Consider the following 144,179-nt stretch of genomic DNA (forward strand, 5'->3'; position numbering starts at 1 on the left):
ACATGCCTAGTCAAGAGGATTCAAGTTTTAGATCTAATCCAAAATAAGAGAAGAAGTGCTTGATCTAAAACATGAAGAACCTAGGGCATGGCAATATAAAGGCAATGAATCATAAGACCTACACTCCCCTCGAATATCTCCTTCATGCCATCCAAGAACAAATCACAATACCATTGGCATGGATCCAAAACACCAATGCTCCTAACCCTAGAACAAGAAAACAACAACCAAGAGAATAAAGGGAGGAGCTTTACCGGAGTCCATGGCACTTGGTGGAGGAAGGAGAAGTGGAGCAAACCCTCCAACTCAACGGAGAGAAGGGGCTCCATGGATAGAGATCCAAATAGGGGGAGTTCGGGGTTGGGGAGGGAAAAGCCGCGAGGAAGAAGAAAGAGGCAGGAAAAACGGGATCCCCTTCCTTTATATAGCCCAAGGGGTACGGGCCAGCGGTAGTACCGTTGGGGTCCTCGCGGTAGTACCGCTACCCCTGGCGGTAGTACCGCTGCAAATGACACAACGAGACATAGGAGATGAGAAAGACGTGGGAAAATGACAAGTTAGTGAAAATAAGAAGATAGCACCAGCAAGATATACTGACTTGTCATTTTGTATCCTTTCTTCCATATGAGAGAAAGGTGGGGGCGGTGGCCGAGGCCACCTATGTTTGTGACAAAGGTATGACACCTCGAAGAATTATCCTTGGGGTTCATGACCAACGCTCGTCTTTGAAGCACAAGTGCCATTTGGTAATGGCTAAAGTGAAAGACTATATTAATTTATGCATAATGTGGGGAGGAAGAGTTCATTGAGAGAACAACACTCCCCCTATGTCCATTCCTACATCTAGACCAAGATCGAATGTATAGTGAGGTGCAAGGTGCCTAGCTTCAATCCACATTACTTGAATCAATGATATTTAGCTCATGCCTTAACTCCCAGAAGCTTGCTTCATCTAGGGGCTTAGTGAAAATATCTGCAAGTTGCTCTTCAGTGTGGATGAAGTGAACCTCAATATCACCAAGCTTGATATGTTCACGAATGAAGTGATGGCGAATATCAATATGCTTGGTCTTTCTATCTTGCACTAGGTTGAGGGAAATCTTGATATCACTTTGATTGTCACATAGAAGAGGCACTTTGTCACAAGTGACACCGTAATCCTTTAAAGTTTGCCCCATCCATAGCAATTGTGCACAACAACTTGTAGCTGCTACATACTCAGCTTCGGTGGATGATAGTGAGACACAATTCTGCTTCTTTGAAGACCAACTTACCAGGGAACGACCAAGGAATTGGCATCCTCCAGAAGTTGACTTCCTCTCCACACAATCTCCTGCCCAATCTGAGTCAGAATAGCCAACTAGGTTGAAGTTCGCTCCTTTGGGATACCATAGACCAAAGTTTGGGGTATGAGCCAAATATCGAAAGATTCGCTTAACAGCCATATAATGACTTTATTTTGGTGCGGATTGAAACCGTGCACATATCCCTACACTCAAGATAATATCTGGTCTAGATGCACAAAGGTAAAGGAGAATCATGGAGCAATATACCTTTTGATTCACTGCTTTACCATTGGGATCACTGTCAAGCTTGCATCTTGTTGGCATCGGGAACTTGACCGGCTTGACATCTTCAAGCTCGAACCGTTTGAGCATGTCTTGAGTGTATTTGGCTTGTTTGATGAAAGTCCCTTCTAGGCCTTGTTTAATCTCCAAGCCGAGGAAGAACTTCAACTGTCCCATCATGGACATCTCAAATTTCTCGGTCATTAGTGCAGCAAATTCTTCATTGAAGGAAATGTTAGGAGAACCAAAAATAATATCATCGACATATAGTTGGCATATGAACAAATCCCCTTTAACCCTCTTAGTAAAAAGAGTGGGATCTATCTTCCCAATTTCAAACCCACGATCTTGTAACAACTCAGTAAGATACTCATACCACGCACGTGGGGCTTGTTTAAGGCCATAGAGTGCCTTATTAAGTTTGTACACATGATTGGGGAGCTTGGGATGTTCGAATCCCAGGGGTTGTTTGACATAAACCAACTCATTTAACGGACCATTAATAAAGGCACTTTTCACATCCATTTGCTGTAATTTGAAATTATGATGAGAAGCAAATGCAAGCAACATGCGAATAGATTCTAGACGAGCAACAGGGGCAAAGGTTTCACCGTAGTCGATACCCTCGACTTGGGAGTAGCCTTGAGCCACCAATCTTGCCTTGTTTCGAATCACAATCCCATTGGCATCTTGCTTGTTTTTGAATATCCATTTGGTCCCGATGACATTATGTTCCTCCTTTGGTCTTGGCACTAAATCCCAGACTTGGTTACGCTCGAAGTTGTTAAGTTCTTCATGCATGGCCATAAGCCAATCCTCATCATCGAGCGCTTCCTGTACCTGTTGAGGTTCACAATACGAAACAAACGCGTGATGCTCACAATAATTCCAAATTTGTTGACGGGTGGATACTCCCTTTTTCAAACTGCCAAGTACATTCTTCATAAGATGTGACTTGACTCTCAGCTTGTTCGCAATCTTGGCTACTCGACGCTCCAAGAGTTCTTCATTGGATAACTGGGGAGCATCGACTTGTTTACTTTGCTTGCCCTTGCGTCTTGAACCTCCCTTGGCACCGGCTGTTGTTGCTGCAGAAGGGAATTGCGAGACAGTATCCTCATCATCTTGACCTTCGACTTGAGCAGGTTCACTTGTTTGTCCTTGTACTTGTGGTTGCTCTGGATCTTTATCTTGTGCTTCTATTTGGTCTGGATCTTGTGGTTGCACTTGATCTTGCTCATGAGCCGATTCAGAATCTTGGGTTAGTGGTTGAGTATCATGGGACACACCATCATTATTGGGCAATTGATCTTGACCTTGAGCTTGTTCATCTTGTTGAGAGTCTTCTCTTTGTTCATCGGAAGCGTGTGGGGCTTGTGGGGGTGATGGATCCACTTGAGTAGAGCATTGTCCTTCTCCTTCGGCCACAAGGGGTTCCTCAATGGGGAGTATTTGACCAATCCCCATTCTTCTTATGGCTTGGGGAGGAACTTCATCACCTACATCACAAAAACCACTTTGCTCCACTTGGGAGCCATTATTTTCATCAAACTCCACGTTACACGTCTCCTCAATGAGTCCGGTGGACTTGTTGAGGACACGGTAAGGATGGGAGTTTGTAGCATAACCAACAAAGATGCCCTCATGTGCTCTAGAATCAAATTTAGCTAAACGTGCACCTTTCTTGAGAATGAAACACTTACAACCGAATATCTGGAAGTGCTTGAGATTGGGTTTGTTTCCAGTGAGAATCTCATATGGAGTCTTGTTCAACCCTTTGCGGATATAGAGACGATTGGACGCATGACATGCTGTGTTGATGGCCTCTGCCCAAAAGTTATATGGAGATTTGTATTCCGCCATCATTGTTCTTGCAGCGTCCATCAAGGTCCGGTTCTTCCTTTCTGCCACGCCATTTTGTTGAGGGGTATATGGTGCTGAATATTTATGTTTTATTCCCTCATCACCTAGAAATTCATCCAAGGTGTAGTTCTTGAACTCGGTGCCGTTATCACTTCTAATCATCAAGATCTTTGCTTCATGTTGACGTTGAGCTTCATTAGCAAAGTTCATGACAGTTTGTTGAGTCTCACTCTTCCTTTTGAAGAAATATACCCAGGTGTATCTTGAGTAGTCATCAACAATCACCAAGCAATATTTTCTGCCTCCAAGACTATCAAATGATGGAGGGCCGAACAGATCCATATGGAGGAGCTCCAATGGCCTCTTAGTGTAAATGAGAGTCGTTGGACGATGAGCAGTTTCATGAATCTTTCCTTCAATGCAGGCACTGCAAGCACGATCTCTAGCAAAACTCACATTTGTTAGTCCACGAATATGGTCCCCTTTTAGAAGACTTTGCAAAGATCTCATATTGACATGAGCTAGTCAGCGATGCCAAAGCGAGCCCACATCAACTTTAGCCATTAAACACGTCGCAGTCTTAGTGGGTCGCTTGGAGAAGTTTAGCACATAAAGACCATTTTTGACATATCCAACATAGGCTACTTTAAGAGTCTTGCTCCACAGGAGGACCACAACATCAAGATTAAAGAAAGTGGAAAAACCCATAATTGCAAGTTGACGAACCGAAAGTAAATTGTAGGCAAGAGACTCAACAAGCATGACCTCCTCAATAGATAACTCTTGAGAGATGACCACCTTACCAAATCCCAATACCTTTGATGAGGATGCATCGGCGAATTGGACATGGGTGGGCATAGATGGAGAAGGATGCACATCCACCACTAAGTCCTTGCTTCCGGTCATATGATTTGTTGCTCCACTATCGAGCAACCATGACATCCCACCAGAAGCAAACTCCTGCAACAGATCAAGGCTTGGTTTTAGGTACCCATTTTTTAATGGGTCCTTTCATGTTAGAGACAAGGGTCTTAGGAACCCAGATAGCCCATTCAATGGACTCATAGTAGGAACCAACAAATTTGGCATAAACATGCCCATCACTAGCACGACATAAGACATAGGAAGAATTGAGTTGTCGGTTGTGTTAGTAGGAATGGTTTTGCCCTTCTTGACGTTACCATCGCCCAACTTGTTCCTGTTCACCTCCTAAGTCCATTCGCCCTCTTTGACAAAGATGTCCATGAGGGTAGGGCATCGTTTGTTCCTGTTCCTCCTTTTTCCTTTTGACTTGGAGGTAATTCCAAGTCCCTCCTTTCCTACAACACCCTTTTGAGTGCTCAAGAGGTCGTTCAGGCTCTTCTCACCTTGTATGCATGCCAAAAGGCCCTTCTCAAGTTTCTCTTTTAACTTGGCATTTTCCTCCACAAGATGTACATGCTCACAACAAGGATTAGTTGCACAAGCATTATCAATTAACACAAAGGGAGGAAAAGTAGAGATTTCCTTGGTAAGGTTTGCTTGGAGTTGATCATGAGACTCTTTCAGAGAGAAATGATCACCTTTCAAGACCTTGTGAGCCTTGTCAAGTGTGTCAAACTCCGCTTTGAGTCTGTCATGGCCAACCCCAAGAGCATACTTCTCAGACTTAAGCATACGAGTAAGAACAGTATCATGATCTAGTTTCTTTTGCATTTTAGCGCATTCATCGTTGTATGACTCCTCAAGAGCCAAACGAAGAGTGCGCTCCTTTTCTAGAGCAATAGATAATTCAGCAATTTCATCGGCATATTCACGACTGTGTCCCTGAAGCTCAGAGATGGTCTCCTCATGAGACTCGATGAGGTCATTGGCCTCACCCAGTTGTTCCAAGATATCAACAAAGTGCTTCTTGGATTCTCCCTTAATAGTGCACAGAAACTTGTCAAGATCATGCTCATTAAGTTCCCCAACATCACTATCATCAACACAATTTAACAATGAAGGAGCAGTAGCGATGTTGTTCTTAATGATGGGGGTTACCTGATTGATACCTTTTGCCATGAGGCACTTGGTGATGTGGTTCTCGTTGGGGGCGTTGAAGAGAGACACCTTCTGGGGAGAGGGAGTGGCAATAGCAATAGTTGTCGTTTCCACTGTATCATCATCATCATCATCATCATCGGAAGGGTACTCTTCAAGGGCCACCATCCCCTTTGGGTGAGGTTTCTTCACAAAGTTGTTCTTGATTGGAAATGACTTGGTTTTGTCTTTGCGAATGAGCTTGCCCCCGTTGTCTTCCCTTTTCTCATAGGGACATTCGGCCACGAAGTGACTCACGTTACCACAGAAATAACATGTCCTCACTCGTTGCTTGGGTTTGAACCCACTTGAGTTGTTCTTGGTGAAGGTGGATCTTGAGTTCCTCTTGTTGCCCCAGAATTGCCTTGACGCAAGAGCCATGTGCTCATGATAGGCATACTTCGTGTCTTCAGGGCAGCTCTCCTCTTCCTCATCCTCTTCTTCTTCTTCAAACGTTGCTTTTGCCTTTAACGCAAGGTTGGGTGAAGCTGTCTTTGAGCGAACACGAGCAAGTACATTGTGAGCTGTTTCGTTCATGATTTACATTGCAATGAATTTATCCAATACCTCACTGGAAGACAAGGAGTGGAAGTCTGGTCGCTGACGAATGACAGATGACATGGCTTTATTGAAAGGCATACTGGCTTTGAGAAACTTGCGCTTGACCCATGTGTCATCCACATCCTTGCTCCCATGGTCCTTGAGTGCCACAGCAATAGCAGACACCCTCCGATAGAGATCACAAGGGTCCTCGTCTTCCTTCATCACAAACTCATCGGCCTTATCAAGTATCACTTCATAGTTGGACCGTTGAATGCTTGAGATTCCCTTGTACAACACCATAATGTGCTCCCAACAATCCTTGGCCAATGTGAAGGGACGCAAGTGAGGAAGATCTTTAGGTGGCACCGCGGACTAGATAATAAACAAAGCAGAGTGATTGTATTGATTGTCCGCATCTTCTCTTGGAGTGAGGTTGCTTGGATCATGGGGATAATATCCTTGCTCGATGATTCTCCACAAATTTGTTGAGCTGTGATTCAAATGAGACTTAATAGAAAATACCCAGTTAGCAAAATTACCTTTCACAAGCTTAGGAGGAGGACCAACAGGATTAAGACGCGGTGTGGGAACCGGTCCTCCATAGACTAAGGGTGGTGGAACAGATGCATACGTCCCACTCCCATCATTTTTGAGAGGTTGGGAAGGTTGCATACCTTTAGCCATTTCCCTGACGGAATTGGCCTCCGAATCCGTGGCGGTGGGTTAAACCACCAATGCTGGTTTGGGAGAGTTTTTAATTCCCTCAAGTAACTCTTTAAGCATGGTCTTGACCTCGTTCGTCATGGACGTCTTGAGTGCGGCCATAGCCGTATTCAAGTCGTCCCTTGTGATCGAAGTCAATTCCATGCCATCGGTTTGTGCACGGGGAACTCCCTCATCATCTTCCATACTCTTCGGGTGGTTACACCCTTAATAAAGAGACGTGGCTCTGATACCAATTGAAAGGATCGATATGGTTGACTAGAGGGGGGTGAATAGGCAACGACCAGTTTTTACTTAATCTTAACAAGTTAGGGTAAACAACATACGGGTTCACAAAAATAACAACAATGGGGTGAACCGTAATGAAGCTAACAACAAGAGCTACTAAGACAATTAAGAGATAGACAACAACATAAGCATACACAAAGTAAGGTTAGAGATAACCAAAAGTGGAACCAATGAAGACGAGGATGTGTTACCGAAGTTCCTTCCCTTTGACAGGAAGTACATCTCCGTTGGAGAGGTGTGGAGGCACAATGCTCCCCAATAAGCCACTAAGGCCACCGTATTCTCCTCATGCCCTCGCACGATGCAAGGTACCGTGATTCCACTATAGGTGCCCTTGAAGGAGGCGACCGAACCTTTACAAACAAGGTTGGGGCAAACTCCACACAAAGCTTGGAGGCTCCCAACAAGACCACGAAGCTTCACCACAATGGAATGTGGCTTCGAGGTGACCTCAACCGTCTAGGATGCCCAAACACCCAAGACTAACAAGATCCGCAAGGGATTGGTGGGGGGGTCAACTTTTCTCTTGGTGGAAGTGTAGATCTAGGCCTTCTCAACCAATCCCTAAATAATCAACATGTTTGATTGGCTAGGGAGAGAGATCGGGCACTTTTGAGCTTAGGAAGCAACAATGGAGCTTGGGAGGGTAAGAGATAAGGTTCCACAGCTAGAAGAAATCCTTATATAGTGGGGGGGAAATCCAACCGTTTTCCCACTCACAGCCCGTGCCTAGCGGTACTACCGCTCGATGCAGCGGTACTACCGCTAGCACTCCAGCGGTACTACCGCTCGCTGCAGTGGTACTACCGCTGGGCCCATGGTAGTGCATAAGCACTACAGGGCCAACCACCGCCAAGAAAGTCTTCGCAAAAAGATCCGTCGAAGTACAATCGCTAGGAAGGCGGTACTAAGGTCCTTGAGCGGTACTACCGCTCACCAGGGGCGGTACTACCGCCAGCTAGCGGTACTACCGCTGGCGGCAGCGGTACTACCGCTAGCACTCCAGCGGTACTACCGCTAGGGCTAGCGGTACTACCGCTAGGCACAGCGGTACTACCGGTGAGGGACCATTTGCTTAGATGAGATAAACACAGAGGCGGGAGCCACTCCAAAGTTGCAGGTAAGGGGAAAGGAGATAAAGTGTGTGCGTGCAAAATTGATTCCACCTAAACCTTTCCACTACGGGTCCCCTCTTAATAGTACGGCGTTCCTATGACTCAAGGAAAGAGAATCATAGAGTACACCGAGCTTATGTTCCATGGAAAGAGGGGGCGAGTCGTCTTGTGCCGTTGACATGTGTTATCTGAAATCTTAACACATACGATTAGTCCTTTGCGGTACTGTCATCAATCACCAAAATTACTTAGGCATAAACTATGCCCTAACAACGTGCATGCTACAGGAATCACTAACTTCAACACAAGTATTTCTAGATCCACAACACCTTACTAGCATAACTTCAATATTACCACAACCATATCTCAAAACTAATTGAGAGGAAGCAAACTTCTCTAACTATTCAATGCACATGAAGAAGAAAGTTTTAGTATCCCTTTGGATAACTACCCCTTTTGAGACTACTTTAAAAGCATAGATCAACTACCAAGCCACGCACCGCTGTGCTCTAAAAGATGTGAAGCACATGTGAGCTGAATTGTCTACCAAAGGATATAAGTGAAGCTCGACAAAATCACGGTGAGTGCATGTCTCTCTCTCTAGGTGTGCAGCAAGGATGATTGTGACACAACAAAAATAAAAGACTCCTATGATACAAGACGCTCCAACCAAAAACACATAACATGTGGTGAATACAAATATAGCCCCAAGTAACGTTACCGATGGATTGAAGACGAAACTGGGGATGCCTTCCCGGGGCATCCCCAAGCTTAGGCTTTTACGGCATCCTTGAATCTCTTGGGGTGCCTTGGGCATCCCCAAGCTTGAGCTCTTGCTACTCTTTATCTCTTTGTCCATAAGAACTTCACCCAAAACTTGAAAACTTCACAACACGAAACTTAAACAGAAACTCGTGATAACATTAGTTTGAGAAAGCAAACGACCACTTCCTTAGGTACTGTAGAAAACTTAAATTCTACTTATGCTGATGTTGGGTTACTGTATTTTCAATCTTCCATGGCTAATACCCCCCCCCCCCCGATACTATCCATAGTTTCATCAAAATAAGCAACCAACACAACAAAAACAGAATCTGTTAACAGCAGACCAGTCTTTAGCAATCTGTATATTTCGTATACCTCTGGTACTTCAAAAATTATGAAACATTACGACAGTCTGAAGAATTTGCGTAGAAATCAGCAGCAAAAAGAATCAACTCAAAAGCTCTTACAGAAAAAGAAATGAAAATTCTTTTCGTGAGCAGAAAGTTTCTGTCTTTTCCAGCATGACCAAACGATCATCCCCAAGACTAATCATAACGGTTTTGCTTGGCCCAAACGCAAAAAGAAACACAAAAAACACAATCATAATAGAATTATGAAAGTGTGGAAAACACAAAACAGAAAGAAAAAGGATAGATTCGTTGGGTTGCCTCCCAACAAGCGCTATCGTTTAACGCCCTTAGCTAGGCATTGATTTCAATGATGCTCACATAAAAGGTAAGGATTGAAACACAACGAGAGCATCATGGAGCAAATGGCTAGCACATTTAAGTCTAACCCACTTCCTATGCATAGGGATTTTGTGATCAAACAATTTATGGGAGCAAGAATCAACTAGCATAGGAAGGCAAAACAAGCATAGCTTCAAAAATTTCAACATATGGAGAGGAAGCTTGATACTATTGCAATAAGTAGAAGCATATGATACTCTCTCATAGTAATTTTTAGTAGCATCATGAATGAATTCAACAATATAACCAGCACCTAAAATATTCTTTTCATGATCTACAAGCATAGAAATTTTACTACTCTCCACATAAGGAAATCTATTCTCAAGAGTAGTAGTGGGAGTATCGTAAAAGACTTGAGCACTACAAATTGTGTCCACAATGAAAAAGCAAGGTTTAGCAAAGGTGTTTTCGAGAGTATCACCAGTTTTATCATCCCTCTTCTTCAAAGCATAAGTATCCTCACAATAATCATCATAGATAGGGGGCATGCTTTCATCAAAATGATTTTGATCATTCAAAGTGGAAGAACTAAAAAGATCATCTTCATCAAATATAGCATCCCCAAGCTTGTGGCTTTGCATATCGTTAGCATCACGGGTATTCATAGAATTCATGCTAACAACATTGCAATCATGATCATCATTCACATATTCTATGCCAAGCATTCTATGTAATTCTTCTTTCAGCACTTGAGCACAATTTTCCTTCCCATCATGCTCACGAAAGACATTGAAAAGATGGAGCATGTGAGGCATCCTCAATTCCATTTTTTTGTAGTTTTCTAGAGAAAGAACAAAAAACAAAAAGATGTGATTGCAAGATCTAAAGATATACCTTCAAGCGCTAACCTCCCCGGCAACGGCGCCAGAAAAGAGCTTGATGTCTACTACGCAGCCTTCTCCTTGTAGACGTTGTTGGGCCTCCAAGCGCAGAGGTTTGTAGGACAGTAGCAGTTTTCCCTCAAGTGGGTGACCTAAGGTTTATCAATCTGCAGGAGGCGTAGGTTGAAGATGGTCTCTCTCAAGCAACCCTGCAACCAAATAACAAAGAGTCTCTTGTGTCCCCAACACACCCAATACAATGGTAAGTTGTATAGGTGCACAAGTTCGATGAAGAGAAGGTGAAACAAGTGCAATATGGATGGTAGATATAGGTTTTTGTAATCTGAAATTACAAAAACAGCAAGGTAACTAGTAACAAAAGTGAGCACGAACGGTATTGCAATGCGTGAAAACAAGGCCTAGGGTTCATACTTTAACTAGTGAAGTTCTCTCAACAATGATAACATAATTAGATCATATAACTAGCCCTCAACATGCAACAAAGAGTCACTCCAAAGTCACTAATAGCGGAGAACAAACTAAGAGATTATTGTCGGGTACGAAACCACCACAAAGTTATTCTTTCTGATCGATCTATTCAAGAGTCTATAGTAAAATAGCACGAAGCTATTCTTTCCGTTCAATCTTTCATAGAGTTTGTACTAGAATAACACCTTAAGATACTTATCAAACAAGACCCTAATGTCACCTAGATACTCCATTGTCACCTCAAGTATCTGTGGGTATGATTATACGATGTGCATCACACAATCTCAGAATCATCTATTCAACCAACACATAGAACTTCAAAGAGTGCCCCAAAGTTTCTACCACAGAGTCAAAACGTGTGCCAACCCCTGTGCATAGGTTCCCAATGTCACGAACCCGCAAGTTGATCACCAAAACATACATCAAGTACTCACATGAATCCACGTGTGCCAACCCATATGCATAGGTTCCCAATTGTCACAAACCCGCAAGTTGATCAGACCAGATAGACACGTGCAAGACATACATCAAGTGTTCTCAAAGACTCAATCCGATAAGATAACTCCAAAGGGGAAACTCAATTCATTACAAGAAGGGAGAGGGGGAAGAACATCATAAGATCCAACTATAGTAGCAAAGCCCACGGTACATCGAGATCAAGACATCTCAAGAACACGAGAGAGAGAGATCAAACACATAGCTACTGGTACATACCCTCAGCCCTGAGGGAGAACTACTCCCTCCTCGTCATGGACATTGTCGGGATGATGAAGATGGCCACCGGAGATGGATTCCCCCTCCGGCAGGGTGCTGGAACGGGCTCCAGATTGGTTTTTGGTGGCTACAGAGGCTTGCGGCGGCGGAACTCCCGATCTAGGTTTCTTTCTGGAGGTTTCTGAATTTATCGGAATTTATGGCAGTGGAATTACGTCAGTTGGGCCCACGAGGAGGTCACAAGCCTGCCCTGCGCCACCTAGGGGGTGGTGGCGGCGTCAGGGCTTGTGACTCCCTTGTGGCTCTTATGGCCTTCTTCCAAAGCTTCGGGGGTCTCTTTTGGTCCGAAAAAATCATCGTAAAGTTTCATTCCATTTGGACTCCGTCTGAAAATGGGCCATAAACACGGAAAAAACAGAAACTGGCACTTGGCACTGAGTTAATAGGTTAGTCCCAAAAAAGATATAAAATAGCATATTCATGCATATAAAACATCCAAAGTTGACAAGATAATAGCATGGAACCATTAAAAAGTATAGATACGTTGGAGACGTATCAGGGAACTCAGTGATCCTGGCCCGCTCGGCCTATTAATCACTTGATCTCATTCGAGGAGTTGTAACTGGTTTCTTGTGTTTGTAGGATGTGCTGGTGGCCGTGCATAGCACTGAGCGGAGGGGGTATTCTGTGACGGGGTGGATGCAGTTGTGGCCCAGTGTGCCAAGCGTAGATCTACCCGTCGAGGTGGGCTTGGGAACCCCATACACATTGTTTGGGGCCTTAGTGGAAACTTCGGTCAGAATTCTGCTATGGGTCTAGTCTCAAATAGGCGATAAACCTGGACTAGAGTCTTGTGTGGTTAATGGTCATGGTCTACATTAACACCACGCTTCTGGTTGAAGGTTTCCAAGATACATAACGTATATATGGCGCTAAGTGGTGGAAACATGTGTGAAGAAGTACACCCCTGTAGGGTTATAAATCTGTTCGAATTGCCGCATCCACGAATATGGAGTACTTGAAATACTTATATGGTTCATAGATAACTTGAAATGCACATTCTAAAATGCACAAGATAAGTGTGAGTGTTATGGATGGCCTTCTCGTAGGGAGACGAGAGAGGATCCATAGTGGTGTATTGATGTGGTGAATATGGGGGCTCGTGTGCACTCTCTCACCTCAAAGAAAGTACTCGTAGTCGTAGTACAGGTTAGCGAAGAGTCAAAGTTGGCTTGCTGCAATAAACTCCACAATCCCCCACTATAAAAAACATGTCAACTTGTGACCTTCTGTCAGTGACCCTGGAATAAATGGTCGTAAATCTATGACATTTGAGACCAATTGGTCGTAGGATGTTCGTGGGGCTCCAAACTCTAAAGCACAACGACCATTTTGGTCAGAAAGGTCATAATTTCCATACACGAAATGGTCGTAAAGTAGACAACATTAGTCTGTTGCCTTATTTCTAGCTGATCACGACCAATGTAGATGGTCATAGCCTTGTAAATTTTGGTGCATTTCTATGACTAGGCGCCACCTCATCAGTTTTGCCTATGTGTCATATCCATGTGGCAATTTTTCCCTATGTGTCATGTTCATGTGTCAATTTTTATCATAGGTTGTGAAGCAGCCTACATTTCTGTCAATTCCAAAATTCCCAAAAAATGTCATAAATTCTTTGGATCGTATATTCCTCAAATATGTCGAAACCCTTCCTTGCCTAGTCCAAAAATAATTATGGAATGCTCATTTTCACATTCTGTTCAGAACAACACTTTGTCAAGGAAGTGTTATTTTTATTTTCTTCATTGTCCTCAAAAATTTTGGGCACTCTTTCCTATCCAAATCATTACATCATGACAAAATTCAGATCCATTTGCCTAGTAAATCTTCCTAATCATATTTCCAAAGTTTATTTTCAGCTAGAAGCTTTATGTAGGAAGTACTAGCTAGGCATATCGCAATGAGTTGAATTTTTGCCACATCTTCTATAAGCCCAAATCATAGCTCTCCACAATATTTGAGCCCCATATAACAAGCCATGTGAGCTCACCATCCAATCTTTTTTTGGTAATATTTTCAGTTTGTGAAGCAACTATATTTTATATTGGTTTATAATTTCTTAAAATTTATGAGCACATTATGATGCCCATAGAACCTCCCTCCACCAAATTTTATCTCATTTAATTTAGCCAATTAACATTAATATTTCTCCCAATTTTATGTCCAGCGGAGAGCATTGTAAAGGAAGAACCATTTTTATTTATCCAAATGGTATGAAATTTTCACACTGCCATCATATGCCCAAATTATCATTCTCCAAATTTTAGCTTAATTCGATCATCTATGTGAGCCCACCTTCAATTTCTATTTTCTGGCCAACTTAGCAAATTGCAAAGATAGTGCTATCTAGACCCCTCCTATTGCCGTAAAACTTTTTGGGAACTCTTCCATATCCAAATCATTGCCATATGCCAATATTCATCTCCATTTTACTAGTAAAGCATCCTTAACAAATTTCTAAAGTTTCTATCTAGAGATAAGTTTTTTGAAGGAAGTACTAGCTAGGCTCATCCAAATGATCTGAGGTTTTTTAAAATCTTCCTTATGCTTGAATCATCACTCTCCACAAATGTTGAGCTCTGTAAAAAATACATGTGATCTCATCATCCAATCTTTTATTTTTGTCATTTTTAGTTTGTGAAGTAACTATATTTTATATTGCTTCATTATTGGTGAAACTTTACCGGGGCGTGACCGTACATATATAACTTCCCTACACCAAATTTGAGCCCATTTCATTTAGCCAATTTATCACACTAATTTTCCCAAGTTTCTGTCCACAGAAGAGCACTCTTAAGGAAGTACCACTTTGGCATGTCCAAATGGTGTCATTTTTTACAATGCTTTCCTATACCCAAATAACCATCCTACACCAAATTTCAGTTCAATTCATTTGTTCATTTGATCCCAGCTTCAACATTCATATTTATGTCCAGTGTGTTGCTTTGCAAAACAAGTGCCACATAGGATCCTCCATTTAAGATAAAAATTTGCCAAGAGAGTCTCCTTGGAAGATGATCATCCTCAGCCAAAACTCAAGCCCATTGGCCATGTGCATTTTCCCACCACTAATCAAACACTTTGCTGCTAATTCATGTTTGATCTTAGTTCAGTCTCCTCGTGAGATTCTTCTGTTGTCTTATTCTTCCTAACACCTACCGGGGGAGTGCCAAACCCACCAGACATGCCTAGGCTGCCCAGAACACATGGCAACACCATGGTCATGCGGTGACCACATGACTGGCATGCCAATTAATGCGTTGTCGAGTTGGGCCCTCGACCACCATCCAAACCTCGACGTCTCGCCACCACACCATGTAACTATATTTAAGTAGATACTTTTGTACCTAATAATGTTTTTTTAATAAAGAGCAAATTATGAGGCAGTTGTAGTTCAAACTTGACCCACTTCTTGTTGAATCGGTGAAATTTTGTCTTTTTCACGAGAGGTGGATCAAAGCTTTTGACACCCAACCATTTGGTCAATTGTATATTAAATATGGCCTAATATTATAGAAAAATGATTTGTTCAAAATTTAAAATAAATATATGGTACGTCCTTCACAAAAAAAATCATTTTGGGCACTCGAAAAATGGAAAATGAAATTTTCGTTCAAAGAAAATGAAAACTCCTTAGGCAATGATACGCGCATTTTGCATCATGAATTACTATTGATATTTGTGTTAATCCTGTCCATTATCCCTTATTATCATACAACTCTTATGCTCTTTCTGTGTGAATATTCAAGGTACATCACGGATAGGGAAATATCTTGAAACTAGAATTCTGGACCGGGAAACCGAGAAAAAGGTAGAAAATCAACTTGCTCCAAATGACCTGAAACTTTAGGGAGAATTCTTCTAGAATATTTAAGAATTTCTCGGCCAAAAATATACCTGAGAGGGGCCACCTATGACACGCGATTTTCACTAAGGTAATTTATGCAAGCACTGCAATGGTGGTAACAAGTTATTTGATAGCAAGATAACTGTAACAAGTGGCAAGTAGAAATACTAATAATAGGTACAGCAAGGTAGCGCAATCCTTTTGTGGTAAAGGACAGGTCAGAACAATTTCTTATAATACGCAAAGCGTTCCTGAGGGCACACAGGAATTTCATAGTCACTTTCGTCATGTTGGGTTATTTCGCGTTCAGTATTTTGATAATTTGATATGTGGGTGGACCGGTGCTTGGATGTTGTTCTTACTTGAACAAACCTCCCACTTATGATTAACCCTCCCGCAAGCATCTGCAACCATGAGAAAAGTATTAAGAATAAATTCTATCCGTAGCGTTAAACATAGGGATCCAATTCAACCCCTTATGAAGTATGCATAGATTGGGGTTTAATTTTTTGTCACTCTCGCAATCGACCCTCTAATTATTACTTCAGAATGCATTCCCTTAGGCCCAAAATATGGTGAAGTGTTTAAGTTTTTGTCACTCTCGCAACCGACCCTCTAATTACTACTTCACAATGCAATCCCTTAGGCCTAAAATATGGTGAAGTGTTATGTAGTCGACGTTCACGTAACACCACTAAGGGAATCACAACATTTATATCATCAAAATATTGACCGAATATCAACATCACATAAATACTTGCAACATGATTTCTCTCGTGGCCTCAAGAACAAAAGTAACTGCTCACAAGTGATAGACATGTTCATGATCAGAGAGGTATTGAATAGCATAATTGATCTGAACATATGATCTCCCACCAAGTAAACCATAAAGCATCGACTAGAAGATTTAATTAACACCACTAAACACACCAGGTACCAATCTGAGATTCCGATACAAGATTGAGTACAAGAGATGAACTAGAGTTCTAATAGGAGATGGTGCCAGTGAAGATGTTGATGGAGATTGGCCTCCCACCTTGTGTGCAATTCTATCTCCCGCATGGTGTCCTCCATAAGCCTCGGAGTGACACTTCCAAAGGATTTGTTCCTATTGATGCTTAGGTACACAACATCTAATAATACCATCTACTCCCTCTTTATAAAGATGTGGGTCATCCCAAAAGTAATGTCTTAAATCAAAGAAGATTTTTTTTTCTTTTATTGATAGGTGAAACTAGGTGGTATGTATTTAGCAACAATGTAATTAGCATAATCAGCAAACCAAGGTGTATTATGATAAACATTGACCACAACTAGTTGTTCATCGGGAAATCCATCATCAATAGGTAGTGTGTCATCAAGGCCATTTTCTAACTTAGACAAGTTATCAGCTACGGGGTTCTCAACTCCTTTCCTATCAATGATATGCAAATCAAATTCTTCTAGCAAGAGAACCCACCTAATAAGTCTAGGCTTAGCATCTTTCTTTTCCATTAGATATTTAATAGTAGCATGATCAGTGTGAACAATTACTTTAGAATCAACAATGTAAGTGTTGGAAATATGCCCTAGAGGCAATAATAAATTGGTTATTATTATATTTCCTTTTTCATGATAATTGTTTATTATCCATGTTAGAATTGTATTGATTGAAAACTCAAATACATGTGTGGATACATAGACAATACACTATCCCTAGTGAGCCTCTAATTGGCTAGCTCGTCGATCAAAGATGGTCAAGGTTTCCTGGCCATAGACAAGTGTTTTCACTTGATAAACGGGATCACGTCATTAGGAGAATGATGTGATGGACAAGACCCAAACTATGAATGTAGCATATGATCGTGTCATTTTATTGCTACTGTTTTCTACATGCCAATGTATCTGTTCCTATGACCATAAGATCATGCAACTCACTGACACCGGTGGAATGCCTTGTGTGTATCAAACGTCGCAATGTTACTAGGTGGCTATAAAGGTACTCTACATGCATTTCCAAAGGTGTTCGTTGAGTTAGCATGGATCAAGACTGAGATTAGTCACTCCGTGTGACGGAGAGGTATCTCGGGGCTCACTTGGTAATACAACATCACAAACAAGCCTTGCAAGAAATGTGACTAAAGAGTTAGTCACAGGATCTTGTATTATAGAACGAGTAAAAAGACTTGCGGTAACGGGATTGAAATAGGTAACATACCGAAGGACAAAGGGAATGATATACGGGATTGTGTGAATCCTTGACATAGAGGTTCAACTAATAAGATCTTCGTAGAATATGTAGGATCCACTATGGATGTCCAGGTCCCGCTATTGGATATTGACACGAGAGTGTCTCGGTCATGTCTACATAGTTCTCGAACCCGCAGGGTCTGCACACTTAAGGTTCGGTGACGTTTTAGTTATAGTTGAATTATTGATGTTGGTAACCGAATGTTGTTGAGAGTCCTGGATGAGATCCAGTACGTCACGAGGAGTTCTGAAATGGTCCAGAAATGAAGATTGATATATAGGAAGTTGGTATTTGGATTCCGGAAAAGTTTCGGGCATTGTCGGCAGTGTGCCAGGAGTGACGAATGGGTTCCAGGGGTCCACCTAGTGGGCCCACCACTCCCTGATAGGTCCACATGGACTTTGGGGTGGCGCAATAGCCCCTGGTGGGCTGGCCAATCAACCAAAGAAGGCCCATGAGTAAAAAGGCAGAAAATCCAAAAGAGGTGGACAAGTGGGAGAGGAGTCGTGCTCTGAGTAGAATTGGAGGAGGACTCTTCCCTCCTTGCTTCGGCCGAGCCAAGGGAGGCTTCCCTGGGTGGGAAAGCCTCCTCCCTCCTTCCTCCTATATAGACTAGAGTTTTTTAGGGGTTTTGCACAGAATTTTCAGCCACGTGCAACCCTCGCCTCTAGATTGTAGTTCTTCCTCTAGATCGTAGTTCTTCCTCTAGATCGGTTTTCGACAGCGCTTAGGCGAAGCCCTACTGGAATAGATCCACCACCATCGCTGGCACGCCGTCATGCTGGCGGACAATTCATCTACCTCTCCGCCCCTCTTTCTGGATCAAGAAGGCGGGGATCGTCATCGAGCTGTACGTGTGTTGAACGTAGAGGTGTCGTCCGTTCGGCACTAGATCAGGATGGATCATGGTGGGATCGCGGGATGGATCGTGATGAGACCGTGGGACGTGCTGCGACTTGGATCACGAAGATGTTCCAGTACATCAACCGTGTTATATACACTTCCTCTTAGCGATCTACAAAGGTATGTAGATTCACTCTCCCCTCTCGTAGATGATCATCACCATGGATAGGTATTGCGTGTGCATAGGAAATTTTTTGTTTCCCATGCAACATTCCCCAACACAAGATATGAATTTATCACAAGCAAATACTACTGCCAAAAATTCTTTTTCAATGGTAGCATAATTTCTCTCGACACTTTCTAGAGTTTTACTAGCATAATGAATGACATTTAGTTTCTTATCAACTCTTTGCCCTAAAACAGAACCAACAACATAATCACTAGCATCACACGTAATTTCAAAAGGCAAATTCCAATCAGGTGGTTGAACAATAGGTGCAGAAGTTAAGGCTTTCTTAAGTATTTCAAAGGCTTCTGCACAATCATCATCAAAAACGAAAGAAACATCCTTTTGTAATAAATTAGTAAGAGGCCTAGAAATTTTAGAGAAGTCTTTAATAAACTGCCTATAGAAACCAGCATGACCAAGGAAACTAAGAATAGCTTTAATATCTTTTGTGCATGACATCTTTTCAAATGCATCAACTTTAGCCTTATGCACCTCAATACCCCGTTCGGAAATTTTATTACCCAAGAGAATACCTCCGTTCACCATAAATTGGCACTTCTCCCAATTCAAGACAAGGTTAGTTTGCTCACATCTCTGCAAAACTTGATCATGGTTGCTTAACCAATCACCAAAAGAAGTTTCGTAAAGGGAAAAATCATCCATGAAGACTTCAACAATCTTTTCACGAAAATCAGAGAATATAGTAGTCATACATCTTGGAAAGGTAGCAGGTGCATTGCATAATTCAAAAGGCATACGTCTATAATCATAGTTTCCAAAAGGACAAGTAAAGGTGGTTTTCTCTTGATCAAGTTGTGACATGGGTATTTGAGAGAAACTAGAATAGCCATCTAGAGAAAAAAAATGTGTGTGCTTCGATAATCTTTCTAGCATTTGGTCTATGAATGGTAAAGGATAATGATATTTTCTGGTAGCTTTGTTTACTTCTCTAAAATCAATTACCATTCTATAGTGAGTCACAATTCTTTGTGGAATGAGTTCGTTTTTATCATTAGGCACAATAGTAATACCTCCTTTATTAGGAACACAATGAACTTAACTTACCCATCTACTATCAGCTATGGGATAAATTATACCTCCTTCCAGAAGCTTTAATATTTCATTCCTCGCCACTTGTTTCATTTTGGGGTTCAGTCTTTGTTGGCGATCAACAATGGGTTTAGCATCTGGTTGCATATTAGTCTTGTGCTAGCAGAGAGTGGGACTAGTGCCCTTAAGATCATCATGAGTATACCCAATAGCAGCTCAGTGCTTCCTTCAAAATTTTAATAATATTTCTTCTTCATGCTCTGTAAGGTTAGCACTGATAATAACATGATATATCTTCTTTTCATCAAGATAAGCATATTTCAAAGTGTCAGGTAATTGCTTTAATTCAAACACAGGATCACCCTTGGGTGGAGGAGGACCTTCTAGAGTTTTAATAGGCAAGTTGTGTTTAAGGATAGGTTTTTGCTCAAAGAACTTATTATCTATTTCATTTTTTTCATGCATATGCATATCATTTTCATGGTCTAGCGAATATTTTTCTAATGGATCCGTAGGAGGAATGGAAATAGAAGAAAGACCAATTATTTCATCTTACTAGGCAATTCGTTGTCATGGGGTTGTTTACTAAACTTGGAGAAGTGAAGAGACGTACCACCAAAATTAACACTAGAGTTTCCTTTTTGCAATCTATTTGAGCATTGACAGTGTTCAAGAAGGGTCTACAAAATATTATGGGACAAAAATTATCTTGTCGTGATCCAAGTATTAGAAAATCAATTGGGTATTTTACTTTTCCACACAAGACTTCAACATCTCTAACAATCCCAAGTGGTGTGATGGTATCTCTATTAGAAAATTTAGTAGTAACATCTATGTCTTCTATTTCAGCGGGTGCTATCTCATGCATAATTTCTTGATATAAGGTAAGAGGGATAGCACTGACACTAGCAACCATATCACATAAACCATGATAGCAATGATCTCCTATTTTGACCGAAATGGCACGCATGCCAACAACATATCTATTCTTGTCTTTAGTATCAGGTTTGGCAATTCTAGCAGTTTCATTACAGAAATAAATAACATGCACATATATATTGTCTACCAAGAGATATTTAACCATAGAGGTACTAGGTTCTACCTTGATTTGCTCAGAGGGTTTGGTTGTTCTAACATAACTTTTATTAACCACAGTTGAAGATTTAGCGTGTTCCTTTATCCTAACAAGGAAAGATGGTTTCTCAATGTAAGAAGTAGGCACAAGTGGGTCAACATTGTAAATAATAGTTTCAGCTTCAACTTTGATTGGTTCTTCAATTTTTTATTTAATAGGCGGATGATATTTAAACCATTTCTCTTTAGGAAGATCAACATGAGCAACAAAGGTTTCACAAAATGGGGCTACTATCTGAGAGTCAAGGCCATAGTTGGTACTAAAATCATTGAAATCATTGGTATTCATAGAAGACAATCAAACTTAGATTTTATATCTGACTCTTTACCTTCGTCAAGATCCCGATCTTCAGAGTTACGTTTAATTCTTTCCAAAAGATCCCACCTGAATTCAATAGTCTTCTTCAAAAAGAAACAGAGCAAGAAGTATCGAGCATGGTTTGATCATTACGAGAAAGCCGAGCATAAAAATTCTAAACAATAATTTCTCTCGAGAAGTCATGATTGGGGCATGAATATAACATTGACTTCAGCCTCCCCCAAGCTAGATGGATACTTTCTCCTTCATGAGGCCCAAAATTATAGATAAAATTTGGATCACGATGAACAAGATGCAGTTGCCATCGATTCCAGTTCCAAGATCCTCTATCATCACATAGCCTATATCACGTCAATGCTTTTCCCCCAAAGATAGAGGTAAAACCTTCTTCTTGACTTCATCTCGAGATAAACATGCAAGCTTAAATAATACACAAACTACATCACATAGATTAGGTGCATATCTAGCTGTTTTGTTCCATCTCCTGCATGAGGATTAGCTAGCAGTTTCTCTATCATACCCAAAGGAATTTCATAGTAAACATTTTCAGTAGGTTCAGCAGGTTGAGTTACAACTCTTAGTGTTTCTGGTCAAGGTGAAGATACCCCGAACAAACCCCTCAAAGGATTACTTTCCATAGTGACAAGTAATAGTAAATTTCAGCATGAAATATAAATTTCCCCTTACCAAAGACACTTCACTCCCCGGCAACGACGCTAGAAAAGATTCTTGATGACCCACAAGTACAGGGGGTCAATCATAGTCCTTCCGATAAGTAAGAGTGTCAAACCCAACGAGGAGCGGAAGGAAATGACAAGCGGTTTCTAGCAAGGTAATTTCTGCAATCACTGAAATAGTGGTAACAAGTTGTTTGATAGCAGGATAATTGTAACAAGTGACAAGTAGCAATAGTAACAATAGGTCCATCAAGGTATATCGATCGTTTTGTGGCAAAGGACGGACCAGAACAATTTCTTATAATAGGCAAAGCGTTCTTGAGGGCACACATGAATTTCATCTAGTCACTTTCGTGATGTTGGGTAATTCACGTTTGATATTTTGATAATTTGATATGTGGGTGGACCGGTGCTTGGGTGCTCTTATTACTTGAACAAACCTCCCACTTATGATTAAGCCTCCCGTAAGCATCCGCAACTATGAGAAAAGTATTAAGAATAAATTCTAACCATAGCATTAAACATAGGGATCCAAATCAGCCCCTTAGAAAGTAGTGCATAGACTCGGGTTTAAGTTTCTGTCACTCTCGCAACCCACCCTCTAATTACTACTCCACAATTCATTCCCTTAGGCCCAAAATATGGTGAAATGTTATGTAGTCGACGTTCACATAAAACCACTAAGGGAATCACAACATTCATATCATCAAAATATTGGACGATTATCAACTTCACATGACTACTTGCAACATGATTTCTCGCGTGGCCTCAAGAACAAAAGTAACTACTCACAAGTGATAAACATATTCATGATCAAAGAGGTATTGAATAGCATAATGGATCTGAACATATGACCTTCCACCAAGTAAGCCATATAGCATCAACTACAAGACGTAATTAACACTACTAGACACACCCCAGGTACCAATCCGAGGTTCCGGTGCAAAATTGACTATAAGAGATGAACTAGGATTTTGATATGATATGGTGTTGCTGAATATGTTGATGGAGACTTAACACCCCAAGATGAGAGGGTTGTTGGTGATGACGATGGGCTCGATTTCCCCCTCCGGCAGAATCGGTCCCTCGGAGGGCAAAAGTGCTCCTGCCCAGGTTCTACCTCGAGACGATGGCGCTTCATCCCGAAAGTACTCACCTTAATTTTTTTAGGTCGATGGAGAATTTATACCATAAGATGTGCACCAGAGGTGGGCCAGGTGGCCCACTAGACATCAGGCCGTGCTAGGGGTGCCTAGCGCGCCCTAGTGTCTAGTGGCAGCATGGTGCCCCCTCCAGCACTTCTACGTTCTTATATTATTTATTTATTACAAAATAAATCTCCGTAAATTTTTAGCTGAATTGGAGATCTGCAAAATATGTATCTCTCACGTAGCTTTTTCAGGTCCAGAATTCCATCTGCCGACATTCTCCCACTTGATGTGAACCTTGCATATTATGAGAGAAAGGGCATAATAATTACTCCACAAAGTGGAAAATGCATAAAAACACTATAAATAACAGTAGCAAAACATGATGCAAAATGGGCGTATCAACCTGCTAGCGACAAGCCAACATGACGCCCCCTGGTCGCGCCCTGATGGCTTGTGGGTCCCTTGCTGGCTTCGTGGAGACCGTCATCTCCTATATGGTGTGTTTCATCCTAGAAAGAATCATAAGTTATCGTTCAGGACGAAGCTCTGCCATCTCAAGGCGGAAACCAGGGCCAAGGCCCTTTTGTTCTGGCAGAGAGATTCTGCCATGGAAACTTCCCTCTGAGAGGGGGAAATTGAAGCCATCATCATCACCAATGCTTCCTCCTTCGAGGGAGGACCAATATTCATCAACAACTTCACTCGTACCATCTCATCTCCAACCCTAGTTCATCTCTTGTATACAATCTCTGTCTCAAAACCTCAGATTGGTACTTGTTGGTTACTAGTTGTGTTGATTACATCTTGTAGTTGAAGCTTGTTGGATTACTTGGTGGAGGATATTATGTTGAGATCCTTAATTATTACTCCCTTTGTTCCTTGATATAAGGTGTATAGATTTTTGAGAAAAAAACTGAAATATCAGGTGTATTGTGTTGCACCACTCGTTTGGATATTTGTTTTAGCGATTTGATTACATTTCCTTATATCAGGCAACATCCTCTATTTTCTTATGTCAATTATTCAGGTGTAATCTCACCCAAAATTTGTGAAATTTTCCCTCCACGCGCGTTCTTTAATTTCCGTGCCAAAAACTATACACCCTATATTTAGGAATGGAGGGAGTATTATCACACCTGTGATCTTGAACATGTTGATGATGTGTGAGTGGTAACTATTCATATTGAGGACATGGGAGAAGTCCTAGTAATCATATAAAGTTGGTATTTGTTTGATATTTTGATGATATGGATGTTGTTACTTCTCTTAGTGGTGTCATGTGAACGTCGACTACATGACACTTCACCATGTTATGGGCCTAAGGAAAGTCATTTTTGAGTAACAAGTAGATTATGGGTTGTGAGAGTGATAGAAGCTTAAACCCCAGTTTATGTGTTGCTTCATAAGGGGCTGATTTGGATCCACATATTTCATGCTATGGTTAGGTTTATCTTAATCCTTCTTTCATAGTTATGGATGCTTGCGAGAGGGGATAATCATAAGTAGGTTGTTAGTTGAAATAAGAACAGAACCTTAGCACCAGTCCACACACATCTCAAATTATCAAAGTAGTGAACGCGGATCAACTCAATATGATGAACATGACTAGACAGAAATTCCCATGTGTCGTCTTGAGCGCTTTCTTTTATAAGAGATCAGGCATGTCCTTCGCTATAAATATGATTGGGTTACCTTGTTGCACCTTTTTTACTATTGTTACTTGTCACTTGTTATGAATTATCTTGCTACAAAACAATCTATCACCGTTATTTATAGCACTTGCAGAGAACACCTTGTTGAAAACTGCTTATCATTTCCTTCTACTCCATGTTGGGTTTGACACTCTTACTTATTGAGAGGACTATGATTGATCCCCTATACCTGTGGGCCATCAAGACTCTTTTCTAGCGCCATTGTCGAGGAGTGAAGCGCCTGTGGTAAGTGGGCATTGATAAGGAAACATTTTCTACACGTGCTGAAATTTACTCATGCTTGTCACTATGAATGGTCAACCTTTAAGTGGTTTGTTCGGGGCATCTTCGCCTAGAACTAAAGATGAGTAATTTGTTCCTCCACCTACCGAACCTACTAAAAAAATTATTATGAAATTCCTTCGGGTATGCTTGAAAAATTGTTATCTAATCCAAATGATGGTACGGCTCATGTGATTACCATTTAATATTTGTCGATGAGATTTGTGGATTGCATAAGCTTTCAGGTCTATCCGAAGATAAAGTGAAGAAGAAAGTTTTCCCTTTATCTTTGGGGCGAAAGCATTAATGTGGTACAAGCTATTGTATGATATTGGATCATGGGATTGGAATCGCTTGAAGCTGGAATGTCATCAGAAGTTTTATCCTATGCATCTAATCCATCATGATCGGAATTTTATTTATAATTGCTGGCCTCATGAAGGAGAAAGTATCGCTCAATCTTGGGGGAGGCTTAAATCTGTGATGCACACCTACCCAACATGAGCATCCAAGAGAACTGATTATACAAAAAAATTATGCTCGGCTTTATCACGATGATCAAATGTTACTTTACTCTGGTGCTGCATGTTCTTATATGGAGACTATTGAATTCAGATGGGATCTTTTGGAAAGGATTAAATGCAACTCTGAAGTTTGGGAACTTGATGAAGGTAAAGAGTCGGGTATAAACCTTGATGTTGATTACGTTAAATCTTTCATGGAAATTCTACCTTTCATGAGTTTAGCAATAAATATGGCCTTGACTCTAAGATAGTAGCCACTTTCTGCGAATTTTTTGCTACCTATGTTGACCTTCCCAAGGAAAAGTGGTTTAAATATCATCCTCCCATTGAAAAATTACCCGAGGAACCTCTTAGAGTTAAGAAGGAAGAAATAAATGTTAACCATGTTGATCCAATTGTTCCTACTGCTTACATTGAGAAACCTCTTTTTCTGTTAGGACTAGAGAACACGCTAAGCCTACAACACTGGTTAATAAGAGTTATGTTAGGACACCTACACCTTTTGAACGAATTAAAGTTGATCCTAATGTTCCTGTAGTTATGTTGGGGAACGTCGTATGGGAAACAAAAAATTTCCTACGCGCACGAAGACCTATCATGGTGATGTCCATCTACGAGAGGGGATGAATGACCTACGTACCCTTGTAGATCGTACAGCAGAAGCGTTAGAGAACGCGGTTGATGTAGTGGAACGTCCTCACGTCCCTCGATCCGCCCCGCGAACAATCCCGCGATCAGTCCCACGATCTAGTACCGAACGGACGGCACCTCCGCGTTCATCACACGTACAGCTCGACGATGATCTCGGTCTTCTTGATCCAGCAAGAGAGACGGAGAGGTAGAAGAGTTCTCCGGCAGCGTGACGGTGCTCCGGAGGTTGGTGATGATCTTGTCTCAGCAGGGCTCCGCCCGAGCTCCGCAGAAACGCGATCTAGAGGAAAAACTATGGAGGTATGTGGTCGGGCAGCCGTGAGAAAGTCGTTCCAAATCTGCCCTAAAAGCCCCATATATATAGGAGGAGGGAGGGGGACCTTGCCTTGGGGTCCAAGGGACTCCCAAGGGGTCGGCCGAGCCAAGGGGGGGAGGACTCCCCCCCCCCCAAACCGAGTTGGACTTGGTTTGGTGGGAGGAGTCCCCCTCCCTTCCCACTTCCTCCCTCTTTTTTTTTCTTTTCCTTTGATTCTTTGTTCTTGGCGCATAGGCCCCCTTGGGGCTGTCCCACCAGCCCACTAAGGGCTGGTGTGTCTCCCCAAAGCCTATGGGCTTCCCCGGGGTGGGTTGCCCCCCCCCCCCCCCGGTGAACTCCCGGAACCCATTCGTCATTCCCGGTACATTCCCGGTAACTCCGAAAACCTTCCGGTAATCAAATGAGGTCATCCTATATATCAATCTTCGTTTCCGGACCATTCCGGAAACCCTCGTGACGTCCGTGATCTCATCCGGGACTCCAAACAACATTCGGCAACCAACCATATAACTCAAATACGCATAAAACAACGTCGAACCTTAAGTGTGCAGACCCTGCGGGTTCAAGAACTATGTAGACATGACCCGAGAGACTCCTCGGTCAATATCCAATAGCGGGACCTGGATGCCCATATTGGATCCTACATATTCTACGAAGATCTTTATCGTTTGAACCTCAGTGCCAAGGATTCGTATAATCCCGTATGTCATTCCCTTTGTCCTTCGGTATGTTACTTGCCCGAGATTCGATCGTCAGTATCCGTATACCTATTTCAATCTCGTTTACCGGCAAGTCTCTTTACTCGTTCCGTAATACAAGATCCCGCAACTTACACTAAGTTACATTGCTTGCAAGGCTTGTGTGTGATGTTGTATTACCGAGTGGGCCCCGAGATACCTCTCCGTCACACGGAGTGACAAATCCCAGTCTTGATCCATACTAACTCAACTAACACCTTCGAAGATACCTGTAGAGCATCTTTATAGTCACCCAGTTACGTTGCGACGTTTGATACACACAAAGCATTCCTCCGGTGTCAGTGAGTTATATGATCTCATGGTCATAGAAATGAATACTTGACACGTAGAAAACAGTAGCAACAAAATGACACGATCAACATGCTACGTCTATTAGTTTGGGTCTAGTCCATCACGTGATTCTCCTAATGACGTGATCCAGTTATCAAGCAACAACACCTTGTTCATAATCAGAAGACACTGACTATCATCGATCAACTGGCTAGCCAACTAGAGGCATGCTAGGGATGGTGTTTTGTCTATGTATCCACACATGTAAATGAGTCTTCATTCAATACAATTATAGCATGGATAATAAACTATTATCTTGATACAGGAATTATAATAATAACTATACATTTATTATTGCCTCTAGGGCATAATTCCAACAGTCTCCCACTTGCACTAGAGTCAATAATCTAGCCCTCACATCACCATGTGAATTACATTGTAATAAATCTAACACCCATACAGTTCTGGTGTCGATCATGTTTTGGCCGTGGAAGAGGTTTTAGTCAGCGGGTCTGCTACATTCAGATCCGTGTGTACTTTGCATATATTTACGTCCTCCTCCTCGACGTAGTCGCGGATGAGGTTGAAGCGTCGTTTGATGTGTCTGGTCTTCTTATGAAACCTTGGTTCCTTTGCTAAGGCAATGGCACCAGTGTTGTCACAGAACAAGGTTATTGGATCCAGTGCACTTGGCACCACTCCAAGGTCCGTCATGAACTGCTTTATCCATACACCCTCCTTAGCCGCCTCCGAGGCAGCCATGTACTCTGCTTCACATGTAGAATCTGCTACGACGCTTTGCTTGGAACTGCACCAGCTTACTGCACCCCCATTAAGAATAAATACGTATCCGGTTTGCGACTTAGAGTCGTCCGGATCTGTGTCAAAGCTTGCATCGACGTAACCTTTCACGGCGAGCTCTTCGTCACCTCCATACACGAGAAACATCTCCTTAGTCCTTTTCAGGTACTTCAGGATATTCTTGACCGTTGTCCAGTGATCCACTCCTGGATTACTCTGGAACCTACCTGCCATACTTATGGCCAGGCTAACATCCGGTCTAGTGCACAGCATCGCATACATGATAGAACCTATGGCTGAAGCATAGGGGATGGAGCGCATATGCTCTCTATCTTCATCAGTTGCTGGGCACTAAGTCTTACTCAATCTCATACCTTGTAACACTGGCAAGAACCCTTTCTTGGACTGTTCCATTTTGAACCTCTTCAAAACTTTATCAAGGTATGTGCTTTGTGAAAGTCCTATCAGGCGTTTTGATCTATCCCTATAGATCTTAATGCCTAGAATGTAAGCAGCTTCTCCTAGGTCCTTCATAGAGAAACTTTTATTCAAGTAACCTTTTATGCTCTCTAAAAGATCTACGTTGTTTCCAATCAGTAATATGTCATCCACATATAATATTAGAAACGCCACAGAGCTCCCACTCACTTTCTTGTAAATACAAGATTCTCCAACCACTTGTATGAACCCAAATGCTTTGATCACCTCATCAAAACGTTTGTTCCAACTCCGAGATGCTTGCACCAGTCCATAAATGGATCGCTGGAGCTTGCACACCTTGTCAGCATTTTCAGGATCGACAAAACCTTCGGGTTGCATCATATACAACTCTTCCTTAAGGAAACCGTTAAGGAACGCCGTTTTGACATCCATCTGCCAGATTTCATAATCGAAAAATGCAGCTATTGCTAACATGATTCTGACGGACTTAAGCATCGTTACGGGAGAGAAAGTCTCATCGTAGTCAATTCCTGGAACTTGTGAAAAACCCTTTGCCACAAGTCGAGCTTTATAAACGGTCACATTACCGTCAGCGTCCGTCTTCTTCTTAAAGATCCATTTGTTCTGAATAGCCTTGCGGCCCTCAGGTAGTATCTCCAAAGTCCACACTTTGTTCTCATACATGGATCCTATCTCGGATTTCATGGCTACTAGCCATTTGTTGGAATCTGGGCCCACCATTGCTTCTTCATAATTTGCAGGTTCATTGTTGTCCAACAACATGATTGATAAGACGGGATTACCGTACCACTCTGGAGCAGCGCGTGATCTCGTCGACCTGCGTGGTTCAACAGAAACTTGAATTGGAGTTTCATGATCATCATCATTAACTTCCTCCTCAACCGGCGTCGCAACGACAGAGGTTTCCCCTTGCCCTGCGCCACCATCCAGAGGGATGAGAGGTTCGACAACCTCGTCAAGTTCTATCCTCCTCCCACTCAATTCTCTCGAGAGAAACTCCTTCTCGAGAAAAGTTCCGTTCTTAGCAACAAACACTTTGCCCTCGGATTTGAGATAGAAGGTGTACCCAACTGTCTCTTTTGGGTAACCTATGAAGACGCACTTTTCCGCTTTGGGTTCCAGCTTTTCAGGCTGAAGCTTTTTGACATAAGCATCACATCCCCAAACTTTAAGAAACGACAACTTTGGTCTTTTGCCATACCACAGTTCGTATGGTGTCGTCTCAACGGATTTTGATGGTGCCCTATTTAAAGTGAATGCAGCTGTTTCTAATGCATAACCCCAAAATGATAACTGCAAATCAGTAAGAGACATCATAGATCGCACCATCTCTAACAAAGTACGATTACGATGTTCGGACACACCATTACGCTGTGGTGTTCCAGGCGGCGTTAACTGCGAAACAATTCCACATTATCTTAAGTGAGTACCAAACTCGAAACTCAGATATTCACCCCCAAGATCAGACCGTAGGAACTTGATCCTTTTGTTACGATGATTTTCCACTTCACTCTGAAATTGCTTGAACTTTTCAAATGTTTCAGACTTGTGCTTCATCAAGTAGACATAACCATATCTACTTAAATCGTCAGTGAAGGTGAGAAAATAACGATATCCGCCGCGTGCCTCCATGCTCATCGGACCACACACATCGGTATGTATGATTTCCAACAAGTCACTTGCATGCTCCATTGTTCCGGAGAACGGAGTCTTAGTCATCTTGCCCATGAGGCATGGTTCGCACGTGTCAAGTGAATCAAAGTCAAGTGACTCCAAAAGTCCATCAGCATGGAGTTTCTTCATGCGCTTTACACCAATATGACCCAAGCAGCAGTGCCACAAAAATATGGCGCTATCATTGTTTTTTACTCTAACTCTTTTGGTCTCAATGTTATGTATATGCGTATCGCTATCGAGATTCAATATGAACAATCCTCTCACATTCGGTGCATGACCATAAAAGATGTTACTCATAGAAATAGAACAACCATTATTCTCAGACTTGAAAGAGTAACCGTCTCGCAATAAACAAGATCCAGATATAATGTTCATGCTCAACGCAGGCACTAAATAACAATGATTTAAGTTCATCACTAATCCCGATGGTAGTTGAAGTGACACTGTGCCGATGGCGATTGCATCAACCTTGGAACCGCTTCCTACGCGCATCGTCACTTCGTCTTTCGCCAGCCTTCGTCTATTCCGCAGTTCCTGCTTCGAGTTGCAAATGTGAGCAACAGAACCGGTATCGAATACCCAGGCACTACTACGAGAGCCGGTTAAGTACACATCAATAACATGTATATCAAATATACCTGATTTTTCTTTGCCCGCCTTCTTATCTGCCAGATACTTGGGGCAATTGCGCTTCCAGTGACCCATACCCTTGCAATAGAAGCACTCTGTTTCAGGCTTAGGTCCAGTCTTGGGTTTCTTCGGCGGATTGGCAACAGGCTTGCCACTCTTCTTCGAATTGCCCTTCTTGCCTTTGCCGTTTCTCTTGAAACTAGTGGTCTTGCTCACCATCAACACTTGATGCTCTTTACGGAGTTCAGACTCTGCGACTTTCAGCATCGCAAACAACTCGCCGGGAGACTTGTTCATCCCTTGCATGTTGTAGTTCAACACAAAGCCTTTATAGCTTGGCGGCAGTGATTGAAGGATTCTGTCAGTGATAGCTTCTTGCGGGAGTTCAATCCCCAGTTCAGCTAGACGGTTTGAGTACCCAGACATTTTGAGCACATGTTCACTGACAGACGAGTTTTCCTCCATCTTGCAAGCATAGAATTTATCAGAGGTCTCATACCTCTCGATCCGGGCGTTCTTCTGAAAGATAAACTTCAACTCCTGGAACATCTCAAATGCTCCATGATGCTCAAAGCGACGTTGAAGTCCCGGTTCTAAGCCATACAAGACTGCACATTGAACTATTGAGTAGTCCTCCTTACGCGCTAACCAAGCGTTCTTAACATCCTGATCAGCCGTAGCGGGTGGTTCATCTCCTAGCGCAGCATTAAGGACATAATCCTTCTTTCCAGCTTGTAAGATTAGCTTAAGATTACGAGCCCAGTCTACAAAGTTGCTTCCATCATCTTTCAACTTAGCTTTCTCTAGGAACGTATTAAAATTCAGGATGACACTTGCGTGAGCCATGATCTACAAAACAAATATATTCAAAGTGGACTTAGACTATGTTCAAGATAATTAGAGTTCAACTTAATCAAATTATTTGCTAAACTCCCACTCAAAAAGTACATCTCTCTAGTCATTTGAGTGGTTCATGATCCACTTACACTATCCCAAGTCCGATCATCACGTGAGTCGAGAGTAGTTTCAGTGGTAAGCATCCCTATGCTAATCATATCAACTATATGATTCATGATCGACCTTTCGGTCTCATGTGTTCCGAGGCCATGTCTGCACATGCTAGGCTCGTCAAGCTTAACCCGAGTGTTCCGCGTGCGCAACTGTTTTGCACCCGTTGTATGTGAACGTTGAGTCTATCACACCCGATCATCACGTGGTGTCTCGAAACGACGAACTGTAGCAACGGTGCACAGTCGGGGAGAACACAATTTCGTTTTGAAATTTCAGTGAGAGATCACCTCATAATCCTACCGTCGTTCTAAGCAAAATAAGGTGCATAAAAGGATTAACATCACATGCAATTCATAAGTGACATGATATGGCCATCATCACGTGCTTCTTGATCTCCATCACCAAAGCACCGGCACGATCTTCTTGTCACCGGCGCCACACCATGATCATCCATCAACGTGTTGCCATCGGGGTTGTCGTGCTACTTATGTTATTACTACTAAAGCTACATCCTAGCAAAATAGTAAACGCATCTGCAAGCACAAACGTTAGTATAAAGACAGCCCTATGGCTCCTGCCGGTTGCCGTACCATCGACATGCAAGTCGATATTTCTATTACAACATGATCATCTCATACATCCAATATATCACATCACATCGTTGGCCATATCACATCACAATCATACCCTGCAAAAACAAGTTAGACGTCCTCTAATTTTGTTGTTGCATGTTTTACGTGGTGACCAAGGGTGTCTAGTAGGATCGCATCTTACTTACGCAAACACCACAACGGAGATATATGAGTTGCTATTTAACCTCATCCAAGGACCTCCTCGGTCAAATCCGATTCAACTAAAGTTGGAGAAACCGTCACTTGCCAGTCATCTTTGAGCAAAGGGGGTTACTCGTAACGATGAAACCAGTCTCTCGTAAGCGTACGAGTAATGTCGGTCCAAGCCGCTTCAATCCAACAATACCGCGGAATCAAGAAAAGACTAAGGAGGGCAGCAAAACGCACATCACCGCCCACAAAACCTTTTGTGTTCTACTCGAGAAGACATCTACGCATGAACCTAGCTCATGATGCCACTGTTGGGGAACGTCGCATGGGAAACAAAAAATTTCCTACGCGCACGAAGACCTATCATGGTGATGTCCATCTATGAGAGGGGATGAATGACCTACGTACCCTTGTAGATCGTACAGCGGAAGCGTTAGAGAACGCGGTTGATGTAGTGGAACGTCCTCACGTCCCTCGATCCGCCCCGCGAACAATCCCGCGATCAGTCCCACGATCTAGTACCGAACGGACGGCACCTCCGCGTTCAGCACACGTACAGCTCGACGATGATCTCGGTCTTCTTGATCCAGCAAGAGAGACGGAGAGGTAGAAGAGTTCTCCGACAGCGTGACGGCGCTCCGGAGGTTGGTGATGATCTTGTCTCAGCAGGGCTCCGCCCGAGCTCCGCAGAAACGCGATCTAGAGGAAAAACTATGGAGGTATGTGGTCGGGCAGCCGTGAGAAAGTCGTTCCAAATCTGCCCTAAAAGCCCCATATATATAGGAGGAGGGAGGGGGACCTTGCCTTGGGGTCCAAGGGACTCCCAAGGGGTCGGCCGAGCCAAGGGGGGGAGGACTCCCCCCCCCCAAACCGAGTTGGACTTGGTTTGGTGGGAGGAGTCCCCCTCCCTTCCCACTTCCTCCCTCTTTTTTTTTCTTTTCCTTTGATTCTTTGTTCTTGGCGCATAGGCCCCCTTGGGGCTGTCCCACCAGCCCACTAAGGGCTGGTGTGTCTCCCCAAAGCCTATGGGCTTCCCCGGGGTGGGTTGCCCCCCCCCCCCCGGTGAACTCCCGGAACCCATTCGTCATTCCCGGTACATTCCCGGTAACTCCGAAAACCTTCCGGTAATCAAATGAGGTCATCCTATATATCAATCTTCGTTTCCGGACCATTCCGGAAACCCTCGTGACGTCCGTGATCTCATCCGGGACTCCGAACAACATTCGGTAACCAACCATATAACTCAAATACGCATAAAACAACGTCGAACCTTAAGTGTGCAGACCCTGCGGATTCAAGAACTATGTAGACATGACCCGAGAGACTCCTTAGTCAATATCCAATAGCGGGACCTGGATGCCCATATTGGATCCTACATATTCTACGAAGATCTTTATCGTTTGAACCTCAGTGCCAAGGATTCGTATAATCCCGTATGTCATTCCCTTTGTCCTTCGGTATGTTACTTGCCCGAGATTCGATCGTCAGTATCTGTATACCTATTTCAATCTCGTTTACCGGCAAGTCTCTTTACTCGTTCCGTAATACAAGATCCCGCAACTTACACTAAGTTACATTGCTTGCAAGGCTTGTGTGTGATGTTGTATTACCGAGTGGGCCCCGAGATACCTCTCTGTCACACGGAGTGACAAATCCCAGTCTTGATCCACACTAACTCAACTAACACCTTCGGAGATACCTGTAGAGCATCTTTATAGTCACCCAGTTACGTTGCGACGTTTGATACACACAAAGCATTCCTCCGGTGTCAGTGAGTTATATGATCTCATGGTCATAGAAATGAATACTTGACACGTAGAAAACAGTAGCAACAAAATGACACGATCAACATGCTACGTCTATTAGTTTGGGTCTAGTCCATCACGTGATTCTCCTAATGACGTGATCCAGTTATCAAGCAACAACACCTTGTTCATAATCAGAAGACACTGACTATCATCGATCAACTGGCTAGCCAACTAGAGGCATGCTAGGGACGGTGTTTTGTCTATGTATCCACACATGTAAATGAGTCTTCATTCAATACAATTATAGCATGGATAATAAACTATTATCTTGATACAGGAATTATAATAATAACTATACATTTATTATTGCCTCTAGGGCATAATTCCAACAAGTTAAATATCTCCTAGTTGATAATATTGATGGGTAGGTTATTTATCTCTATGATGAAGCTCCTAGAATTGCAAAATCTGTTAGAAACAAACGAGATGAACTAGATAAAAGTAAACCAGTGGTAGGCAGGCCTATTATCTAAGTTAAAATTGGAGATCATTGTTATCATGGCATGTTTGATATTGGTGCTGGTATTAGTGCAATATCTTTTACATTATATCAAGAAATTATGCATGATATAACACCCTCTGCAATTGAAGATATTGATGTTACTATTAAGCTTGCAAACTGTGATACTATTTCACCACTTGGGATTGTTAGAGATGTTGAAGTTTTGTGCGGAAAAGTCAAGTACCCCATTGATTTCCTAGTACTTGGTTTGGAACAAGATAACTTTTGTACCATCATATTTGGTAGACCTTTCTTGAATACCGTTAATGCTGAAATTAATTGTGCTGCTGAGTAGGTCAAAGTGAACTTTGCCAATATTTGTTATGAGTTTAATTTCTCCAAGTTTAGAGAACAGCCACATGAAAAAGAATTTCCTAATAGGATGAAATAATTGGTCTTGGTTCTATTGTTGTACCTTACCCATCGACTAGAAAAATATTTGCTAGACCATGGGAATGATATGCATTTGAATGAAAGGGTGAAATAGATAGGATACTGCTTGATCAACAACCTATCCTTAAGCACAACTTACCAGTTGAAATTTTAGGTGATTCTCCTCCACCGAAGGAAGATCATGTATTCGAGCTTAAAGCTTTACCTAATACTTTGAAATATTCTTATCTTGATGACAAGAAGATATATCATGTTATTATTAGTGCTAACCTTTTAGAGCATGAAGAAAAGAGATTACTCAAAACTTTAAAGAAACACAGGGCTGCTATTGGATATACTTGTAACGACCAAGATGCGGTCCTTTTCGATCTGGGGGTCGAGGCCCCCGAATAGGAAAGAAGCGCATCTAAGCGTTTCGCAAGCAAGTAACATAGCACAAATAATAATAAAAGTAGACAATTCGGGATTCAACTATCTTCTTATTAATATCTCAGAGTACATCACAGATACAATCAAGGTAGTTCCGCTACGGACTACAAAACATGGAAATGCTATGCTACCCTGCCTGCAGGCCCACGATCACGACCACGCCTCAGTCCTCTGGGTAGTTCACGTAGAGGCGGTCTGTCTCTTCGTCGTACTGCCACGCCAGCTGGTTGCCGTCGGGATCATCTGTCTCTGGGGTACCTGTACCTGCTGGGAGTTTCGGAGGAATCCGTGAGCCACGGGGACTCAGCAATCTAAGACCTTGGTGCCAGAACTAGTCATGTTATTAGGTAGGGTAAGGGTGAAGTGTATAAGCTGCAGCATCCTAAGCTTGGTTAAGTGGCTAACTTATGCAAAGTAACAGTGAAGGTGGTCTACTCTAGCGGTCGGGTTTACTTGATCACTAAGTGATCCTGAACACCTACCTACGGCATTCATAACCCCACCGTGTCCCCAATCGAAGAGAGATCTTCGAGGGGACAGTCACGGTTACGCACACAGTTGGCAATTTTTATTAACTTATGTTTAAGTTCTCTAATACCGTATGTTAACAAAATATTCCAAGTTGCCACATAACCGTGGGCACGGCTTTCCGAAAGATTAAACCCTGGAGGGGTGCACCAACTAGTCCATCATAAACGAACACAGGCCGCAAAGGCATCCTCTATCATGAATCTCGTGATCTCATCAGATTCCTTAGAGGAAAACCTCAACTCTGGGGGGAAACCAAAGCCTCACTGGGATTCCTATACGCAAGATATACCGCTAAGGTAAGACAAGACTAGCAGGACCTCCCGACGTGTCGACGACCCCGATAAGAGCCGCGTATCTCAGTCTCGGGACACGCCGGATGAGCACAGCATACAGTGTCCTGATAGACATCTCCCGAGTTGCCCCGGGTTGGCCCCGCCCACGACTCTAGTTTGTACCAACACTCATGAGGAGCACTGGCCCGGGTTGTTGATTTGAATCCTCGGGGTAGCTATTCCCTATGCAGTTTATTATTAAGTGATTGGCAAATTAACACCAATGTTGGGTCCTGCCGGACAAGCCTTAGCACTACGTGATTTATCGAGGGGGTCCCCATAACAACCCCGAACGTGTTAGGAGCGATCATTATGGAATCAAACACCGGTAACCGGTAACTAAGGCGGCAATAACGGAACAAAGCACCCGGCAAAAGGCTAGGCCTCCCGTCATTTACCAAGTATATAGGTGCATTAATTAAATAACAGAATTTAAGATAATGATATCAAGCTCATGTTATCACATGAGTCAAAGCACCTGCAACTAGCAATGCTAACATTAGAAGCTGAGCAAGCCTACTTAGCCATACAAGTTTTTGCTAGGAGGGAGAACAGTGTTTGGGCTCATGGCATATCAAGAGGCAATTTAATTCAGTGGTAGGTAGTGAGCAATATGACATGGAAACGAAACTAGCATAACAAGTCTAGAGATGGAATCAAGGTCATATCAGCTTGCCTGTGATATCCTCAGCTTGGAATGGTTCTGGATCATCCTGCACGTACTCTCCTGACTCCACGTATTCATTCTCCGCTCCCGGTGCTACCCAACATAAGAATAACAGCCAATGAACAGCAGCACCACAAGATGCAACAATCACATGATGCATGAGATGGAAAATGGGCATGCATCACTAATTCTATCACTAGCACAAGCAAATAAAACTACTACAAGTTCCTGGACAGAACTGTACATGAAGCTATTTTGACATGCATGAGGATGGCATGAACAGATGAAGCTCATGAAAACGATGCAAAACCATATAAAGAACATTGCAAACGGAGCTACAGATCAACGGGAATCAACGAAACAAGATATGAAGCTCTACGTGGAAGATTCAACACCACACTCACAATTGGCACAAATCTGGTATTCCCAGGTTGCCAAGACATGTATCATACCAACATGAATGGAATGGATCAAGGAAGAACACCACAACAACAACTAAGCACACACATTGATCAAAATGACTATACTACATAATCTGCCATAATCTGCATCTTAGCTCTTTGGGAGCTACATGCAACATAGCTACAGGCCTCCAAACATGACAAATAATATATGTGGTTGTTGCCAACCAAGAACACTACAAGCACAAGCAAGAATCACAGAAAAATAAATTAATCTCTAGAAGATACAAGGCCACAAACTTTCCCAAAACCATCAGATCTCAGGGACTTGGTGAAAATTCCTGCACCTGAGTTTCTGTCTTTGTTCTGAAGCTTTTTGACAGCAATCAAAACACAACCTACTGGACTCCAAATGATTTGAAATTTGACAGAGAGCTTCACAAACATATCCGGTTCAAAATCCTAGCACTGAACTAAGGCTAGTTCTCAACACAATGACCAGCACATCCTCATCTATAAGAGAAGAAAATGTTTCCAGAATCCCAGACTTAGTGAAATTCCAGATTCCACTAATCTGGAATTTTCAGCCACATGCCCACTTTGTCTAGGCATAGTTTGCACACACATAACACCAAATGATAAATGACACCACTATGGTGTAGAGCAAAACCCCTACTACTATCACACAAAAACTCATGCCCTTGGGCTCCACCTATTCCATGGAATCAAGGATCAAACTTGCAACAAATCTGGATATGTCAACTCCATAAAGTATCCTAATGGAAAAACAAAATTCACCACTGGATTCCTAGGGAGATTCTACCCCAAAATCATATATAATATGTGGGCACTTACTTGGAACAAGTGACCACAAATTTAAGGGAGAGAAAAACTACTCCAAATCATGCATAGGGAATGGGCATCATTTCATGTAGTTACTACTAAGACAACAACTACAAAGGTTGAGCTCATGTGCACAATGACAAAGTGACATGGGGGTTTGAACCCCATGTTTGTGTCATGCACATCAACAACACAAATACTTCTCACTAAGTCACCCCCACACACACAACACCATGCCCTCTCACATATGGACATGTGAAGGTGCATAGTTTGCAAAGGTGGGAAGTTCCACACACAGACATATATCATCACCACAAACCCCATCACAAGCACTTAAACCCAAGAGCAACATGAAGGGGGAAAACTACTATGCATGTAACATGGAAGCATCACCTCTCAAACACTTCTAGTAGGTACCACATGTGGTGTGCACTTACTAAAAATATATCTCCATACCTACACCATCATCTTCACTCACAATCCCTATGCACACATGCCTACTTGCAATTACCACCAACATATACTAGCAAGATCACATACACACACACACATCACTTCTCACAAGAACATACACATACACATGCATCTAGTCTACTATAGCAGCAGAGGAACAAAATAATATTATGTCATCTGCCATCTTACGTTTAGGGCACAAAACAACAAACAGAGCAAAAGAGCATATCCAGCACAAAAACAAGGGTTAAAAAAAAGGGGGGTCACCCCAGGGATCGAACCCCTGTGCCTCTGGTGCAAAGCCACCTACACTACCACTGCGTTGCACTAGCTTACTCGACAGAGAGGGGAGCCCAACCAAGTTAAACTGCCTCTGGGACTTACTGTGTAGTGCAACGAAAAATAACAAAAGGTGCCGAAGGGGGGAATCGAACCCGCGCCCTCCATCAAGCACGCCACGCTAGCTACCACTGGGCTACGAAACGGTGTCTGAACCACTACACGCTATGAAACAGAAGAGGTAACCTCCCTGCTCTTCTGCTACCGGCGACTGACCGAAATAGGGGAGGGATCTCGCCGCCGATGCGAGCCAAATACAGCTCCATCTCGTGGAGGGGAGGAAGCCCACGTCCACATGAACCCATTTCACGTCCTAACTTCTCCCGAGGGACTCTACAACGGCGTGACGACGGCGATCGGCGGCTCCGGCGATAGAGATAACGCGCGCTTCGATTACGCGGCAACGGCGCTCGATCTAGCACAGGGAGGAGGGAGGAGGAGTACTACCTCACTTACGGGTCGAGGAAGAAGCGCCCGTAGAGGAAGTAGCAGGAAGAAGGGCGCGGAGCGGCGGAGCTCGTCGGAGAAGGAGTGCCTCCGGGAAGAAGACGAAGCGGGGTCGGGGAAGACGATCCAGCGACGGGAACGAGCCCCTGGAGAGGCCCGCGAGCTCCTGGACCTCTCGTCGAGGAGGAAGAGGCACCACAGCGACGACGGCGACCTCCTTCAACCGTCGGCCATGGCGGATCCGCCTCACTTACCTTGCTGCGACGATGCAGAGAGGAAGGAGATGAGATCTGGGTGGAGCGGCGGCGGAAGGGGGAACACTAGCCGAGGCACGGACGCCAAGGCTCTTTATAGGGCGAGAGGGGAAGCGAGGGGCGCGCGGTGGCCATGTGCGCATGCTCTCTCCAATGGAACAGAGGGGAACGGGAGAGAGAGGATGACAGGAGGGTCCCACTGCCTGGCTGGAAAGGAGGTGGATGACGACGGACGCGCGACGGGCTGCGAGGGGGGAAGGAGAGATGGGCCGCTAGGTGGGAGGGAGCCCACTTAGTGTGCGAGATAGAGAAATAGAGCCCCTTGTCTATTTCCTTTTAAAAATAAAATAGAGAAAGAATAATAGGCACACGACAAAATAAAAGGGATAAAATCAAATGGAAAATTGCCCTGGACCTGAAAATGAACCAGCTATTTAAATAAAATACTTCCAACATTTATGGGGCTACTTTCGTAAATCCAAAACAGCATTTATTTCTTCTGTTTTGTGATTTATCTTCAACCTCAAGACCAAGAATAAAACTCCAAATCATCACATCATCATCTCCATAATAAACTCTAAACACAAGACATTTTAACACAACTTTTGGGAAGATGGAATTTTGAACATGAGATAAAAGGAAAGGAAAAGGGTTTGAAATTGCAAGGAGCTTTGAAAAATAAATAGCAACCACTCCTATACTCCACACACCATCACCACATGTGCATCAACACATGAAATTACAAGACCACAAAATCACACCTAGCAAGATCTCATGCAATCATAACATGACATAGAATCATAAGGTATGGCAAGGATGGTATGGCATGGATGCATGCATGCAAAAGAAGAATACAAGGTGACACATGAAATCACACATGCATAGATAGCTCTTGTGACAAAGTCAAGGTGGTCCCACATGGAAGGTTACAAAAAGGGAAAGCTTTACACTTGGGGCACTACAATACTTTTGATGATCTTAAGGGCAAAAGCCCCACTCTTTGTCAGCACAAGATTAATATGGAACCGGATGCTAAACTAGTCGATGATCATCAAACACGTCTCAACCCTAAGATGAAAGAGGTGGTAAGAACTAAAATACTAAAAATTTAGAAGCATGTATAATTTATTATATTTATCATAGTATATGGGTAAGTTTTGTTCATTATGTTCCTAAGAAAGGTGGTATAACTGTTGCTCCTAATGACAAAATGAACTCATTCCATAAAGGATAGTAACTGGTTATAGGATGGTAATTTATTTCAGGAAATTGAATAAGGCTACTAGAAAAGAGCATTACCCCTTGCCTTTATTGATCAAATGCTAGAAATATTATCTAAGCACACACACTTTTGCTTTCTTGGTGGATATTCTGGATTCTCTCAGATACCTGTGTCAAAAGAGGACCAAGATAAAACTACCTTTACTTTCCCTTTCGGAACTTCTGCTTATAGGTGTATGCCTTTTGGTCTATGCAATGCTCTTGCTACCTTTCAAAGATATATGACTACTATATTCTCTCACTTTTGTGAAAAGATTGTTGAGGTTTTCATGGATGATTTTTTCGTTTACGTGACTTCCTTTGATGATTGCTTGAGCAACCTTGATCGAGGTTTGTAGAGATGTGAAGAAACTAATCTCGTCTTGAATTGGGAGAAGTGTGACTTTATGGTGAATGAAGGTATAGTGCTGGGGCATAAAATTTCTAAACGAGGTATTGAGGTGGATAAGACCAAAGTTGATGCAATAGAGAAACTGCTTGGCCCAAAGGATATCAGAGGTATAAGACGTTTCCTTGGTCATGTTGGTTTCTATAGGTGTTTCATTAAAGATTTTTCAAAGATCTCTAAGACATTAACTAATCTTCTCCAAAAATATGTCCCTTTTGTTTTTTATGATGATTGTGTAGAAGCCTTTGAAACACTTAAGAAAGCCTTAATTTATGCACCTATTGTCCAACCACCTTATTGGAACCTACCATTTGAAATTATGTGTGATGCTAGTGATTATGTTGTTGGTGTTGTTCTACGACAAATGGTAGACAAAAAATTGAACGTCATTCATTATGCTAGTAATACCCTAGACACTACTCAAAGGAATTATGGTGCTAGTGAAAAGGAATTTTGAGCAGTTGTTTTCGCATGTGATAAGTTTAGCCTTATATTGTTGATTTTAAAGTAACTATTCGCACTGAGCATGATGTTATTAAATACCTTATGGAAAAGAAAGATGCTAAACCTAGACTCGTTAGATGTGTGTTATTGCTCCAAGAATTTATGTGCATATCGTTGACGGGAAGGGAGATGAGAACCTTGTAGGAGATAACTTGTCTATGATGGAAAATGTTCTTGATGATCCACTACCTATTGATAATAATTTTCCTCATGAGCAAATTATTGTTATAAACACTTCATGTAGTACTCCTTCGTATGCGGGTTATGTTAATTACATTGTTGCTAAATATATTCCACCTCACTTCACCTATCAACAAAAGAAAAAATTCTTCTATGATTTGCGACATTAATTTTGGGATGACCCACATCTTTACAAAGAAGGAGTAGATGGTGTTATTAGAAATTGCATACCTAAGCATGAGCACAAACAAATTCTAAGGAAGTGTCATTCTGAGGCCTACGGAGGACACCATGCCGGTGACACAACTACACACAAGATATCACAATCCGGTTTCTATTGGCATACTCTTTTTAAAGATACTCGTAAGTATGTCCTTTCTTGTGATGAATGCCAAAGAGTTGGTAATATCGGTAAATGTCAGGAAATGCCTATGAACTATTCACTTGCTATTGAACCATTTGATGTGTGGGGTTTTGACTTTATGGGATCTTTTCGTTCCGCTAATGGGTACAATCATATTTTAGTTGATGTTGATTATGTTACTAGGTGGGTAGAAGCTATTCCCACTAGTAGTGTTGATCATAACACTTCTATTAAAATGCTTAAGGACATTATCTTTCCGAGGTTTGGAGGCCCTAGATATTTAGTGACTCATGGTGGTCCACATTTTATTCAAGGTGCTTTCCGTAAACTTTTAGCTAAATATGATGTTAACCATAGAATTGCATCACCTTGTCGTCCTCAATCTAGTTGTCAAGTTTAATTGAGAAATCGTGAAATAAAATTAATCTTGCAGAAGATTGTCAATAGGTCCAGGAAGAATTGGTCTAAGAAACTTAATGATGCTTTATGGGCCTATAGAACTGCTTATAAGAACCATGTTGCAACTTTCTTACTATTGTTACTTGTCACTTGTTACGAATTATCATGCTACAAAACAATCTAACACTGTTACTTATAGCACTTGCAGACAACACCTTGCTGAAAATTACTTATCATTTCCTTTTGCTCCTCGTAGGGTTCGACGCTCTTACTTATTGAAAGGACTATGATTGATCCCCGATACTTGTGGGTCATCAGGCATCATTGTTTGCCATTCCAAGATGCTCCCTTACGCACAATATGAGATCATTTGAACAAACTATGCCATGAATGTGCCATAAGATTGATCATTTGACTTGAAAGCCATGAATCTTCACACATTATAGCTAATTTCTGAGAACACTTTTTAAAAATAATTGCCATATTACAAGTTTATTATTTTTTCAGGTAACTTGGTCACATATAATGACACAATGTGAAGGTTTTCCAATTTTCTTGATTTTTTTTGAACTTATTATGCCCGTTTCAAAATACGGTCAAAACGGCACGCATGCCCGTTCCTAGCTAGTGGTTGAATCTTGGAAAACTTTTGGTGTTTCTTTGATTAAATAGATACGGTACCTAAAATGTTTTTTGAAATATAAAATAAAGAGAAAACTATGAGGCAGTTGTAGTTCAAAATTGACCAGTTTCGTGCTGAATCGATGGAGAATTCTCTTTTTCACGAGAGGCGGATTAAAGCTTTTCACACCAACCATTTGGTCAATTTTATATTAAATATGTACTGATATTTTAGAAAATTGATTTGGTCCAAAGTTGCAATAAATATATGGTAGGTCCTTCACAAAAAAAACTCATTTCACTACAGGAATCAGCTTCTTTGTCGTCTGCCATAGCACACGGCAAAGACCAGGTCACAGACGACAAAGACATTTGTTGACCGGTGGGTAACAGACCGACTTTCCGCACTGAAAGTCATGGTAAAGACCTTCTTTGTCGTCTGCGATGACGCAGCGGACGACAAAGATCTTTGTCTTTGGTGTTCCTAGACGAGGAGACAACAAAGCATAGATGTGAGCCCCATTAGGTGGCTAACGGCAGCCTTTGCCAACTGCTAGCCCTGGTCTTTGACGTCTACCAGCGGGCCTTGGAACACTAGCTCCTTTGCTGTCAACTGCCACGTGTCCCCATTGCCGTCTACCAGCACTGGCTTTGTCGTGTGCCAGCGGGCCTGCCAACGCCAGCCCCTTTGCCGTCTGCCAACACTGGTCTTTGTCGTGTGCCACCGAACGGCAAAATGACCAAATGGGTCACACAGCTCCCAGATTGCACATGTTGCTGCCACGTGTCACCTTTACCATCAGCTGGCAGATGGCAAAGGCCTTTGTCGTCGGCTGGCACATGGCAAAATGCATATATTACCCTTGTTTTATTTGTTTTCTATTATTTCCCTGCATTTTCACAGTACATATATAATATAAAGAGCTCACTAGACATATATGATATATAGTGAGCTAGGCCAGATCGAAAGAAACAATACATACAAAGTTTAATACTATTCATCCAAATATACATACATATGTATAGTTCCACATTATTCATCAACACAAATCAAAACAAAAACTAAAGCACTCTAGCAATGCCAGCTTCCATGTAGTAAATCAAATCTACAAAATGGGAATAAGAAAGTTAGAAGAAGAAGAAGAAGAAGAAGAAGAAAACTAGACGAAGAATAAGAAGAAGAGTAGTGTATGATATTTCTCAGCTTATTATGTCATTTTGGAGAAAAATAAGCTAAGTATATGACATTTATGAGGTAACCAAAGTAATTATGTCATTTTTGACCTAACCAAGTTGATTATGTCATTTTGGAGGAAAACAAGCTAAGTATATGACATTTATGAGCTAACCAAGGTTATTATGCCATTTTTGACCTAACTAAGCTAATTATGTCATTTTAGAGGAAAACAAGCTAAGTATATAACATTTATGAGCTAACCAAGGTTATTATGCCATTTCTAACCGAACTAAGCTAATTATGTCATAAATGAACTACATAAGCTAATTATGTCATTTTGGAGGATAATTAGCTAAGAAGAAGAAGATGACGATGATGATGAAGAAGAAGAAGATGAAGTAGTAGTAATAGTAGTAGTAGTAGTAGTAGTAGTAGTAGTACAAGAAGAAGAAGAAGAAGAAGAAAAAGAAAAAGAAGGAAAATAATAATAAGAAATAAAGAAGAAGCTCATTCTTTTTCTTTTATTCATTCTTCTTCTTCTCTTTCCTCATCTATTCTTTCCTTTTCTTTTATGCCACCTTTGAGATTATTATTTCATTTTGGAGGAAAATAAGCTAAGTAGATGACATTTATGAGCTAACCAAGGTTATTATGTCCTTTTTGACCTAACTAAGCTAACTATGTCATTTTAGAGGAAACCAAGCTAAGTATATGACATTTATGAGCTAACCAAGGTTATTATGCCATCTTTGACCTAACTAAGCCAATTATGTCATTTTTGAGAAGGATAATCTAAGTATATGACATTTATGACCTAACCAAAGTTATTATGCCATTTTTTTACCTAACTAAGCTAATTATGTCATTTGAGAGGTAAACAAGCTAAGTATATAACATTTATGAGCTAACCAAGGTTATTATGCCATTTCTGACCTAACTAAGCTAATTATGTCATAAACAAACTAAATAAGCTAATTATGTCATTTTGGAGGATAATTAGCTAAGAAGAAGCAGAATAAGAAGAACATGATGATGATGATGATGATGATGATGAAGAATACTAGAAGAAGAAGAAGAAGACTAGAAGAAGAAGAAGAAGAAGAAGAAGAAGACTAGAAGAAAAAGAAAAAGAAAGAGAAGGAAAATAATAAGAAGAAAGAAAGAAGAAGCTCAAAGATACTGCGGAATGTTATGTGGTGGTCCTTGGAGAAACACAAAGTCCCAGCAAAGTACATTACCCTCATCAAGGACATGTACGATAATGTTGTGACAAGTGTTCGAACATGTGATGGCGACTCTAATGACTTCTTGATTAAGATAGGACTACATCAGGGGTCAGCTTTGAGCCCTTATCTTTTTGCCTTGGTGATGGATGAGGTCACAAGGGATATACAAAGAGATATCTCATGGTCTATGCTCTTTGCGGACGATGTGGTGCTAGTCGATGATAGTCGGACGGGGGTCAATAGGAAGTTGGAGTTATGGAGGCAAACCTTCGAATCGAGAGGTTTTAGACTTATTAGGACTAAAACTGAGTACATGAGGTGCGCTTTCAGTACTAAAATGCACGAGGAGGAGGAGGATGTTAGCCTTGATGGTCAAGTGGTGCCTCAGAAGGACACCTTGTGATATTTGGGGCCAATGTTGTAGAAGCATGGGGATATCGATGAATATGTGTACCATTGAATTAAAGCCAAATGGATGAAGTGGCGCCAAGCTTCTGGCATTCTATGTGACAAGAGGGTGCCACAAAAGCTAAAAGGCAAGTTCTATAGGACAGCGGTTCGACCCGCAATGTTGTATGGCGTTGAGTGATGGCCGACTAAAAGGCGACATGTGCAATAGTTAGGTGTGGCGGAGATGCGCATGTTGAGATGGATGTGCGACCACGCAAGGAAGGATCGAATTCGTAATAATGATATACAAGATAGAGTTGGGATAGAGCCAATTGAATAGAAGCTTGTCCAACATCGTCTGAGATGGTTTAGGCATATTCAGCGCAAGCCTCCAGAAGCCCCAGTGCATAGCTGACGACTAAAGCTTGCGGATAATGTCAAAAGAAGTCGGGGTAGACCAAACTTGACATGGGAAGAGACTGTAAAGAGAGATTTCAAGGACTCGAACATCACCAAAGAACTAGCCATGGATAGGGGTGCTTGGAACTTTGCTATCCATGTGCAAGAACCATGAGTTGGTCGCCAGGTCTTATGGGTTTCACCTCTAGCCTACCCCAATTTGTCTAGGACTAAAGGCTTTGTTGTTGTTGTTGTAAAGAAAGAAGAAGCTCATTCTTCTTCTTTTATTCTTTATTTTTCTTCTCTTTACTCTTCTATTCTTTCTTTTCCTTTTTATGCCATTTTTAGCTTATTATGTCATTTTGGAGGAAAATAAGCTAAGTATATGAAATTTCTGAGCTAACCAAGGTTATTATGACATTTTTGACCTAACTAAGCTAATTATGGCATTTTAGAGGAAAACAAGCTAAGTATATGACATTTATGAGCTAACCAAGGTTATTATCACATTTTTGGCCTAACTAAGCTAATTATGTCAAAAATAAACTAAATGAGATAATTATGTCATTTTGGAGGATAATTAGCTAAGAAGAAGTTGATGATGATGATGATGATGAAGATGAAGAAGTAGTAGTAGTAGTAGTAGTAGTAGTAGTAGTAGTAGTAGTAGTAGTAGAAGAAGAAGAAGAAGACTTGAAGAAGAAGAAGAAGGAAGAGAAGGAAGACTAGAAGAAGAAGAAGAAGAAGAAGAAGAAGAAAAAGAAAAATAATAATAAGAAAGAAAGAAGAAGCTCATTCTTCTTCTTTTATTCTTTCCTTTTATTTGCTTTCCCCTTCTATTCTTTCGTTTCCTCTTCATGTCCTTTTTGAGTTTATTATGTCATTTTGAAAGATAATTAGCTAAGTATGTCTTTTTAGAAAAAATAAGCTAGGCTGAACTAGGATTTCTTTTTGTTTTGCATCCAGCCTAACGTTTTCTTTCTATATGATGTTCTAAGCTGTAGTTCTTCACCAGTATTTCTTTTTTGTTCTATACTTAGTTTTATTTATTTGTCCTATTCAAGTTCTTTTATATTTCATGTTCTTTATAAAAATAAAAATAAATATGTAAACAAGATTTTTACCATTGTCTTGATATTTCACAAATAAATGCCCTTACATGTCTAAAATATCTACAATGTATTCAAAAAGATTTCCATTAGGAAAAAATGTTTAAGTCTTTAAAACATTCATTGTGTGTTTAGAAAATGTTTAAAGTGTATTTGGAAATATTGTTCAATTTGTATTTTCAAAAAATCTATGTATTTAGAAAATGATTTCAAAGTGTATTTGGAAAATTATTTACTCATTTCAGAAAATGTTCATCGCGGTCGCAGTCGGATGAAAATAACTTACATGACCGCAACCCCTTAAATCATACAATTGCGGCCTCCTTGAAAAATATCCAGTGCGGCCCCCATTTAAAAACTTGCAATTATAATCTTGTTGAAATCATGCAGTTGCAACCCCCCTAGGGAAACATGTAGCCGCGATCCTCCCTTAAAAGCATATATTTGTGACACCCCTTAAAACTCATGCAGTTACGACATGCCTTGAAAACATGCACTTGCGATCAAGTTTTAAACTTACGATTACAACCCTCTTGAAAACATGCAGTTGTACCCCCTTTGAAAAACATGAAGTTGCGACCCGCTTTAAAAACATATAGTTGTGGTTATCTTAAAAACATGCAGTTGCAACCCCTCTACAAAACATGCAGTTTCGACCCCGTGTTAAAAACATGCAATTGCGAGCCCATCTTAAAAATATCCAGATCCACCTTGAAAATATGCACTTGTGATCCCATCTTAAAAAGTGTAGTTACAAACCATCTTAAAAACATGTAGTGCGACCTCTCTTGAAAACATAGTTATGACCTTGTCTTGAAAACATACAGTTGCGTCCCCGCCTTAAAACATGCAGTTGCGATCCCTATTAAAACATGCAGTTGTGTCCCCGCCTTAAAAACATACAGTTGCGGTCTCCTTCTTAAACATGCAGTTACGACCCCGTATTAAAGACATGCAGCTCGGTCAAGGTGTACATGCTTGTAGTTGTATGTCTAGCAATGGACATGCAAGTGACCCCGACAATTCCCCTACCGACCACAGTTGCGACCCCTTTATCAATATTAACTTTATTATTGTGTTGACATCGTGAATTTTTAAAAAGTAATAATTATAAGAGACATTTCTTATTTAACTAAGAACTAAACAATCAATTTGGAATCTCCAATAACAAAGTGAATATTAAGATAAAACAAAATAAATATACTAGAGTTAAGAAAAGAGAAAATAGAGAAGCAATGTACATAGTGAAATAACAAAAAGTAGTTAGAAAAAAACAATTAATCATGTCAAAAAGGTAAAATAAGTCATTAGAGAGAGCTTATCCCTAACCCAAAAAAAGAGCTTACCCCTGGAGCTATTGTGAACGAGCGTCGCATCTTTCGATCCCATCTTTCCTTTTTTGACGGGTAAAGAAAAGAAGAAGAAAGCCCACATAGCTCAGCTCGTGAAATAATCAAAATTACCGATTGAACTCATGCACATGCGCTTCCCCTCGTACGAGACAAGCCGGACACGTCTCACTCCCATGATAATGAACAAAAGCCATCGCGGATCTTAGTATGATGATCAGAGGGCTAGAAAAGTGACCGAGGCCATTGTTAAAACTCAAGTAACTGAGTTTTAACAAAAAATGAAAAAAGGAACAATGAAAAGATTGATAACTTTTATCCAGTGATAAATTAGTTGCAAAGTTTTATATATATATAAATGATTGAAACAGAAAATATTTTCTTATAGACATAAAAAACGAAAAATAAAGGAAAAACAAAAAATAAACTAATGATAATAACAATGTGAAAATGAAATGCAAATAAAGCTTACCCCGTTTCACCTTATCTCCACGCATACACGTATGTATAGGGGTGTCCCTAGTGAGCGCCTTCGACGCCGATTAGGAGAACCGACGCCCTCTACATCATGAAATGGGCCCGCCCACGACCAGGCACCAAAAAAATTCGCGAAAAGAATCAAAAAAATTCTACTCTGGCGGAGAATCAAACTCACGACCTACGCAGCTTCACATGCCTTCTGCTAACCACTAGGGTGTGCGGGTGCAAATGACATACTGCAATGCTAAATCCTTTAAAACTAGTGCAGCCGCTTACACATATTTTTCTTTTAAAAAAGGGAAACATCACAGATTTTGAAAAAGAGTTCATAAACATGCAAAAAAACTTGCCCCTATTCAATAAAAGTTAAATGATTTTGATTTTACTAGAAAAGTAGTTCACAAAATATTCGTAAATGTTCGTCAAAATTTAAAAAAGTTTCACCAATTTCAAAACAGTTTATCAATTTTGAAAAAAAATCATCAATTTTGTAAGAAAATTTCATCCAACATTAAAAATAAGTTCATCCAATTTGAACAAAGTTCATTTAATTTCAAAAAAGTTCATCATTTTTTAAACATGTATAGTGATTTTGAAAAGTGTTCATCGGATCTAAAAAATGTTCATAATTTTTTTTTAAATGTCATCGAATTTGAAAAACGTTCATCGATTTTGAAAAATTGTTCACCGATTTTGAAAAAAAGTTCATCGAATTTGAAAAATTGTTCATAGATTTTGAAAAGAAAAATCGTCAGATTTTAAAAACGTTCATTGAATTTTAAAGAAACTTAATGGATTTCGAAAAAACGTTCATTAAATTTGAAATAATTCATCAAATTTGAAACTAATTCACCGTATTTGAAAAATGATCGCTGAATTTGGAAAAAGTTCATAAAAAATTGAAAAATAATTCATCAACTTTAAGAAAAGGTTCATCAAATTCGTTAAGAAAAGATCAACGAACCAGGAAGAGGAAAAAAATAAAGAAAATGAGGAAGTAATAAAAGAATAATAAATATGTACAATGCGAGGAGAGGTTTTGTGGTGTGGTGGTTAGTTCATCGGGCATCGAGAAAGGAGGTCAGTGGTTCGACGGGGACTCCTATTGCGCGCCTTCAGCACCGGGGAACGCAACCAGAGCCCACAGTCGCGTCTAGATGGGCTGGCCCAAGAACAAGCGCGGAGAGTAAGAATTCCACAAAAATGGCTGCCGATCTGAATTCGAACCACGCCTTCTCGGTTTTGTACGCACAAGCTAACCACTCGATCAACGACCTGTCAGTTGTTGTACTCAGCGAGAAACATTTCAGAATAAATTAGTAGATGCGCTATTTATTGCGCACTAAATGTACAGTTTATTTTTTTGAATTAACCAAAAACATGTTCATAGATTCCAAATGAAGTTTACGATAACTAAAAAATTCACGTATTCAATAAAAAGTTCACCAAATGGAAAAAATTCATGGATTTAAAATAAGTTCATTTTTAAATAAAAGGCTCAATATATTACCAAAAAATTGCACTCGAAAGCATTTTTGAATTTGTGAAAACACACAGAAAAAGAATAATGTTTGTGAGTTTCAAAAATGTTCATGCAATTTGGAAAAACAATTTTGTAATTTGTAAAAGAGTTCACCAAACTACAAAAATGTTCATTCAATTCTTAAACTGTTCACTGATTTTGGAAAAAGTTCATAATTTCTGAAAATAAGCTCATCGATTTTGAAAAAAATCTTCATTCATTTTTAAAAATAGTTCACAATAAAAACAGTTCATCGATCTTGGAAAAAAGTTCATCAAATCCAAAAAAAGTTTATCGATGTTGGAAAAGAGATCATCGATCCGAAAAATGTTCATAGAATTTAGAAAGGTTATAAATGTTGGAAAAAGTTCATTGGATTTGAAAAAAAGTTCAGTGGTTCTGAAAAACATTCATCGAATTTTACAAAAAGTTAATGGATTTTGAAAAAAGTGCATCAAATTTTAAAAACAGTTTAGTTATTTCGAAAAACTTTCATCAAATTTCATAAAAAATAATGGATTTTTAAAAAAAATCATCAAAACTATAATAGTTAATGGATTTTTTAAACAAATTCATCGAATTTAGAAAATGTTCATATTTTTTTTAAAACAATTCATCAAATTTTAGAAAATTTCACCGGATTTTAAAATGTTCATCTAGTTTGAAAAAGGAAATTGCCGATTTTCAATAAAATTTCATTGTTTTCTAAAAAACCATCTATTTTGAAAAAAAGTTCACCAATTGTGAAAAAAAATCATCAGCTTTTAGAAAAAGAGTTCATTCAGTTAAAAAAAAGAAAAAAATCATCCAAGAAAGAAATGAAAAATGAAAAATAGGGAAAAAGATATAAGAAGAAAGTGGTGGAAAGATGAAACTGGGTAGGGGAGGTGAATGGAGCCGTTTGGTTTGTGTAGCGATCATACCATGCCATCGGCAACAAGGTTGCAGGTTCGAATCGCAATGCTCGCACAATTTCTGGATTTTAGAAAACAGAAGAAAGAATATAGAATGGGCCGAGCCCAACTAACCCTGTTGCAGACGCCAGTTAACAGAAACAGATGAAACCCGCGCCTGCAGCGCTGAATAGGAAATGCCGGTTCAACTCACCATCCCGCATCATTTTTGGACACCGATGAAAAGGAACATACAGAATAAACAGATAAATGGACCAGCCTATCTCACGCGGCTGCATGCGCCGGTTAGGAAAATTACACAATGACCGATGCTGCAGCACCAGGATTTGCCTACGTATAGCTCAGGCATATATAACCACAACAAAAAGGAGTACCGCGTTCAAAAGCCCATACTAGTTAGGAAAATGAAAAAAAAATCTACCGCACAAAGGCCCAGCCTCTCACTCCTCACGCGAAAAAGAAAAAATATTGAAACAGGAGCGTGAGACACACACGCAGATCTCAGCGCATTATCTTTACCTACTACTAGCACAAATGTCCGTGCGTTGCAACGGGAGAAAAAATGAACAATAAAAAAAGTGTAGTCCATTGATAAAAATACGCGTGGATACTGTCAAAAAAAAGACACGTACGTAAGGTCTTAGATTATAAAATATGTACAAAGAAAGAACCTAGTGCAAGTATATCATGTCCAAAGATTATAACATTTTCCAAATATTGATGCTTAAGTTAACATGTTACAATACAAACAGTCGGTACGAAATAAAGACAAATATTGATTAGCATTGTATCCTAAATAGTATTTTTTTAAATATTTAATATGTAAAATAACAACATATTCAAACTCTACACATTTTTCTAATCAAGTTTCATATATAACATGTTTAAATTGGATTTACGGTTTAAAAGATATTGTTATTTGAAAATACACATTTATTCTGAATGGACTTTGAGGTTATTAACGCATATGTGAGGGGTGTACGTAAACAATTTAAAAAACGATTTGCTCTGAATATAATTTGGACCGCGGGTTATTTAGCACGAAAGTAAGGGGTTTTTGTGTAAAATGTGAAAAAACGGTTCGGCCTCACTTAAGAAACGTACCGCGGGTTAATTAGAGGAAACTACAAGGGTGTTTTTGCAAAAATGCCGCGACGGACGCCACAAGCAGTGCGTGCTTTATTATTAGGGGAGAATAAAGCAAATAGTGTTTCTTCCGTACGTCATCGAAATTGCTCTTAAAGTTGACTAAAATTACCCACCAATGCCACCTATAAGTCATAAAAAAGTTTTAAACAGGAAAATCTCCGGACTGGGCCAGCCCACGTAGGTACCTCCTATATTACGCTCTGGGCGTTGAAAAAAGATGCAGCACACCTGTTTGGGCCGACCCATGCATGGGCGCCTGTTTTTTAGTTTAGTTTTTATTTTTATTTTCAGTTCCATTTTGTTTTTCTACTTTAAATAATTTAGAACTTCAAACAACTTTTCTCAATTTTAAAAAACTGAGAATTTCTAAATAAAATTTTTAAAAAACATTTTTTTTTGAATTCAAAAACTACTCAGGAGTTTAAAAAAAATTGCATATAAAAAATGTTTAAACTTTGAGAAAATGTCCATAGAATAAAAAAGTCAACGATTTTAAACAAAAGTCCGTGTAAAAGTCTTAAAAACGGTTCGTGCCTCTGTTTTTAGTCTCATTTTTTATTTTCATTTTTCTGTTCCATTTTTTAGTTTAAATAATTTAGAACTTTGAAAAACCTTTGCAATGTATAAAACTGGGAATTTTGAAATAAAAGTTTGAAGAAAATATAAAATGTTTGTGAATTTAAAAAATGCTCAGGATTTTTGTAAAAATATTCGCATATTCAAAAAAATGTTCATAATTTTGAGAACAATGTTGGTGAAAACAATAAAAGTCCATGATTTTGAAAAAAAGTTTGTGTGTTATTTTTTGAGTGCAATTGAAAAAAATGTTTGCTAATTTTAAAAATGTTCATGCGAAATGTCCTAAAATTTTAAAGACATAATATGATCAACATCATTAGAGATTATAATAGTTTTTCTCCCGTTGCAACGCACGGGTCCTTTTGCTAGTTAATCCAATGAGTATGGAGGTGAATGATGTCAAACTAAAACTCAGCTAGCTGAGTATTAGCAAAATCGATAAAGTGTAATCTTTTTTTCCGTGTTCAATTTGTCAACTAAATTTTACGTCCACAAAGCTTGACATCGCAAGCACCGCCACTGCTTCCTAGCTAGCCAGGCCGTTTCTTCTTCTTCTTTCGGTCTTGCCACATCCGTGGCAAATGGCGGCATAAGATTTAGAGGCCAGAGGAGTCCGAGGTATAGGGGTTAAGCGGTTAGCGCCAACAATATGGGGAGACGGCCGTCCTACTCTGCTGCATAGGTCATTCCGCCGTTGATGACGACATATACCTTTTCTGTATTCTAAAGATCTGAGTAGTATAACGAGTTTGTTAACGATCTGCTACTACTTACTGTTGTCCTTCATTCTTGGTGACCTTGCCATTGTCAGAAGGTGCAGGGTCTTCCAAGAGGAAGGTAGCAAAACCTAGCCGCTAAAACCTTCCTATAAAAAGGCTTGCAAGTTTCAACAAATTCACTCCAGCTTTAATTTGCACTCATCATCCATCCATACGCTGGATTTCATGGGTCCTTTACAAGCTCTGAGCTTGCTCCTACTTGCCTCACTGGCCAGCTCGGCGGCGCCGCCACCGTCCGGCTACCGCTCCACGCTCACGCACATTGACTCCAAAGTCGGCTTCACCAAGGCAGAGCTGATGCGCCGAGCCGTGCACAGAAGCCGCCTCCGAGCGGCCACGATGCTACCGGGTTATTCCACGACGTCTTCAACCTCGAGCACCGGGCCAAGGCTCCGCTCGGGCCAAGCCGAGTACCTGATGGAGCTCGCCATCGGGACCCCTCCGGTGCCATTCGTCGCCCTCGCCGACACTGGCAGCGACCTCACCTGGACGCAGTGCCAGCCGTGCAAGCTGTGCTTCCCGCAGGACACACCCGTCTACGACCCGACCATCTCCTCCAGCTTCTCCCCTGTGCCCTGCTCCAGCGCCACCTGCCTGCCCATATGGAGCCGCAACTGCACCCCTACCGCGCTCTGCAGGTATCGCTACGCGTACGGCGACGGCGCCTACTCGGCCGGCGGCATGGGCACGGAGACGCTCACGTTCGGCAATAGCGCGCCCGGCGAAGCACCGGCCGCCTCCGCCGGAGGCGTCGCGTTCGGCTGCGGCACAGACAACGGGGGCGACTCATACAACTCCACCGGGACGGTCGGCCTCGGCCGCGGGAGCTTGTCCCTCGTGGCTCAGCTAGGGGTTGGAAAGTTCAGTTACTGCCTCACCGACTTCTTCAACACCAGCCTGGGCAGCCCGGTCCTGTTCGGCTCCCTCGCGGAGCTGGCCTCCAGTGGCGGCGCCGCCGCGCAGTCGACGCCCCTACTGCAGAGCCCGCAGAGCCCGTCGCGGTACTACGTCTCCCTCGAGGGCATATCGCTCGGCGACACCCGCCTGCCGATCCCGAACCAGACCTTCGCGCTGCGCGCCGACGGCACCGGCGGGATGATCGTGGACTCCGGCACCATCTTCACGGTCCTCGTGGAAAGTGCTTTCAGGGTGGTCGCCAACCACGTGGCCGAGCTGCTCGGCCAGCTGGCGATCAACGCCACGAGCCTGGACAACCCTTGCTTCCCGGCTCCTGCCGGTGAGCGGCAGCTCCCGGCCATGCCGGACATGGTGCTGCACTTCGCCGGCGGTGCGGATATGACGCTGCATAGGGACAACTACATGTCCTTCGACGAAGAGGACTCGTCCTTCTGCTTAAACATTGCTGGGGCGACGTCGACTTCGACTTCGGTGCTCGGCAATTTCCAGCAGCAGAATATACAGATGTTGTTTGACATCACCGTAGGGCAAATGTCATTTGTCCCTACCAACTGTAGTAAGCTCTGAGGTCTGAAGCTTATTACTTACTGTACTTTCTCGAGGTGTCCAAGCAATTGCTGGTTGATGTGAGTTCTTCCAAGTTACCCATGTGCATTCCCTTCTTGTCGGGAGGATGATTAGCATTTTCAGTAAAAAAGAGTATTTAACGAAAAACTACCACATTTCAAGGAAACGTGTCCAGGAACGAACACTTTAAGATTTTGTACGAAAAACTACCATTTTTTTCGTAATCCGTCGCGAAAATCTACCAAGTCGTCTAACCGCCCGCTTCGCTGCGTTTAACCCCGTTTCTGCCAGGCCGGGCCCATAGTTCCGGCTCCAGCGTGGCCAACGGTGGACAGCCGCGCATTAACTGCCGTTAACGACGCGTGTGCGGTCGGAAGCGACTGTCGGTGGTCCAATAAATGGGCCCACGGTGAGAGCGAGCTCAGCCACTCTCTCCCTCCTCTCGCTCACTCACTCATCCTCATCCTCTCACTCTCCCCTCGTCCTCTGAGCATATCATCGTCGCTGTCGCCGGCATTGCTGCCGGTAGAACTTGAGGATGGCATCCTGGATGGCGAGGAGAGCTCGGGCGAGGACATCTGTATGGTTTCAATGGATAGTCAGCTCTTTGTAAGTACATAATGGTGGAACATAGTTAGGGTTAGGGTTAGGTCATCCAAATTCGAGATTCCAAGTTTCATTTGGTTTGATATCAAGTTTCTTTTGCGGGAAACCCCCGACATTGTAGTGGATCCATCTTTCTGTGGTTCTTTCACTGAATCTGAGCCGGCGTGCATGATGCATCATCAGAGGCCGAAAAAGATGGTAGCTTTCGAAGGTACTTTGACTGGGAGGCGATTCCTCGGTTGTCCTGTGCAACATGTATTTAATCTTCAACGCTTACTTGTTTTGCTGGTGGAGATGTGTGTTGTGTGATGTGTTTTGCTGGTGGAGATGTGTGGTGCAGCAGGTATTAAGTTGTGTATAGATGTGTGATGTGCAGTGACAAGTGTCTTAGTGTTAACTGAATTTAAACACTTGACTGAAACTCACAACAAGTGTTAACTGTTAACTGAATATATTAGTTATTAACTAAATATATCTGTTAACTGAATATAATTGTTAACTGAATTTATGTGTGGTGCTAAATAAGGTGTTGTGTGCTTAGTTTTGAAAAATTATAGATTATGTTAGCTGAATTCAGAGAGCATTGATCTAAACATAGGTTTTGACTTAACTGAATTGAGTTTGTGACTTCAGTTATCTGTACTAAGTTTGTTAGTAAGGTGCTTAATTTTAAAAAATTGCTTATGTAGGATGAAGGTGTCAACTGTGGGATGGTGGAGTGGGTGGATGGTCCTTGGCCAAAGATTCTACAAAGGTGCCTATTAAGGATTTGGGACATGTACCATGAGCAGAACTTGGGTAGGGTGAAGGACAAACAAGCTCATGAGAAAGAGGTGGGCAAGCTAAAGAAGGAAATTGACTCCTGTTAAACAGCTACAGCCAGTTGGTGGAAGATGTATCCAAGCTTTTTGACTATCATGATAGCAAGATGTCTCATGACATGGAGTATACCAGTCAGGCAATCAATGATCTAAATAAAAAAGAAGAAAGAACTTGAGGATCAGGGATAAGTATGGAAAAGCTTAAGCTTTCCAAGGAGCAAAGGTGTATTCTTCGAAGCCAAGGAGATATCATTTAGAACATGAGGAAGGCCATGAAGGAAGTGCAGGGGGACATGGACCTACTTAAGGAAGAGAAGAAGAAGCTGGAGTATCTGATTGCTGATCTGCTCAAGGCTGGGCATGGCAGCAAAGATAAGCTGGAGAGGACCAAGGCAATAATGGATGAGTGAAGTTCTTGTTGTGTTTGTTAAGTAATTATTAGGCCTATATATATCTGGCCTTGGAATCCATATGGTTTTATCTATGATGGTTTAAGAACTAGGTGGTTTTATCTATGATGTAATGATTTTTATGTTAAGACCTACTATGCTAAGTTAAGTAAGTAAGAAGGTTTTATCTATGATGTAATGACTTTTAAGTTAAGACCTACTCCCTCCGTTCCTAAATATAAGTCTTTTTAGAGGTTCCACTAAAAGACTACATACGGATGTATATAGACATACTTTAGAGTGTAGATTCATTCATTTTGCTTCGTATGTAGTCCCCTAGTGAAATCTCTAAAAAAGACTTATATTTAGGAACGGAGGGAGTACTATGCTAAGTTAAGTAAGTAAGAAGGTTTTATCTATGATGAGGTTGTGACAGTAGTGACATACTTGGAAATGATGACATAAATAGGATGTGTTAGCAATATCTAGCTTACTGAACTTAGTGAACTGATAACATAGTATTGGCATAGATAGTCTGACATAGATAGTTAACTGACATAGTGCTGACCAAACTGACAGTCTAACTTACTAAACTAACATAAGACTGACAAAAGTGAAGATAAGTCCTAACCGACGAAACTAAATATAACATCTCACTTACGAAACTGGAGATAGCATCTCACTCCTCTTTCTTCAACATCTTCACGCGTTCGGAGCGCCGCACTGCAGTCTTCTTCCCCGCCGCACTCTTCTTCTTGGCCAGCGTCGGCGCGACAACATCTTCCTCCAGAACCTCTTGCTTCACGACGACGACCTCTGGGAGATCTGCGACCTCCGGTAGCTTCTCCACGTCAATTGGGAGGTTCTTGTGCCCCTCCACTGCATCGAGGACGGGCGCCAACAGCTGCACATACGGCACATCGTCGGAGAGTACGACGAGCTCCTCCACCTCGTCGTCAGAGTCGCCACATGAGTCCACCTCGGAGTCGTCGTCTGGGAGAGTGTTGCCTCTTGAGCTTGCGTCGGTTTTCCCTTGAAGAGGAAAGGGTGATGCAGCACAGGACCAGTAAGTATTTCCCTCAGTTTGAGAACCAAGGTATCAATCCAGTAGGAGAATCAAGCCAAGTGTCCAGAGTACCTGCGCAAACACAAACGAGCTTGCACCCAACGCTATAAAGGGGTTGTCAATCCCTTCACGAAGTAAAAGTGTAAGGCTGAAAATATGATGTGAAGTAGACCCGGGGTCCATATTGTTCACTAGAGGCTTCTCTCAAAATAGCAAATATTACGGTGGGTGAACAAATTACTGTCGAGCAATTGATAGAACCGCGCAAAGTCATGACGATATCTAAGGCAATGATCATCATATAGGCATCACGTCCGAGACAAGTAGACCGATACTTTCTGCATCTACTACTATTACTCCACACATCAACCGCTATCCAGCATGCATCTAGTGTATTGAGTTCATGACGAACAGAGTAACGCCTTAAGCAAGATGACATGATGTAGAGGGATAAACTCAAACCAATGAGGTAAACCCCATCTTTTTACCCTTGATGGCAACAACACGATGCGTGCCTCGCTACCCCTTCTGTCACTGGGTGAGGTCACCGCACGGTATGAACCCAAAACCAAGCACTTCTCCCATTGCAAGAATCATAGATCAAGTTGGCCAAACAAAACCCACAACTCGAAGAGAATTACAAGGATATGAAATCATGCATATAAGAGATCAGAAGAAACTCAAATAAGATTCATAGATAATCTGATCATAAATCCACAATTCATCGGATCTCGACAAACACACCGCAAAAGAAGATTACATTGGATAGATCTCCATGAAGATCATGGAGAACTTTGTATTGAAGATCCAAGAGAGAGAAGAAGCCATCTAGCTACTAGCTATGGACCCGAAGGTCTATGGTGAACTACTCACGCATCATCGGAGAAGTCATGGTGTTGATGAAGAAGCCCTCCGTATCTGAATCCCCCCTCCGGCAGGGCACCAGAACGTGCCCCAGATGGGATCTTGCGGAGACAGAAGCTTACGACGGCGGAAAAGTATTTTCGTGGATCTCTCGCGCAGTTTTGGATTTTTCAGGAATTTATAGGCGGAAGAGGTAGGGCAGACGAGCCACAGGGGGCCCACAAGCCTGCTAGGCGCCCCCTGGCCGCGCCTAGGGGGCTTGTGGCGTCCCCTGGTGTCCTCTGCCTTGGTTCTCATGTCCCATGCGTATCTTCTGTTCCGGAAAAAATCTTTTCGGAAGTTTTATTCCGTTTGGACACCGTTTAAAATTCTCCTCTGAAAGGGGTCAAAAACACGGAAAAAACAGGAACTAGCACTTGGCACTGAGATAATAAGTTAGTCCCAAAAAAGATATAAAAGGCATACAAAATATCCAAAGTTTGACAAGATAATAGCATGGAACTATCAAAAATTATAGATACGTTGGAGACGTATCAAGCATCCCCAAGCTTAACTCGTGCTCGTCCTCGAGTAGGGAAGTGATAAAGACTGAATTTTTGATGTGGAATGCTACCTAGCATAGTTGTCCTTTGTAACTTCTTTCATGTGACATGAATGTTCAGATCCGTAAGATTCAAAACAATAGTTTTCTATTGACATGAAAACAATAATACTTCAAGCAAACTAGCAAGGTAATCATGAACTTTCAAAATAACAAGGCCAAAGAAAGTTATCCCTACAAAATCATATAGTCTGGCTATGATCCATCATCCCCACACAACTAATTTAAATCATGCATAACCCCGGTATTGGCCAAGTAATTGTTTTCGCACTCTTAATTTCTCAAACCTTTTTCAACTCTCACGCAATACATGAGTGTGAGCCATGTATATAGCACTATGGTGGAATAGAGTGTGTTGGAGGTTGTGAGACAAAAAGGAGGAGATGGTCACATTGACTCGGCGTATCAAAGGACTATGGAGATGCCCATTAATAGATATCAATGTGAATAAGTAGGGATTGCCATACAAAGGATGCACTAGAGCTATACGTATGTGAAAGCTCAAAAGGAGAACTAGTGGGTGTGCATCCAACTTGCTTGCTCACGAAGACCTAGAGCAATTTTGAGGAAGCCCATAATTGGAATATACAAGCCAAGTTATATAATAAAGATTCCCACTAGCATATGGTGGTGACAAAACGACAGGCTCTCAATTATGAAGAACATGGTGCTATTATGAAGCACAAGTGTGGAAAGAGATAGTAGCATTGTCCCTTCTCTCTTTTTCTCTCCTTTTTTTTGTTTGGGCTCTTTGGCCTCTTTCCATATCTCTTTTTTTGTAGGCAACTTTGGCATTTTTTTTATTTCCTTACATGGGACAATGCTCTAATAATGATGATCATCACACTATTATTTACTCACAACTCAAAGCTTAGAACGATCATGACTCTATAGGAAATGCCTCCGGCAGTGTACCGGGATGTGCAACGATCTAGCTTGGCGTATGACGTTGAAACATATCGTTAACTATCTTACGATCATGCAACGGCAATATGAGAGTGACAGCACAAGTCATGAGATGGAACGGTGGGAGTTGCATGGCAATATATCTCGGAATGGCTATGAAAATGTCATAGTAGGTAGGTATGGTGGCTGTTTTGAGGAAGGCATATGGTGGGTTTGTGCACCTGCAAAAATTGCGCGGTACTAGAGAGGCTAGCAAAGGTGGAAGGTGAAAGTGCATCTATACCATGGACTCACATTAGTCATGAAGAACTCACATACTTGTTGCGAAAGTTTTTATTAGTAATCGAAACAAAGTGCTAAACGCATACTCCTAGGGAAAGGGTTGGTAGGTGTTAACCATCGCGCGATCCCGACCGCAACACAAAGGATGACAATCAATAGATCAATTATGCTCCGACTTCCTAACATAGCGGTTCACCATACGTGCATGTTACGTGTAGTGCCCCAAGTGTAAAGCTTTCCCTTTTTGTAACCTTCCATGTGGGACCACCTTGACATTGTCATGAGAGCTAACTATGCATGTATGAATTCATGTGTCACCTTGTATTTCTTCTTTTTGCATGCATGCATTCATGTCATACCATTCTTACCATGCCTTGTGTTGCTTGCATCTATACCTTGCCATGTCTTAGAGTGGGTCTTGTAATTTCATGTGTTGATGCACATGTGATGATGGTGTGTGGTGTGTAGGAGTGGTTGCTATGTATTTTCAAAGCTCCTTGAAATTTCAATCCCTTTTCTTTTCCTTTTATCTCATGTTCAAAATTCCATCTTCCCAAAAGCTGTTTTAAAATGTCTTGTGTTTAGAGTTTATTGTGGAGATGATGATGTGATGATTTGGAGTTTTATTCTTGGTCTTGAGGATGAATATAAATCACAAAACAGAATAAATAAATGCTGTTTTGGATTTATGAAAGTAGCCTCATAAATGTTGGAAGTATTTTATTTAAATAGCTGGTTCATTTTCAGGTCGAGGGCAATTTTCCATTTGATTTTATCCCTTTTATTTTGTCATGTGCCTATTGTTCTTTCTCTGTTTTATTTTTAAAAGGAAATAGACAGGGGCTCTATTTCTCTATCTGGCGCACTAAGTGGGCTCCCTCCCACTTAGCGGCCCATCAGCCTTTCCCCTCGCGAGCCCGTCGCGCGTCCGTCGTCGTCCTCCCCCTTTCCAGCTCGACAGTGGGTCCCGCCTGTCAGCGTCTCCTTTGATCCCCTCTGTTCCACCGGAGAGAGCACGCGCACATGGCCACCCGCGCGCCCCTCGCTTCCCCCTCTCGCCCTATAAAGAGCCTTGGCGTCCGTGCCTCGGCTAGGGTTCCCCCTTCCGCCTCCGCTCCACCCAGATCTCATCACCCTCCTCTCTGCATCGTCGCAGCAAGGTAAGTGAGGCGGATCCGCCATGGCCGACGGTTGAAGGAGGTCGCCGTCGTCGCGGTGGTGCCTCTTCCTCCTCGACGAGAGGTCCAGGAGCTCGCGGGCCTCTCCAGGGGCTCGTTCCCACCGCTGGATCGACCATATCGCGCCTGCTACCTCTTCTCCACGACGGCGCGTCTTCTCTGACGAGCAGCTTCGCCGGCGCCCGTCTTCCTCTACTTCCACTACGTGACGCTTCCTCCTCGACCCGTGCGTGAGGTAGCGCTCCTCCTGCTTCCTCCCTGTCCCAGTTCGGGCACCGTAGCCGTAGAATCATTGTGTGCATCACCTCTATCGCCGGAGTCGCCGATCACTGTCGTCAGGCCATTGTAGAGTCCCTCGGGAGTAGTTAGGACGTGAAATGAGTTCATGTGTGTGTGGGCTTCCTGTTGGAATTATGCCCTAGAGGCAATAATAAATATAGTTATTATTATAATTCCTGTATCAAGATAATCGTTTATTATCCATGCTATAATTGTATTGAATGAAGACTTATATACATGTGTGGATACATAGACAAAACACTGTCCCTAGCAAGCCTCTAGTTGGCTAGCCAGTTGATCAAAGATAGTGAGTGTCTTCTGATTATAAACAAGGTGTTGTTGCTTGATAACTGGATCACGTTATTAGGAGAATCACGTGATGGACTAGACCCAAACTAATAGACGTAGCATGTTGATCGTGTCATTTTGTTGCTACTGTTTTCTCCGTGTCAAGTATTTGCTCCTATGACCATGAGATCATATAACTCACTCACACCGGAGGAATACTTTGTGTGTATCAAACGTCGCAACGTAACTGGGTGACTATAAATATGCTCTACAGGTATCTCCGAAGGTGTTCGTTGAGTTAGTATGGATCGAGACTGGGATTTGTCACTCCGTGTGACGGAGAGGTATCTCGGGGCCCACTCGGTAATACAACATCACACACAAGCCTTGAAAGCAATGTGAATTAGTGTAAGTTGCGGGATCTTGTATTACGGAACGAGTAAAGAGACTTGCCGGTAAACGAGATTGAAATAGGTATGCGGATACTGACGATCGAATCTCGGGCAAGTAACATACCGAAGGACAAAGGGAATGACATACGGGATTATATGAATCCTTGGCACTGAGGTTCAAACGATAAGATCTTCGTAGAATATGTAGGATCCAATATGGGCATCCAGGTACCGCTATTGGATATTGACCCCCTTGGTATGGCAAAACAAACTTCTTGTTGATATGGAGTTGCCGACCCCCTTGGGGGTCCTTGGACCCCAAGGCAAGGCTCCCCCTCTTCCCCCTATATATACGGAGGTTTTAGGGCTGATTTGAGACAACTTTGCCACGGCAGCCCGACCACATATCTCCACGGTTTTACCTCTAGATCGCGTTTCCGCGGAGCTCGGGCGGAGCCCTGCCGAGACAAGATCATCACCAACCTTCGGAGCGCCGTCACGCTGCCGGAGAACTCTTCTACCTCTTCGTCTCTCTTGCTGGATCAAGAAGGCCGAGATCATCGTCGAGCTGTACGTGTGCTGAACACGGAGGTGCCGTCCGTTCGGCACTAGATCGTGGGACTGATCGCGGGACGGTTCGTGGGGCAGATCGAGGGACGTGAGGACGTTCCACTACATCAACCGCGTTCACGAACGCTTCTTCTATATGGTCTACAAGGGTACGTAGATCACACATCCCCTCTCGTAGATGGACATCACCATGATAGGTCTTCGTGCGCGTAGGAAATTTTTTGTTTCCCATGCGATGTTCCCCAACACTTCCTCCCCTCCACGAGCCGGAGCTGGATTTGGCTCGCATCGCCGGCGAGACCCTTCCCCTGTTCCGGTCAGCCGCCGGTAGCAGATAAGCAGGGAGGTTACCTCTTCTGTTTCGCAGCGCGTAGTGGTTCAGACACCGTGTCGTAGCCCAGTGGTGGCTAGCGTGGCGTGCCTGATAGAGGGCGCGGGTTCGATTCCCCCCTTCAGCACCTTTTGCTATTTTTCGTTGCTCTGCACCGTAAGTCCTAGAGACAGTTTAACCTGATTGGGCTCCCCTCTCTGTTGAGTAAGCTAGCGCAACGCAGTGGTAGTGTAAGATGGCTTTGCACCAGAGGCACAGGGGTTCGATCCCCGGGGTGCCCCCCTTTTTCTTTTACCTCTTGTTTTATTTTTATTTTGCTGGATATGCTCTTTTTCTCTATTTGTTGTTTTGTGCCTTAAACATAAGATGGCATATGGCATAATATTATTTTGTTCCTCTGCTGCTATAGTAGACCAGATGGTATGTGTGTGTGTGTGTTCTTGTGAGAGATGCATGTGTGTGTGTGCATACACATGATGTTAGCCATATGTGTGTGTGTGTGTGTGTGTGTGTGTGGTGATGCTACCCTAGTATATGATGATATGTAGGTGGCTTATGTTCTTTGCTTGTGTGACTAGTTGGATGGCAGTAGATGATGTGCATGTGTGTGTGTGTGTTGCACGCACATGAGGTATTGCTAGTGTAGGTGTGCAAGTGAGTGTAGCCGTACTATCATTTGCTTGATAGCTTCCCTTATATTGTTCTTGGAGTCTTAGGGCTCATGATGAGATTGTGGTGTGATGTATAGGTGGCAAACCAGCCCCATGTGCAAGTTGTGCAACTCCTCATGTTTAATATGAGAGAGAGCATGATGTGTGTGTGGGGTGACTTAGTGAGAAGTATTTGTGTTGTTGATGTGCATGACACAAACATGGGGTTCAAACCCCCAAGTCGCTTTTTCATTGTGCACATGAGCTCAACCTTTGTAGTTGTTGTCTTAGTAGGAACTACATGAAATGATGCCCATTCCCTAGGCATGATTTGGAGTAGTTTACTCTCCCTTAATTGTGGTCACTTGTTCCAAGTAAGTGCCCACATATTATATATGATTTTGGGGTAGAATCTCCCAAGGAATCCAGTGGTGAAGTTTGTTTTGCCATTAGGATACTTTATGGAGTTGACATATTCAGATTTGTTGCAAGTTTGATCTTTGATTCCATGGAATAGGTGGAGCCCAAGGGCATGAGTTTTTGTGTGATAGTAGTAGGGGTTTTGCTCTACACCATAGTGGTGTCATTTATCATTTGGTGTTATGTGTGTGCAAACTATGCCTAGACAAAGTGGGCATGTGGCTGAAAATTCCAGATTAGTGAAATCTGGAATTTCACTAAGTCTGGGATTCTGTAAACATTTTCTTCTCTTATAGATGAGGATGTGCTGGTCATTGTGTTGAGAACTAGCCTTAGATCAGTGCTAGGATTTTGGACCTGATATGTTTGTGAAGCTACCTGTCAAATTTCATATCATTTGGAGTCCAGTAGGTTTTGTTTTGATTGCTGTCAAAAAGCTTCAGAACAAAGACAGAAACTCAGGTGCAGGAATTTTCACTAAGTCCCTGAGATCTGACGGTTTTGGGAAAGTTTGTGGCCTTGTATCTTCTAGAGTTTAATTCCTTTTGCTGTGATTCTTGCTGGTGCTTGTAGTGTTCTTGGTGCGCTACAGCCACATATATTATTTGTCATAGGTGGGTGGCTCTAGGTGCTTTACATGTAGCTCACAAAGTGCTATGATGCAGATTATGGCAGATTATGTAGTTTTGTCATTTTGATGATTGTGAGTGCTTAGTTGATGTTGTGGTGTTCTTGTTTGCTCCACCCCATCCATGATGGCTTTTTTTATGTCTTGGCAACCTGGGAATACCAGATTTGTGCCATTTGAGTGTGTGGTGATGATTTTGACACGTAGGGCTTCATATCTTGTTCGTTGATTCCCGTTGATCCGTAGCTCCGATTGTATTGTTCTTTATATGGTTTTGCATCGTTTTCACGAGACGCATCTGATCATGTCATTCTCATGCATGTCAAAATAACTTAGGGTACATTTCTGTCCAGAAACTTGCAGTAGTTTAATTTGCTTGTGCTAGAGATAGAAATAGTGGTGCATGCTCAATTTTCATCTCATGCATCATGTGATTGTTGCATCTTGTGGTGCTGCTGTTCATTGGATGTTATTCTCATGTTGGGTAGCACCGGGATCAGAGAACGAATACGTGGAGTCAGGAGAGTACGTGCAGGACGAACCAGAACCATTCCAAGCTAAGGATATCACAGGCAAGATGATATGACCTTGATTCCATCTCTAGACTTGTTATGCTAGTTTTCGATTCCATGTCTTATTTCTCGCTGCCTACCACTGAATTAAATTGCCTCTTCATATGCCATGACCCGAACACTGTTCCCTTCCTAGCAAAACTTGTATGGCTAAGTAGGCTTGCTCAGCTACTAATGTTAGCGTTGCTAGTTGCAGGTGCTTTGACTCATGTAGTCACATGAGCTTGATATCATTATCTTAAATTCTGTTATTTAATTAATGCACCTATATACTTGGTAAATGACGGGAGGCCTAGCCTTTTACCGGGTGCTTTGTTCCGTTATTGCCGCCTTAGTTACCGGTTACCGGTGTTTGATTCCATAACGATCGCTCCTAACACGTTCGGGGTTGTTATGGGTGTTGGAAATATGCCCTAGAGGCAATAATAAATTAGTTATTATTATATTTCTTTGTTCATGATAATCGTTTATTATCCATGCTATAATTGTATTGATTGGAAACACAATACTTGTGTGGATACATAGACAAAACACTGTCCCTAGTAAGCCTCTAGTTGACTAGCTCGTTGATCAAAGATGGCCAAGGTTTCCTGGCCATAGGCAAGTGTTGTTACTTGATAACGGGATCACATCATTAGGAGAATCATGTGATGGACTAGACCCAAACTAATAGACGTAGCATGTTGATCGTTTCATTTTGTTGCTACTGTTTTCTGCGTGTCAAGTATTTGTTCCTATGACCATGAGATCATATAACTCACTGACACCAGAGGAATACTTTGTGTGTATCAAACGTCACAACATAACTGGGTGACTATAACGATGCTCTACAGGTATCTCCGAAGGTGTTCGTTGAGTTAGTATGGATCGAGACTGGGATTTGTCACTCCGTGTGACGGAGAAGTATCTCGGGCCCCACTCGGTAATACAACATCACACACAAGCCTTGCAAGCAATGTGACTTAGTGTAAGTTGCGGGATCTTGTATTATGGAACGAGTAAAGAGACTTGCCGGTAAACGAGATTGAAATAGGTATGCGGATACTGACGATCGAATCTCGGGCAAGTAACATACCGAAGGACAAAGGGAATGACATACGGGATTATATGAATCCTTGGCACTGAGGTTCAAACGATAAGATCTTCGTTGAATATGTAGGACCCAATATGGGCATCCAGTCCCGCTATTGGATATTGACCGAGGAGTCTCTCGGGTCATGTCTACATAGTTCTCGAACCCGCAGGGTCTGCACACTTAAGGTTCGACGTTGTTTTATGCGTATTTGAGTTATATGGTTGGTTACCGAATGTTGTTCGGAGTCCCGGATGAGATCACGGACGTCACGAGGGTTTCCGGAATGGTCCGAAAACGAAGATTGATATATAGGATGACCTCATTTGATTACCGGAAGGTTTTCGGAGTTACCGGGAATGTACCGGGAATGACGAATGGGTTCCGGGTGTTCACCGGGGGGGGCAACCCACCCCGGGGAAGCCCATAGGCCTTGGGGGTGGCGCACCAGCCCTTAGTGGGCTGGTGGGACAGCCCAAGAAGGCCATATGCGCCATAGGAAGAAAATCAAAGATAAAAAAAAGGAGGAGGTGGGAAAGGGAAGAAGGACTCCACCTTCCAAACCAAGTTGGATTCGGTTTGGAAGGGGAGACCTTCCCCCCTTGGCTCAGCCGACCCCCTTGGGAGTCCTTGGACCCCAAGGCAAGGCTCCCCCTCCTCCCCCTATATATACGGAGGTTTCAGGGCTGATTTGAGACAACTTTGCCACGGCAGCCCGACCACATATCTCCACGGTTTTTCCTCTAGATCGTGTTTCTGCGGAGCTCGGGCGGAGCCCTGCTGAGATAAGATCACCACCAACCTCCGGAGCGCCGTCACGCTGCCGGAGAACTCTTCTACCTATCCGTCTCTCTTGCTGGATCAAGAAGGCCGAGATCATCGTCGAGCTGTACGTGTGCTGAACGCGGAGGTGCCGTCCGTTCGGCACTAGATCGTGGGACTGATCGCGGGACGGTTCGCGGGGCGGATCTAGGTACGTGAGGACGTTCCACTACATCAACCGCGTTCACTAATGCTTCTGCTGTACGGTCTACAAGGGTACGTAGATCACACATCCCCTCTCGTAGATGGACATCACCATGATAGGTCTTCGTGCGCGTAGGAAATTTTTTGTTTCCCATGCGACGTTCCCCAACAGTGGCATCATGAGCTAGGCTCATGCGTAGATGTCTTCTCGAGTAGAACACAAACGTTTTTGTGGGCGGTGATGTGCGTTTTGCTGCCCTCCTTAGTCTCTTCTTGATTCTGCAGTATTGTTGGATTGAAGCGGCTTGGACCGACATTACTCGTACGCTTACGAGAGACTGGTTTCATCGCTACGAGTAACCCCGTTGCTCAAAGATGACTGGCAAGTGTCAGTTTCTCCAACTTTAGTTGAATCGGGTTTGACCGAGGAGGTCCTTGGATGAGGTTAATTAGCAACTCATATATCTCCGTTGTGGTGTTTGCGTAAGTACGATGCGATCCTACTAGATACCCTTGGTCACCACGTAAAACATGCAACAACAAAATTAGAGGACGTCTAACTTGTTTTTGCAGGGTATGCTTGTGATGTGATATGGCCAACGATGTGATGTGATATATTGGATGTATGAGATGATCATGTTGTAATAGATAATATCGACTTGCACGTCGATGGTACGGCAACCGGCAGGAGCCATAGGGTTGTCTTTATACTAACGTTTGTGCTTGCAGATGCGTTTACTATTTTGCTAGGATGTAGCTTTAGTAGTAATAGCATGAGTAGCACGACAACCCCGATGGCGACACGTTGATGGAGATCATGGTGTGGCGCCGGTGACAAGAAGATCGTGCCGGTGCTTTGGTGATGGAGATCAAGGAGCACGTGATGATGGCCATATCATGTCACTTATGAATTGCATGTGATGTTAATCCTGTTATGCACCTTATTTTGCTTAGAACGACGGTAGCATTATGAGGTGATCTCTCACTAAAATTTCAAGACGAAATTGTGTTCTCCCCGACTGTGCACCGTTGCTACAGTTCGTCATTTCGAGACACCACGTGATGATCGGGTGTGATAGACTCAACGTTCACATACAACGGGTGCAAAACAGTTGCGCACGTGGAACACTCGAGTTAAGCTTGATGAGCCTAGCATGTGCAGACATGGCCTCGGAACACATGAGACCGAAAGATCGATCGTGAATCATATAGATGATATGATTAGAATAGGGATGCTTACCACTGAAACTATGCTCAACTCACGTGATGATCGGACTTGAGCTAGTGTACGTGGATCATGAACCACTCAAATGACTAGAGAGATGTACTTTTTGAGTGGGAGTTTAGCGAGTAATTTGATTAAGTTAAACTCTAATTATCTTGAACATAGTCTAAGTCCACTTTGAATATATTTGTGTTGTAGATCATGGCTCACGCGACAGTCACCCTGAATTTTAATACGTTCCTAGAGAAAGCTAAGTTGAAAGATGATGAAAGCAACTTTGTAGACTGGGCTCGTAATCTTAAGCTAATCTTACAAGCTGGGAAGAAGGATTATGTCCTTAATGCTGCGCTAGGAGATGAACCACCCGCTACGGCTGATCAGGATGTTAAGAACGCTTGGTTAGCACGTAAGGAGGACTACTCAGTAGTTCAATGTGCAGTCTTGTATGGCTTAGAACCGGGACTTCAACGTCGCTTTGAGCGTCATGGAGCATTTGAGATGTTCCAGGAGTTGAAGTTTATCTTTCAGAAGAACGCCCGGATCGAGAGGTATGAGACCTCCGATAAATTCTATGCTTGCAAGATGGAGGAGAACTCGTCTGTCAGTGAACATGTGCTCAAAATGTCTGGGTACTCAAACCGTCTAGCTGAGCTGGGGATTGAACTCCCGCAAGAAGCTATCACTGACAGAATCCTTCAATCACTGCCGCCAAGCTATAAAGGCTTTGTGTTTAACTACAACATGCAAGGGATGAACAAGTCTCCCGGCGAGTTGTTTGCGATGCTGAAAGTCGCAGAGTCTGAACTCCGTAAAGAGCATCAAGTGTTGATGGTGAATAAGACCACTAGTTTCAAGAGAAACGGCAAAGGCAAGAAGGGTAATTCAAAGAAGAGTGGCAAGCCTGTTGCCAATCCGACGAAGAAACCCAAAGCTGGACCTAAGCCTGAAACAGAGTGTTACTATTGCAAGGGTATGGGTCACTGGAAGCGCAATTGTCCCAAGTATCTGGCTGATAAGAAGGCGGCCAAAGAAAAATCAGGTATATTTGATATACATGTTATTGATGTGTACTTAACCGGCTCTCGTAGTAGTGCCTGGGTATTCGATACTGGTTCTGTTGCTCATATTTGCAACTCGAAACAGGAACTGCGGAATAGACGAAGGCTGGCGAAAGATGAAGTGACGATGCGCGTAGGAAATGGTTCCAAGGTTGATGCAATTGCCGTCGGCACAGTTTCACTTCAGTTACCATCAGGATTAGTTATGAACTTGAATCATTGTTATTTAGTGCCTGCGTTGAGCATGAACATTATATCTGGATCTTGTTTATTGCGAGACGGTTACTCTTTTAAGTCAGAGAATAATGGTTGTTCTATTTCTATGAGTAACATCTTTTATGGTCATGCACCCAATGTGAGAGGATTGTTCATATTTAATCTTGATAGTAATACACACATACATAACATTGAGACCAAAAGAGTTAGAGTTAACAATGATAGCGCCATATTTTTGTGGCACTGCCGCTTAGGTCATATTGGTGTAAAGCGCATGAAGAAACTCCATGCCGATGGACTTTTGGAGTCACTTGACTTTGATTCACTTGACACGTGCGAACCATGCCTCATGGGCAAGATGACTAAAACTCCGTTCTCTGGAACAATGGAGAGTGCAAGTGACTTGTTGGAAATCATACATACCGATGTGTGTGGTCCGATGAGCGTAGAGGCATGCGGCGGATATCGTTATTTTTCACCTTCACTAACGATTTGAGTAGATATGGTTATGTCTACTTAATGAAGCACAAGTCTGAAACATTTGAAAAGTTCAAGCAATTTCAGAGTGAAGTTGAAAATCATCGTAACAAGAAGATCAAGTTCCTACGGTCTGATCGTGGGGGTGAATATCTGAGTTTCGAGTTTGGTGCTCACTTAAGACAATGTGGAATTGTTTCACAGTTGACACCGCCTGGAACACCACAACGTAATGGTGTGTCCGAACGTCGTAATCGTACTTTATTAGAGATGGTGCGATCTATGATGTCTCTTACCGATTTGCCGTTATCGTTTTGGGGTTATGCATTAGAAACAACTGCATTCACTTTAAATAGGGCACCATCAAAATACGTTGAGACGACACCATACGAACTGTGGTATGGCAAAAGGCCAAAGTTGTCGTTTCTTAAAGTTTGGGGATGTGATGCTTATGTCAAAAAGCTTCAGCCTGAAAAGCTGGAACCCAAAGCGGAAAAGTGCATCTTCATAGGTTACCCAAAAGAGACAGTTGGGTACACCTTCTATCTCAAATCCGAGGGCAAAGTGTTTGTTGCTAAAAACGGAGCTTTTCTCGAGAAGGAGTTTCTCTCGAGAGAATTGAGTGGGAGGAAGATAGAACTTGATGAGGTTGTCGAACCTCTCATCCCTCTGGATGGTGGCGCAGGGCAAGGGGAAACCTCTGTCGTTGCGACGCCGGTTGAGGAGGAAGTTAATGATGATGATCATGAAACTCCGGTTCAAGTTTCTGTCGAACCACGCAGGTCGACGAGACCACGTGCTGCTCCAGAGTGGTACGGTAATCCCGTCTTGTCAGTCATGTTGTTAGACAACAATGAACCTGCAAATTATGAAGAAGCAATGGTGGGCCCAGATTCCAACAAATGGCTAGAAGCCATGAAGTCCGAGATAGGATCCATGTATGAGAACAAAGTGTGGACTTTGGAAGTATTACCTGAGGGCAGCAAGGCTATTCAGAACAAATGGATCTTTAAGAGGAAGATGGACGCTCACGGCAATGTGACCGTTTATAAAGCTCGACTTGTGGCAAAGGGTTTTTCACAAGTTCAAGGAGTTGACTACGATGAGACATTCTCACCCGTAGCGATGCTTAAGTCCGTCAGAATCATGTTAGCAATAGCTGCATTTTTCGATTATGAAATCTGGCAGATGGATGTCAAAACGGCGTTCCTTAACGGTTTCCTTAAGGAAGAGTTGTATATGATGCAACCCGAAGGTTTTGTCAATCCTAAGAATGCTAACAAGGTGTGCAAGCTCCAGCGATCCATTTATGGACTGGTGCAAGCATCTCGGAGTTGGGACAAACGCTTTGATGAGGTGATCAAAGCATTTGGGTTTATACAAGTGGTTGGAGAATCTTGTATTTACAAGAAAGTGAGTGGGAGCTCTGTGGCGTTTCTAATATTATATGTGGATGACATATTGCTGATTGGAAACAACGTAGAGTTTTTGGAGAGCATAAAGGATTACTTGAATAAAAGTTTCTCTATGAAGGACCTAGGAGAAGCTGCTTACATTCTAGGTACGAGATTGAGTAAGACTCAGTGCCCAGCAATTGATGAGGATAGAGAGCATATGAGCACCGTCCCCTATGCTTCAGCCATAGGTTCTATCATGTATGCAATGTTGTGCACTAGACCGGACGTTAGCCTGGCCATAAGTATGGCAGGCAGGTTCCAGAGTAATCCAGGAGTGGATCACTGGACGGCGGTCAAGAATATCCTGAAGTACCTGAAAAGGACTAAGGAGATGTTTCTCGTGTATGGAGGTGACGAAGAGCTCGCCGTAAAGGGTTACTTCGCTGCAAGCTTTGACACAGATCCGGACGACTCTAAGTCGCAGACCGGATACGTATTTATTCTTAATGGGGGTGCGGTAAGCTGGTGCAGTTCCAAGCAAAGCGTCGTAGCAGATTCTACATGTGAAGCGGAGTACATGGCTGCCTCGGAGGCAACTAAGGAGGGTGTCTGGATGAAGCAGTTCATGACGGATCTTGGAGTGGTGCCAAGTGCACTGAATCCAATAACCTTGTTCTGTGACAACACGGGTGCCATTGCCTTAGCAAAGGAACCACGGTTTCACAAGAAGTCCAGACACATCAAACGACGCTTCAACCTCATCCGCGACTACGTCGAAGGGGAGGACGTAAATATATGCAAAATGCACACGAATCTAAATGTAGCAGACCCGCTGACTAAATCTCTTCCACGGGCAAAGCATGATCAACACCAGAACTGTATGGGTGTTAGATTTATTACAATGTAATTCGCATGATGATGTGAGGGCTAGATTATTGACTCTAGTGCAAGTGGGAGACTGTTGGAATTATGCCCTAGAGGCAATAATAAATATAGTTATTATTATAATTCCTGTATCAAGATAATCGTTTATTATCCATGATATAATTGTATTGAATGAAGACTTATAAACATGTGTGGATACATAGACAAAACACTGTCCCTAGCAAGCCTCTAGTTGGCTAGCGAGTTGATCAAAGATAGTCAGTGTCTTCTGATTATAAACAAGGTGTTGTTGCTTGATAACTGGATCACGTCATTAGGAGAATCACGTGATGGACTAGACCCAAACTAATAGACGTAGCATGTTGATCGTGTCATTTTGTTGCTACTGTTTTCTGCGTGTCAAGTATTTGTTCCTATGACCATGAGATCATATAACTCACTGACATCGGAGGAATACTTTGTGTGTATCAAACGTCGCAATGTAACTGGGTGACTATAAAGATGCTCTACAGGTATCTCCGAAGGTGTTCGTTGAGTTAGTATGGATCGAGACTGGGATTTGTCACTCCGTGTGACGGAGAGGTATCTCGGGGCCCACTCGGTAATACAACATCACACACAAGCCTTGCAAGCAATGTGACTTAGTGTAAGTTGCGGGATCTTGTATTACGGAACGAGTAAAGAGACTTGCCGGTAAACGAGATTGAAATAGGTATGCGGATACTGACGATCGAATCTCGGGCAAGTAACATACCGAAGGACAAAGGGAATGACATACGGGATTATATGAATCCTTGGCACTGAGGTTCAAATGATAAGATCTTCGTATAATATGTAGGATCCAATATGGGCATCCAGGTCCCGCTATTGGATATTGACCGAGGAGTCTCTCGGGTCATGTCTACATAGTTCTCGAACCCGCAGGGTCTGCACACTTAAGGTTCGACGTTGTTTTATGCGTATTTGAGTTATATGGTTGGTTACCGAATGTTGTTCGGAGTCCCGGATGAGATCACAGACGTCACGAGGGTTTCCGGAATGGTCCGGAAACGAAGATTGATATATAGGATGACCTCATTTGATTACCGGAAGGTTTTCGGAGTTACCGGGAATGTACCGGGAATGACGAATGGGTTCCGAGAGTTCACCGGGGGGGCAACCCACCCCGGGGAAGCCCATAGGCCTTGGGGGTGGCGCACCAGCCCTTAGTGGGCTGGTGGGACAGCCCAAGAAGTCCCTATGCGCCATAGGAAGAAAATCAAAGAGAAAAAAAAGGAGGTGGGAAAAGGGGGAAGGACTCCTCCTTCCAAACCTAGTTGGACTCGGTTTGGAAGGGGAGGGTTGCCCCCTTGGCTCGGCCAAAGCCCTTGAGGGTCCTTGGACCCCAAGGCAAGGCTCCCCCTCTTCCCCCTATATATACGGAGGTTTTAGGGCTGATTTGAGACGACTTTTCCACGGCAGCCCGACCACATACCTCCACGGTTTTACCTCTAGATCGCGTTTCCGCGGAGCTCGGGCGGAGCCCTGCCGAGATAAGATCACCACCAACCTTCGGAGCACCGTCACGCTGCCGGAGAACTCTTCTACCTCTCCGTCTCTCTTGCTGGATCAAGAAGGCCGAGATCATCGTCGAGCTGTACGTGTGCTGAACGCGGAGGTGCCGTCCGTTCGGCACTAGATCGTGGGACTGATCGCGGGACGGTTCGCGGGGCGGATCGAGGGACGTGAGGACATTCCACTACATCAACCGCGTTCACTAACACTTCTGCTGTACGGTCTACAAGGGTACATAGATCACACATCCCCTCTCATAGATGGACATCACCATGATAGGTCTTCGTGCGCGTAGGAAATTTTTTGTTTCCCATGCAACGTTCCCCAACAATTTCGACATCGACTTAATTCTTGGTATGGACTGGTTGGCCATGAACAAGGCGTCAATTGATTGTGAAGCTAAAGAAGTCAAGCTTACCCACTCTTCGGAGGATGTGATTATATTCGCGGCGCGCGATGATACAATCCGTTTGTTCTCCTTGAATGAAAAGGGTGAGATCAATCCTATTGAGCAAGTTCCAGTGGTTTGCGAATATCAAGATGTGTTTCCCGAAGAGCTGCCAGGCATGCCTCCGCACCGTGAAGTTGAGTTCGTCATTGAGCTTGAGCCAGGCATAGAGCCAGTGTGCAAACGGCCGTACAAGTTCGGTCCAGAAGAATTGAAGGAACTCAAGAGGCAACTCGATGAGCAGGAGCGTTTGGGTTTGATCAGACCAAGCTCATCTTCGTGGGGATGTGGTGTTCTATTTGTCAAGAAGAAGGATGGTTCAGACCGGCTGTGTGTCGATTACCGCCCATTGAACAAGAAGACAATCAAGAACAAATATCCACTTCCGAACATAACTGAATTGTTCGAACAGTTGAAGGGTGCTAAAGTATTCTCCAAGCTTGATCTCAGAATGGGCTATCATCAAATTCACATTCGCGAGGAAGACATTCCAAAGACGGCCTTCAGGACTAGTTTTGGCTCGTATGAGTATACGGTCATGTCTTTTGGTCTGGCTAATGCTCCTCCGACTTTTTGTCGATTGATGAACTATATTTTCTCACCATACAAGAATGAATTTGTCTTGCTCTATCTCGACGACATTCTGGTCTTTTCTGAGGATGAGGAAGAACATGAGAGACATCTCAGGTTGGTGCTTGATAAACTGAGAGAATACAAGTTGTATGCCAAGTTTTCCAAGTGCGAGTTCTGGCTGAAAGAAGTGGTTTATCTTGGGCATATTATCTCTGCCGAGGGCATTAAGGTTGACCCGTCCAAGGTTCAAGCCATTGTTGAATGGGAACCTCCGCAGAATGTGAAGCAGCTTCGAAGCTTTCTCGGGCTTGCCGGATATTGCAGAAGATTCATGGAGCACTTCTCCAAAATCGCCAAACCGCTCTCTAGTCTTCTTCAGAAGGGTGTTAAGTATGTTTGGTCTCCAGAGTGTCAACTGGCTTTTGATACACTCAAAGAGAAGCTTATCTCCACTCCGGTATTGGCCCCTCCGGATGATTCCAAGCCGTACCAGGTCTTTTGCGATGCTTCTCTCCAGGGTCTTGGTGCAGTCTTGATGCAAGATAGGAAGGTGGTTGCTTATACCTCCAGGCAGCTGAAGCCTACGGAGAAGAACTATCCTATGCACGATCTCGAGCTAGCAGCTGTTGTGCATGCCTTGATGACTTGGAGACATCTCTTGTTGGAACGTAAGGTTGAAGTTTTCACCGATCACAAGAGTCTCAAGTATATCTTCACTCAGCCTAACTTGAATCTTCGGCAAACACGTTGGGTGGAAATGCTCCAGGATTTTAATCCGAGCGTTGAGTACACGCCAGGCAAGGAAAATGTTGTGGCAGATGCATTGAGCAGGAAGGCATATTGCAACAGTCTCATTCTGCAACCTCTCCAGTCGGGTCTTTCTGAGTCTTTCAGGAAGCTCAATCTTCAGCTAGTTCCTCAGGGTTTTCTTGCGAACCTTCAGATCTCTCCTACCTTGGAAGATCAGGTCAGAGCAGCTCAGCTACTTGACGCTATGGTGAAAAAGGTCAAGATTGGAGTGGGAAAGAGTCTCCCCAAGTATAAGTGTTTCACTGTTGATGCTAGGGACACATTGTTTTTCGAGGATCGCCTTGTCGTCCCGAAAGGTGATCTCAGGAAGGTGATCATGGAAGAAGCTCATAACTCTCTGCTCTCTATTCATCCTGGAAGTTCCAAAATGTACCATGACTTGAAGCAGACATTCTGGTGGACTCATATGAAACGTGAAATTGCACAATTCGTAAACGAGTGTGATGTATGTCGAAGGGTGAAAGCAGAACATCAAAGACCAGCGGGCCTCTTACAGCCTTTGCCAATTCCCGAGTGGAAGTTTGATCACATTGAGATGGACTTCGTCACCGGGTTTCCGAAGTCCAAGAAGGGCAATGATGCTATCTTCGTCGTCATCGACAAATTGAGCAAAGTGGCTCATTTCCTTCCAGTCAAGGAGTCCATTTCAGCAGCTCAGTTGGCAGAGTTGTACACCTCCAGGATTGTCTCCTTGCACGGCGTACCTATGATGATCTCTTCAGATCGCGGAAGTACCTTCACTTCCAAGTTCTGGGACTCCTTTCAGTCTGCTATGGGCACGAAGATCCGCTTCAGCACAGCGTTCCATCCTCAGACTAGTGGTCAAGTGGAGAGAGTGAATCAAGTTCTTGAGGACATGCTGAGAGCCTGTGTTATCTCTTTTGGCATGAAGTGGGAGAATTGCCTGCCTTTCGCGGAGTTCTCGTATAACAATAGTTATCAAGCTAGTTCTGGCAAGGCTCCGTTTGAAATTCTCTATGGCAGGAAGTGTCGTACTCCGCTCAACTGGTCCGAGACAGGCGAGCGTCAGATCCTTGGCAATGATATGATAGAAGAAGCTGAGGAGATGTGTCGGATCATTCGCGACAACCTCAGAGCAGCACAGTCCCGTGAGAAGAGCTATTACGATAGCAAGCACCGTGACATGTCGTATGAGCTTGATGATTTTGTCTATCTCAAGGTGTCCCTATGAAGGGTATGCAGCGTTTTGGCATCAAAGGCAAGCTTTTGCCTCGTTTCGTTGGTCCGTTCAGAGTGGTTGGCAAGAGGGGCGACCTTGCGTACCAGCTCGAGCTTCCGTCAACCTTTGCAAATGTCCATGATGTGTTCCATGTTTCTTAGCTTCGGAAGTGTTTCAAGACCCCCGAGCGCACTGTGCATCTTCAAGATATCGACCTTCAGCCTGACCTTTCTTATCGTGAGCATCCAGTTGCGGTTCTCGAGGCGACTGAGCGCAAGACCCGTAACAAGACTGTCAAGTTTCTCAAAGTGCAGTGGTCTCACCATTCCAATAAAGAGGCTACGTGGGAACGCGAGGATCACCTCCGTTCCGAATTTCCCGATTTCTTTCAGTCTTAGATCTCGAGGGCGAGATCTTCTTTGTAGTGTGGGAGAATTTGTAGTGCCCCAAGTGTAAAGCTTTCCCTTTTTGTAACCTTCCATGTGGGACCACCTTGACATTGTCATGAGAGCTAACTATGCATGTATGAATTCATGTGTCACCTTGTATTTCTTCTTTTTGCATGCATGCATTCATGTCATACCATTCTTACCATGCCTTGTGTTGCTTGCATCTATACCTTGCCATGTCTTAGAGTGGGTCTTGTAATTTCATGTGTTGATGCACATGTGATGATGGTGTGTGGTGTGTAGGAGTGGTTGCTATGTATTTTCAAAGCTCCTTGCAATTTCAATCCCTTTTGTTTTCCTTTTATCTCATGTTCAAAATTCCATCTTCCCAAAAGCTGTTTTAAAATGTCTTGTGTTTAGAGTTTGTTGTGGAGATGATGATGTGATGATTTGGAGTTTTATTCTTGGTCTTGAGGATGAATATAAATCACAAAACAGAATAAATAAATGCTGTTTTGGATTTATGAAAGTAGCCTCATAAATGTTGGAAGTATTTTATTTAAATAGCTGGTTCATTTTCAGGTCCAGGGCAATTTTCCATTTGATTTTATCCCTTTTATTTTGTCATGTGCCTATTGTTCTTTCTCTGTTTTATTTTTAAAAGGAAATAGACAGGGGCTCTATTTCTCTATCTGGCGCACTAAGTGGGCTCCCTCCCACTTAGCGGCCCATCAGCCTTTCCCCTCGCGAGCCCGTCGCGCGTCCGTCGTCGTCCTCCCCCTTTCCAGCTCGACAGTGGGTCCCGCCTGTCAGCGTCTCCTTCGATCCCCTCTGTTCCACCGGAGAGAGCACGCGCACATGGCCACCCGTGCGCCCCTCGCTTCCCCCTCTCGCCCTATAAAGAGCCTTGGCGTCCGTGCCTCGGCTAGGGTTCCCCCTTCCGCCTCCGCTCCACCCAGATCTCATCACCCTCCTCTCTGCATCGTCGCAGCAAGGTAAGTGAGGCGGATCCGCCATGGCCGACGGTTGAAGGAGGTCGCCGTCGTCGTTGTGGTGCCTCTTCCTCCTCGACGAGAGGTCCAGGAGCTCGCGGGCCTCTCCAGGGGCTCGTTCCCTCCGCTGGATCGACCACATCGCCCCTACTTCCTCTTCTCCACGATGGCGCGTCTTCTCTGACGAGCAGCTTCGCCGGCGCCCGTCTTCCTCTACTTCCACTACGTGACGCTTCCTCCTCGACCCGTGTGTGAGGTAGCGCTCCTCCTCCTTCCTCACTGTCCCAGTTCAGGCACCGTAGCCGTAGAATCATTGTGCGCATCACCTCTATCGCCGGAGTCGCCGATCACCGTCGTCACGCCATTGTAGAGTCCCTCGGGAGTAGTTAGGACGTGAAATGAGTTCATGTGTGTGTGGGCTTCCTCCCCTCCACAAGCCGGAGCTGGATTTGGCTCGCATCGCCGGCGAGACCCCTCCCCTGTTCCGGTCAGCCGCCGGTAGCAGATAAGCAGGGAGGTTACCTCTTCTGTTTCACATCGCGTAGTGGTTCAGACACCGTATCGTAGCCCAGTGGTAGCTAGCGTGGCGTGCCTGATGGAGGGCGCGGGTTCGATTCCCCCCTTCGGCACCTTTTGCTATTTTTCGTTGCTCTGCACAGTAAGTCCTAGAGACAGTTTAACCTGATTGGGCTCCCCTCTCTGTCGAGTAAGCTAGCGCAACGCAATGGTAGTGTAGATGGCTTTGCACTAGAGGCACAGGGGTTCGATCCCCGGGGTGCCCCCCTTTTTCTTTTACCTCTTGTTTTATTTTTAGTTTGCTGGATATGCTCTTTTGCTCTGTTTGTTGTTTTGTGCCTTAAACATAAGATGGCAGATGGCATAATATTATTTTGTTCCTCTGCTGCTATAGTAGACCAGATGGTATGTGTGTGTGTGTGTTCTTGTGAGAGGTGCATGTGTGTGTGTGTGCATACACATGATGTTAGCCATATGTGTGTGTGTGTGTGTGTGGTGATGCTACCCTAGTATATGATGATATGTAGGTGGCTTATGTTCTTTGCTTGTGTGACTAGTTGGATGGCAGTAGATGATGTGCATGTGTGTGTGTGTGTTGCACGCACATGAGGTATTGCTAGTGTAGGTGTGCAAGTGAGTGTAGCCGTACTATCATTTGCTTGATAGCTTCCCTTATATTGTTCTTGGAGTCTTAGGGCTCATGATGAGATTGTGGTGTGATGTATAGGTGGCAAACCAGCCCCATGTGCAAGTTGTGCAACTCCTCATGTTTAATATGAGAGAGAGCATGATGTGTGTGTGGGGTGACTTAGTGAGAAGTATTTGTGTTGTTGATGTGCATGACACAAACATGGGGTTCAAACCCCCATGTCACTTTTTCATTGTGCACATGAGCTCAACCTTTGTAGTTGTTGTCTTAGTAGGAACTACATGAAATGATGCCCATTCCCTAGGCATGATTTGGAGTAGTTTACTCTCCCTTAATTGTGGTCACTTGTTCCAAGTAAGTGCCCACATATTATATATGATTTTGGGGTAGAATATCCCAAGGAATCCAGTGGTGAAGTTTGTTTTGCCATTAGGATACTTTATGGAGTTGACATATTCAGATTTGTTGCAAGTTTGATCTTTGATTCCATGGAATAGGTGGAGCCCAAGGGCATGAGTTTTTGTGTGATAGTAGTAGGGGTTTTGCTCTACACCATAGTGGTGTCATTTATCATTTGGTGTTATGTGTGTGCAAACTATGCCTAGACAAAGTGGGCATGTGGCTGAAAATTCCAGATTAGTGAAATCTGGAATTTCACTAAGTCTGGGATTCTGTAAACATTTTCTTCTCTTATAGATGAGGATGTGCTGGTCATTGTGTTGAGAACTAGCCTTAGATCAGTTCTAGGATTTTGGACCTGATATGTTTGTGAAGCTCCCTGTCAAATTTCAAATCATTTGGAGTCCAGTAGGTTGTGTTTTGATTGCTATCAAAAAGCTTCAGAACAAAGACAGAAACTCAGGTGCAGGAATTTTCACTAAGTCCGTGAGATCTGATGGTTTTGGAAAAGTTTGTGGCCTTGTATCTTCTAGAGTTTAATTACTTTTGCTGTGATTCTTGCTGGTGCTTGTAGTGTTCTTGGTGGGCTACAGCCACATATATTATTTGTCATAGTTGGGTGGCTGTAGGTGCTTTGCATGTAGCTCACAAAGTGCTATGATGCAGATTATGGCAGATTATGTAGTTTTGTCATTTTGATGATTGTGAGTGCTTAGTTGATGTTGTGGTGTTCTTGTTTGCTCCACCCCATCCATGATGGCTTGTTTTATGTCTTGGAAACCTGGGAATACCAGATTTGTGCCATTTGAGTGTGTGGTGATGATTTTGACACGTAGGGCTTCATATCTTGTTTCGTTGATTCCCGTTGATCCGTAGCTCCGATTGTATTGTTCTTTATATGGTTTTGCATCGTTTTCATGAGATGCATCTGATCATGTCATTCTCATGCATGTCAAAATAACTTAGGGTACAGTTCTGTCCAGAAACTTGCAGTAGTTTAATTTGCTTGTGCTAGAGATAGAAATAGTGGTGCATGCTCAATTTTCATCTCATGCATCATGTGATTGTTGCATCTTGTGGTGCTTCTGTTCATTGGATGTTATTCTCATGTTGGGTAGAACCGGGATCGGAGAACGAATACGTGGAGTCCGGAGAGTACGTGCAGGACGAACCAGAACCATTCCAAGCTAAGGATATCACAGGCAAGATGATATGACCTTGATTCCATCTCTAGACTTGTTATGCTAGTTTTCGATTCCATGTCTTATTTCTTGCTGCCTACCACTGAATTAAATTGCCTCTTCATATGCCATGACCCAAACACTGTTCCCTTCCTAGCAAAACTTGTATGGCTAAGTAGGCTTGCTCGGCTACTAGTGTTAGCGTTGCTAGTTGCAGGTGCTTTGACTCATGTAGTCACATGATCTTGATATCATTATCTTAAATTCTGTTATTTAATTAATGCACCTATGTACTTGGTAAATGACGGGAGGCCTAGCCTTTTGCCGGGTGCTTTGTTCCGTTATTGCCGCCTTAGTTACCGGTTACCGGTGTTTGATTCCATAACGATCGCTTCTAACACGTTCGGGGTTGTTATAGGGACCCCCTCGATAAATCGCGTAGTGCTAAGGCTTGTCCGGCAGGACCCAACATTGGTGTTAATTTGCTAATCACTTAATAATAACCTGCATAGGGAATAGCTACCCCGAGGATTTTAATCAACAACCCGGGCCAGTGCTCCTCATGAGTGTTGGTCCAAACTGGGCAGACTATGGGGCCACCACAGGGCAACCTGAGGTTTGGTATACATGTAGTGTGACTCATCCGGCGTGTCCTGAGACTGAGATACGCGGCTCTTATCAGGGTCGTCGACACGTTGGGAGGTCCTGCTAGCCTTGCCTTACCTTAGCGGTATATCTTGCCTATAGGAATCCCAGTGAAGCTTTGGTTTCCCCCAGAGTTGAGGTTTTCCTCTAAGGGATCCGACGAGATCACGAGATTCGTGATAGAGGATGCCTTTGCGGCCTGTGTTCGTTTGTGATGGACTAGTTGGAGCACCCCTGCAGGGTTTAATCTTTCGGAAAGCCGTGCCCGCGGTTATGTGGCAACTTGGAATATTTTGTTAACATCTGGTATTAGAGAACTCAAACATAAGCTAATAAAACTGCCAACTGTGTGAGTAACCGTGACTGCCCCTTCGAAGATCTCTCTTCGATCGGGGACACGGTGGGGTTATGAATGCCGTAGGTAGGTGTTCAGGATCACTTAGTGATCAAGTAATCCCGGCCGCTAGTGTAGACCACCTTCATAATTACTTCGCGTCAGTTAGCCACTTAATCAAGCTCAGGATGCTGCAGCCTTATACACTTCACCCTTTCCCTACCTAATAACATGACTAGTTATGGCACCAAGGTCTTAGATTGGTGAGTCCCTGTGGCTCACGGATTCCTCCGAAACTCCCAGCAGGTACAGGTACCCCAGAGACAGATGATCCCGACGGCACCCAGCTGGCGTGGCAGTACGACGAGGAGACAGACCGCCTCTACGTGAACTATCCAGAGGACTGAGGCGTGGTCGTGATCGTGGGCCTGCAAGCAGGGTAGCATAGCATTTCCATGTTTTGTAGTCCGTAGCGGAACTACCTTGATTGTATCTGTGATGTACTCTGAGTTATTAATAAGAAGACAGTTGAATCCCGAATTGTCTACTTTTATTATTATTTGTGCTATGTTACTTTCTTGTGAAACGCTTAGATGCGCTTCTTTCCTATTCGGGGGCCTCGACCCCTAGATCGGAAAGGACTGCATCTTGGTCGTTACATTACGGGAATCACTAACTTCAACACAAGTATTTCTAGATTCACAACACCCTACTAACATAACTCTTAATATTACCGAATCCACGTCTCAAAACTAATTGAGAGGAATCAAACTTCTCTTTCTACTCAATGCACATGAAGATGGAAATTTTATTGTATCCTCTTTGGGTACCTATCACCTTTGGTACTACTTTCATAGCACAAGCCAACTACCAAGTTACGCACCGCCTTGCTCTAAAAGATCTAAGTGAAGCACAAAGAGCAAAATTGTCTAGCTCAAAAGATATAAGTGAAGCACAATGAGTATTCTAGCAAATTCACGATGAGTGCATGTCTCTCTCAAAAGGTGTGCAGCAAGGATGATTGTGACACAACAAAAAGAAAATACTCCTACGATACAAGACGCTCCAAGCAAAACACATATAATGTGGTGAATAAAAATATAGCTTCAAGTAATGTCACCGATGGATTGAAGACGAAAGAGGGGATGCCTTCCCGGGGCATCCCCAAGCTTAGACTTTTTGGTGTCCTTGAATTTGGCTTGGGATGCCTTGGGCATCCCCAAGCTTGAGATCTTTCCACTCTTTATCCCTTTGTCCATGAGAACATCACCCAAAACTTGAAAACTTCACAACACAAAACTTAAACAGAAACTCGTGATATCATTAGCACAAGAAAACAAACTACCACCTCTATAGGTACTGTAGCAATCTTGATTTCTATTTATATTGGTGTTAGATTACTGTATTCTCACTTTTCCATGGCTATTACCCCCCGATACTATTCATAGTTTCATCAAAACAAGCAACCAACACAACAAAAACAGACCAATCTGTAGCAATATGTATACTTCGTATACTTCTGGTACCTCAAAAATTCTGAAAAATTACGACAGTATGGGAAAAAGGCATATCAACCAGCAGCAAACAGAATCAACTCAAAATCTCTTTCTGAATAAAAATGCAAAATAATTTCGTGACCGAAAAGTTTCTGTCTTTTTCCAGTAGGATCAAACAACCATCATCAAACTAGTCATAAAGGTTTTACTTAGCTCAAACACAAAAAAGAAACACAAAAAACACAATCATAACAGAATTATGATGGTGTGTACGCAACAAAACAGAAAGAAAAAGATAAATTCATTGGGTTGCCTCCCAACAAGCGCTATTGTTTAACACCCTTAGCTAGGCATAAGGCGATAGAATCATGTATCGTCGTCTTTGGTGCTCAAACCATAAGTAGCCCTCATCATGGATTCATAAGGCAATCTTATTTTCTTTCTAGGAAAATGCTCCATGCCCTTCTTTAAAGGAAATTGAAATCTAATATTCCCTTCCTTCATATCGATGATAGCACCAATAGTCCTTAGGAAAGGTCTACCAAGAATGATAGGCCATGTAGGATTGCAATCAATGTCAGGCACAATGAAATCCACGGGTACATAGTTCCTATTTGCAATAATAAGAACATCATTGATCCTTCCCATGGGTTTCTTGACAGTAGAATCCGCAAGATGCAAATTAAGAGAACACTCCTCAATCTCATTAAAGCCTAGAACATCACATAAAGACTTTGGAATCGCGGAAACACTAGCACCCAAATCACACAAAGCATTGCATTCATAGTTTTTGATTTTGATTTTGATAGTAGGTTCCGACTCATCATGAAGCTTTCTAGGAATAGAAACTTCCAACTCAAGTTTCTCTTCAAGAGATTTTATCATAACATCGACGATATGATCGGTAAAGGCCTTGTTTTGGTTATAAGCGTGTGGAGAGTTTAGCATGGATTGTATCAAGGAAATGCATTCAATCAAAGAGTAACTATCATAATTGAATTCCTTGAAATCCAAAGTAGTAATTTCATTACTACTCAAAGTTTTGATATTTTCTACTCCACTTTCAATGCTTTTAGCATCAAGATAGATGGACTCCGAATCATTGGGGCGTTTTTCAACCAAAGTGGATTCATATCCAGCCCCATCATCATTAGGTTTGTCACTAGAAAACAAAGATTCAATGGGAGTCACACCAAGCACTTTAAGATCTTTGTGATTCTTATCACGAGAACACGCCTTTTTAAGCCATTCATGTCTAGCACGAATTTGGGCGGTTCTTTCTTTGCTCTCATTCATGGAAACACGCATAGCTTTCAAAGTTTCATCCATATTGATCTTGGGAGGAGCACATCTAACTTTCAAAGCATCAATATCAATAGACATTCTATCAACGCTCCTAGCCAAATCATCAATTTTGAGTAGTTTTTCCTCTATGGACGCATTGAAAATCTTTTGCGAGTTGATAAACTCTTTGATATTACTCTTTAGATCAAAGGGTAATTTATTGTAATTTCCATGAGTATTGTTGTAGGAGTTGCCAAAGTTATTAGAGGGGTTACTAGGAAAAGGCCTAGGAACATAGTTTCCTCTAAAAGCATTGTTGTTGCCAAAATTATTCCTACCAACAAAATTAACGTCCAAGCTCGCATTGCTACTCTCAATCAAGGAAGACAAGGGCATATCATTAGGATCTAAAGGAGCACCTTTACTAGCAACCAATTTCATTAACTCATCCATCTTAGCACTCAACGAGTTAATTTCTTCTATAACGTGTACCTTTTTACTAGTAGGTGACCTTTCAGTGTACCACTGAGAGTAGTTTGTCATGATATTGTCTAGGAGTTTTGTGGCTTCTCCTAATGTGATTTCCATGAACGTTCCACCTGAGGCGGAGTCCAAGATATTTCTAGAAGCGATATTCGAACCTGCATAGAACATTTGTATAATCATCCAAAGACTCAAGCCATGAGCGGGACAATTTCTAATCATCAATTTCATCCTCTCCCAAGATTTTGCAACATGTTCATGATCAAGTTGCTTAAAATTCATGATATCATTACGGAGAGAGATAATCTTAGCCGGTGGAAAATACTTGGATATATAAGCATCTTTGCACTTGTTCCAAGAATCAATACTATTTTTGGGAAAAGATGAAAACCAAGTTTTTGGTCGATCTCGCAACGAGAACGGAAGAAGCTTCAATTTAATCACATTATTATCCACATCTTTCTTCTTTTGCATATCGCAAAGCTCAATGAAGGTATTAAGATGGGATGCGGGATCTTCACTAGGAAGGCCGGAGAATTGCTCTTTCATAACAAGATTCAGCAAAGCAGCATTGATTTCGTATGATTTCGCACTAGTGGCGGGAGCAATCGGAATACTAATAAAATCATTACTATAAGTATCCGAGAAGTCACAAAGTTTGGTGTTTTCAGTCATGGTGACTTCAGCAAGCAAACAAGCACACAACCGAACAGAAAGCAAGCGAGAGAAAAGGGCGAACGAAAAAGGCAAATATTTTTGTAAATTTTTGTTTTTCAGAAGTGGGGGAGAGGAAAACGAGAGGCAAAAAAGTAAATGCAAGAGATGAGTTTGCGACACTTACTTGGATGAGCTTCACCTAGAATAATCCCCAGTGCCAGAGATTGACACGTTGACGAAAAATATTCTTTGACTTGATCCTCCCCGGCAACGGTGCCAGAAATCCTTCTGTTGCCTCTTGAGATTGCGTTGGTTTTTCCTTGAAGAGGAAAGGGTGATGCAGCACAGAAGCAGTAAGTATTTCCCTCAGTTTGAGAACCAAGGTATCAATCCAGTAGGAGAATCAAGCCAAGTGTCCAGAGTACCTGCGCAAACACAAACGAGCTTGCACCCAACGCTATAAAGGGGTTGTCAATCCATTCAAGATTGATTGCAAAGTGAGATATGAAGACGGAAAGTGCAACGAAGTAAAAGTGTAAGGCTAAAAATATGATGTGAAGTAGACCCGGGGGCCATAGTGTTCACTAGGGGCTTCTCTCAAAATAGCAAATATTACGGTGGGTGAACAAATTACTGACGAGCAATTGATAGAACCGCGCAAAGTCATGACGATATCTAAGGCAATGATCATCATATAGGCATCACGTCCAAGACAAGTAGACCAATACTTTCTGCATCTACTACTATTACTCCACACGTCAACCGCTATCCCGCATGCATCTAGTGTATTGAGTTCATGACGAACAGAGTAACGCCTTAAGCAAGATGACATGATGTAGAGGGATAAACTCAAACCAATGATGTAAACCCCATATTTTTACCCTTGATGGCAACAACACGATGCATGCCTCGCTACCCCTTCTGTCACTGGGTGAGGTCACCGCACAGTATGAACCCAAAACTAAGCACTTCTCCCATTACAAGAATCATAGATCAAGTTGTCCAAACAAAACCCACAACTCAAAGAGAATTACAAGGATATGAAATCATGCATATAAGAGATCAGAAGAAACTCAAATAAGATTCATAGATAATCTGATCATAAATCCACAATTCATCGGATCTCGACAAACACAACGCAAAAGAATATTACATCAGATAGATCTCCATGAAGATCATGGAGAACTTTGTATTGAAGATCCAAGAGAGAGAAGAAGCCATCTAGCTACTAGCTATGGACCCGAAGGTCTATGGTGAACTACTCACGCATCATGGGAGAGGTCATGGTGTTGATGAAGAAGCCCTCCGTATCCGAATCCCCCCTCCGGCAGGGCACCAGAACGTGCCCCAGATGGGACCTTGCGGAGATAGAAGCTTGCGGCGGCGGAAAAGTATTTTCGTGGATCTCTCGTGCAATATTGGATTTTTCAGGAATTTATAGGCGGAAAAGGTAGGGCACACGAGCCACAGGGGGCCCACAAGCCTGCTAGGCCCCCCTGGCCGCGCCTAGGGGGCTTGTGGCGTCCCCTGGTGGCCTCTGCCTTGGTTCTTATGTCCCGTGCGTATATTTTGTTCCGGAAAAAATCTTTTTGAAAGTTTTATTCCGTTTGGACACCGTTTAAAATTCTCCTTTGAAAGGGGTCAAAAACACGGAAAAAACTGGAACTGGCACTTGGCACTGAGTTAATAAGTTAGTTCCAAAAAAGATATAAAAGGCATACAAAACATCCAAAGTTTGACAAGATAATAGGTTGGAACTATCAAAAATTATAGATATGTTGGAGACGTATCACAGAGCAAGGACGGCGTCGATGACGTGCTCTGCCCTGTACGCAACGTGTGCACGATCCTCGCCTGTCGGTGGCGTGGTGGGTGAGCAGTACATCCACCAACGGGCACGCTGTCTGGGGTCAGGGGAGCCCTGCGCCTCACGCATCGCCCACAAAAGAATGGTCGCCGACGGGAAGGTGAAGCCGCGAGGGAAGGCACACTACTTTTCAGTAGCCGTCATGACCTTCACAAGGCTGCAAGCGTGGTTCCTCATCATCTGCACTCTGCTTTCAGCTCTGCCATTGCTAATTCATGGTCATGTTCGGTGAATGAGTAGCTATCCTAATCTACTAGCTTCTTTAGTTCTGCTCCTGTGAAGCCAGCTGACTGAAAATTTGCGTATATGTGCCTAAGGAAGTATCACTGGGGGAATCAGGGAACACTTTGTTGGAAATATGCTCTAGAGGCAATAATAAATTAGTTATTATTATATTTCTTAGTTCATGATAATCGTTTATTATCCATGCTATAATTGTATTGATAGGAAACACAATACTTGTGTGGATACATAGACAAAACACTGTCCCTAGTAAGCCTCTAGTTGACTAGCTCGTTGATCAAAGATGGTCAAGGTTTCCTGGCCATAGGCAAGTGTTGTCACTTGATAACGGGATCACGTCATTAGGAGAATCATGTGATGGACTAGACCCAAACTAATAGACGTAGCATGTTGATCGTGTCATTTTGTTGCTACTGTTTTCTGCGTGTCAAGTATTTGTTCCTATGACCATGAGATCATATAACTCACGGACACCGGAGGAATGCTTTGTGTGTATAAAACGTCGCAACGTAACTGGGTGACTATAAAGATGCTCTACAGGTATATCCGAAGGTGTTCGTTGAGTTAGTATGGATCGAGACTGGGATTTGTCACTCCGTGTGACGGAGAGGTATCTCGGGGCCCACTCGGTAATACAACATCACACACAAGCCTTGCAAGCAATGTGACTTAGTGTAAGTTGCGGGATCTTGTATTACGGAACGAGTAAAGAGACTTGCCGGTAAACGAGATTGAAATAGGTATGCGGATACTGACGATCGAATCTCGGGCAAGTAACATACCGAAGGACAAAGGGAATGACATACGGGATTATATGAATCCTTGGCACTAAGGTTCAAACGATAAGATCTTCGTAGAATATGTAGGATCCAATATGGGCATCCAGGTCCCGCTATTGGATATTGACCGAGGAGTCTCTCGGGTCATGTCTACATAGTTCTCGAACCCGCACGGTCTGCACACTTAAGGTTCGACGTTGTTTTATGCGTATTTGAGTTATATGGTTGGTTACCGAATGTTGTTCGGAGTCCCGGATGAGATCACGGACGTCACGAGGGTTTCCGGAATGGTTCGGAAACAAAGATTGATATATAGGATGACCTCATTTGATTACCGGAAGGTTTTCGGAGTTACCGGGAATGTACCGGGGAATGACGAATGGGTTCCGGGAGTTCACCGGGGGGGCAACCCACCCCGGGGAAGCCCATAGGCCTTGGGGGTGGCACACCAGCCCTTAGTAGGCTGGTGGGACAGCCCAAGAAGGCCCTATGCGCCATAGGAAGAAAATCAAAGAGAAAAGGAAAAAAAGGAGGAGGTGGGAAAGGGAAGAAGGACTCCACCTTCCAAACCAAGTAGGACTCGGTTTGGGAGGGGGAGACTTTCCCCCTTGGTTCGGCCGACCCCCTTGGGGCTCCTTGAGCCCCAAGGCAAGGCTCCCCCTCTCCCACCTATATATACGGATTTGAGATGACTTTTCCACGGCAGCCCGACCACATACCTCCACGGTTTTTCCTCTAGATCGCGTTTCTGCGGAGCTCGGGCGGAGCCCTGCTGAGACAAGATCATCACCAACCTCCGGAGCGCCGTCACGCTGCCGGAGAACTCTTCTACCTCTCCGTCTCTCTTGCTGGATCAAGAAGGCCGAGATCATCGTCCGTTCGGCACTAGATCGTGGGACAGATCGCGGGCCGGATCGAGGGATGTGAGGACGTTCCACTACATCAACCGCATTCACTAACGCTTGTGTTGTACGTTCTACAAGGGTACGTAGATCACACATCCCATCTCGTAGATGGACATCACCATGATAGGTCTTCGTGCGCGTAGGAAAATTTTGTTTCCCATGCGACGTTCCCCAACAGTGGCATCATGAGCTAGGTTCATGCGTAGATGTCTTCTCGAGTAGAACACAAAAGTTTTTGTGGGAGGTGATGTGCGTTTTGGTGCCCTCCTTAGTCTTTTCTTGATTCCGCGGTATTGTTGGATCGAAGCGGCTCGGACCGACATTACTCGTACGCTTACGAGAGACTGGTTTCATCACTACGAGTAACTCCGTTGCTCAAAGATGACTGGCGGGTGTCAGTTTCTCCAACTTTAGTTGAATCGGAATTGACCGAGGAGGTCCTTGGATGAGGTTAAATAGCAATTCATATATCTGTGTTGTGGTGTTTACGTAAGTAAGATGCGATCCTACTAGATACCCATGGTCACCACGTAAAACATGCAACAACAAAATTAGAGGACGTCTAACTTGTTTTTGCAGGGTATGCTTGTGATGTGATATGGGCAAGGATGTGATGTGATATATTGGATGTATGATATGATCATGTTGTAATAGTTAATATCGACTTGCACGTCGATGGTACGGCAACCGGCAGGAGCCATAGGGTTGTCTTTAAACTAACGTGTGTGCTTGCAGATGCGTTTACTATATTGCTAGGACGTAGCTTTAGTAGTAATAGCATGAGTAGCACGACAACCCCGATGGAGACACGTTGATGGAGATCATGATGATGGAGATCATGGTGTGACGTCGGTGACAAGAAGATCGTGCCGGTGCTTTGGTGATGGAGATCAAGAAGCACGTGATGATGGCCATATCATGTCACTTATGAATTGCATGTGATGTTAATCCTTTTTTGCACCTTATCTTGCTTAGAACGACGGTAGCATTATGAGGTGATCTCTCACTAAAATTTCAAGACGAAATTGTGTTCTCCCCGACTGTGCACCGTTGCGGCAGTTCTTCGTTTCGAGACACCACGTGATGATCGGGTGTGATAGACTCAACGTTCACATACAACGGGTGCAAAACAGTTGCACACGCAGAACACTCGGGTTAAGCTTGACGAGCCTAGCATGTGCAGACATGGCCTCGGAACACATGAGACCGAAAGGTCGAGCGTGAATCGTATAGTTGATATGATTAGCATAGAGATGCTTACCACTGAAACTATTCTCGACTCACGTGATGATCGGACTTGAGATAGTGGATTTGGATCATGTACCACTCAAATGACTAGAGAGATGTACTTTTTGAGTGGAAGTTCTTAAGTAATATGATTAATTGAACTAATTGTCATGAACATAGTCTAATGGTCTTTGCGAATTACGATGTAGCTTGCGCTATAGCTCTACTGTTTTTATATGTTCCTAGAGAAAATTTAGTTGAAAGTTGATAGTAGCAAACTTTGCAGACTAAGTGTGTAAAACCGAGGATTGTCCTCGTTGCTGCACAGAAGGCTTATGTCCTTAATGCACCACTCGGTGTGTTGCACCTCGAGCGTCGTGTGTGGATGCTGTGAACATCCGACATACACGTTTCTGATGACTACACGATAGTTCAGTGCAAAATACTTAATGGCTTAGAAGCAAGGCGCCGGAAACGTTTTGAAACGTCACCGAACATAAGTGATGTTCTAAAGGGATGAAATTGTGATTTCAAGCTCGTGCCCTTGTTGAGAGGTACGAGACCTCCAACAAGACTCTTTGTCCACAAAGTAAAGGAGAAAAGCTCAATCGTTGAGCGTGTGCTCAGATTGTCTGAGTACGACAATCACTTGAATCAAGTGGGAGTTAATCTTCCAGATGAGATAGTGATGGTTCTCCAAAGTCACTGCCACCAAGCTGTGAGAGCTTCGTGATGAACTATAACATATCAAGGATAGATACAATGATCCTTGAGCGATTCGCGATGTTTGACACTGCGAAAGTAGAAATCAAGAAGGAGCATCAATAGTTGATGGTTTGTAAAACCACTAAGTTTCAAGAAAGGCAAGGGCTAGAAGGGATACTTCGTGAAACGGCAAAACAGTTGCTGCACTAATGAAGAGACCCAAGATTAAACCCAAACCCAAGACTAAGTGCTTTTGTAATGAGGGGAACAGTCACTGAGGCGGAGCAACTCTAGATACTTGGTAGATAAGAAGGCTGGCAAAAGTCGAAAGAAGTATATTTGATATACATGATGTTGATGTGTACTTTACTAGTACTCCTAGTAGCATGAGGGCATTGGACACCGGTTCAGTTGCTAAGTGATTAGTAACACGAAATGAAAGCTACGGCATAAACGGAGACTAGCTAAAGGCCAGGTGACGATACGTGTTGGAAGTGTTTCCAAGATTGATATGATCAAAACGTCGCACGCTCCCTCCACCATCGGGATTTGTGTTAAACCTAAATAATTGTTATTTGGTGCTTGCGTTAAGCATGAACATGATTGGATCGTTTTTATTGCAATACAATTATTCATTTAAAGAGAATAACGGTTACTCTATTTGCTTGAATAATCACCTTCAATGGTTTATTGAATCTCGATCGTAGTGTTACACATGTTCATAATATTGGTGCCAAAAGATACGAGGTAATGATGATAGTACCACTTACTTGTGGAACTGCCGCTTGAGTCATGTTGGTATAAATTGCATGTATAGGCTCCATGGTGATGGATCTTTATACTCACTTGATTTTGAATCACTAGTGACATGCAAATCATACCACATGAGCAAGGCCTTGTTTTCATTGAGATGAAATAAGATAGTAACTTGTTGGAAGTGATACATTTTGATGTATGCAGTCCAATGGGTGCTGAGGCACGCAGTGGATATCATTATGTTCTTACTTCAATGACGATTTGAGTAGATACTAGAGTATTTGCTTAATGAATCACAAGTCTGAAATATTGAAAAGTTCAATTCTGTTTCGGAATGAAGTTCGTCATAACAAGAGGATAAACTGTCTACGATATGATCATAGAAATGAATATCTGAGTTACGAGTTTTGGTACGCAGTTAAGACAATGTGGAAATTGTTTCGCAGTTCATGCCACCTAGAACATCATAGTGTGATGATGTGTCTGAACGTCATAGCCACACACTATTTGGTATGGTGCATGCTATGATGTCTCTTATCGAATTACCACTATCGTTTATGGGTTAAGCATTAGAGACAACCGCATTCACTTTAAATAGGGCACCACGTATTTCCGTTGAGATGACACAGTATAGACTGAGGTTTAGAGAAATCTAAACTGTCGTTTCTTGAAAGTTTGGGGTTTCGACACTTATGTGAAAAGTTTCAGTCTGATAAGCTCGAACCCAAAGCGGATAAATGCATCTTCATAGGATATCCAAAACAGTTGGGTACATCTCCTATCTCACATCCGAAAGCAAAGTGTTTGTTTCTAGAAACGGATCCTTTCTCGAGGAAAGGTTTATCTCGAAAGAATTGAGTGGGAGGGTGGTAGAACTTGATGAGGTTATTGAACCATCACTTCGACCAGTGTGTAGCAGGGCGCAGGAAGTTGTTCCTGTGGCACCTACACCAATTGAAGTGAAAGCTGATGATGGTGATCATCGAGCATCGGATCAAGTTACTACAAGCCTCGTAGGTTGACAAGGTCGCGTACTACCACAGAGTGGTACAGTAACCGTGTCTTGGAGGTCATGTTGTTGAGCAACAGTGAACCTATGAGTTATGGAGAAAGCAATGGTGGGCCCAGATTCCGACAAATGGCTGGAAGCCATGAAATCCGAGAGAGGATCCATGTATGAAAACAAAGTGTAGACTTTGGAAGAACTACTTGATGGTCATAGGACTATTGAGTAAAGATGGATCTTTAAAAGGAAGACAGACGATGATAGTGATAAGTCGCTATTAAGAAAAGCTCGACTTGTCGCAAAGATGTTTCCGAGAAGATCAAACAGTTGACTATGATGAGACTTTCTCACTCGTAGCGATGCTAAAATTCTGTTAGAATTATGTTAGTAGTTGCTGCATTATTTATGAAATATTGCATGTAGGATGTCAAAACATTGTTTCCTCGACGGTTTCCTTGAGCAAACATTGTATGAGATACAACCCTGAGGTTTTGTCGATCCTAAAGATACTAGCAAGTATGCAAGCTCCAGCGATCCTTAAATGGACTGGTGCAAGCATCTCGGAGTTGGAATATACACTTTGATGAGATGATCAAGGATTTTGGGTTTGTACAAGGTTTATGAGAAACTTGTATTTCCAAAGAAGTGAGTGGGAGCACTATAGAATTTCTGATAAGTATATGTGGTTGACATATTGTGGATCAGAAGTAATGTAGAATTTCTGTAAAGCATACAAGGTTGTTTGAAAGGAGTTTTCAAAGGAATACCTGGATCGAGCTACTTGAACGTTGAGTATCAAAGATCTATGGAGATAGATCGAAAGCGCTTAATGGAAGTTTCAACAAGATGCATGCCTTGACAAGTTTTGAAGGAGTTCAAATAGATCAGCAAAGAAGGAGTTCTTGGTTGCGTTGTAAGGTGTGAATTTGAGTAAGACTCAAAACCCGACCACGGCAGAATAAAGAGAATAGACGAAGGTCGTCTTCTATGCCTTAGCCGTAGACTCTAAAGTATGCCATGCTGAGTACCGCACCTGATGTGTGCCTTGCAGCAAGTCTATTAAGAGGTACACACAGTGATCCAGGATTGAATCACTGATCAGCGGTCAAAGTTATCCTTAGTAACTAAATAGACTAAGGAATTTTTCTTGATTATGGAGGTGGTTAAAGAGTTCGTCGTAAAGGGTTACGTCGATGCAAGCTTTGACACTAATCCGAATAACTATGAGTAGTGAAACGGATTCGTATAGTAGAGTAGATATTTGGAGTATTTCCGAATAGCACATAGTAGCAACATCTATAAGATGACATAAAGATTTGTAAAGAACACACGGATCTGAAAATTTCAGAACCGTTGACTAAAACCTCTCTCATGAGCAAGACGTGATCAGACCCCATAACTATATAGGTGTTGGATTTCGTTGGAATCACATGGTGATGTGAACTAGATTATTGACTCTAGTGCAAATGGGAGACTGTTGGAAATATGCCCTAGAGGCAATAATAAATTAGTTATTATTATATTTCTTAGTTCATGATAATCGTTTATTATCCATGCTATAATTGTATTGATAGGAAACACAATACTTGTGTGGATACATAGACAAAACACTGTCCCTAGTAAGCCTCTAGTTGACTAGCTCGTTGATCAAAGATGGTCAAGGTTTCCTGGCCATAGGCAAGTGTTGTCACTTGATAACGGGATCACATCATTAGGAGAATCATGTGATGGACTAGACCCAAACAAATAGACGTAGCATGTTGATCGTGTCATTTTGTTGCTACTGTTTTCTGCGTGTCAAGTATTTGTTCCTATGACCATGAGATCATATAACTCACGGACACCGGAGGAATGCTTTGTGTGTATAAAACGTCGCAACGTAACTGGGTGACTATAAAGATGCTCTACAGGTATATCCGAAGGTGTTCGTTGAGTTAGTATGGATCGAGACTGGGATTTGTCACTCTGTGTGACGGAGAGGTATCTCGGGGCCCACTCGGTAATACAACATCACACACAAGCCTTGCAAGCAATGTGACTTAGTGTAAGTTGCGGGATCTTGTATTACGGAACGAGTAAAGAGACTTGCCGGTAAACGAGATTGAAATAGGTATGCGGATACTGACGATCGAATCTCGGGCAAGTAACATACCGAAGGACAAAGGGAATGACATACGGGATTATATGAATCCTTGGCACTAAGGTTCAAACGATAAGATCTTCGTAGAATATGTAGGATCCAATATGTGCATCCAGGTCCCGCTATTGGATATTGACCGAGGAGTCTCTCGGGTCATGTCTACATAGTTCTCGAACCCACAGGGTCTGCACACTTAAGTTTCGACGTTGTTTTATGCGTATTTGAGTTATATGGTTGGTTATCGAATGTTGTTCGGAGTCCCGGATGAGATCACGGACGTCACGAGGGTTTCCGAAATGGTCCGGAAACGAAGATTGATATATAGGATGACCTCATTTGATTACCAGAAGGTTTTCGGAGTTACCGGGAATGTACCGGGAATGACGAATGGGTTCCGGGAGTTTACCGGGGGGGCAACCCACCCCGGGGAAGCCCATAGGCCTTGGGGGTGGCACACCAGCCCTTAGTGGGCTGGTGGGACAGCCCAAGAAGGCCCTATGCACCATAGGAAGAAAATCAAAGAGAAAAGGAAAAAAGGAGGAGGTGGGAAAGGGAAGAAGGACTCCACCTTCCAAACCAAGTAGGACTCGGTTTGGGAGGGGGAGACTTTCCCGCTTGGTTCGGCCGACCCCCTTGGGGCTCCTTGAGCCCCAAGGCAAGGCTCCCCCTCTCCCACCTATATATACGGAGGTTTTAGGGCTGATTTGAGATGACTTTTCCACGGCAACCCGACCACATACCTCCACGGTTTTTCCTCTAGATCGCGTTTCTGCGGAGCTCGGGCGGAGCCCTGCTGAGACAACATCATCACCAACCTCCGGAGCGCCGTCACGCTGCCAGAGAACTCTTCTACCTCTCCGTCTCTCTTGCTGGATCAAGAAGGCGGAGATCATCGTCGAGTTGTTCGTGTGCTGAACGCGGAGGTGACGTCCGTTCGGCACTAGATCGTGGGACTGATCGCGGGACTGTTCGCGGGGCGGATCGAGGGACGTGAGGACGTTCCACTACATCAACCGCGTTCACTAACGCTTCTGCTGTACGGTCTACAAGGGTACGTAGATCACACATCCCCTCTCGTAGATGGACATCACCATGATAGGTCTTCGTGCGCGTAGGAAAATTTTTGTTTCCCATGCGACGTTCCCCAACACACTTCATGTATAGACTTAAGAAGACCCTATTTATAAATTAATAAACATGGTCATGAACAAAAAGAAATTAAGCCACTACTAGCAATATTTCTGAACTACTAGCAGAGATTTGGTGCATACCTTTTGCATGTGAGAAATAATGGTGTGGATTCCAAATTTTCTTCCACATCCAATGCAACATCTTAGATGGGTTAGGAACCATGTCCAACTATCAGAATCTTTCTTGTCAACCACACCAAAGGCTATGGGGTAGATGTTGTTGTTACCATCTCTTCCTATGGCTGCAAGAATTTGTTGTCCAGTGGTTAGCTTGATGAAGCAACCATCAAGCCCTGCATCCATACCCAAATTAGCTACCATAATTGAAGAAAATACAGTTGTAAATTTACCTATAAATGGCCTGCATCCATTAAGAAATCCTTGCTTTGATGAATGCAAGGAGTAGAACATGTACTTAAATCTAGGAGTTGGTGCAGGGTTTTCTGGGTCCTCAAATGTTGTAGCTATACACCTGCTACGAGGGTATGTATCAACAACTGCTTGTAGATAGTCCCTCAGTCTATAGTACTGCTCCTTTTGGTCACCTTGCACAACCTTAATAGCCTTCCTCCTTGCCCTATAGGCCACACTCCTTGATACATCAACCGAAAACTTGACTTTGTTGTCTTTAATAAGTGCATCCACGGGTGTTCTAGGATCTACTCTAAGAGAAGGCTCAACTGCTTTGGAAAGCCAGTTAGTAGTAACCTTTTTGTTCTCTGCTGATGCTCGACAAGTGTGCTCCATGTTACACTTCTTAATGCAAAAATTTATTTCCTGAGCTATCCTGGAGGCACACATGGTAAATTCACATCCATGCTCTCTCTGTGAACACCAAACAATAATTCTTGTTGGGGAGTTACTGTGGTAGTGAAAAGACCTCAGAGTCCTTATATGAAAATCTCTTAATGCTTCTATGAACAGGTAAACACTCTCAAAACACAAGCTCTTGCACAACTGTAAATGTGAATTGGGAATTTAGGGGTCAAACCATACCCTATCCTTCATCTTTTTCTTATTACTGTTTGGCTTCTTCAGGAGGTATGGTAGTTCAATTTCATCTTCTTCTTCCTCATCACTTATGCCTAAATCACCAGCAAAACAAAACTCATCTGCTTCAGGAAAGCAATCTTGAATTTGTTTATGCTCTACTTCATTGTGACATCTGCTAGTTGGACCAGGATTCTTCACATGTTTCACAAGACCAGTTAATGCCAATGCTCTATCCTCTTCACACGCACACTCTATTTCCAATGCTCTATCCTCTTCAGAGGCACACTCTATTTCCATTTCAACAACTTCAACACTCCCATCTGAATGAACTGAATCATGAGAACAAAATTCAGACACTTCAGTGTCTCCTTCAAAGTGGTTCAAATCTTCCTCTCTCTGAATCCCGCTCCTCTCAAGTTGAGCCTTTCTATCATTTATCTGATTCTGAAGCTCATATTGCTCCACTACCTTTTTCACACTGCAGCTCTCTTGAGTGTTCATGTAATTCTCATTAGCATGTGTACTACTTGTAGGTTGAACATTTATCACAACCTTTATGTTCACAACCTTCACATGATGATAAACCTCCAACATTTCGCGAACACTAGCTTCATTACCTAAATACTTTACTCTTTCATATCCAATTTCCCCCTCCTTCACATAGTACATGTAATCACTCTCCCTATACCCTTCACTTGCAATGATTGATTGTAGATTAAGAAAAGAAATATTTGTCTAATATATACCCCTTTTCACAGGGTTTCTTTCGTTCAAATGAAACCATATGTCCCCAACCATTTATCAACTTCAGAAAAAGAGCCTACACCGTCCAAACTTGTGCCACCGCCACCGCCATCACTGCCTCCGTCGCCGCCACCCATATCGCCGCCGCCCCCGTCCGGAATCACCGATGCCATGGCGGTCGCCACCTTAGGTCAGAGAAAGGGAGAGGAGGGAGAGAGTGAAGAGAGAGGGGACTGACTCAGATCTCGACCTCACCCGACCGCTTCAGACCGCAAACGCGCCGTTACTGACTGTTAACGCGCGGTAGTGCACGGTTGGCCACGGTGGCAGCTGGTTAGTGGGCCCAACCGGTCATATTCGAGCTTAGAGTGGGCAAAGCGGGCGGTTAGATGACTTGGTAGTTTTTTGCGACGGATTAGAAAAAAGGTGGTAGTTTTCCGCACAAAATCGTAAAGTGGTAGTTCCTGGGCACGTTTCCCTGAAATGTGGTAGTTTTTCGTTAAATACTCTAGTAAAAAGAACTGTCACTTCAAAACCTCCTCCATCCACTCATAAGAATCGTAGCATCATATAGGGATCAAGGCCTCGGGAGCGGACTCCATCCTGAGATTGGGAAGAGAGAATCTAGCTAAATTAGTTGATTCATGAGCTACTTCCTCCGTAAAGGAATATATGAGCGTTAATATCACTATTTACGAAGGAGGTACTTGATTACTCTCTGTATTACAATGGTCACACATGACATGCATAAAAATCTCAAGACATGAATTCGTACTATGAATTAGGAGAGGCACACGGCTTGCTTCTAAAAAATAAAAAGTTATTTATGTTGTTATTTTGGTCAATTAAGTATTGCGTGTGTGATGAAATTAATGGGTGGCATGTTCCTAACTCAGCCGCTTTGACATGGGAGCAAGACTATAATTACAAGGGAAAATAACAGAGCATTCCAGTCGAAGAGATTCAAATGGTCGAGTGATTGAAGTGACGACTCGGAGTTAAGAGTATTCTAGTGTTTCTAGAGAGTGTCTCAAAGACTTTGATTCAAAAGATTTTCGAAGAAAATTTGAAGGATTCTAATCTTCTCAAGCCACATGTGAAGAATCTTTTGTGTTTCCATACAACACCTAATGTTCCGCAATCTTGTCGTGACGAAGATGACACACTACCGTGTTACGGTGTTTCTTTCTTTTATTCTTACGTTTTAAAAATTCTGATAATTTTCTAGTGTCCAAGTCAAAACCATAAATACATGGCTAGAGAGCTTGGAGTCTACCAATCGACAACTCCGAGTCTCTGACCTGATACACTTGTTGCATAGTTGCATGTATTGGATAGGTCGAATGTCCTTTTTAAAAATATTTAGCATTATGCAATCTGCAACACGTGATTTGGTAAGTTAAAAAAATCTCGATGGTATGCTTCCAGCAATGGAACCATTGATTTTTTTTTCTATGATACATAGTCCACATCATATTCTGAAGACGAATTTTATAGGGAACGAGGTGATGTGCCTCGACACCAAACCAAAAAGGTTAGCTCATTGTCATCGTGCCTACAAGTCTGGCAATGACCCCTCCTTGTTCCTCCATTTTTGTGTTTCTCTTTGCTTTTGTCTTTGCATTCTGCTTTGATTCTGAATTCACCCTTAACTAAAATCTGAAGAGAGATTATGTTAGGCACTTGACTGACCACAAGTGGAGTTTGGTTTGTTTATGTTGCTGAAATATCATATCATGTCAATGCACTAAAGGGCTTGGTCCATTGTTTATCTCTTTGTTTGATTTTAAATGCTTCGCTTTGACGAATTTGTACCTAGAAAAAGGACTCTAAAACCTTCAAGTACTTCTACCCCTCAATTGTGATGGATATATCTTGTTGCAGTGTGCTAAGCAATCACATAATGTTGCATTATTTCTGTAGAGTTGACGCAACCTATAATCGTGTACTCATTTTCCATGTACGCGTGAGTTATCTCAAATTTCACCTGCAATATCAGTCTTAGGTGGTATCCGTGTCACTATTTAATTCAAACTGGATGATTTGTTTGTGTTATACACATCAGTCATATGATTTTGGCCTTTTGGTCCGTTGAATGGTCAAAGTTGTATGTGAGTGTTAGACTATCATGCATGAACACTGAAACAAGCTTGAATACCTTTCTTTTACCGTAATATCTTTGGCAAGTCAAATTTGGCAACAAAAAAGTAGTTCATAGTTGACTAGCTCATTTTTCTTTGACTATGGTCATGATCTCTTGAAACAGTGGAAATGTATCAGAAGAAAAGGTTTTCAACTGAGTGCCCATAAGTTCCCTGATGCTTACATGTGGCCGTGTTGAAATATAGATCATTTATCTAACTGGACATTAATGTGTGCTTTAGCAAAGTCGAAGAAATATGTTGTATAATTTGGGAAATGTATGTATCGCAATGCAGAACTGAATAGTGTTGCCCTGGAATTGAACTCGTGTTTGCACTTTAAATATTTCCATAATTAACTATTTTGCCTTCCATCACCTGATATTTAATACTGATAGAGCATGTAGAAACATCTCATTAGTCCCTTGACAAGTGCTTAAGAAAAATAGGAGAGTTCATATGGTTGTTTGTTCTGCTTCTCTGTTTCCCTAAGACTTAATATGTTTGATTCCTCACAGAGTGATTTAAATACTATGTATATTCAATAAAACTTGAGACCATCTTAATATTTTGTAGTTCATCATCATTATGTAGATGTGGCATTCCCACTATTGTTCGTGCATATCCAATTGTACTTTCGACACTAAATTGTAAAGTTGGATAGCAGCTAGCAGCTAACCCATTGATTAGCTCACTTAAATTTTAGCTACATTATATATATATATATATATATATATATATATATATTTGTCTCACTTACAACTATTATTATCATTTCTTAGGGAATGGGAAGCAGGACAGGAGGCAGTCCAAGTCGTGGAAATGGTGATGATGATGATGATGACGATGATGGCACCTATGGCAAGGAGGGAGAAGATAATTATGGTGCGGGTGATTTGTATGGTGATGATGATTACTATGGTGATGATCCGTATGATAACTATGGTGGTGAGCCATATGATAACTACTATGGTGATGATTGTTGGTGAGCAATATGATAATTATGGCGATGATCGGATATAAATTTAATGATGTTCATCTATATATTTGAAACACTTTGGCTTATGATTTTTTTATCTTAGTGGACAATTTAGCTTATGTAAAAAGTGACCCTTCTATGTTGTGCATTTGATATTTCCTAGATGGATGATTCTGGTTAATGTGATTTCGATGCAACACAACACTTTGTGGTGATATGCTAAATATAATATATGAACATTGGCATGTGCCTGTGTCCCCATCTTGAGATAGTGGCCATTGTACTTCTGATATAGTGTAACATTCCTTGATGAAAGTAATGTATGAGAGGTGAGTAATGCCATCGGGTATACGGTCAGCCGAAGGGGACTTCAGATTGTTGGTAAATATATAAATTGACGATGTTCATTTGCCCCTCAACTAAATGGATCCCCGATCAGATGTGTGCACTATCGTCCATTGTACTAACTGACGGTTTTGTTCTCCTCATAGTCATGACTAACTCCGACAATTCAAATATACCGTCAAATATTATGAAAACCGACAGGAAGTAAGAACCCTTGGACAATATAAATACCTGATGGGAAACCGTCGTCTATATGCGTCGTCGGGATAGTGCAAGCCAGCTAGTGGGCTTAACATGTCCGATGGCTCACCGTCGTCTTATAACCATGGGCAAAGCTATTACTCGACTGTACCATCGACCATTGGTGTAATGGCCGTCGAAGCATAGCCGACGACAGATTGTAGACGGTGTACTGTCAGTTTTAGTGTTATTCAACGGGGAACAAAAATATCCGACGGTGAGTTCACTGTCGCAAATAAGGGGATTTCTAGTAGTGTGATTGGAAGGATTTTCATTCAAGTACACTCGTTAGGATGATAATCGTTCACTATTCATGCCTACAATAAATCCACACTCAAGTCAATGACTCAAACAATTTTGTGGATGGGTCAGCATCATATAGTAATACTATTGTTGTCCATTGAAATGATGGCACTCACCTGTTTAACACGTGATGAAAAATATGAAGGATAAAAAGGAGTTACAAGTTAGGTGGGATAATAGTGAATAATTTTGGCACCGGTAGTTATCCTTGATAATCAGTTTTCTATGCCGATGACCAGCTTAGATCTTGTCAACATTGACATTTGTCATGACAATTTCATCACTATTTTTTGTTAACACCACTAAAATGGTTTCGGGTTGTATGAAGTGGGGTCTGGGTTTGCCGCAGGGTTTCAGCAATCCGAATTCGTGGTCGGGCATGAATCAATAAAGGCCAGTGTTTCCATTGTTGACGGTGAAATGTTAGTGAATCCAAGAACTTTTATATGGTGTGTAAGGTGTTTCAACATGCCGCAAGTGTGTATGATCTTTGTGCATATATATATGAGCGACATGTTGTAATAAATCTGGGATCTGATGAAAATGACTAAATATCTTACTGTATATGTGTGTCTTCATTATTGTTTCTGTAGTTTTAGTATGTTCCATGTGTGTGCGTCTTAATGTTGCAAGTGTTATGATTCATTCAAAACATTTTTGTTGAAATCAAGCGATTTTGTTGTATGGCCACAAGAGCGAAATACACTTGTGCGGTAGAATGTCATTGCAACCCTATATTAAAAAATAATTTATTAATTAAAAAATTAAAAAATCGGAAAGTTTGTGGAATCAAGGATGCGTCAAGGAATGATGTCTATTATATCCCCGGTAAAACATTCACGACAATGCTATATTGTCATCATAAATTTGATCTTTTCGCCCGGAAATCAACGGGAATCCTTCCTTGTCCAAACTTTTATACAAGTACAATACTTGATCATATTTATTTCAAAAGAATTTGAGAATTTTTTACTTTTTCTAAAATTGTTAAAAAACTGTATGTATAAGGTGTGTGCTCATTCGAGAGCCAAAAGTTCGCTCTCCGCAAAGAGCTCCCCTACATTCTGCGCATTTGGCATGGGTTTTCTAGATGACTTGCACTGTCTAGTTTTGTGAAATATTTTAAGCCTCTTTTGGTTTGTCGGAATTTTGTAGGAAATCTATAGGATATGATTTTCAATGGAAATATTTCTTTGGAGCTTTTTGGTTTGTAAGAATAGATTCCTATTTTTATGTAGGATAAAGATCAATCCTTCACATTTTAAAGGAAAAAAGAAGCATTAGCCTAGACTCAATGAAAAGAATCTCTACCTAAGAATAAAGCAAATAGTGTTTCTGATCGCCCGTTAGATAATTTATCCTTAAAGTTGCAACTAATTACACACAATGCCACCGATAAGTCAAAAAAAGTTTCGTTTCACCGCATCCATCATAGAGTTTGATTCATATAGATTCGAACATATAATCAATGAGAAGTACGCGGACGGCCAAACGGCTATGGCCGCACTCTACTGTCCAAGAGACATGGGTTCGAACCCAGCTTCTCTCCCCTTTTTCTTTTTCTCTTTGAATTGGGTTGCATATGCTCCGACATGGCCACCGACCCACATACATTGGGAGGTGCAAAAATATTAGTCATATTCAGTCTGTACAAAGTATCAAACTCACAACCTCGCTCATAATCTATAGGTCTACAATCAACGAAACAATTTACTGCTTTTGTCTTAGTACCACCTTGCTTTAGTAGATTAAATAGTACCAATTTAAATACGCGTGCAATTTATACCAACGTGAAGGCCGGGGATTTGTGGGCAAGTTTGATTGTGATTAAAGCAAGAAGATGGTGGGGAAATTGTGGACTGGTCATTAAAGGAAGAGGAAATTATGTGGGGGCACACTGCATGATAAAAGAATGATACGCTTTCATGAACGGTGTCGAACGGAGATTAGATGGGCATGTGACATCGATGAGGTGGACGGCGCCGAGTCGGTGAGTTCACGTCAGGAATACGAGGTTGAGACGGGGCAAAGGACCCCGAGTCGAGGTCAGACAGCATTCTCGTGGCTCTAGGATAAAGGACGGCGTCGGGGCAAAGAACATGTTGGCCTCACACAACCGGCTTCTCTTTTCATACCTCATAAAGAAAAGAAAAAATCTTATGCATCAACTAACATCTCTTTCCCTACAGAAATTTAAATACATATCACCCCACTTCCTATGATTTTCTTATATTTTTGTTAGAAGATGATTTTCTTACTAGTGCAGTCCGGTGGGCTCTGGAAGGTCGGGAAACCCAACAACCGTTGGACACTTGGACCATATGCGCCCAAACATCACATACAAGGCCCAATATGAGAAGCTGAGAAAACACAAATACCCAAATAAAAAATATCCTCTCAAAAAAAAAAAAAGGAAGATACGAGAGAGTTCGGACGGAACGAGCGAGCGAGCGAGGGAGAGAGAGAGGACAGAGGACAGAAGCGAATAGCAGGCGAGGCGAAGAGAGGAGGCGAGGGGAAGCAAGGATGAGGGGCGGCGGCGGCGGGATGGACGACGACGAGCGGGTTGGACACGCGCAGATCCCGAATAGCTTCGGCCACGAGCTCCGCGCATGCCTCCGCTGCCGCCTCGTCAAGACCTACGACCAGGTACCGACCCGCCGCCGCCGCGTTCCCCCCATCGCCCCCCCTTCGTCTAGACCTAGGGTTTCGGCCTCCCTGTTGGTTAATTGAATCCATATCTGCGTGTCAAACTAGGGCGCCTTATTCTTTAGGGAGCAATACGCTGTCGGATGGTAGGGTTTAGCCACATGTTCTCGATTTGGATCGCGTGCCTGTGTCTCGTGTAAATTCTGCAGTGAGAAATTTTGTGCGATTTGGTGGCAGAGGTAGCGTGGCTGAATGTTATTGTTGTTTGCTGATGTTTAACATCTACCGTGTCTGATTGCTGCATGGTGTGTGCAGTTCAGGGAGAATGGCTGCGAGAACTGCCCCTTCCTGGACATGGACAAAGATCGCGACAACGTCGTCAGCTGCACCACCGCCAACTTCACTGGGTAACTCTATTCTGCACTGTGGTCTTGTACTTCTTCTGGCTAGTGTTGCTCAACGGTTAATTTTCTGGTGGAGATGCACTAAATCCACGTTTTTTGGAGTTTCTTTGTGATAAAAAAATATCTAGTGCCTTTACCTGCTGCAAATTGACTTACAAAACAGGTCAGAGGAAGAATTTAATGCAATGCTTGTTATTTTTCTCTAAATTCCACCCCTCGTGTTGATTACTTCAATTCATTGGGTGATTTTGGTGAATAATCCATGAGGACATTTATGTATTCATATGAATGTGCTGCTGCTAATTGCAGAACGATTGTATGCCCTTAAATATATATTATTTATGCAGTACAGTGCTTGTCTTTCTGATTTTATTGCACAATTTTGGCTTGCAGGATAATATCACTGATGGATCCCACTAGGAGTTGGGCTGCTCGTTGGTTGAGAATTGGTGAGTGTGTAGTTAAATAGTTATCATACAACATATACTTATTTTTGTCTTCGCGTTACTTTCTCTGTTCAGCTTGGTTTACTTTATGCTATTGCATATTTACATTCCTAGCCTAGTTATCTTTTGGAGAAGTATTAAAAAGGAGCAGATTAGGCCATTTACAGGAAAGCTCTCCTTGCTACCATATACTAATCATTTAGGTTTAGGTCTATAATTATTACTGCCTATACCTTATACTGTTTATAGTTCCTTGTCAGCTTGCTCCCCTTCTGTAAAAATATTATGGTTGCTGCTAATACTTAAATTCGTTATTAAGCATCCAAATGAGTCCTGAGTATTTTGGCATTCATCCCTTACATAATATATCTATTTGGCTTGTACTTGATATTATGGTTTAGTTCTTAAATCATGTTAACCTCTATGTGGTTACCACTTGTGAAGGATCAAAAAACTGAACTGAAATGTTTGCCAGGATCCACTCCTAGCTGGTTTAATTCTAGGGTTTTCTTGAGTCCTTGTTATAGCAAGGAAATTCACAGGACAATAATTGTTATGCTAATTTTCTATTTGTAACATTTAAGATTTCACATTGGAATCTTTACTTGAAATTATCTGATTTCATGGTTGTTACCCAACTGCATATCTTTTTTTTCTTCGCTTCCGTTCTTAAGTACTCCCTCCGTCCGGTGAAGAGTGTACGTTTGGCCTTAAAATTTGTCCACAAAAGAGTGTACTTTTATCTTTTCAATGCACTTTAAAGTAGGAAGAAATGGTTCTCTCTCATCACACGGTAATCAAGACCAATAACATTCTACACATAGTCTCCTTAATTTCTACATGCACTTAGCTTATTGGGGGTTGGGTAACTAAAGAGGAGAGAGATGGTGGCTTGCACCTTTCCAATGCATTTTTTATCCCACTTCATAATTTGTCCTAAAATATCTATATGTACACTTTTCACCGGACGGAGGGAGTATTCTTTATTTAAGTAATGCATCTTGATACTGTGATCCAATACTTCCACAATTTTTTGTATGTTTATAGTACTCCCTCCATTCCTAAATGTAAGTCTTCTCAAAGATTCCAGTACGACTACATACGGAGCAAAATGAGTGAATCTACACTCTAAAGTATGTCTATATGCATCTGTATGTAGTCCGTACTGTAATCTCTAGAAAGACTCATATTTAGGAACGGAGGAAGTAGAACATAAAACTCTTGATAATTACTTCCTTGATGTTGTTTTATGATGCGGAAATCATGCCAACAAAATGTGAATGAAAGGTACTGATTGAGGATTGCGTCATTACAAATTTTGAATCAGATTATGGTATTGATTTTTTTTAGATGAAATTCGTCAGAATTCTCTAGAAAGTAAATGAGATTCTAGGTTGTGAAGAAACTAAAGGGATGCGGATAAAGGGAGGGATGATAAAAGAAGAGGAATAAGTAAGATCTAGGGTTCCAAAATGTATGGTCTATGAATTACATCATAGAAGGCAATGTGATAAACCATCAATATAATAAAATAATAAAGAATATGAAATCTCAACTTGAAGCAAAAGTTAAAAAAAAATGAAGCAACAGTAAAGAGCCTCTCGAGTTAATAAAACTGTTGATTGTTCAGAAAGATTTCTTTGGAAAGCTCCACTACACGATCCGTAGTCCGTAGGATTTATTGACAAAAATCCTAATACTTCACCGGATGGCCATAATCTGAATTCTGCGTCATGAAACAATACCAAGGAAGATATTTCTTTTTGTAGAGTATATGTATTATGTTACTATCATCAAGAATCTAGACTGTTTCGTAGTTAAAAGAAGTGCCATACTAAGAACTGCAGCCAGTACCTTTGCTTCAATCGTAGAGCTCCACTCCTCCAGTATTATGTCCCTTCTGAATCATGTGAAAGATTTTAGCCAAGAACAGAGAAACTAATACCAATGGTTCATGGGGGTCCTATGCATTACTCCGGCAGCCCTTTGGAATTGACTTTGCCGGTGGACCATGTCTGTTTTTATGCCATAACCACACGGCATAAACCTATGCTAAGCAAAGTGTTGCATTGTAACGTAACTGAAACCATGTGCTTATGTTTGTTTCTCAATCTGCAGGGAGGTTCATTCCAGGGTGCTATACGCTGGCCGTCTCAGAGGAACTTCCGGAGGAGTATCAAGTAAAAACTGCATGCCTTCATTTTTGCAAGAATTCCGACGCAACTGTGTGATGCTTTAACCTAATATAATTTTTCTTGTCGTTCCAGGGGATGTGCCAAGACAACAACGTACAGTATTTCCCTCCCAAGCGCCCCTGAGCTGGCTCGAAGTTGATGCAGTTGTGATCCTGGACCCGTACTTTACATATAGTTGCACCTGTAATGTATGCTGATTAAACTGCCGCCAGTGTTATGCATCCTCAAGCGATTTGTCGAACGCTTCTGTACGACCTGGAGACATTTTAAGCTGAACTAGTTCATCGCACATTTCTTCTTGTAGGAGACGTTGCAAGCTCCGCTAGTTTAGACACGTGCCAAGGTTGCTGTTATTATGCACCGAAGCCTACGCCAAGAGTGGCAAAAGCAGTGATCGGCCCGTGCCTACATTCATCCCGACGCGCCGCCTGAGAAGCCTAACTGGCTTCTTGCACTCATGCTTTGCCGCCCTGTGGCTTGCCCATGTTATTTGATGTCGGTTGGCCACACCTCAAAACCTTAGCTTCCAGTCCCTTCTCCCATCTTTCGAAGCGACGTTCAGTCTGCACCAGGCCATGGCAAAGGGGTTGTCTCATATCCTTCGGACGCACCCTTTCAAATGTTTTATATGTATATATATGTATATATGTATATGTATATGTATATGTATAATTGCATCATTAATAAAGACAACCGTTTACTTTACTCTTCATCTACTACTCCAGCATCTACTACTCCAGCCTTTCATCCCCTGAAACTCAGATCTCCTTTCCTCGTGCCGTTCCCACGGGCGGTCGGGGGAGTCCAGATCTACGACCCCTCCTCCCTTCTCCACCACTCCTTGTCGTTGTTGTCGCAGGTCGTCGGGCAAAGCCCGCTTGCCCTAGACGGTGGCGGGGCCTTCTACTCTCCCCGCCCGAGGATGACAGCGCGAGATGCTTTGTTCTAGTGCCGGCGAGGCACGTCAGTGGGACGCGGTGGCGCGACGGTACGGGTTGGCGGCGACGGCTGCTGCTGGGCGTACGTGGCGTCGGCCTCTCCTGGGTCAGCGACGGGGTCTGGTGTAGGGTTCTTCGGTGGCGCGACTGGGGCTTGCGGGCTGCCCTGTTGCTCGTGTGGCGCGACTGATGGCTGGTCAGGCGACGGCAACGGCGAGATGGCGATGGTCCGTAAACAAGACCGATTGAGGTTCTTTGAACAGATCTGGGTGAAAACCTTGCACTCGGCTAGATACCAAGGTCGACGATGGCGACCCTCTTCTGTGTCGTTCTTTTCTTGAAGACGTCGTTGTGGAGAAGTTTCAGACCTCTACCTGTTACCTCCGAGGAAACCCTAGATCAGCAGATCATATGACAGTGGTGCTCTTGCATCGTCTCCTTTTTGGGGGCGTCAGTCCTCGAGGTGTGCATGGGCTCGAGGGACCGGCGAACATCATCTTTGGTGAAGCGGTGTTTCATCTTACGCATCAACAATTGTGGATCTCGATGGCGGGGCACAATGGAGTCTCGGTGTTCGATGTGTGATGTGTGTAGACGGACTCGCGCGTGAGGATGACACTATGTGGCGTCGTGGTGGCGTCGATGACAGACGTGGCAAGGTCGCGGCGTCAGTATCTGCTCTGAGGATGGGTCGATGAAAGACGGCGGCGGCGAACTCATAGAGTGCGCCGGACTGGTGTGTGCCCAGACCAGGTATATGGTTTGGCTGGGGCCTCTAGTTTTAGATGTTAGGCTTAGGTGTGAGGTCTGTTTGGTATTAGGCTCGGGCTATCGACACCCCTTCATCAATTGGATAGAAGTAGCGACAGATGTTGCAAAGATGGTGGCTTAAGACTTACTAATATACTACTCCCTCCGTATCAAAATAAGTGTCGCTGATTTAGTATAAAATTTATACTAATTTAGTTATAAGTTTGTGACACTTATTTTGGGACAGAGGGAGTACTTTGTAAGGTCTTTGTGAATAATTAATAAAGTGACTCCATGCATCGTCCAGATGCAGAGGCTCGGGGTCTTCCTCTTTTTCTAAAAAACATATCTTTGTCTTGTCTTTCATTCTTTACTTGAAACACGTTATCAGCACAAGCACGTTTCACTCATTCATTATGGTACATCATGTCGTCTATATCCAGATTATATTGAAAAAATGATTGTGGACAAGTCTTATCCATCCATAATTTTCATGATTTTTTGTTCTTTAGACATAGAGAAAGATTCATTTAGACCATGAGGAGATGGAAATAAGATGTTGGGACCTAAGGTTCCATATCACCGTGCATGCATTGGATCCACCAAACACAATTTGATGAGACTCAAGAATATCTTTTGATATCTCCAATGCATCAAACTTCTTGTCCTTATCTTTTATTTTCGAAGAAACCTGAATATCAATATCATTGGATACACCAATCAGATTCCTACTATGTCAGATCATAGACAAGCTTTGTGTCACTAGTAGAACACAGGGCTTTCGTCCTAGCCCCGATTGAACAATAGTCTCGACCGCTTTACGAACCGGGACTAATGCCAGTTCGAACGGCTAGGAGCGGACGGGCGGCACTGCCATATTTAGTCCCAGTTGGTGTGGGACATTTATTCCCGGTTGAAGACACCAATCGGGACTAAAGGGGTTGCGGGAGGAGCGGCACCCTTTAGTCCTGGTTGGCGTCTCCAATCGGGATTAAATGTCCATCTTCAGTCCCGGTTTTAGACCCCAACCGGGACTAAAAGTTTGCCTATATATATCCTCGCCCGTGCCCACCCTCTTCTTCGTTTTTCCTCACAGAAGGTGGGAGGTGTGTGCTAGTTTGTTTTCCTTTCCTATGCACAAGTGGTGTTCGATGAAATGCCCGAGAACATGATGCCACTTGAGTTCACGAGCCACACTTAAGCTTTCTCCTCTTTCTTTGCATATGTGTAGGTGTGGTTTAATTTAGGGTGTCGTCCCGTCTCCGTCCCCATCCTCACCACCGTCGATTGCCCGCGCTGATCTCGTCGCCAGCACTACCATGGTGAGCCTCTTGTTCTTATCTTTTTTTTTTTAAATATTACTTGTATACTTTTCTTACTTTTATATTATTGTTTTTTATTATATAGTGCCATGGTTTTTATATCCGCCCCCGTCGTCTCTCGTCCGGTCTATGATTCAGATGTGGTATATTATATTTTATAACTATTTGTTTCATTTCGTGTTTATGACAATTATGCTGACCAACTTGACATAGATATTTTTATCTAGGAGGTATGTGAACCGGAAATTGCAACCGACCCTCTTGTCGAGATGTTAAATTTAGTTGAAAAGGAAAACAATTTTTTGAAATAAAAATTGAAATTAATTGAAGAAGAGAAGATGGAATGGGAGTTGTATGTTGCCAATGTCGTCGGTGGTCACAAGATCAAGATGGATGCAATGCACTTGAAGATTAGAAAGATTAGAAAATATGCCATTAATAAAAAGGCTTGGTATCGTTATGTTGTTGGATCAATTGTTACCTTAGTTGCGATTCTGATCGCATTTGTTGTCGCATTTAAATGTTTTACATAATTGTATGTTAGTTTCAATGTATGTTAGTTTGATCAACTATGTATGAACTTTATGTATTTATTTTTACAGTAATAACGTTTGATCACTACCGTGTTTTGGTTCTAATGTGATGATGAAGTTGTATTAATTTGGTCATTTCTCTATTCATGATGTTCTGTAATGGTTTTTCATATACTTAATTACATAATTTAGATGAACCGACAATGAATGTACGGTGACCGATGCACTTCCGAGTACATTACGGGCCTGCATAATTTTATCGATGTGGTTGAGGCAACCAGTAAAAATGGTTTTATGTATTGTCCATGTGTTGTGTGTGAGAATACAAAGGATTACTCTTCCTCGAAAACCCTTCACTTCCACCTGCTTAAGTCCGGTTTCATGCCCCACTATAATTGTTGGACCAAGCACGGAGAAAGATGGGTTATGATGGAAGAGAATGAAGAAAAAAAGGATGATGCCAACTATCCTATGCCCCATGAATACGGTGATACGACAACGGGGGAAGCTGAAGATCAACATGCACCAGATGTGCCCGCTGATGATCTTCGTCGGGTCATTGTTGATGCCTAGAGAGAATGCAAAAGTGAAATGGAGAAGTTGAAGTTCAATCTCATGTTAGAGGATCACAAAAAACGGTTGTACCCAAATTACGAAGATGGCAACTCAAAGCTCGGTACCACACTGGAATTGCTGCAATAGAAGGCGGAGAATGGTTTATCTCACAAGGGATTTGAGAAGTTACAGAAAATAATCATGGGAGTGGAGGATAAGACAAACATGTCACAAGATTATGGAAAGTTTCCATGAAATTCCTCCCTTCACAGTGAAGACTGACCCAAACATCGTGTTAAATGATGAAGATTATCCATGGTTACGGCGTAATAAGCAAGAGACACACGCGAAGAAAAAGTTTTAGCTGTAAAGTGCCACTTTGGACAAACCGTGGGAATCTTTGTAAGAGTTAGCTAGGGCATTTTGGCATTTGAAACATGATTTTTAGAATAATTATTTATTAATTTGTGAAATTTCAACTATTGCTATCCTTTTATTATTTTAATTATACAAAGGAGTTAATCAATGCAATTATGTCCAAACAAAATATGAATGTCTTTTGAGCATTCCAGATGGCCATTCTCGAGAATAGTCTATTGTTTTGGCATATCTCATGAACATCCAAGCACCTTTATATTATCTTACAACAGGAGTAAAAACCCACATCATGAGTTTGTTGTATTAACTAGCAGAATTAAGAACATGGATAAAAATAGGTTCATAGTTTACGTAACATGCCAACATAGTGAAATGAAGAGATGGCCATTCTCGAGAACTAACCATGATCCATACAAAAGGAAGCGAATATGTGGTAAATAATAAAAATAGATTTTGTCCTAAATAAATCTTAGTAGAAAAGCAAAATACTAGACTAATAACTTAACAAAGAAGAAAATATAACATTATTAGGTTAACAAAAAGTATTTTATAATATTCTCCAATAGCAAAAAGAATCAACTAAAAAAGATTTTATAAAACTCTAGTTATGATCAAAATAATACTAACTTCAAATTATAAATTTTACCCAGCTAAAATTCAAATATCCTAAAAAGGTCTAAAACTACTATTTTTGAATCTGTTTAAATGAAAACCAGTTCAAGAAATCGGTAACTGGTACGTGCTCGGTCGGCTTGGGAGTAGCGATTAATCTGTGTATCGACCTATTAATGGGATTAATAGGTCAACCATTAATCGGTAGTTTAAACAGAAACTTGCCAACTTCTATCTACACTTTTTATGTATTATAACATACTTTCATGCAACTAGCTATGTAATACACCAAAATATTATATTATAAGCATATAAAAAATAGACAAGAGGTAAAATGAATAATCGTTATACATCCAAATCTAGAAAATCTCAAAATTCAAAATTCAAATTTATCAATTAAACTTTAAACTTGTCCATATACGTGCTAACATAAATCACATAATATACTACAAATAACAACCAAAACCAACAGTTCCACCCACTTATCTACAAAATTGTATATTATAATCTACTAATATATGAATGTTGGATTCTTCACTAAGATAGGAAAAAAGATGGTAGTACCTCGCCTGCTAGTGATGCCATGGAGTAAGAGATTGGGGAGCATCCCATGGGAGAAGATGGGGAATAGCTAGGAGGGGATGGGGTCCGGGCAGGCGACCAAAGTGGCAAAGTAGTTGGATCTTGGAGGTGTAGTGTGGTGGTTGGCACCGATTCGGACCTAGCTAGCCACCAGCCATGTCAGCAGGGGGTGAAAAGAGCATCAAGGAGCGGAAGGAGGTCCAAACCCTAGGTATTTAGTGTCAAGATGGGATGGGAGGGGTTATGTGAGAAAACTTTGGGTTTCGTTTGCCCAACAGTTAACGGGCCAGTAGCGATTAATCGGCGTGGCAACTTATTAATCGGTATGGCAAGTGATTAATCGGTCTAACTAGCCAATTAATCAACCTCGCAAGTTAACATGATGAATAGGTGCTATTCGATTCGGTCACCCCACGAGTAGCGATTAACTGTCTAGTTAACTGGTTAATCGGACGAATTCTTAAACTAAAACTGAAATATCCTAAAAAGATCTAAAACCAAAAATAGGAAAAATAGCTTTAGTCCCGGTTGGTGGCTCCGGTCGGGACTAATGGTCTAGCTTTAGTCTCGGTACAAGACACCAACCGAGACTAAAGGCCTAGGTTTTGTGCCCTTTGGGCTGCTGAAATTTAGGTTTAGTCCCGGTTGGTGGCTCGGACCGGGACTAAAGCTAGACCTTTAGTCCCGGTCGAAGCCACCAACCGGGACTAAAGATCCACGTATTTAACTTGTTGGGGAACGTTGCATGAGAAACAAAAAATTTCCTACGCACACGAAGACCTATCATGGTGATGTTCATCTACGAGAGGGAGATCAGATCCACATACCCTTGTAGATCGCTAAGCGGGAAGCGTTAAGAAACGCGGTTGATGTAGGGGTACAACTTCGTGATTCAAATCACTGTCGTCCCATGATCCGTTCCGATCTAGCGCCGAACAGACGACACCTCCGCGTTCAGCACACGTATAGCTCGATGACGATCTCTGCCTTCTTGATCCAGCAAGAGAGACGGGGAAGTAGATGAGTTCTCCGGCAGCGTGACGACGTGCCGGTGGTGGTGATGATCTATTCCTGCAGGGTTCCGCCTGAGCTCCGCAGAAAACTGATCTAGAGGAAGAACTACGAAGTAGAGGTTTGAGTTGCACGTGGCAAAAGTTGTGTCACAAAAACCCTAAAAACCTCTAGTATATATAGGAGGAGGGGAGGGGCTAGACTTGGGGATCCAGAGAGCCCCAAGGGCACCGCCCGAGAGAGGAGAGGAGGACTCCAACTCCAATTCGGTTTGGGGAAAGAGGAGTCCTCCTCTTCCTTCCCACCTCCCTCTTTTTTTTCTTTTCTTTGGTTTTCTTTTCCTAGCCGACATAGCCCACTTGGGCTGGCCTCACCAGCCCACAAAGGGCTGGTGCGACACCCTTGGGCTATTAGGCTCACTCTCGGGTGGGTGGGCCCCTCCCGGTGAAAACTGGAACCCATTCGTCACTCCCGGTACACTTCCGGTAATGCCCGAAATCTTTCCGGAGACCAAATGAAACCATCCTATATATCAATCTTTGTTTCCGGATAATTCCGGAAACCCTCATGACGTCTGTGATCTCATCCGGGACTCCGAACAACCTTTGATCACCAACGTCTATAACTCAACTATACCGAAACGTCACCGAACCTTAAGTGTGCAGACCCTGCGGGTTCGAGAACTATGCAGACATGACCTGAGACACTCCCCGGTCAATATCCAACAGCGGGACGTGGATGTCCATATTGGATCCTACATATTCTATGAATATCTTATCGGCTGAACCTCTGTGCCAAGGATTCATGTAATCCCGTACACCATTCCCTTTGTTCTTTGGTATATTACTTGCCCGAGATTTGATCGTCGGTATCCCTATACCTATTTCAATCTCGTTATCGGCAAGTCTCTTTATGTTGGGTAACGTAGCATAAATTCAAAAAAATTCCTACGCATATTCAGATCTTCCTATGGAGATACCAGCAACGAGAGAGGGGCGAGTGCATCTTCATACCTTTGAAGATCGCTAAGCGGAAGCGTTGCTAGAACGCGGTTTATGGAATCGTACTCGCGGCGATTCAGATCGCTGTGTGATTCCGATCTAGTGCCGAACCACGGCACCTCCGCGTTCAACACACGTGCAGCCTGGTGACGTCTCCCGCACCTTGAGCCAGCAAGGATGAGGGATAGGTTGGGGAAGATCTCATGATGATGTTCTACCGAGTGGGCCTAGAGATACCTCTCCGTCACACGGAGTGACAAATCCCGATCTCGATTCGTACCAACCCAACAGACACTTTCAGAGGTACCCGTAGTGCACCTTTATAGTCACCCAGTTACGTTGTGAAGTTTGATACACCCAAAGCACTCCTATGGTATCCGGGAGTTGCACAATCTCACGGTCGAAGGAAAAGACACTTGAGATTAGAAAATCTTTAGCATACGAACAATACGATCTAGTGCTATGCTTAGGATTGGGTCTTGTCCATCACATCATTCTCCCAATGATGTGATCCCGTCAAAGTTGTCAGAATCGTGACTCAAGTCTTAGAATCTTACGATCCAAAATAGCCCCTCTGGTTCTACGATTTTGCTCATAGAATCTAAGTTTCTATGATCCTGATAGTTGAGATTCTATGATTCACGATCCTAGCAATGAAGCTTTGATCCGATTCAGAATCGCGATTCTGACAACTTTGGATCCCGTTATCAATGACATCTAATGTCCATGATCAGGAAACCATGATCATCTCTTGATCAACGAGCTAGCCAACTAGAGGCTTGCTAGGGACACATTATGATCTATTTATTCACACATGTATTACTGTTTCCTGTAAATACAATTATAGCATGAACAATAGACGATTATCATGAAAAAGGAAATATGATAATAACCATTTTATTATTGCCTCTAGGGCATATTTCCAACAATTTCCCACTTGCACTAGAGTCAATAATCTAGTTACATTGTGATGTATCAAACACCCATAGCATTATGGTGTTGATCATGTTTTGCTCGAGGAAGAGGTTTAGTCAATGGGTCTGTAACATTCAGATCCGTTTGTACTTTAAAAATCTGTATTACTCCACTCTGGACATGGTCCTGGATGGAGTTGTAGCGGCGTTTGATGTGCTTGGTCTTCCGGTGAAACCTGGGCTCCTTGGCTATGGCAATGGCCCCAGGGTTATCACAGACGAGTGTCATTGGACCCGACGTGCTTGGAACCACTCCAAGGTCGGTGATGAGCTCCTTCATCCAAATTCCTTCATGAACCGCTCCTGAAGCAGCTATGTACTCCGCTTCACATGTAGATGATGCCACAACTTCTTGCTTGCTGCTGCACCAGCTCACTGCCCCACCATTCAAAACATACACGTACCCGGTTTGTGACTTAGAGTCATCCGGATCTGTGTCGAAGCTAGCATCGACGTAACCCTTTACGACGAGCTCTTCGTCACCTCCATAAATGAGAAACATCTCCTTAGTCCTCTTCAGGTACTTAAGGATATTCTTGACCACTGTCCAGTGTTCCATATCGGGATCACTTTGGTACCTCTGTACCAAACTTATGGAAAGGTTTATATCAGGTCTGGTACACAGCATGTCATACATTAGAGAGCCTACGGCTGAAGCGTAGGGGACAATACTCATCTTCTCTCTATCTGCTGCCGTGGTTGGTGACTGAGTCTTACTCAATCTCATACCTTGCAAAACTGGCAAGAACCCCTTCTTTGAGTTTTCCATATTGAACTTCTTCAATATCTTGTCAAGGTATGTACTTTGCGGAAGACCTATGAGGCGTCTCAATCTATCTCTATAGATCTTGATGCCTAATATGTATGCAGCTTCTCCAAGGTCCTTCATAAAAAAACTCTTGTTCAAATATGCCTTTATGCTCTCCAACATCTCTATATTATTCCCCATCAATAATATGTCATCCACATACAGTATGAGGAAAGCTACAGAGCTCCCACTCACTTTCTTGTACAGACAGGCTTCTCCGTAAACCTGTATGAACCCAAACGCTTTAATCACCTCATTGAAGCGAATGTTCCAACTCCGAGATGCTTGCACCAGCCCATAGATGGAGCGCTGGAGCTTGCACACTTTTTTAGCACCCTTAGGGTCGACAAAACCTTCTGGTTGCATCATATACAACTCTTCCTTAAGATTCCCGTTAAGGAACGCTGTTTTGACATCCATTTGCCAAATTTCATAATCATAAAAGGCGGCAATTGCTAACATGATTTGGACTGATTTCAGCTTTGCTACGGGAGAGAAAGTCTCTTCGTAGTCAACTCCTTGAATTTGTCGAAAACCCTTTGCGACAAGTCGAGCTTTATAAACGGTCACATTACCGTTTGCATCAGTCTTCTTCTTGAAGATCCTTTTATTTCCTATGGCTCTCCGGTCATCGGGCAAGTCCACCAAAGTCCATACTTTGTTCACTGATACATCTCCGTCGTATCTACTTTTCCGAACTCTTTTGCCCTTGTTTTGGACTCTAATTTGCATGATTTGAATGGAACTAACCCGGACTGACGCTGTTTTCAGCAGAATTGCCATGGTGTTGTTTTTGTGCACAAATGAAAGTTCTCGGAACATCCTGAAAATTTACGGAGATTTTTTCTGGAATAAAAGAAAAATACCTGCGCAAAGATCCACCAGAGGGGGCGTGCCAGTGGGCCACAAGCCCCTGGGCCGTGGCCACCCCCCTAGGCCGCGTCGTTAGGGCTTGTGGGGCCCACGTGGCACCACCGCCCGCAAACTCAGCTCTATATCTTCCATTTCACCCGGAAAAAAAATCAGAGAGAAGGTTTCATCGCGTTTTGCGATACGGAGGCGCCGCCACATCCTGTTCTTCATCTGGAGGGCAGATCTGGAGTCCGTTTCGGGCTCCGGAGAGGGGAAATCGTCGCCATCATCATCATCAACCTTTCTCCACTACTGTTCCTTGCTACTCCGCTGTTACTTGTTGCAAGACTTTGTTGGCGCTAACATCCCGTCAACAAGGCTTTTTCTAGCGCCGTTGCCAGGGATTGTCAAAGCTTTTTCTGGTGCCGTTGCTATCGTACTACCTTGCTACTGATACTTTGCTTGCAGACACTAATCTTTCAGGTGTGGTTGAATTGACAAATCAGCTGCTAATACTTGAGAATATTCTTTAGCTTCCCCTTGTGAGCGAATCAATAAATTTGGGTTGAATATTCTACCCTCGAAAACTGCTGTGATCCCATACGCTTGAGGGACATCAAGGCTTTTTCTGGCGCCGTTGCCGGGGAAAGCACAACTATATTCTCTGAGTCACTTGGGATTGACGTCTGTTGATCACTATGAGGAATCAGAAAGATCCAAGAACTAAAACCCTGCCTTCCACTACGAGGAGAGGTAAGGAACTGCCATCTAGCTCTGCACTTGATTCACCTTCAATTCTGAGTAAGTTTGCGACTTCGCCTCCTGCTAGAAATCCTGATATGTCGCGTGTGCTTGATGATGCTACTTCTGCTGTCCATGATGCTTATGATGCTATGCTAGATACTATGCCTGACGATACTATGCCTGATGATGCTATGCTAGATACTATGCCTTATGATGCTATGCTAGATACTATGCCTGATGATGCTATGCCTGGTGATGCTATGCTTGATACTATGTCTGATGATGCTATGCTTGATACTATGCCTGCTATGCCTGATACTACTTTGCCACTAGGTGCATTCCTTGATGCACAACTTGCTAGAGTTGCTATTAGATGTGATGATACTTCTGAAACTGCTGATACTATTGAAGTAGAACCTGCTACTATGCCTGTTATGTCTGATACGCGCTATGTTATGGAGGGAGAGATAGCTGAGGATTTTCTTGCGTGTAAGGATAGTTATGATGTTGAGAAACTTTTGCACAAGTGGAAAGAAAAATCTCTGAACGCTAGGATGAAATACGACCCGAAGTTTGCCACTTCACCTATCTTTGTGACCGATAAGGATTATCAATTCTCTATCGACCCTGAGTTAATCACTCTGGTCAAATCTGATCCTTTTCACGGTTATGAGTCTGAAACGGTTGTATCCCATCTTACCAAACTGCATGATATAGCCACCCTATTCACTAGTGAGGAAAAGATCCGCCACTACTATATGCTCAAGCTGTTTCCTTTCTCGCTAAAGGATGATGCTAAGACCTGGTTCACTTCTCTTGCTCCTGGTTGTGTGCGTAGCCCCCAAGATATGGTCTACTACTTCTCAGAAAAATATTTCCCTGCCCATAAGAAGCAAGTTGCCTTGCAGGAAATATACAACTTTGCTCAAGCTGAAGAAGAGAGTCTCCCACAAGCTTGGGGAGGCTTATCCACCTACTGAATGCTTTGCCTGATCACCCTCTTGAGAAGAATGAAATACTTGATATCTTCTATAATGGACTCACCGATGCTTCTAAAGAACACTTAGATAGTTGTGCCGGTAGCGTTTTTAGGGAACGAACCGTAGAACAAGCTGAGATTCTACTGAATAACATCTTGTGCAATGAGAATGCTTGGACTATTCCCGAACCACGTCCTAAGCCAATTCCGAAGAAAAGAGGTATTCTATTCCTCAGTCCTGAAGATATGCAAGAAGCCAAGAAATCTATGTGAGAGAAAGGCATTAAATCTGAAGATGTCAAAAATCTACCACCTATCGAAGAGATCCATGGTCTTGATAACTCGATACAGGTAGTAGAAGTAAATTCTCTGCGTAGGTTTGATGAGAGTGATATTCCTTTTGATAAACCTGCTAGCTTATGCATGGATGAATTTGATAACTTTGTTGCCAAACAAGAGAGTTTCAATGATTATGTTAGCACACAATTGGACAAAATGCTCGTATGCTTAGCCATTTAAGTGCTTGTGTAGACAGAAATGTCAATGATCTTAAGCTTGTGAGTAAACATGCCTCTATGGTTACTACTCAGGTAGAAGAAGTACTTAAAGCTCGGAATGACTTGCTCAATGAGTTGAATGACAATTCTGTCAGAGTCGTCACTAGAGGCGGTAGAATGACTCAGGAACCTTTGTATCCTGAGGGTCATCCGAAGAGAGTTGAACAAGAGTCTCAAGGAGTTAGCACTGATCATCCTAGAAAGAAGAAGAAAGATGATAGGAACCTGCACGCTAGCAACCCTGTTGCTGCTACCCCTGAGAGTCCAAACGATATCTCTGTATGTGATGCTGAAACACAATCTGGTGATGAACATGAGCCTAATGATAATATCAATAGTGATGTTCATGAAGATGCTCAACCTAGCAATGAAAAGGATGTGGAGATTGAACCTGATCTTGATAACCCACAGCCTAAGACTAAGAGATACAATAAGAATGACTTTGCTGCTAGGAAGCATGGTAAAGAAAGGGAACCATGGGTTCAGAAACCCATGCCCTTTCCTCCCAAATCATCCAAGAAAAAGGATGATGAGGATTTTGAGTGCTTCGTTGAGATGATCAGACCTGTCTTTCTGCAAATGCGTTTGACGGATATGCTCAAGATATCTCCGTATGCTAAGTACATGAAAGATATTGTGACTAATAAGAGGAGGATACCTGAGGTTGAGATTTCCACCATGCTTGCCAATTACACTTTCAAAGGTGGAACTCCGAAGAAACTAGGTGATCCCGGTGTACCCACTATACCTTGCTCCATTAAAGGCAACTACGTTAGAACTGAGTTATGCGATCTTGGAGCCAGCGTTAGTGTTATGCCTCTCTCTCTTTATCGTAGGCTTGACCTGGATAAGTTGACACCCACTGAAATCTCTCTGCAAATGGCCGACAAATCAACTGCTTTCCCTGTCGGCATTTGCGAGGATGTGCCTGTTGTGGTTGCTAACACCACTATCTTAACAGACTTTGTTATCTTGGATATTCCCGAGGACGCTGCCATGGCTGTCATCCTCGGAAGACCCTTTTTAAACACTGCAGGGGCTGTTATAGATTGCAACAAAGGCAATGTCACTTTCTATGTCAACGGTAATGAGCATATGGTGCACTTTCCGAGGAAACAATATCGAGTACATTGCATCAATGCTATCGAAAAAACTTCATCGATTCTTATCGGGAGCTTTGAATGCCCTATTCCTCATGTCAAGATGAAGTATGATTTGCTTTTTGGGGAGATACACATCCCCATTGAGGTGACCTAGTGACTATTCGAAAATTCTCCGTTCTCTTTTGCGATTCGAAAAAGTTTTGTCGAGGGGATTTGATCAACCCCATTGACGGATTTCTTTCGATGACCATGAGATGGATGAATCGAGGAGTCACAAACCTCTATTTTAAGCTTTCACCTTCGGTTACTTAGAAGAAAAATTATAGATTTAGTTTAGTTTTCCCTGTTTTCTGTTTTAGCGTCCAGTAGAAAAGTACCCATGCGCGAAGGAGATCCCCCGCTCCATACAACTTTCCTTGACCGTGTCGCTATACACGCTACCAGTTCCTTGAGAGGGATGATGAATCCCTCCTATACCGATTGATATTTAACTGACAGCGTGTTTTCCATATTACCCTTCGTGCTCCTGCTCTCTTTGACTTTCAGGTAAAACAACGATATTACATAACCAGAGTAGAGGCAGAGGAGTATGAGAGGGAGTTGACGGCTGCTCGTCTCCGTGAGGCAGCTATTCAGGTAGTGGTTGTAGCGCTCCCGTATAACCTCGATTATGATTTTGGGTTTCTCATGACCGTCCTTGGGAGTAGACCAAGTTAGGCCAAAAGCCTAAGCTTGGGGGAGTACATGTTCTCACCGACTTTACATTCTTGCTTATGCTTTCACTTTGTTAGCCGGTGTTCACACTTTGCCACTGTATAATCGATGCTAGTTTATTTTATTTTTCTCGTTTTCTTTTCGTGTGTCTGTCTAGTTTGAGAAAACCCAAAAAGATTTTCTTTTTCTTCTTTTGCTTGTTGGGAGCTTTCCCGTGTAGATAGTTTTCTTTTTCTTTGGGTCAAGGTAGAAGATATTGGTTACAATGTTTAGTGGCTCTTGCATGCATACCTATTTAGCTTTCAAAGAGCCATATTACTTTGTCTTCTCCTTTGTGTTTGCCTGCAGATTCCAGCTTTAGTCCAATGCACGAGCACTCTTATTATTGTTCACATCGTTCTGTTGTGCAAGTGAAAGGCAATAATGACGATATATGATGAAGTGACTGAGCGTGGAAAAGCTAGTATGAACTCGTTCTATTTTGTTTTTGTAAATATGACTAGCTCATCATGCCTGATTCAGTTTTGTTGTGAGAGAAACATGTTTGCAATGACAACTTAGAGAACATAGTTTCTTATGCCATGCTTATTTAGCTAGGAACTTATAATGGTCTGTCTTGATTGCCCACATGAATGTTGAGATGACTATGATGTAGTATGATAGGATGGTATCCTCCTTTGAATGTTTCAAGTGGCTTGACTTGGCGCATGTTTACGCATGTAGTTGAAACAAAATCAACATAGCCTCTATGATGTTCATGTTCATGGTGATTTATGTCCTACTCATGCTTGCACTCAATGTTAGTTAATCTCAATGCATTTTGATGACCGTTGTTGCTCTCTAGTTGGTCGCTTCCCAGTCTTTTGCTAGCCTTCACTTGTACTAAGCGGGAATACTGCTTGTGCATCCACTTCCATAAACCCAAAGTTGTGCCATATGAGTCCACCATACCTACCTATGTGCGGTATCTTCCTGCCGTTCCAAGTAAATTTGCATGTGCCACTCTCTAAATCTTCAAGAAATAATCTGTTTTGCATGCCCGAACCGCTCATGTGGTGACAGGGGGCTATTGGTATCTTCCATGCTAGGCGTGTTATCCTCGATATGTGTTTATTCACTATCATTCACGAGAAAGGGGCCGGTAATTGGAATTCCGAGTTCCATACTCAAATCAAAAAGATAATTGCAAACAAAACTCCCCCAGGATTGATGTTGGTATGGACGGTACCCGAGGATTCGGCTAGCCGTGGAGTGTGATTGATTGGTGGTGGGGGAGTCAAAACTTTACTTTTCTGTTTGGGAACCGCCTATAGCATGTGTAGCGTGGAAGATGTTGAGAACTCTTAGTCATTGCGTTGACAATGAAAGCATGCCACCCAAAATTATTATCTCTGTTTTCAAAGCTTGAGCTCTGGCACCTCTGCAAATCAATGCTTCCCTCTGCGAAGGGCATGTCTATTTATGTTCCTGTTGAGTCATCCTCCTCTTACAAAAGCACCAATTAGAGAGCACCTCTGTCATTTTTATGCTTTGCTTTTAACTATGTTGAGTATGACTATGAGTGGATCTTCATTGCCTTGAATTACAATGTTTAGTCAACCCTTGTTCTTTGAAGGTGCTCTGCATTTCTGTTTTGCTGTCTCAGAAAGAGCTAGCAAGATACCATCTATTCGTACTGCTTCATGTTGTTTTGATTGAAGTGTTGACATTTGAGGCTTATTATTATTTTCTCGCTAGTTGATTATGCCATTGATATGAGTTTACCGTGAGACCTAGATGTCATTTGCTTATGTGGTTTGCTTGTGATGTTGCTGAAATTGTGGTTATGAGTTAGACATAGTTGCAACAACAGGATCAAACAGAGTTCGTCAAAGTTTTTCTTTTGTCTCTCTCAGTTTGTCAACTGAGTTGCTTGAGGACAAGCAAGGCTTTAAGCTTGGGGGAGTTCATACGTCTCCGTCGCATCTACTTTTCCGAACTCTTTTGCCCTTGTTTTGGACTCTAATTTGCATGTTTGAATGGAACTAACCCGGACTGACGCTGTTTTCAGCAGAATTGCCATGGTGTTGTTTTTGTGCAGAAATGAAAAGTTCTCGGAACATCCTGAAAATTTACGGAGATTTTTTCTGGATTAAAATAAAAATACCTGCGCAAAGATCCACCAGAGGGGGCGTGCCAGTGGGCCACAAGCCCCTGGGCCGCGGCCACCCCCCTAGGCCGCGCCGTGAGGGCTTGTGGGGGCCATGTGGCACCACCGCCCCCAAACTCAGCTCTATATCTTCCATTTCGCATGGATAAAAAATCAGAGAGAAGGTTTCATCGCGTTTTGCGATATGGAGGCGCCGCCACATCCTGTTCTTCATCTGGAGGGCAGATCTAGAGTCCGTTTCGGGCTCCGAAGAGGGGAAATCGTTGCCATCTTCATCATCAACCTTTCTCCATCGACAATTCCATGATGCTCTTCATCGTTCATGAGTAATCTCATCGTAGGCTTGCTGGACGGTGATGAGTTAGATGAGATCTATCATGTAATCGAGTTAGTTCTTGACGGGGATTGATCCCTAGTATCCACTATGTTCTAGATTGATGTTGCCACTACTTGGCTATGCTTAATGCTTATCACTAGGGCCCGAGTGCCATGATTTCAAATCTGAACCTATTATGTTGTCGCCAATATATGTGTGTTTTAGATCCTATCTTGCAAGTTGTAGTCACCTACTATGTGCTATGACCCGGCAACCCCGGAGTGACAATAGCCGGAACCACTCCCGCAGATGACCATAGTATGAGGAGTTCATGTATTCACCGCGTGTTAATGTGTTGGTTCGGTTCTTTATTAAAAGGAGAACCTTAATATCCCGTAGTTTCCATTAGGACCCCGCTGCCACGGGAGGGATGGACAATAGATGTCATGCAAGTTCTTTTCCCTAAGCACGTATGACTACATACGGAATACATGCCTACATTAGATTGATGAACGGGAGCTAGCCACATATCTCTCCGTGTTATAGCTTTTACATGATGAATCACATCCGTCACACTCATCCATCACAGATCCACTGCATACGAGTCTTTTACTACTGGTTCTCGCTACGTTACTTTGCCTAGGCTCGTCCCTTGCTACAAGAGGGATTGGGCCACTTTGCTGCTGCTGCTACTACTGTTCCTTACTACTCCGCCGTTACTTGTTGCAAGACTTTGTTGGTGCTAACATCCCGTCAATAAGGCTTTTTCTAGCGCCGTTGCCAGGGATTGTCAAAGCTTTTTCTGGCGCCGTTGCTATCGTACTACCTTGCTACTGATACTTTGCTTGCAGACACTAATCTTTCAGGTGTGGTTGAATTGACAACTCAGTTGCTAATAGTTGAGAATATTCGTTAGCTTCCCCTTGTGAGCGAATCAATAAATTTGGATTGAATACTCTACCGTCGAAAACTGCTGCAATCCCATACGCTTGTGGGACATCATTATCATACATGGATCCTATCTCGGATTTCATAGCCTCAAGCCATTTGTTGGAATCCGGGCCCGCCATTGCTTCTTCATAGTTCGAAGGTTCATCGTTGTCTAACAACATGATTTCCATCACAGGGTTGCCGTACCACTATGGTGCGGAGCGTGCCCTTGTGGACCTTCGCGGTTCAGTAGTAACTTGATCCGAAGCTTCATGATCATTATCATTAACTTCCTCTTCAGCTGGTGTAGGCACCACAGGAACAATTTCCCGCGCTGTGCTACTTTCCTTTTCGAGAGGGGGTGTAATTACCTCATCAAGTTCTACTTTCCTCCCACTTACTTCTTTCGAGAGAAACTCTTTCTCTAGAAAGGTCCGTTCTTGGCAACAAAGGTTTTACCTTCGGATCTAAGATAGAAGGTATACCCAATGGTTTCCTTAGGGTATCCTATGAATACGCATTTCTCCGCTTTGGGTTCAAGGTTCTCTGGTTGAAGTTTCTTCACATAAGCATCGCAGCCCCAAACTTTAAGAAACGACAACTTAGGTTTCTTGCCAAACCATAGTTCATACGGTGTCGTCTCAACGAATTTAGACGGTGCCCTATTTAAAGTGAATGTTGCAGTTTCTAATGCGTATCCCAAAAATAATAGCGGTAAGTCGGTAAGAGACATCATAGATTGTACCATATCTAATAAAGTGCGATTACGACGTTCAGACACTCCGTTGTGTTGCGGTGTGCCAGGCAGCGTCAGTTGTGAAATGATTCCACATTTCCTTAGGTGTGTGCCAAACTCGTGACTCAAATATTCTCCTCCACGATCAGATCGTAGACACTTAATTTTTCTGTCACGTTGATTCTCAACCTCACTATGAAATTCCTTGAACTTTTCAAACGTCTCAGATTTTTGCTTCATCAAGTAGATATACCCATACCTACTCAAATCATCGGTGAGAGTGAGAACATAACGGTAGCCACCGCGAGCTTCAACGTTCATTGGACCACACACATCAGTATGTATTATTTCCAATAAGTCGGTCGCTCTCTCCATTATTCCTGAGAATGGAGTCTTAGTCATCTTGCCCATGAGGCACGGTTCGCATGCGTCAAATGATTCAAAGTCAAGAGACTCTAATAGTCCATCAGTATGGAGCTTCTTCATGCGCTTAACACCGATATGACCAAGGCGGCAGTGCCACAAGTATGTGGGACTATCATTATCTACTTTACATCTTTTGGTACTAATACTATGAATATGTGTAACATCACGATCGAGATTCATCAAGAATAAACCATTCACCAGCGGAGCATGACCATAAAACATATCACTCATATAAATAGAACGACCATTATTCTGTGACTTAAATGAGTAGCCGTCTCGCATTAAGCAAGACCCTGATACAATATTCATGCTCAAAGCTGGTACTAAATAACAATTATTAAGGTTTAAAACTAATCCTGATGGTAGATGTAGAGGTAGCGTGCCGACGGCGATCACATCGATCTTGGATCCATTCCCGACGCGCATCGTCACCTCATCCTTGGCCAGTCTCAGCTTATTCCACAGTTCCTGCTTTGAGTTGCAAATGTGAGCAACAGCACCGGTATCAAATACCCAGGAGCTACTACGAGCGCTGGTAAGGTACACATCAATAACATGTACATCACATATACCTTTAACGTTGCCGGCCTTCTTGTCCGCTACGTACTTGGGGCAGTTCCGCTTCCAGTGACCTTTTCCCTTGCAATAGAAGCACCCAGTCTCAGACTTGGGTCCATTCTTTTTCTTCTTCCCGGCATCTGGCTTACCCGGTGCGGCAACGGCTTTGCCGTCTTTATTGAAGTTCTTCTTACCCTTGCCCTTCTTGAAACTGGTGGTCTTGTTGACCATCAACACTTGATGCTCTTTCTTGATTTCTACTTCTACAAACTTGAGCATCGAGTACAACTCGGGAATGGTCTTCTCCATCCCTTGCATGTTGTAGTTCAGCAAAAAACCTTTGTAGCTTGGTGGGAGAGACTGGAGGATTCTGTCAATTATAGCATCATCCGGAAGTTCGACTCCAAGTGAAGTCAGACGACTGTGTAACCCAAACATTTTGCGTATGTGCTCACTGACAGAATTGTTCTCCTCCATCTTACAGCTAAAGAACTTGTTGGAGACTTCATATCTCTCGACACGGGCATGAGCTTGAAAAACCAGTTTCAGTTCTTGGAACATCTCATATGCACCGTGTTGCTCAAAACACCTTTGGAGCCCCGTTTCCAAACTGTATAACATGCCACACCTAACCAAAGAGTAGTCATCACTCCACGTTTGCCAGACGTTCAGAATGTCCTGGGCTTCTGCGGGAGTGGGAGGGTCACCTAGCGGCGCATCAAGGACATAAGCCTTTTTAGCTGCTTCAAGGATGAGCTTCAAGTTGCGAACCCAGTCCGCATAGTTGCTACCATCATCTTTCAGCTTGTTTTTCTCTAGGAATGCGTTGAAATTGAGGTTGACGTTGGCCATCTAGAATATTTATACAGACAACTTTTAGACTGAGTTCATGACAATTAAGTTCATTTAATCAAATTAAGTATGAACTCTCACTTAAATCAACATCCCTCTAGTCATCTAAGTGATCCATGATCCATGTTGACTAACCCGTGTCCGATCATCACGTGAGACGGACTAGTCATCATGGTGAGCAACTTCATGCTGATCGTATTCAACCATACGACTCATGTTCGACCTTTCAATCTCTTGTATTCGAGGTCATGTCTATACATGCTAAGCTCGTCCAGTCAACCTAGGTGTTTCGCGTGTGTAAATCTGGCTTACACACGTTGTATGCGAACGTTAGAATCTATCACACCCGATCATCACATGGTGCTTCAAGACAACGATCCTTCGCAACGTTGCACACTTAGGGGAATACGTTCTCGAAATTTTAAGAGGGATCATCTTATTATGATACCGTCATTCTAAGCAATAAGATGAAAAACATGATAAATATCACAATGCAATCATATAGTGACATGATATGGCCATTATCATCTTTGCTCTTTTGATCTCCATCTTCAGGCATTGTATGATCGTCATTGTCACCGGCATGGCACCATGATCTCCATCATCATGATCTCCATCATCGTGTCTCCGTGAAGTCGTCACGCCAACTACTACTATCACTACTACTATAGCTAACCGTTAGCAATGAAGTAAAAGTAGTAAGCACATGGCGTTGCATCTCATACAATAAATTAAGACAACTCCTATGGCTCCTGCCGGTTGTCATACTCATTAAAATGCAAGTCGTGAAACCTATTACAATAACATGATCAGCTCATACATCATACATGCAACATCACAACTTTGGCCATATCACATCACATGCCAAACCGTGCAAAAACAAGTTAGACGTCCTCTAATTGTTGTTGCAAGTTTTACGTGGCTGATTTGGGTTTCTAGCAAGAACGCCTTCTTACCTACGTGACAGTCACATAGATTATATGCCAAAGCTATTTACCCATCATAAGGACCCTTTTCATAAAATCCAATCCGACTAGAGTGGGAGAGACAGACACCCGCTAGCCACCTTTATGCATGGTGTGCATGTCTGTCGGTGGAACCAATCTCACGTAAGCGTACGTGTAAGATCGGTCCGGGCCGCTTCATCCGACAATACCGCCGGAAAAGAATAAGACTAGTAGCAGCAAGCAATTGAAAAATCATCCCCCACAACCTTTTGTGTTCTACTCGTGCATAGAATCTACGCATAGAAAACCTGGCTCTGATACCACTATTGGGTAACGTAGCATAAATTCAAATTTTTTCCTACGCGTATTCAGATCTTCCTATGGAGAGACCAACAACGAGAGAGGGTGAGTGCATCTTCATACCTTTGAAGATCGCTAAGCGGAAGCGTTGCTAGAACGCGGTTGATGGAGTCGTACTCGCGGCGATTCAGATTGCGGTGAGATTCCGATCTAGTGCCGAACCAGGGCACCTCCGCGTTGAACACACGTGCAGCCCGGTGACGTCTCCCGCACCTTGATCCAGCAAGGAGGAGGGAGAGGTTGGGGAAGATCTCCTGCAGCACGACGACATGGTGTCGATGGAGAGACGAGGTCGCCCGGCACGGCTTCGCCAAGCACCGTGGGAGGAGGAGGAAGGAGGGGAGCAGGGCTGCGCCAAGAGGAGAAGAAAACCTTGTCCAAAACAGCCCCAAACCCCTCTCTATTTATAGGAGGAGGGGCGGGGGTACCACCCCTATGGTTCCACCCCTAGGTGGTGCAGCAGCCCCCCCAGATGGGAGGTGCGGCGGCTAGGGCAGGGGGAGGGGTTGGCGCACCCCTTAGGTGGGCCTTAGGCCCACCAGCGCCTAGGGTTCCCCCCTTCTCTCCCTCTTGCGCCTTGGGCCTCTTGTGGGAGGCGCACCAGCCCACTTTGGGCTGGTTGCCCTCCTTCTTTTGTCCCATGCTGCCTCTTGGGCCTGGTGGCCCCTCCCTGTGGACCCCCGGGACCATTTCCGGTGGTCCTGGTGGTCCCGGTACGCTACCGGTGACGCCCGAAACATTTCCGGTGTCCAAAACCATCCATCCTATATATCAATCTTTACCTCCGGACCATTCCGGAGCTCCTCGTGACATCCGGGATCTCATCCGGGACTCCGAACAACTTTCAGTAACCTCATATAACATTTCCCTATAACCCTAGCGTCATCGAACCTTAAGTGTGTAGACCCTACGGGTTCAGGAAGCATGCAGACATGACTGAGACGTTCTCCGGCCAATAACCATCAGCGGGATCTGGATACCCATGGTGTCTCTTACACATTCCACGAAGATCTCATTGGATGAACCACGATGTCAAGGATTCAATCAATCCCGCATAAAATTCCCTTTGTCTGTCGGTATAGAACTTGCCCGAGATTCGATCGTCGGTATACCTATACCTTGTTCAATCTCGTTATCGGTAAGTCTCTTTACTCGTTCCGTAGCACGTCATCGTGTGACTAACTCCTTAGTCACATTGAGATCATGATGATGTTCTACTGAGTGGGCCCAGAGATACCTCTCCGTCACACGGAGTGACAAATCCCGATCTCGATTCGTACCAACCCAACAGACACTTTCATAGGTACCCGTAGTGCACCTTTATAGTCACCCATTTACATTGTGACGTTTGATACACCCAAAGCACTCATACGGTATCCGGGAGTTGCACAATCTCACGGTCGAAGGAAAAGACACTTAACATTAGAAAAGCTTTAGCATACGAACAATACGATCTAGTGCTATGCTTAGGATTGGGTCTTGTCCATCACATCATTCTCCCAATGATGTGATCCCATTATCAATGACATCTAATGTCCATGATCAGGAAACCATGATCATCTATTGATCAACGAGCTAGCCAACTAGAGGCTTGCTAGGGACACATTATGATCTATTTATTCACACATGTATTACTATTTCCTGTTAATACATTTAAAGCATGAACAATAGACGATTATCATGAACAAGGAAATATGATAATGACCATTTGATTATTGCCTCTAGGGCATATTTCCAACACTTTACTCATTCCGTAATACAAGATCCCGTGACTAACACTTGAGTCACATTTCTTGCAAGGCTTATATGTGATGTTGTATTACCGAGTGGGCCCCAAGATACCTCTCCGTCACACGGAGTGACAAATCCCAGTCTTGATCCATGCTAACTCAACGGACACCTTCGGAGATACCTGTAGAGCACCTTTATAGTCACCCAATAACATTGCAACGTTTGATACACACAAGGTATTCCTCCGGTGTTAGTGAGTTACATGATTTCATGGTCATAGGAATGAATACTTGACATGCAGAAAATAATAGCAACAAAATGACACGATCAGATGCTACGTTTATAATTTGGGTCTTGTCCATCACATCATTCTCCTAATGATGTGATCCAGTCATCAAGTGACAACACTTGCATCTGGTGAGAAAACCTTAACCATCCTTGATCAACTGGCTAGTCAACTAGAGGCTTACTAGGGACATTGTTTTGTTTATATATCCATACATGCATTTATGCTTTCATTCAATACAATTATAGCATGGATAATAAACGATTATCTCGGAACAGGAAATACAATAATAACTATTTTATCATCACCTCTAGGGCATATTTCCAATAGTCTCCCACTTGCACTAGAGTCAATAATCTAGTATCACATCGCTATGCGATTTACATTGGAATGAATCTAACACCCATACAGTTCTCGCGTTGATCATGCTTCGCTCGTGGAAGAGGTTTAGTCAGCGGATCTGCAACATTCAGATCCGTGTGCACTTTGCAAATATTTACGTCCTCTCCTTTGAGATAGTCGTGGATGAGGTTGAAGCGTCATTTGATGTGTCTGGTCTTCTTGTGAAACCTTGGTTCCTTTGCTAGAGCAATGGCACCAGTGTTGTCACAAAACAGAGTTATTGGATTTAGTGCACTCGGCACAACTCCAAGATCTGTCATGAACTGCTTCATCCAGACACCCTCCTTAGCTGCCTCCGAGGCAGCCATGTACTCCGCTTCACATCTAGAATCTGCTACAACGCTTTGCTTGGAACTGCACCAGCTTGCCGCACCCCCATTAAGAATAAATACGTATCCGGTTTGAGACTTAGAGTCATCCAGATCAGTGTCAAAGCTTGCATCGACGTAACCCTTTATGACGAGCTCTTCGTAACCTCCATAAATGAGAAACATTTCCTTAGTCCTTTTCAGGTACTTCAGAATATTCTTGACCGCCGTCCACTGATCCACTCATGGATTACTTTGAAAGCTGCCTGCCATACTTATGTCCAGGCTGACGTCCGGCCTTGTGCATAGCATTGCATACATGATAGACCCTATCGCTGCAGCATAGGGGACGGTACTCATATTTTCTCTATCTTCTGCAGTTACTGGACACTGAGTCTTACTCAACTTTATACCTTGTAACACTGGCAAGAACCCCTTCTTGGATTGTTCCATTTTGAACTTCTTCAAAACTTTATCAAGGTATGTGCTTTGTGAAAGTCCTATTAGGCGCCTCGATCTATCCCTATAGATCTTAATGCCTAATATGTACGCACCTTTTCCTAGGTCTTTCATTGAAAAACATTTGTTCAAGTAATCCTTTACGCTCTCTAAAAACTCCACATTGTTTCCAATCAGCAATATGTCATCCACATATAATATTAGAAACGCTACAGAGCTCCCACTCAGTTTCTTGTAAATACAAGATTCTCCAACAACTTGTATAAACCCAAATGCTTTGATCACCTCATCAAAGCGCTTATTCCAACTCCGAGATGCTTGCACCAGTACATAAATGGATCGCTGTGCTTGCATACTTTGTTAGCATTCTTTGGATCGACAAAACCTTCGGGTTGCATCATATACAACTCTTGCTTAATAAAACCATTAAGGAATGCCGTTTTGACATCCATCTGCCATATTTCATAATTGAAAAATGCAGCTATTGCTAACATGATTCGGACGGACTTAAGCATCGCTACCGGTGAGAATGTCTCATCGTAGTCAACCCCTTGAACTTGTGAAAAACCCTTTGCCACAAGTCAAGTTTTATAAACGGTCACATTACCGTCCGCGTTTGTCTTCTTCTTAAAGATCCATTTGTTCTGAATAGCCTTACGACGTTCAGGTAATACTTCCAAAGTCCACACTTTGTTTTCATACATAGATCCTATCTCGGACTTCATGGCCTCTAGCCATTTGTTGGAATCCAGGCCCACCGTTGCTTCTTCATAATTTGTAGGCTCATTGTTGTCTAACAACATGACAGATAAGACAGGATTCCCGTACCACTCAGGAGCAGTACGTGATCTTGTCGACCTGCGAGGTCCGATAGTAACTTGATCTGAAGCTTCATGATCATCATCATTAGCTTCCTCCTCAACCGGTGTTGCTTCGACAGACATTTCTCTATGCCCTGCGCCACTATCTCGAGGGGGCAGAGGTTCCACAACCTCATCAAGTTCTATCTTCCTCCCACTCTATTATTTCGAGAGAAACTCCTTCTCAAAAAAGCTCCATTCTTAGAAACAAACACTTTGTCCTCGGATCTGAGATAGAAGGTGTACCCAACTGTCTCTTTTGGGTAACCTATGAATACGCACTTTTCCACTTTGGGTTCCATCTTTTTAGGCTGAAGCTTTTTGACATAAGCATCACATCCCCAAACTTTAAGAAACAACAACTTTGGCCTCTTGCCATGCCATAGCTCATATGGAGTCGTCTCAACGGATTTTGATGGTGCCCTATTTAAAGTGAATGCAACTGTCTCTAATGCATAACCCCAAAACAATAACGGCAAATCGGTAAGAGACATCATAGATCGCACCATATCTAGCAAAGTACGATTACGACATTCGGACACACCATTACGCTGTGGTGTTCCACGCGGTGTCAACTGTGAAACGATTCCACATTGTCTTAAGTGAGCACCAAACTCGAAACTCAGATATTCACCCCTCGATCAGATCGTAGGAACTTGATCTTCTTGTTACGATGATTTTCAACTTCACTCTGAAATTGCTTGAACTTTTCAAACGTTTCAGACTTGTGCTTCATCAAGTAGATATATCCATACCTACTCAAATCATAAGTAAAGGTGAGAAAACAACGATATCCGCCACGCGCCTCCAAACTCACTAGACCGCACACATCAGTATGTATGATCTCCAACAAGTCACTTGCACGCTACATTGTTCCGGAGAACGGAGTCTTAGTCATCTTGCTCATGAGGCATGGTTCACACGTGTCAAGTGATTCTAAATCAAGTGGCTCCAAAAGCCCATGAGCATGGAGTTTCTTCATGCTCTTTACACCAATACGACCTAAGCGGCAGTGCCACAAAAAGGTGGCGCTATCATTGTTAACTCTACATCTTTTGGTCTCAATGTTATGTATATGTGTGTCATCACAATCAAGATTCAATATGAACAAACCCCTCACATTGGGTGCATGACCATAAAAGATATTACTCATAAAAATAGAACAACCATTATTCTCTGACTTAAATGAGTAACCGTCTCGCAATAAACAAGATCCAGATATAATGTTCATGCTTAACGCAGGCACTAAATAACAATTATTTAAGTTCATAACTAATCCTGATGGTAACGGAAGTGAGACTGTGCCGACGGCGATTGCATCAACCTTGGAACCATTTCCCACGCACATCGTCACTTCATCCTTCGCCAGCCTTCGTTTATTCCGCAGTCCATGCTTCGAGTTGCAAATATGAGCAACAGAACCGGTATCAAATACCCAGGCACTACTACGAGAGTTAGTTAGGTACACATCAATAACATGTATATCACATATACCTGGTTTGGCATTGGCCGCCTTCTTATCAGCCAAATACTTGGGTCAGTTGCACTTCCAGTGACCCATCCCCTTGCAATAATAGCACTTTGTTTCCGGCTTAGGTCCAACCTTGGGTTTCTTCGTCGGATTGGCAATAGTTTTGCCGCTCTTCTTGGAGTTACCCTTCTTGCTTTTGTCATTTCTCTTGAAACCAGTGGTCTTATTGACCATCAACACTTGATGCTCTTTCCGGAGTTCTGACTCTGCGACTTTCAGCATTGCGAATAACTCGTCGGGTGACTTGTTCACCCCTTGCATGTTATAGTTCAACACAAAGCTCTTGTAGCTAGGTGGCAGTGATTGAAGAATGCTGTCTGTGATAGCCTCTTGCGGGAGTTCAATCCCCAGCTCAGCTAGACGGTCTGAGTACCAAGACATTTTGAACACATGTTCACTGACAGACGAATTCTCCTCCATCTTGCAAGTATAGAATTTATCGGAGGTCTCATACCTCTCGATCCGGGAGTTCTTCTGAAAGATAAAATTCAACTCCTGGAACATCTCGTATGCTCCATGACGTTCAAAGCGTCGTAGAAGTCCCGGTTCCAAGCCATACAAGACTGCACATTGAACTACTGAGTAGTCCTCCTTACGTGATTGCCAAGCGTTCAAAACATCTTGGTCAGATGTAGCGGATGGTTCATCTCCTAGCGCAGCATTGCTATGGCCCCAAACAACAGCGCCAGAAGTTGACACGTTGATGGAGGCTGGGCTTGCATTGGTTTTTCCCTTGAAGAGGAAAGGGTGATGCAGCACATGAGCAGTAAGTATTTCCCTCAGTTTGAGAACCAAGGTATCGATCCAGAAGGACGGTCTCGTCAAGTCCAGAGTACCTGCGCAAACACAAACAAGCTTGCACCCAACGCTTCAAAGGGGTTGTCAATCCCTTCAAGATTGTTTGCAAAGTGAGATCTGAAGGCGGAAAGTGCAACGAAGTAAAAAGGTAAGGCTGAAAATATGGTGTGGAGTAGACCCTGGGGGACATAGTTTTCACTAGAGGCTTCTCTCAAAATAGAAAATATCACGGTGGGTGAACAAATTACTGTCAAGCAATTGATAGAACCGCGCAAAGTCATGACGATATCTAAGGCAATGATCATACATATAGGCATCACGTCTGAGACAAGTAGACCGATACTTTCTGCATCTACTACTATTACTCCACACGTCGACCGCTATCCAGCATGCATCTAGTGTATTGAGTTCATGACGAACAGAGTAACGCCTTAAGCAAGATGACATGATGTAGAGGGATAATCTCAAACCAATGATGAAACCCCCATCTTTTTACCCTTGATGGCAACAACACGATGCGTGCCTCGCTACCCCTTCTATCACTGGGTGAGGTCACCGCACGGTATGAACCCAAAACCAAGCACTTCTCCCATTGCAAGAATCATAGATCTAGTTGGCCAGACAAAACCCACAACTCGAAGAGAATTACAAGGATACGAAATCAAGCATAAGAGAGATCAGAAGAAACTCAAATAAGATTCATAGATAATCTGATCATAAATCCACAATTCATCGGATCTCGACAAACACACCACAAAAGAAGATTACATCGGATAGATCTCCATGAAGATCATGGAGAACTTTGTATTGAAGATCCAAGAGAGATAAGAAGCCATCTAGTTACTAGCTATGGACCCGTAGGTCTATGGTGAACTACTCACGCATCATCGGAGAGGTCATGGTGTTGATGAATAAGCCCTCTGTGTCCGAATCCCCCCTCTGGCAGGGCACCAGAACGTGCCCCGGATGGGATCTTGCGGAGACAGAAGCTTGTGGCGGCGGAAAAGTACTTTCGATGATCTCCTGATTTTTTGGGATTTTTAGGGAATATGTAGGCGCAACCCCTAGGGCAGAGGGCGTCCACGGGGCCCACAAGCCTGTGGGCCGCGGCCTCCCCCCTGGCCGCGGGGTGAGGGCTTGTGGGGCCCCTAGGGGCCCCTGCCTTGGCTCTCAAGTCTCCTGATCTTCTTCCGTTACGAAAAAATTCTTTTCGGGGATTTTATTCCGTTTGGACTCCGTTTCAAAATCTCCTCTGAAAGGGGTAAAAACATGGAAAAAACAGGAACTGGCACTTGGCACTGAGTTAATAAGTTAGTCCCAAAAAATATATAGAAGGCATGCAAAACATGCAAAGTTTGACAAGATAATAGCATGAAACTATCAAAAATTATAGATACGTTGGAGACGTATCAAGCATCCCCAAGCTTAACTCCTGCTCGTCCTCGAGTAGGGAAGTGATAAAGAATGAATTTTTGATGTGGAATGCTACCTAGCATAGTTGTCCTTTGCAACTTCCTTCACGTGACATGAATGTTCATATCCGTAAGATTAAAAACAATAGTTTGCTATTGACATGAAAACGATAATACTTCAAGCAAACTAGCAAAGTAATCATGAACTTTCAAAATAACAAGGCCAAGGAAAGTTATCCCTACAAAATCATATAGTCTCGCTATGCTCCATCATCCTCACACAACTAATGTAAATCATGCACAACCCTGGTATTGGCCAAGTAATTGTTTTCGCACTCTTACTTTCTCAAACTTTTTATAACTATCACGCAATACATGAGCGTGAGCCATGGATATAACACTATAAGTGGAATAGAGTGTGGTGGTGGTTGTGAGACAAAAAAGGAGGAGATGGTCACATTGACTCGGCATATCAAAGGGCTATGGAGATGCCCATTAATAGATATCAATGTGAATGAGTAGGGATTGCCATACAAGAGATGCACTAGAGCTATAAGTATGTGTAAGCTCAAAAGGAGAACTAGTGGGTGTGCATCCAACTTGCTTGCTCACGAAGACCTAGGGCAATTTTGAGGAAGCCCATCATTGGAATATACAAGCCAAGTTATATAATAAAGATTCCCACTAGCATATGGTAGTGACAAAGCAAGAAGCTCTCAATCATGAAGAACATAGTGCTATTATGAAGCACAAGTGTGGAAAAGGATAGTAGCATTGTCCCTTCTCTCTTTTTCTCTCTCTTTTTTTTATTTGGGCTCTTGGGCCTCTTTTTTCTCCTTTTTATTTTTTTGGGCTCTTTGGCCTCTCTTTTTTATTTCCTCACATGGGACAATGCTCTAATAATGATGATCATCACACTTTTATTTACTCATAGCTCAAAGCACAAAATGATGATGACTCTATAGGAAATGCCTCCGGCAGTGTACCGGGATGTGCAATGATCTAGCATGGCATATGACGTTGAAACATCTCGCTAGCTATCTTACGATCATGCAATGGAAATATGAGAGTGACGACACAAGTCATGAGACGGAACGGTGGGAATTGCATGGCAATATATCTCGGAATGGCTATGAAAATGCCATAGTAGGTAGGTATGGTGGATGTTTTGAGGAAGGCATATGGTGGTTTGTGCACCAGAGAGAATTGCGCGACACTAGAGATGCTAGCAATGGTGGAAGGTGAAAGTGCATCTATACCATGGACTCACATTAGTCATGAAGAACTCACATACTTGTTGCGCAAGTTTTTATTAGTAATCAAAACAAAGTGCTAAACGCATACTCCTAGGGGAAGGGTTGGTAGGTGTTAACCATCGCGCGATCCCGACCTCAACACAAAGGACGACAATCAATAGATAAATTATGCTCCGACTTCCTAACATAGTGGTTCACCATACGTGCATGCTACGAGAATCACTAACTTCAACACAAGTATTTCTAGATTCACAACACCCTACTAACATAGCTCTTAATATTACGAAATCCACGTCTCAAAACTAATTGAGAGGAATCAAGACTTCTCTTTCTACTCAATGCACATGAAGATGGAGGTTTTTGCATCCTATTTGGGTACCTATCACATTTGGGACTACTTTCATAGCATAAGCCAACTACCAAGTCATGCACCGCCGTGCTCTAAAAGATATAAGTGAAGCACACAGAGCAAAAGTATCTAGCTCAAAAGATATAAGTGAAGCATTATGAGCATTCTAGCAAAAATCACGATGAGTGCATGTCTCTCTCTCTCAAAAAGGTGTGCAGCAAGGATGATTGTGACACAACAAAAAGAAAAGACTCCCACATACAAGACGCTCCAAGCAAAACACATATCATGTGGTGAATAAAAAATATAGCTCCAAGTAATGTTACCGATGGATTGAAGACGAAAGAGGGGATGTCTTCCTGGGGCATCCCCAAGCTTAGGCTTTTTGGTATCCTTGAATTTGGCTTGGGATGCCTTGGGCATCCCCAAGCTTGAGCTCTTTCCACTCCTTATCTCTTTGTCCATGAGAACATCACCCAAAACATGAAAACTTCACAACACAAAACTTAAACAGAAACTCGTGATAACATTAGCACAAGAAAACAAACTACCACTTCTTTTGGTACTGTAACAAACTTGAATTCTATCTATATTGGTGTTGGGATACTGTATTCTCACTTTTCCATGGCTAGTACCCCCCCCCCCCGATACTAACCATAGTTTCATCAAAACAAGCAACCAACTCAATAAAAACAGAATCTGTCAAAAACAGACTAGTCTGTAGCAATCTGTATACTTCGTATACTTGTGGTACCTTAAAAATCTGAAAAATGACGACGGCCTGGGAAAAAGACATATCAACCAGCAGCAAAAATAATCAACTCAAAATCTCTTTCTGAATAAAAATGAAAAATCATCTCGTGGGCGAAAAGTTTCTGTCTTTTTTCAGCAGGATCAAACAGCCATTACCAAGACTAGTCATAAAGGTTTTTGCTTGGCTCAAACACAAAAAACACAATCACAACAGAATTATGAAAGTTTGGACGCAAAAAAACAGAAATAAAAATATAAATTCATTGGGTTGCCTCCCAACAAGCGCTATTGTTTAACGCCCTTAGCTAGGCATAAAAGCGATAGAATCACGTATCGTCGTCTTTGGTGCTCAACCCATAAGTAGCGTGATCACTGATCATCTTAAGGTTTTCATATTTCTTGCTAGATGATTCACCATTGTTTTTGGAAACAAAAACAGATTTGGTGACCTTATTGTGGGCAAAGTTTGGAGTATTCTGCACAGCGGCAAAAGCGGAACCCAAGTTGGTTATAACATCCTCTAGTTTGCCAATCCTAGCGGAATCATGACCTAGTTTTTCGTTAACTGTGGGTTCCTTCTCCTTTAAATTTTTCAAAACAATTCCCACCTTGGATCCGTACTGAGTGATTTGATTGTGGATCTTTTTATCCAAAATCTCAATGAGTTCTATCGTAGCAACTTTATTTTCAATGACGTCCAGCCTACGCATCACATGTTCTAGAGTTAAGGTAGTTCCATTGACCATGAGTGGGGGTGAGCCTACCAAATTTATCACAACTCCGTAAGAATCAACGGTATGGCTACCCAAGAAATTTCCACCTACGATAGTGTCCAGAATGTACCTATTCCAAGGAGAAACACCCACATAAAAATGGCGAAGCACGGCGGTAGTGGATTGCTTATGAGTGGATCTACTCTGAGCATTGCAAATCCTATACCAAGCGTCCTTTAAGTTTTCTTCCTCAATTTGTTTGAAATTGAGGGCTTCGCTCTCGGGAGTATCGTTCGAAGTGGTGGATCTAGCCATCAGGATAGACTATCCCACACAGACGAACACAAAGTAAACGAGAGAAAAGGGCGAACGAAAAGGCAAACGAAAAGGGCAAATTGTGAAGTGGGGGAGAGGAAAATGAGAGGCAACTGGCAAACAAAGTAAATGCAAGAGATGAGTTTGCGACACCTACTTGTATGAGTTCTTGACTTGATCTTCCTCCCCGACAACGGCGCCAGAAAGTCTTCTGCTACGGCCCTAGACAACAGTGCCAGAAGTTGACACGTTGATGCAGACTGGGCTTGCGTTGGTTTTTACCTTGAAGAGGAAAGGGTGATGCAGCACAGGAGCAGTAAGTATTTCCCTAAGTTTGAGAACCAAGGTATCGATCCAGAAGGAGGGTCTCGTCAAGTCCATAGTACATGCGCAAACACAAACCAGCTTGCACCCAATGCTTCAAAGGGGTTGTCAATCCCTTCAAGATTGTTTGCAAAGTGAGATCTGAAGGAGGAAAGTGCAATGAAGTAAAAAGTGTAAGGATGAAAATATGGTGTGGAGTAGACCCTCGGGGCCATAGT

General features: G+C 42.7%; 2 protein-coding genes and 1 pseudogene across 2 annotated transcripts; 2 read left to right on the forward strand and 1 right to left on the reverse strand.

Moving 5' to 3' along the window:
- The first annotated feature begins 55,471 nt into the window (after positions 1-55,471).
- Positions 55,472-56,791, forward strand: LOC123429677 (aspartic proteinase nepenthesin-1-like). Its single transcript, XM_045113688.1, has one exon. It carries the CDS (start codon positions 55,472-55,474, stop codon positions 56,789-56,791), a length of 1,320 nt encoding a protein of 439 aa, XP_044969623.1.
- Positions 56,792-59,286: 2,495 nt separating this feature from the next.
- Positions 59,287-101,129, reverse strand: LOC123425643 (annotated as a pseudogene).
- Positions 101,130-107,517: 6,388 nt separating this feature from the next.
- LOC123425238 (transcription elongation factor SPT4 homolog 1-like) lies at positions 107,518-111,068 on the forward strand. Its single transcript, XM_045108916.1, has 5 exons — positions 107,518-107,732; positions 108,048-108,139; positions 108,530-108,585; positions 110,701-110,762; positions 110,850-111,068. The coding sequence occupies exons 1-5, from the start codon at positions 107,610-107,612 to the stop codon at positions 110,898-110,900; spliced, it is 384 nt and encodes a 127-aa protein (XP_044964851.1). The 5' UTR covers positions 107,518-107,609; the 3' UTR covers positions 110,901-111,068.
- Positions 111,069-144,179: the final 33,111 nt, after the last annotated feature.

The sequence above is a fragment of the Hordeum vulgare genome, chromosome 2H, assembly GCF_904849725.1.
Source record: "Hordeum vulgare subsp. vulgare chromosome 2H, MorexV3_pseudomolecules_assembly, whole genome shotgun sequence".
NCBI classification, from domain to species: Eukaryota; Viridiplantae; Streptophyta; class Magnoliopsida; order Poales; family Poaceae; genus Hordeum; species Hordeum vulgare.

Bases quoted from the DNA above. Each gene is read 5' to 3' on its own strand.
- LOC123429677 (XM_045113688.1), top strand. From the start codon at position 55,472: ATGGGTCCTTTACAAGCTCTGAGCTTGCTCCTACTTGCCTCACTGGCC.
- LOC123425238 (XM_045108916.1), top strand. From the start codon at position 107,610: ATGAGGGGCGGCGGCGGCGGGATGGACGACGACGAGCGGGTTGGACAC. The intron at 108,140-108,529 runs GTAACTCTATTC...TTTGGCTTGCAG, and splicing joins ACCACCGCCAACTTCACTGG to GATAATATCACTGATGGATC. The intron at 108,586-110,700 runs GTGAGTGTGTAG...CTCAATCTGCAG, and splicing joins TGCTCGTTGGTTGAGAATTG to GGAGGTTCATTCCAGGGTGC.